General features: G+C 42.1%; 4 protein-coding genes across 5 annotated transcripts; 1 reads left to right on the forward strand and 3 right to left on the reverse strand.

Moving 5' to 3' along the window:
- Nucleotides 1-23753: 23753 nt before the first annotated feature.
- On the reverse strand, nucleotides 23754-38547 carry LOC125291917 (transmembrane protein 50B-like). The gene is made up of 7 exons (XM_048238920.1): nucleotides 38476-38547; nucleotides 37961-38097; nucleotides 26298-26410; nucleotides 26089-26156; nucleotides 25615-25710; nucleotides 25466-25523; nucleotides 23754-25255 (listed from the first exon to the last, which is right to left on the reverse strand). Exons 2-7 carry the CDS (start codon nucleotides 38051-38053, stop codon nucleotides 25210-25212), a joined length of 474 nt encoding a protein of 157 aa, XP_048094877.1. The 5' UTR covers nucleotides 38054-38097; nucleotides 38476-38547; the 3' UTR covers nucleotides 23754-25209.
- Nucleotides 38548-42452: 3905 nt separating this feature from the next.
- Nucleotides 42453-80523, reverse strand: LOC125291843 (ribosomal RNA processing protein 1 homolog B-like). Its single transcript, XM_048238761.1, is given in 19 exon segments — nucleotides 42453-42666; nucleotides 44259-44277; nucleotides 44279-44329; nucleotides 47496-47579; nucleotides 50252-50944; nucleotides 51885-52480; nucleotides 52747-53139; nucleotides 60807-60944; nucleotides 61810-61829; nucleotides 62896-62993; nucleotides 66701-66813; nucleotides 69569-69777; nucleotides 70136-70200; nucleotides 70359-70482; nucleotides 73044-73105; nucleotides 73192-73277; nucleotides 73697-73754; nucleotides 79530-79612; nucleotides 79899-80523. Coding segments are annotated over 19 exon segments (3195 nt in total). The 5' UTR covers nucleotides 80026-80523; the 3' UTR covers nucleotides 42453-42490.
- LOC125291845 (E3 SUMO-protein ligase ZBED1) lies at nucleotides 63741-66609 on the reverse strand. 2 transcript variants are annotated; one of them, XM_048238762.1, is made up of 3 exons: nucleotides 65541-66609; nucleotides 64600-65219; nucleotides 63741-64502 (listed from the first exon to the last, which is right to left on the reverse strand). In XM_048238762.1, the coding sequence occupies exons 1-3, from the start codon at nucleotides 65968-65970 to the stop codon at nucleotides 64107-64109; spliced, it is 1446 nt and encodes a 481-aa protein (XP_048094719.1). In that variant the 5' UTR covers nucleotides 65971-66609; the 3' UTR covers nucleotides 63741-64106. The 2 variants fall into 2 exon arrangements, with proteins under 2 accessions (XP_048094719.1, XP_048094720.1); XM_048238763.1 differs by lacking the exon at nucleotides 65541-66609 and having other exon boundaries at nucleotides 64600-65326.
- A 317-nt stretch (nucleotides 80524-80840) lies between the features above and the next one.
- Nucleotides 80841-82364, forward strand: hdac3 (histone deacetylase 3). The gene has a single exon (XM_048239270.1). It carries the CDS (start codon nucleotides 80968-80970, stop codon nucleotides 82252-82254), a length of 1287 nt encoding a protein of 428 aa, XP_048095227.1. The 5' UTR covers nucleotides 80841-80967; the 3' UTR covers nucleotides 82255-82364.
- The last annotated feature ends 25658 nt before the right edge of the window (nucleotides 82365-108022 follow it).

Consider the following 108022-nt stretch of genomic DNA (forward strand, 5'->3'; position numbering starts at 1 on the left):
CCATGCATGCATGCACACACACACACAATGCATGCACACACACACACCATGCATGCATGCACACACACACACCATGCATGCATGCACACACACACACAATGCATGCACACACACACACCATGCATGCATGCACACACACACACAATGCATGCACACACACACACCATGCATGCATGCACACACACACACAATGCATGCACACACACACACAATGCATGCACACACACACACCATGCATGCATGCACACACACACACCATGCATGCATGCACACACACACACACACAATGCATGCACACACACACACCATGCATGCATGCACACACACACACCATGCATGCATGCACACACACACACCATGCATGCATGCACACACACACACCATGCATGCATGCACACACACACACCATGCATGCATGCACACACACACACCATGCATGCATGCACACACACACACCATGCATGCATGCACACACACACCATGCATGCATGCACACACACACACCATGCATGCATGCACACACACACACCATGCATGCATGCACACACACACACAATGCATGCACACACACACACCATGCATGCATGCACACACACACACCATGCATGCATGCACACACACACACCATGCATGCATGCACACACACACACAATGCATGCACACACACACACCATGCATGCATGCACACACACACACCATGCATGCATGCACACACACACACCATGCATGCATGCACACACACACACAATGCATGCACACACACACACCATGCATGCATGCACACACACACACAATGCATGCACACACACACACCATGCATGCATGCACACACACACACCATGCATGCATGCACACACACACACAATGCATGCACACACACACACCATGCATGCATGCACACACACACACAATGCATGCACACACACACACCATGCATGCATGCACACACACACACCATGCATGCATGCACACACACACACAATGCATGCACACACACACACCATGCATGCATGCACACACACACACCATGCATGCATGCACACACACACACCATGCATGCATGCACACACACACACCATGCATGCATGCACACACACACACCATGCATGCATGCACACACACACACCATGCATGCATGCACACACACACACCATGCATGCATGCACACACACACACACACACACAATGCATGCACACACACACACCATGCATGCATGCACACACACACACACAATGCATGCACACACACACACACACAATGCATGCACACACACACACACGCACACACACACACCATGCATGCATGCACACACACACACCATGCATGCATGCACACACACACACCATGCATGCATGCACACACACACACAATGCATGCACACACACACACAATGCATGCACACACACACACCATGCATGCATGCACACACACACACAATGCATGCACACACACACACCATGCATGCATGCACACACACACACACACACCATGCATGCATGCACACACACACACCATGCATGCATGCACACACACACACACACAATGCATGCACACACACACACCATGCATGCATGCACACACACACACAATGCATGCACACACACACACAATGCATGCACACACACACACAATGCATGCACACACACACAACACGCACGCACACACACACACAATGCATGCACACACACACACACCATGCATGCATGCACACACACACACCATGCATGCATGCACACACACACACCATGCATGCATGCACACACACACACCATGCATGCATGCACACACACACACCATGCATGCATGCACACACACACACAACACGCACGCCACACACACGGTATTATTGTACCTGCTGTAGTTTGAGGGGCAGAGGTAGGTCTTGTGTGTGTGTGTGTGTGTGTGTGTGTGTGTGTGTGGTACCTGCTGTAGTTTGAGGGGCAGAGGTAGGTCCTGTGTGTGTTGCAGCATCTCCTCCAGGCTCCGGGGTGTGTGTGTGTCTGGGGGGAGGGGAGGGGGGCAGGGGACTGAACTCCGAGCAGAAGGAGGAGTCTAGATGTCGAGGGGCGGAGCTGACACTGCTGCGGGGCGTGACTAAACTGTGCCCCATCCAATCAGAGAGCGGATATGGAGCTAGGTGCGGCTGCACAGGAGATGACATCACAGGATCTGTAAGAGGGTAACGGTGCGTTCATGTATCAGTGAAAACATCATCATTCACGTCACTACATGTGGGAATACCGGTGCGTTCATGAGCATGGGAATACATTATCATTCACGTCACTACATGTGGGAATACCGGTGCGTTCATGAGCATGGGAATACATTATCATTCACGTCACTACATGTGGGAATAAGAGGTGCGTTCATGGGCATGGGGAAAACATCACCACGTCACTACATGTGGGAATAACGGTGCGTTCATGGGCATGGGAAAAAACTTTTTTTTACCTTTTTTACCATTTACTTTCCACTGTGATCAGTGCAACTGGCTACACCAGATGTGATCGCAGCATGTAGACCAGTCTTCTAAACTATTTTTGCACGTTGCCAAAGGAGCGCTTCAGTGTAGCCTCCCTGTGAATCGCTTGTTTGTTTGTTTGAAGTGCCTGTGTAGGCTATACTTCTGTGAGGGGAATCGATGTAAGCTACTTTAATTTCAACTTGGTAGTTGTAGTCTATGCGACTAAAAAGCATGTCTACTTGTGTGTAGGTCACACACAAGTAAACATATCCTTGCGAATCGAGCAAGTGATAGTTTAGCCTAAAGCAAAAGTATCTTCCGACCGAGCCGAGGTGCATTCATATTAGGCAAGCAGGTAGATGGGCAGCAGGTAGAGGGGCAGCTGTGGCCCACTGGTTAGCACTCTGGACTTGTAACTGGAGGGTTGCCGGTTCGAGCCCCGACCAGTGGGCCACACCTGAAGTGCCCTTGAGCAAGGCACCTAACCCCTCACTGCTCCCCGAGCGCCGCTGTGGTTGCAGGCAGTTCACTGCGCCGGGATTAGTGTGTGTGCTTCACCTCACTGTGTGCTGTGTTTCACTAATTCACGGATTGGGTTAAATGCATAGACCAAATTTCCCTCACGGGATCAAAAGAGTATATATACTTATATATACTTATACTTAGATGTTTTTGGTAATCGCCTTTGTTGCTTTGCATTTCCAGTTTAAAACGAAAAACGTAGAATTCCCACAACACCTTTCAAATGTAAAACTTAAAAGAAAAAAGTCCACCGGGACCGTTTGTTTCTATCTGTCAAATTAAAACCCACTTCATGCTTTATGCGCAACTTATTCCACTGCTTGGTTGAATTTCCCATTGTCCTACGTAATTTAGAACGACCATTAACCGTATGTTATCTGCACACCTATGAAGTAGATCCATTTTTGGCCGTATCACACTTGTATATTAATTCGCCAAACTCGTTGTGAAGTTTAAATGAACGGTCACTGACCGAGCTGTAAAATGCAGACGTTCAGAACATGGCAACATTGTAGCATATGACGGAGGTGGCTTTTAGCTAGATGGATGACAGCAGGCTAAGTAAAAGCGATGTTTCAAAGCTAAAGTTCATCAGAATCTTGGGATGCGCCAGCTTGACAACGGGAGAGATAGAACTAACGACTGGCTTTTTGGCGTAGCAAAAACCATCCATTTAGAACTAGTAAGGCAGTTTGTCCTGTGAGTTGAGAAATTAGTTGATATGTGTCGGAAGAAATTAGTTCTACAAACAAGACAGTTTTAGCGATTAAAACATTTAAATTGTAACAGGAAATGAACACAACGCAAGTGGCAACAGTGGAATAAGCGGGATAATGGACTCCACGGTGGTCTGTTCACAGAAGTTAATGCACTACGAGGTTCGCTTGGCGGGGGGCTTTTACAACCCTCGACTGTGCATTAACTTCTGTGAACAATTTCCACCATGGTTATCCATTATCCCTTACTTTTTACTACTAGTAAGCTTAGAAGTGGCCTTTACAAGAGCATTATCTGTTCCGAAAAAAAACTTCGACACTTTAATTAGGGCTGCTTTAGCCTTGGATCTTCAGCGATCTTCAGTAGGCTACTGTGTACAGTGCCACCTGTGGTAGTATAGAGTAACCTGTGGTAGCTCTATACAAAACATATTGATGTCAATGGTGCATTTTGCCCATGTTCAGGGTGGAAAGTGAAAAAGAAAAGATTTGCATAAGACAAGTCAAATTGGTGTCTTTAAAAAGAAGGGATCGTGGAGAATAAAGAAAAAAATATTTAAAAAAATCTTTGCATATTCCCACAAGGTGTTTGGATGTTCTGAAAATGAGAACCAAAAATATTTTTCAGACTTGTAAGGTGTGCTGTTCAGACCCTGAAGGGATTTCTTTTCTGTTCATTGCTTTTTGTGAGAGTGTTTCTAATCTCAATAAGGATAATAAATCAAGAGCCTATGTTGAGTACAAATATGTCTTCTGAAGGCCTAAACAGAGCCCAGCCAAAAACTCCAATAAAATTTTGATCAACTTTGAGGGACAGCTATGACCATGCAGGGTCATCCAGACCAGACGTGACGATTTTGCCACATACTATTCCTATTTACGTACCAGCATGCAAAATTTGAGCCTCCTACATGGTTTAGTTCTTGCGCTACGGGCTTGTGAACTTTGAGGGAAAAAAAGAAGCTGAACAAAATCAACACCCCCCTCCCCCCGTAAAACTGTCTGTATCTTGTAAAGTATTGATCTCACATAAAAGTAATTTTACAGTGTGTCTCCTGGGTAACATAGGTACACCTGGTAATTTTTTCAGATTTTTTTTGAGACCTAAGTGTGTGGGCCCTGGTTAAATTGACGTGGAATGACCCCCATAAAACAAACAAAACTAGGATTTGGAGGAATACATTGACTGTTTGTGTTTCTGGTGAGGATTTGAGATTGCATTGAGTAGTTTAAATAAAACAAGATTTCGAAAAGGCTTGCATAGTTTGTATAGGCTATTAATGTGTTTGTGTATACTGTTAAGTACATGCCTAAAATTGTGGTCCATTTGTGGAAAAACACTTAAGTTAAAACAAACTGAATATGAGCTGCTAACTGACATTTTAAACGAAACGCCCACACACGACTGAACGAGGGGAGGCAGCACGACACCATGCATATATATATATATATTACATTACATTACATTTAGCTGACGCATTTTTAACCAAAGCGACTAACAACATGGTGAACAGTTTAAGTTTTAAAGCAATTCTCTCAACAATTTTAGGACAATTTAAAAACGGTAGAGTACAGTAAGAATAAGTGCATCAGTGAGTGCTGTTTTTAAACAGTTGAGTGTCAGTTCAAGACGGCTGGTGAGTGCTAGGATCAGCAAGATTTGTTGTAAGTGGTGCTATGAGAGGAGATGTTCTCTGAAGAGCTGGGTCTTCAGAAGTTTTTTGAAAATGGAGAGGGATGTCTCTGCCCTTGTAGGAACTGGCAGTGTGTTCCACCAACTAGGAACAACAGATGAGAAAAGTTTGGATTGGCCTGAGCGTACCGGTGGTAGAGCTAGACGTCGTTCGTCTGAGGAGCGCAGCGGTCTGGAGGTAGCGTATGTCTATGGGCAGATGACGTGACGCCTGTTTTTTCCATAATTAAGTGTAAAGGTTAACTGAACTGCATTTCTCAACTAAAACAACACATGCCAGTGGGGCACTGAACATCATTTTATTTCAACATGTTTATTTTTGTACGTAAAATGTATTTGGTGTTTTTCATATTTTAAGGTGAATAGCAAAATGTCCTGCTGTGTGACTGTGTAACATTGATGACTCATCAAATGTAAATATTAGTAAAATAAAGCAGATATGTTTAGAGCAGCTAATAAATGCCTTGACATTATTTTGTATGTATTTACTTAGTTAATTTAAGTTTTAAAAATGCTAAAAATTACTAAGATAATATTTACAGTACATTTAGTTTTGAAACACAAATGATGTCCTGCGGTGTGACATAGGGATATTAGATTTTTGTACTGGCAGTTACATGGACAGCCATTGGGGTCCTTTAGTCAAGCCCCCTACCAGGAAGTCCCCCAGATGTTTGGATGTGCTAAGAAGTTTAAAAGGTGAGTATTAATATCTTATTAATTTGATAAATTTCATTATTTCTGTCAAACCATTAAAGGAAAATTCCGTTTTTTAGCACTATAAGGCCCTTTTCTGGTTTGTTTTGGATGAACTAGAGTGGTGGACACCGAAATTTTGACGATTGGTCCTGTCTCGACTTTTCTGACTCGTTTTGAATCGCCTTTGACTTCTCTCAGGGTGGCTGGCAATGGGCATACTGTAGTAGGCTACTCAAACATGTCCTAAAACAACCCTTAACGTTCGTTTTCAAAACTGTGCAACTCACCGAGTGGTTAGTGGTGTTCGTTGATGTTCCAAAACAAGTAGCGTAGCGAAACACAGTTTCTGTCGTCTTTTATTTGCCATTTTGTAAAATACCATTGATATTACTGCGCCACCGTCTATGCTTCAGGCTCAAATATTGAGCGGATATATTTGATACATTGCACCGATATATTTGATTTTAATAATCAAAGTGTGATTAGAAATGTAGTGTGACATAATTAAGTCAGATGTCTAGCTAGATTCTCGTCTGTTATGTTTGCAATATTAAACATAAATATAAATATATATCTGTCTTTATATATATTAAACAAATATTGTAAATATTTATATTAAATATACCTATATTATGCATATATTAAACATAAATATATATCGGTCTTCATTTGTTTGTTGTGTATGTTAACAGTTACTGATCATTGTTTTTCAAGTGATTTTTGTCAGTTTTTAGGCATGAGCAAAGAAAGGACAAGGAGGTCCCGGGAAAGGTTAGCACAGGATGAAGCCAGACATGAGGAGACCCTTAGGGAGCGAAGGAGAAAGTAAATAAGCCAGACATGAGGAGATCCTTAGGGAGCGAAGGAGAAAGCCAGGCATGAGGAGATCCTAGGGGAGCCGGAAGGAGAAAGCCAGGCATGAGGAGATCCTTAGGGAGCGAAGGAGAAAGCCAGGCATGAGGAGATCCTTAGGGAGCGAAGGAGAAAGTAAATAAGCCAGACATGAGGAGATCCTTAGGGAGCGAAGGAGAAAGCCAGGCATGAGGAGATCCTTAGGGAGCGAAGGAGAAAGTAAATAAGCCAGGCATGAGGAGATCCTTAGGGAGCGAAGGAGAAAGTAAATAAGCCAGGCATGAGGAGATCCTTAGGGAGCGAAGGAGAAAGCCAGGCATGAGGAGATCCATAGGGAGGAAGGAGAAATAAATAAGCCAGGCATGAGGGAGATCCGAAGGAGAAAGTAAATAAGCCAGGCATGAGGAGATCCTTAGGGAGCGAAGGAGAAAGTAAATAAGTTTATAATAGGGAAATTGAGTTGGTGAAACATTCTCTAAGACGTACAATTGTATAGAAAACATGTAACAGCTATCTCTGTTCCATCAACAGATATCAAGAAAAGAAAGCTAAAGGAGAAATTAGACCATGAAATATAACCAGCCTCCCAAAACATAAGAGAGCAAAGCTTTGTGGGGAATGGAATAAGACAAAGGCAAGGAACAAGAAGAAGAAGAAGGATCTGGCAGCCATTTTGGATACTACTCCCCCATCACCCGAAGAACTTGATGTGTCCTTTAGTCCAGTTCATCTTTCTCCTGCTCATGGTTCTATTTCCCCAATTCCAAGTCCCCCCCAAGAGGTTTGTCCACCCAAGTTGACAGCAAAAGTTAAGAGGCTGGAAAGAGAAAACAAGGAGCTAAAAGCAATGCTCGATTGCATGAAAAAAGCCTATAGTAAAATGAGGGTTCAAAAGCATCGCTGGTATAAAGCTAAGAAAGCACGTCAACCTACTCTCAGATCTTCAACGAAAAGCAAAAACGAAAAACGGCAAGTCACCAACTTTCTCTCCAGGGATGAAAGCAGCAGGCTCTTGGCAGGGATGAAAGCAGCAGGCTCTTGGCAGGGAAAAGAGATACTGTGGGCCGGAAAATCAACAAAATGCAGCGGCGGGTTTTGACCAAAACCACGAGTGAGCTCTGGTTCCACTGAATGGACTCTTAATACAACCAAGAATCTAGCTTCACAATGCAAATGTCCTGAATTTCCCCTTGGGGATCAATAAAGTATCTATCTATCTATCATGTCGTACCGTCAGTTTGCTCGCTACAGGCCCAAGCACATTACAGAGACCAGGCCAACAGATAGAAATACTTGTGCATGCTACCAGCATGAAAACATGCGCTTTGCACTGATTGACTCTTTGGTTTTTAAAGGCATGATTTCAACCAAAAGCCTGTCTAATCTTCTTTCCTCCATTACTTGTAACACAGAGGAACAAAAATGTATACAGGCAGTGCACCAACTGCTGTTTTGATGAGGTGCGTCTCAACTCACACAATGCTGATGGATTCCCTAGGTGGGAGCCGGTTAAGGTGACTGTAGGGGAGAAGGTGTTCACGAACTGGGTTAAAAAAGGGGTTGAGGGAACGCTGGGAAAGCTGGCAGAGACCTTCCAGCGTGACCTGGAGTCAATTGCATCCCATCAATTCAATTGGATGCACCAATCAGCCAAAATGAGGGAGTTAAAGGAGAAATTGCAAGAAAATGATTTGGTGTTGCACATTGATTTTTGAAAATTATGAATGCAAACTGAACACAGAAATTCAATCTTTCCACTTTGGTGGAAATAGAACCCAAGTAACCATACATACAGTGGTTGCCTACACCAAAACGGCCATTCAGAGCTTCGCAACAGTCTCAAAGTCTCTGAGGCATGATGAGCGTGCTGCATGATGAGCGTGCTGCATGGGCTCGCTTACAGCCCATCGTTGAAGACCTCCAAATGCAGCATGACACACAGTTTGCGTCACTCCACCTCATCAGTGATGGTCCTGTGACACAGTATAGCAAGAAGTCAAATTGTTTCCTAATGAGTACACTACCGTTTACCTGGGGGTTCCAGTGTCTCACATGGAATTATAGTGAACGTGGCCACGGAAAAGGAGCTCCTGATGGGGTTGGCGCTTGTGAAGCGGACGGCAGATCAGGCTGTCCAAAGGGGAGCTGATCTGCAAACTGCAGAGGCCCTCTTTGACTTCTTATCCAGCAAATCCAAATGAAATGGATAGAGCAGCGGTTCCCAAACTTTTCCCCCCACGTACCACCGCCTACATTCCGACTCGGCTCGCGTACCCCCACCATCCGACACATAAACACATAAAAACGTAACGCATTCTAACGCGCATGCGCCCCACCGTTTCCATCGGTTTTAGGTTTTAGGTGCATTTGGTCAGTTTAAAAGTTATGAAAAGTAGCCTGAATAGTAGCCTAACTACATCCACTACAATATCTTATAATAGGCCTACAACAACGCCTGACAAGGATGTGTTCGTTTGGACAACATTAGGCTATACAGCCTAGAAAGGCTAAACTTAGGCTACCTTTAGTTTGTTAAATGTAAAGCCTAGCTTAATGTTACCTTTCTTGCCCATCTGAAATAACTCCTAGCTTTGCTCCTTCCCTCCTTTCTGTTTTTGTTGTTTTCAAAAACCTGTTATATCCGCAAAACTTTCCCCCACGAACCATCCAACGCATTCAAAAGTAACGCATTCTATTAGCTATTCCAGGCGTCATGTTTAATAAGCTGCCCTTTTTTGATGAACACATACAGAGTTTCTAAATGATATCCTTTAATTTCATGCTTCCATATCATTATGACCTGATTTGAAATTATGTATTTATTCATGAATTAATTACAAAAGATTTAACATTTTAATTTTACACCTGTCCACCATAGCCCTTTTCATCTCACGTAGCCCCTAGAAGCAGCTCGCGTACCACCGGGAGTACGCGTACCACCGTTTGGGAATCCCTGTGATAGAGGAAAAGGACATAGAAGAAATTGACAAACTGCTCCCTCCTGTGCTCCCTGCTGTGAAAGGCATATTAGGCACACACCAAATGTACTCTACAACACCAGGGGAGGTGTTTCATAGGGCAGTAAGTTGCTTCTGCAGCTACCCAAAAGTGTGTGGCTGCTTCAAGGTAACAAAAGTCACAATGGGTGGTGACAGTCCAGCTCAAGAGATTACCCCTATCCCTACCCCGTCCTTCTTGGATGAAGATGTTGAAAGTGATCAAGACCAAGTTTTTGAAGTGGGAAAGTTCATCATTGTAAAATATGATGAGAAACGATATGTGGGCCAAGTGTTGAATATTCAGGGAAAGGAAATACAGGTGAACTGTATAACACGTGCTAACCTGGCTAGATGAGGCCTAGCGTGCTAACCAGGCTAGATGAGGCCTAGCGTGCTAACCTGGCTAGATGAGGCCTAGCGTGCTAACCTGGCTAGATGAGGCCTAGCGTGCTAACCAGGCTAGATGAGGCCTAGCGTGCATATAACGTATCATATATAACATGGAAACAAGAATGCCTTCCAGTGGCCTGACAAAGAAGGTACCATTTACTACTCGCGGAGTGAAATAATTGGTAAGATTTCCGAGCCTGAGCCCCATGGTCGAGTTGCAAAGTTAACGAACATGGACTGGCTCATGTTCAACATACAAGTTTGCCATTTCTCCTTCTACATCTTTTTATATATATATATATATATATATATATATATATATATATATATATATATATATATATATATATACTAGCTCTAACAGCTTGTCATGTTTATGGTCTGATTTTTTGTTCGTGAAATTTGTCTTGTTCACTGGAATCTTTGTTCAAAGAGCTGAATTGATGATTTTAATATGCTTTTAATTATTTTATGATTTCATGATTTTAATGACTTTCTACTAAGAAACAAAATAATTGTTTAGTCTTTTAAGTTAAAAATAGAAATGAATGTTCTTTATGACTGGGTCTGATTTGACGTCTCCAAAATGTTAATTATTCAGTATGTCTTGTTCACTACATTTTTAGTTAACATTCATACACTAAGTAATAAGATTGTACTGATATGTTGCATTTTCATTAATGTTCAAACAGAGATGCAAATTAATTTGTTTGTTACAAAAGTATTCAATAAATGTCACCATAAATATTCATACAGTGTCTCATTTCGTCCTGTGGTGTGACATCACTTCAAACACAATTAAATGACTTTTACTATGTTACCTAGCTTAAATAATTAGATACATTTGAAAACATTGCATAATATAACTATAGAAAAACATAATTAACATTTTCAAATATTTTCTCATTTTACACAATATTTCCACTGGAGTGAGTGGTAAACGATGGCACAAGCAAAGAATATAATCGAAAAACAATATATGCAGAATTTCAATGATAATTCTTTAAGAATACTTGTTTAACTTAAAACCACCTGATTTGCATTTGAAATGAATGATATTTATAGTAATGGTATGTCACACCGCAGGACATATTTTGCCTGGAGTTGTGAGAAAAGTTTAATTAATTACATAATGAGAAAAAACAGTTTCTGTTAACCTCTTACGGTTTTGAACTTTACAAATTCATACAATTCTCAAGCAATTTCAAACTTAAAAAAAAAAAATGCTGTTTCACCCTTATTGGTCATATAAGCATATATATATATATATATATATATATATATACAGTGTTTCCCCTAGACATTTTTCCAGCAGCGGTGCTATTACTTGGCGGGGGGGTGGGGGTTGTTGCGCATTTTTTTTTATTTTTTTATATATCATACCTTCGTGTTTCTTTTGTGGACATTTTCAGCTTTCTTTTACATTATTAGTTAAAAATTATAGAAGAAAAATTAAATGGCACAACCATTTAATGACCATTAATAATTAAAAGATTATTTACAATTTATTTAAATTTGTCTTAATGGCAAAGGCCACACCCAATCTGCGAGCACTTAATTTTTATGGGCTTTGAATTGAATTGAATTGTGGGGGGGCCATTAATGCTGACACGCATGCACGTAGCCAGATGCTCTCCTTGTAGTCTAATTCTCAGTCCCAAAACAACAAACCCACATTATAAAAAGTAAATACTCACTTTTCTTCTACATCACTCCCACAGTTACCATACAACTCACTCACAATTAACTCGAAAAAGACCTAGGCTACTTGATTGAAGTGCGACGGTTCGTCTCACCGTCAAGAGAACGCTGAAGTTATGAGAACATGTCTTTCTGATAAGAGAATATAGGCTCCTATATGTCTAATGCCGTAAACGTAGAAAAGGTCTGTTTGTGATAGCCTATTATAGCTAAGTGGACAGAATTTAGGCTATAATGTATACCAACATATGCTCATATTTCCTTTAACTATCAGACAGTTTAAACAGGCCTAGACTGTGTTAGCCTAGCTTTCCCATGCAAACATTACATATAGCCCCACGCTTAACGTTACAAGTCTAGGCTACAATTAACGTTAAGACCATACACCTTGTAGCACATTGGTTTACTCTATTGCATTACTTACGTTTTAATAATTTGTCGTTGAATGTTGATGGAGGCTCATCTTTGGGAAATCAGCTCTCTGGATAAAATTGTCAGCCGGAGCAAGAGTTCTCAGAGTTGACGACACGGGGTAAATCCAATCAGCAGAAAGAACCGCGATCACAACAGTAGGCTAAATCGCAACAAACTTTTTCCCCATGTTAAATTCATTTGGTAATCATGAATTGGTTTCTTTTATTTGATGTAGGCTAGAGAGGAGGATGCATGTTTCACATTAGTGTCAATGTGTCAAAGCAGGCTTTGGATCAGAGGAATTGCTCAAGCTTAACATATGGCATAATCTATGTTTAATTCACGGCATACAAACAGCCGTGATGAAATCTAACTAATATCATTTTTATTGTCACCAGGCCTATAAGTAGGCTATTTATTGTGTAACCTACAAGTGAACGATGACACCATAGGCTACACTGTGGCGGAGCAAGACCCCATCAGTCGGATAGCTAAACAATGTAACCGTGTTCAGAACGTAGGCTAGCCATATGGGCTGCAGACTTGTCTTTGGGCTTGTAATCACCTGACACATCATGCCGCATATATGTCCTGAATAATGAGAGGCTAAGTGCGGATTTGATGCACTTAACTTACTCAAGACTTTCAGAAAACAATTTCGAGATGACGTTGGCCATTGTGCTTTTACAGTGTGTTAAGTGAATCTCATGATATTATGTTGCAGCGGGCGCTGAAAATCCAGCGGCGGCGCTGCGCCGCTGTTAAATCTTAGATTTTGAACAATCTAAGCTGTGCGAACGTCAGAGGGCGGGATCAGACGTGACTAGCTCCTTATAATATCGGAGCACCTCTCAGGTAATCAGACAACAACTGCAGTGAGTTGGGAGAGAAAGCAAGAACACATAGGCTACTACTGGCCAAATCCTCTCCAATTGTTAGAATTGGACTCTGGGCGTTTTGGGAACAGCTGAGGGAGGAGGCTACTTGAAACTGTGAGTTTCGGGTCGGTGTGAGCGAGCCGGACTTTCAGTTGACAGTAATTAACACCCTTTTGAACAATCTAAGCTGTGCGAACGCCAGAGGGCGGGCCCACGCTGATGCATCATTAGTGAGACAGGAGGACAGCTGCATGCAATTCCTAGCAGAATAAAAATAGTGGCGGCTGCTGAATCGGCAGCATAAGCGGCAGCCCTCGTTTCAGCCAGGCGACGTTTAAGACGGACACGGTCAAGACAGCAAGTTGACCTGTGCAAGTTCACCGAGCACAGGCACCCGACAAAGGCAAAATGTGCCGTTCCACCATATCTGTTATCACCGCCATTGCAGAATACGCATCATGCCAAAAGGGGCAGAAATGTCAAAGGGGCAGAAATCCCTTCACCTCCAGGAACTTAAACGGTCCTCACCGACAGAAACCTCCTTCTCCATGGGCTTGTGGAACTGTCAATCCGCAGTCAACAAAACCGACTTCATAGCTGGCTATGCCAACCACCTTTCATTGGAACTCCTTGCTCTCACTGAGACTTGGATCAAACCAGAGAACACTGCCACCCCGGCTGCACTCTCCACTAACCTTACACTATCCCACACCCCTCGCCTATCTGGGCGAGGAGGCGGGACGGCCTGCTGATCTCCAACAAATGGAAATTCACCCCGCTACTGCCTTCAAACAAATATGTCTCATTCGAATTCCATGCCATCACAGTGATCGCCCCAGCAAAACTCTACGTGCTGGTCATCTACCTGCCCTCCAGGCCAACTAGGCGACTTTATTGGCGAACTTGACACTCTGCTATCCTCCATCCCTGAGCATGACTGTCCTTCTTGTTCTCGGGATATGAACATCCACTTAGATGCCCCAGGCTCAACGGACTTTTTGGCCCTGGTCCACTCCTTTGACCTCGAACTGGTTCAAAGCCCACCGACTCACAAAGCTGGCAAAGAGCTTGACTTGATCTTCACTTTCGGAACTGCAGCACAGACACCCTCATGGTGACGCCGGGCTCCATCTTTCTGACCACTTCTTCATCCAGTTCAACGCCAGCCTGTCAGAACAGCCTCCGGCTCCTCAGCCGATGGTCACGTTCACCCGCAACATCCGGAACCTGTCTCCAACGCGACTTCTCCTCTATGGTTGCCTCCGGTCTACCTCCACTCAACTCCTTCTCCTCTCTGGAGGTTAATGAAGCCACTGACTCGCTCTGCTCCACACTGACCTCGTGTCTAGACGAGCTGTGCCCTCTTACCACAAGGCCAGCTCGATCCAAACATTCTCATCCATGGCTAAATGATACCCTCCGATCGCAGCACACCAAACTCAGAGCCGCGGAGAGGAAATGGCACAAATCCAAACTAACTGACGACCTCAAAAACTACCAGACACTCCTGACCTCCTTCTCAGCCAGCATCACTGCTGCTAAGACTGCTTTCTACCATGACAAAATCAACAGCGCTACAGACACTCGAAAACTTTTCTCAACCTTCAAATCGCTACTCAACCCTCAGCTGCCTCCTCCTCCATCCAGCCTTACTGCAGATACCCTCGCCTCATTTTTTACAAACAAAGTGGCGGCAATCAGCAGTCAATTCTCTACATGCCCACTCAACGCATCTGACTCAGATACCGCACTCCTACAACCTCTAGGGACTGCTGGAACATCTTTTCAGCATTCACGCCTCTCTCCGAGAGTGAAGTGTCCAGACTCCTGACATGCAGCCGTCCTACCACATGCTCGCTGGACCCTATACCTACGAGCCTACTTCAGTCCATCAGCCCGACCATCGCTCCAGCTATCACACATGTGATCAATGCCTCGCTAACCTCCGGCACATTTCCAACAGCGTTCAAAGTGGCCCGGGTAACACCATTACTTAAGAAAGCTTCTCTCAACCCTGCTCAAGTCGAACTACCGCCCTGTCTCACTACTGCCTTTCCTATCCAAAGGCATTGAGCGAGCAGTCTCCAAACAGGTCTCTGACTTCCTTTCACAGAACAACCTTCTGGATCCAAATCAGTCTGGGTTCAAAAGCGCCACTCTACCGAAACGGCTCTGCTGTCTGTAACAGAAGCCTTAAAGAAGCCAGGGCGACCGGGCCGGTCATCAGTACTCATTCTGCTTGACTTATCGGTTGCCTTTGACACGGTTAATCACCGTATCCTTCTCTCTATACTCGCTGACATGGGAATCTCGGTTCTGCTCTCTCCTGGTTTGAATCCTACCTCACAGGGCCGCGTTTAACGTATCATGGCTTGGTCAGCTATCCGCACCTCACCATCTCACCACAGGGGTCCCCAGGGCTCAGTGCTGGGCCCCTCCTCTTTGCTATCTACACCACCTCCTTGGGACAGATTATCCGTTCAAGACGGCTTCTCATACCACTGCTATGCAGACGACACACAGCTCTATCTGTCCTTTCCACCTGACGACCCCCTGGTTTCAGCACGGATCTCAGATTGCCTTTCAGACATAGCTACATGGATGAAGGCACACCACCTCCAGCTGAACCTCTCAAAGACTGAACTGCTGGTCATCCCAGCTAAACCTACCATACACCACGACATCAACATCAAATTTGACTCCCTGTCTGTTTCACCCGACCAGGACTGCAAGAAATCTAGGAGTTGTTCTCGACAACCAACTAAACTTCTCAGATCATGTTGCCTCAGTCGCCCGGTCATGCCGTTTTAGCACTCTACAACATACGGAAAATCAGGACTTACTTGACTCAAGATGCTACCCAACTTCTGGTTCAGGCAATAGTCATCTCTCACTTCGACTACTGCAATGCCCTCCTGACAGGTCTCCCAGCCTGCGCGAGTGAAACCACTTCAGATGATCCAGAACGCGGGCGGCGCCTGGTCTACAACCAACCCAAAGGGCACGTTACCCGCTGCTCATCCAGCTACACTGGCTACCTATGGCGCCCCGCATCAAATTCAAGTCTCTAACGCTTGCCTACAAAGTAGTCTCGGTTCTGCTCCCACCTACTTGAATGCCCTCATACAGACTTACACTACCTCCAGACCGCAAGGCGCTCCTCTGCCTAACGACGCCTAGCTCTACCACCCGGTAATGCTCAAGCCAATCCAAACTTTTCTCATCTGTTGTTCCTCGTTGGTGGAACACACTGCCAGTTCCTACAAGGGCAGGGACATCCTTTTCCACTTTCAAAAACTCCTGAAGACCCAGCTCTTTAGGAGAACATCTACTCTCATAGCAACACTTACAACAAGTCTTACTGATCCTAGCACTCACCAGCCGTTTTAAACTGACAAGTAACTGCTAAAAACAGCACTCACCGCCGCACTTATTCTTACTGTACTCTAATGTTTTTTGAAACTGTCCTAAAATTGTGAGAATTGTTCTAAAACTTACTGTTTACCATGTTGTTAGTCGCTTTGGTTAAAAAGCGTCAGCCAAATGTAATGTAATGTAATGTAATGTAAATACATTGTAGGGGAAACACTGATATATATATATATATATATATATATGTCGTGCTAGTGAATCAGCGCCGTAACCCTCCAAATCCTCGCCCTGCCTGGCACAGTGCAATGGCGCCATCTCCTGGTCATTAGATATTTAATCCATCTTTCACATTAGGAAGGAGTGCATCAAATCTTTGTAGTTCCTTAACAATTTGCCTAATCCATCCGATCAATTGTATTTTACTTGCTCCTTTATCAATTGTGGTGTATGATTAAGGTTTAGTTTTTGAATGTCAAAATTCGACATTTAATTAGATGAGCAGATATCTGAGCAATGGACAGTCTTAGGAGCTGACAGTTTTCATAGAAAATTCCCCACATTGTTCAGACGGAGTTCTGTTATTCTTGCTGTGTTAGTTATATACTGTATCTTGTACAAAAACGTAGTTTATTATTATAGTGACATGGTTGCTGTCAAAATTCACCGTCGTCAGTTTGAACACATTTTCGAAATATAGCCACAATGGCCGCCTGCACTACTCCACCTGCACACTTGAACACTTGCACACTTGTACACTTTACAACTTGGTGTTGTTGTCCTGAAAACACAACACTTCTGCTGCTCTTACATAACTTGCACCACTATGCCACTTTCTTCTTTATTACTTAGGTCAAACAGTATTTTATAGTATTTTACAGTATTTGCACTAGTATTTTATTGACTGTCTATGCACAATTTGGACAAAATTTTGCTGCTCTTATTTTTTCATTATTATATGTGCCCTCTTATTTACTTATTTACTTACTTTTTTGTTTACTTGAATGTTATGTTTGTCTGCGGACTTAAAATTGGTCAAATATGTCTTGTCTTCACCGTGGGATAGTGAGAAACGTAATTTCGATCTCTTTGTATGTCTGGAACATGTGAAGAAATTGACAATAAAGCTGACTTTGACTTTGAGTTTGAGGTGAATGGGAGCCGTAAATCATAGACTAGCGGTGACCAAGGAATATTTCGCCGGATTGCGTGACTGGTCTTTCTACGTCCTGCCTAAAATAAACACGATACATGTGATACAGTACTGTAATACATAACGTTATCCCTTTTTACATGTTAACGTAGCATACGACCGCTTCAGTTAACTATAACTTAGCTGATCAGCTGACAAAAAAGTTAACGTTAACAGTAGCCGAGAAGGTAAACAGACGCGTCTATCGTCAAGTCAAGTCGGCTGGCCCTTTACCTTAAGTACTTTAAGACCAAACTGTGTAAAAAATTGTGTGTGTTGCTCACAGTACAAAATGCAAGCATCAGCTAACGTTAACAACCCACAAGCAACAAGTCACTAACAGCTACCTTGGATGAAGTTAACGTCAGAAAGGTTGCCTTGCTTTATGCCAGCCGTTGACATAAACCAGTTTTCTGAAAATGTTGACATAACCCCGGTTCGCAACGAAACCAACGCGTTTACAGGCTAAGAAATAGAAGTTATGTAAACACGGTGACTTACCTTTGAAGTGCAACGTTTTTAACCTGGTAGCAGCTAAAATCAACACAAGAGGAATAGGTCGATTTTCCAAACGAACCGCCACTGGACAAGCAAACCCGCGAGTCATACGTTATTGCGTCATGAACGTAGCTCGGCGCTAGTGGGAAATGTAGTCTTTCCTATTCTGTCTGTCACACTAGTCTAGACTCTGACGCTAGTAACTTTCATTCAGGAAACTATATCCATCCCCATCACGTCTGCCACATCTAAAAAAAAAGTTACTGAAGTAGGAAGAAAGGAGATTTTAACTTGTTATACTCTATTTTTAATAATAGACTCTACTCTATTAATTGTATATCTATCTATCTGCCAATGTGGTGGTCTTTAAACCATGGAAGTGTAATAAATACTAACACAAGGATACAAGGATACAAGGATACAAGGAAGTTTATTGTCACATGCATATAGTTACTGGAAGTAAGAAATGCAGTGAAATTATGTCTGGTGTCAGCCTATTTGTGCATTAATGGGGGAGTGCAGTAGAAGAGGGGTTTAGTAGATTAAGTGGCAAGGGCTGCATAAAAAGGTGGGGAGGACTGGGATTGGGTGGGGGCACCAACAAGGAGCACCCAAGAGCAACAGGGGCAAGGAAAACTCCCTTACCAAGGAAGAAACCTTGGGCAGATCCACGGCTCAAGGGGCTAACCCAACTGCCAGGGGTCTTGGTGTGTGTGTGTTGGGGGGATGACAGGGGAGATGGGATAGTGTGCTGTGTATGTGGGGAGAGGGCAGTGTGCAATATGTGTGTTGGAGAAGCTTCCTCATGAGACAATCAGGTCAGGGACTTACTATTGCAAGCAGAGTACTGTATGTAATGTATGTGAGTGATGACAGTGAAGATGTGTGTGTGGGCGGGAGTGGAGCAGTGACTGTGTGTGTGTGTGTGTGTGTAGTGTGTGTGTGTGGGTAGGTGGGGGCAGTGTGCTGTAAGTATGTAGAGGATGTGTGTTGGAGAAGATCCTGAAGACAATGTGCTGTGTATGTGTGGGGGGGGGGCAGTGTGCAGCAAGTATGTAGAGGAGTGCTGTATGTATGTGAAGTGATGACAGTGATGATGTAAGTGTGTGTGTTGGGGATGGGGGTGGGGTGGGGTGGGGGGGCAGAAAGGCTAGGCAATCAAGGACATGGGTAGATGGAGGAGAAATCAAAAATAAGAAATAAAAAGTGTGCAAAAGTTGGAGAAAGTCAGATATGTGTGTGTGTGTGTGTGTGTGTGTGTGTGTTTTGACGTGTGATGAAATAAGAAAATAAATAAAAGGTCTGTAGCATAGGGAGAGGGATGTAAAAGTGCTAAAAGTCTTGTAGGTGTGTGTGGGTGTGTGTGTGTGTGTGTGTGTGTGTGTGTGGGGTCATGAGTGCTGAGGAGGAATGAGTGCAAAGTCAGTATAGTGTGAGTTCAGAGTTGGGAAATGTTTGAGAGTGCTGAGGAGTGAATGTGTGCAAAGTCAGTATAGTGTGAGTTCAGAGTTCGGATGGCCTGGGGATAAAAACTTCTCCTGAGTCTCTCAGTTCTGGCTTTGTGACTACATAGGCGTCTTCTTGATTTCAGCGGTAGGAATAATCCATTGTTAGGATGAGAAGAGTCCTTCAGAATCTTTTTGGGCTCTTAGGAGTACTCTTCTGGAATAGATATCTTGTAGAGCAGGGAGTTGAGTTCTTATAGTACGTTCAGCTGAGCGCACTACTCTCTGCAGAGTACTACAATCTCTAACTGTGGAGTTCCCATACCAGGTGATGATGCTACCAGTTAGAACACTCTCAACCGCTGAAGTGTAGAAGGCCTTCATGATGGATGTAGAAACTTTGAATTTCCTTAGCTGACCGAAGGAAGTAGAGTCGTTGTCTGGACTTCTTCAGAACATATTGAGTGTTAACAGTCCATGTTAAGTCTTCAGTAATGTGGACACCAAGGTATTTAAAACTTGTGACTCTCTCTACAGGTTGCCCGCTGATCATTAGTGGGGTGTAACTGTAGTTCTGCTGCTGCCTTCTGTAATCCACTACCATTTCCTTGGTTTTATTGATATTCAGTGTCAAGCTGTTAGATTGACACCACTGTGCCACCTCATCAACCTGATCCAAGTAGAACTGTTCATTGTTGTTACTAATCAGGCCCAAGATCACGGTGTCATCTGCAAACTTGATGATGGAGGTATGACTACTGTTGGCTTTGCAGTCATGTGTGTAGATGTTGTACAGCAGTGGACTCAAAACACAGCCTTGGGGAGCACCAGTGCTGATGGTTAATGAGTCAGATGTCAGACCCCCCACTCTAACCACTTGTGAACGGTTGGTGAGGAAGTCAAATATCCAGTGACACAGGGTGGTGTTCAGTCCTAAGGCCTTCATCTTTGTGACCAAGGTGAGAGGTACTATCGTGTTGAATGCTGAACTAAAGTCAATGAACAGCATCCTCACATAATATCCATTAAAATATCTTTAATATCACAAATGATGGCACATTTCTAACAGTGCACTAGATGCAAGTTACGCATGTGTGTGTGTGTGTGTGTGTGTTTGGGGGGTTGTGTTGTCCTTTTACAGAAACACGCTACAATGGAATTCTTAGTAATTCCCATTTGGCACAAATGTAAAGAGTTCATAAAAGAGACAGATTATATAAACAGACTTTGTAAAAGAGAAAGATTATATCAACAGACTTTATAAAAGAGACAGATTATATAAACAGGCTACAGGCAACCGCCTGCACACCACACACTGCCTACGAAACATGCACAACATATTCCTGCTTTACTCAGAATAATGAAATACCAAATGTGTATGAGTCGTGAACACCTTAACCCAATCACCATAACCCAATTAAGATTATATTTGGATTACTAACAACCTAAATAAGACCCTTAGCATATGCCTGTACTACCCAGAATATCAATATCCCTTTCGAAATATTAATTTACGTATCAATTTACGCATTTTCATCCAAGAAATTTAGGCAGCTTGGTTTGTTGCTCTGACAACTTTGCAACATGGTGAAAAGTGTGGCTAAAAGCGTGCACTTCTGGAGTGAAGATAAGGCCTAGCATGCTAACCAGGCTAGATGAGGCCCAGCATGCTAACCAGGCTAGATGAGGCCCAGCATGCTAACCAGGCTAGATGAGGCCCAGCGTGCTAACCAGGCTAGATGAGGCCTAGCGTGCTAACTTGGCTAGATGAGGCCTAGCACACTAACTAGGCTAGATGAGGCCAATTTATTAATTCAAACCTGAAAGCTGAAATGTAATTGGAATTAATGGAATGGAATTAATTGGGCGAAAGCACTACAATGGTGACCTCTTTAAAAAGGGGTGCAACAAACTCAAAGAAGTTTTGCGTGCACTACTGACAGATCAAGAATAAGTGGGCAACCCCTTTTATAATACTAAAAAGCAGATTACCAACAACCTAAATAAGTATAAATATTTACTAACATGTAAAGATGTAAACCTGAATACCAACAGAATTTGGATTTATCTGAATATGTTGTGCATGTAACCATAGTCACCGACTCGCAGCATCGCCATGGCAACGGGGCATTTTATCATGAAATACTTACAACTACAGTAACACAGGGGATACGAGTCGTCATTATTAAAATGTACAACACAGGGGATATAGGTCGTCATTATTAAAATGTACAACACAGGGGATACGGGTCGTCATTATTAAAATGTACAACACAGGGGATACGGGTCGTCATTATTAAAATGTACAACACAGGGGATACGGGTCGTCATTATTCAAATGTACAACACATGGGATATGGGTCATCATTATTAAAATGTACAACACATGGGATATGGGTCATCATTATTAAAATCACCTGAACTGACTCGGACTGGAAGCTGCACTTGTGTAGCTGCATTTGTGTGCAGTGTGTGTGTGTGTTTGTGTCTATACGTGTGTGTAGTACTCTGACTTGATGCTGTGCTTGTGCATTTGTGTGAGGTGTGTGTGGGGAGGGGCACTGCATCCGTGTATGTAAATGTATGTGTGTATGTGTGTGTGTGTGTGGGGGCACTGCATGTGTGTGTGTGTGTGTGTGTGTGTGTGTGCGTGGGGGGGGCACTGCATACCAGTGCTGTATATAGAGAGAGTTTGGCCAACTCAAATCATGGGCGCCATGTTGGATAGATAGATAGATAGATAGACAGATAGATACTTTATTGATCCCCAAGGGGAAATTCAAGATGTTGGAAAATGTTGGAGACCAACGTCAGATGACTCTACAGCGTAACTCTATGGGGCGAATAGGCTATGTTGAAATAATATGCTATGTTGAAATAAATCAGATGACTACAGCATAACCCTATGGGGCGAATAGGCTATGTTGAAATAAATCAGATGACTCTATGGGAGAATAGGCTATGTTGAAATAAATTAGATGACTCTACAGCGTAACTCTATGGGGCGAATAGGCTATGTTGAAATAAATCAGATGACTCTATGGGAGAATAGGCCATGTTGAAATAAATCAGATGACTCTATGGGAGAATAGGCCATGTTAAAATAATAGGCTATGTTGAAATAAATCAGATGACTGCATAACCCTATGGGGCGAATAGGCTATGTTGAAATAAATCAGATGACTCTATGGGAGAATAGGCCATGTTGAAATAATATGCTATGATGAAATAAATCAGATGACTACCGCTTAACCCTATGGGGCGAATAGGCTGTTGAAATAAATCGCTTATTTTTTCATAGGAAAATATTTTTTTAGCAGGAATATAAATGTAATTATCAACGTCAATATGTAAAAGACCCTTGCAGAAATACTCCAGTGTAGTGAGTGATCACGTCTATATCCTAAATAGGCCTTTACAATGGTCTAATCAGTCTTAGAGCAGTGTTTACCTTGTCCTCTTCAGTCTCCTGAGTCCTGACAGAACCTTTCGTAGTTCACCCATCGCTGAGGACAGGTTAAACTTACTTGATGGTGAAAAAAAACTGTAACTTTTATCGCATTGTTAGTAGGCTATTATCATTATTATTAACAGACATCAATAAACCCTTCCCATAACGTGTAGTATTACTATATTTTTTGAAGTGGAAGAGATAAATTGGAGTCATTATTTGCCCTCCAGTTTGTTATGTTGACCTTGTGCTGCGCCCACACGTTTCACAGGGGAACTAGTGCCCGCTCCTGCTCTCACACTAGTGCTCCTGCTCTCACACTAGTGCTCCTACTCTCACACTAGTGCTGCTGCTCTCACACTAGTGCTCCTACTCTCACACTAGTGCCCCTACTCTCACACAAGTGCCCCTACTCTCACACTAGTGCCCCTACTCTCACACTAGTGCTCCTACTCTCACACTAGTGCCCGCTCCTGCTCTCACACTAGTGCTCCTACTCTCACACTAGTGCCCGCTCCTGCTCTCACACTAGTGCTCCTACTCTCACACTAGTGCCCGCTCCTACTCTCACACTAGTGCTGCTACTCTCACACTAGTGCTGCTACTCTCACACTAGTGCTCCTACTCTCACACTAGTGCCCGCTCCTGCTCTCACACTAGTGCCCCTACTCTCACACTAGTGCTCCTGCTCTCACACTAGTGCTCCTGCTCTCACACTAGTGCTCCTACTCTCACACTAGTGCCCGCTCCTACTCTCACACTAGTGCTGCTACTCTCACACTAGTGCTGCTACTCTCACACTAGTGCTCCTACTCTCACACTAGTGCCCGCTCCTGCTCTCACACTAGTGCCCCTACTCTCACACTAGTGCTCCTGCTCTCACACTAGTGCTGCTACTCTCACACTAGTGCTCCTACTCTCACACTAGTGCTCCTGCTCTCACACTAGTGCTCTACTCTCACACTAGTGCCCGCTCCTACTCTCACACTAGTGCTGCTACTCTCACACTAGTGCCCGCTCCTGCTCTCACACTAGTGCCCCTACTCTCACACTAGTGCTCCTGCTCTCACACTAGTGCTGCTACTCTCACACTAGTGCTGCTACTCTCACACTAGTGCTCCTGCTCTCACACTAGTGCTCCTGCTCTCACACTAGTGCTCCTACTCTCACACTAGTGCCCGCTCCTACTCTCACACTAGTGCCCGCTCCTACTCTCACACTAGTGCTCCTGCTCTCACACTAGTGCTCCTACTCACACTAGTGCCCCTCCCTACTCACACTAGTGCTCCTACTCTCACACTAGTGCTCCTGCTCTCACACTAGTGCTGCTACTCTCACACTAGTGCTCCTACTCTCACACTAGTGCCCGCTCCTACTCTCACACTAGTGCTCCTACTCTCACACTAGTGCCCCTGCTCTCACACTAGTGCTCCTGCTCACTGTTTTTTCACTATTCCCTGCACTATGTCAACGGGGATCTGAAGAATGCTGATATCTAACATGGCGTCCACTAACCATGTGACCACCTCGGAAACAATCGCATAAAGGGATGGCTCAGACCATTTGAACCAATCGCAGAAAGGGATGGCTCAGACCATTTGAACCAATCGCATAAAGGGATGGCTCAGACCATTTGAACCAATCGCATAAAGGGATGGCTCAGACCATTTGAACAAATCGCAGAAAGGGATGGCTCAGACCATTTGTTTCCCTAGTTGGTCAAACTCTCTTTATAGACGACTCTGCTGCATACGTGTGTGTGTGTGTGTGAATACATGTGTGTGTGTGTGTGTGAGAGTGAGAGTGTGAGTGTGTGTGAATACATGTGTGTGTGTATGCATACATATGTGTATGGATGGGTCTGTGTGGGTGGGTGTGTGGGTGAGTGTGTGTATGCGCTCACACACACTTTTAATGTTGTCAGTTTATCCCCACAGATCCTCTGTCCGACCAAACTTGTAGATGAGTGTACTGCAAGAAAGCAAAACAACATGCACACAAACAAACACACACACAAACAAACAGCTTATATGAGTATAGATCACTGCATGTGACAGGGCAGGTTATACAAGTTCAGAAACATACGGTTTCAACTCTAGCATGTGTTCATGTGTATACATGTACTGTATGTGCCAGTGTACGTGCGTATGTGTGTGTGTGTTAAGAGACTTAAGACTGTACCTGAAAAAGATTAAAAGATTCTGGAAGAAGATGGACAGGCCAGGGTAGACCAGTCTGGCTGAAAGACGGGCAGAGAGAATTAAATAAATATTAAATAAACATCTGATCCACTGATAACTGACATACTCACTGATAACTGACATACTCACAGGGAACAACGACGAAAGCTCCAAACAGGATCCAGGTGGCAGCAATCAGAGACGCAAACATCAACATCAGGCCTAGGAACAGCCAGAGGCGGGCCCCTGTGAACACACACACACGGCACATACACACACACACACACACATACAGCACGCACACACACATACACACGCACGCACGCACACATACACGCACAGCATATACAGCATACACACGCGCGCGCATCCACATACGCACGCACGCATACACACACACAGAGCAGAAATGACGACTGAGTCTTTCACAGAGAGTGAGATGAAAACAGACATAGGGAGACATAGTGAGAGAGACTGAGTCTTTCACAGAGAGGGAGAAGAGAGAGAGGGGGAGAGAGAGAGGGGGGGAGAAAGGGAGAGAGAGAGAAGACAAAGAGAGAGCGAGGTAGAGAGAAAGAGAGGGAGGGAGAGGAGAGAGGGAGAGAGAGGGGTAATCCTAGCTACCTGTTCGACCCAAGCAGCCTTCTCCATATACGTCCCCTCTCACCTGACCATTAGAGACAGCGTTTACCCTGAAATGCACACGCACACACACACATACACACACACACACACCTTAGTCAGTCACAGGCCTTTCTGCTGATGTCTGTCTGTGTGTTTTGTGTGTGTGTGTGTGTGTGTGTGTGTGTGTGTGTGTGTGTGTGCACACTCACATAAAGAAGGCTATAGTGGAGAACACGCCGCAGGTGTGAAACGCGTGGTTGAGCTGCTCCTGAGATGGGTACAGCACCGCTGCATCTATTATCACCCACCAGCCGGAGAAGAACTGACACACACACACAAGGACACACACATCCAGCACCCATTACTTAGACACGTACCCCACAACACAGGGACACATGCAAAACACCACTCATGTTTACACACGTACACAGACACACACACACATACCAGGGGCCTATTGCACAAAACTAGGATAAGGGATTAAGCCGGGATATCTTGGTTACCCTGACTCAATTGATCCGTGATCCAGTTGCACAAAAGCAGGATAGGGGGCAGCAGGATATGTTATGGTATTAGTCACCATGGCGATTTATTCTGTAGAGCTAGCCTGCTCCAGACCAGGCTAAGTTCCAGGATCTATTTAATCTCATCCCTCATCTCAGTCAGCAGTCACCACAAACGGAAACCAATAGTTATTCCACTGCCTACTACAAAATGTTATCACATTTGATGTTATAGACTAGACACAAAAAATGACCGCAGTGTAGATTAAGCTATCGCTCATGAATGCGGAAGTAATTGTTTTTAAATAGAGGTGGTCTTGTGCGTCTCCACGTTTCACGACAATAACGCCATCCCAACACCGAGAACGCGCACAGATCTGAGCTGAAAGCCTAGTTTGACAAATATATCACATAACTGCTATCGTAGTATCACTTAACGTACAGTGGGTCCCAGTTAAAAATTGACGCTTCATTCACGATCAAGGTGATTCACGCAGCTGGGTGAAATGTAAGTACAACTGCAGCCGCTTGGGGGCAGCATAGTCCGCTGTGGCGTTCCGCGGTCGAACCGGACAGCAAGAGGCTGTGATTGGCCGAGCAAGGGCTGTGATTGGCCGAGTTTTCAGTTTGTTTCTCTGTGTTTTTAGCAGCCCCTGCAACATGCTAGTCCACTGTAGCCTATAAGCTTTGTACATAATGTTAAACATAGCTTTGGATTCAGTGGCAAGATTTCTTGATTGTACAGTGCCTGTCTCTCAGTAGCCTAATGTTTTAAAATGAGAGCTTCGTCAGCTGGCAGTAGACTTTGTCGGCAGTCATGAGAAGTTCGCTTGCTAACAGAACATGCTGCCCAGAAACCTTGTGAATAGTTCTGGTTTTTTTACTACACTAACGATGTTGAAATATAGCCTTTGCCTACAGCATCTCCTTAACAGTAATGTTAACAAAATGACAGCATTCATATGACAAAGGAAAACGAATTCGGTCACTCAAGACTGTGCCACAGCAACCAGTGTAGGCTACAGTCCTACCCAATAGGCCTACTCGAAGCAGATAGCGTTGTCTGACGGTCTAGTGGGTTAATGCACGTATTTCCAGAACAGGTCTGCAACTTTCAGGCAGTTCTGAGTTCGAATCTAGGCAGGAGCAGAGCCGTATAAAGGCCTATTTGTTATAATTTTTTGCAAGGTGTTGCTCCTGGCAAGACTTGTTTATAAGACGTTTGATGATTACTTGATAGCTGTTTTTGTGACACGTTAAATGTTCTTTATAATGAGCGCATACAGGGAGTAAAACGACTTGTTGCCGTTTTGGGACATAAAGCTACGTTAAGGGTTTCACGTCAGGGTGGTATGTGTTGTTAGGCCTACAGCTTCAGAAACACCGCTTCAGAAAGCTGCAGGGGAGCGCGGGGCACAAAGTAACTCGGAGTTAAATGTAACATGGACTTTTTTCCTAGTTGCAGATGGTTGATCGGGACATATTGGTCAGTTAATCACATTACTATGAGACGGTGTTCCACAAATTTTCAGTCCGTATGGACGTGTTTTCACGTAGATCTACAGCAAAACGTTTTTTGAAGGCATCAAAGTAAATAGGTGGTAGGCAACTTGTCTTTCGATTACTGAGTTGTGGGTGCAGCTCACTGACTAATCGTCTTGTAGGCTAAAAATGAACACCGTTTTGAAACATGTAGTCAACACATAGGAGCTATCTTATCTTAAAAGAAACGTGACCCAGCGGGGTTAGTTGTAACGCGCTGTTACAACTGTAGGCTGCAATGATTGCAATACAAAAATATGCGCATGTTAGTTTAGTTAGTTTTGTGATGTTTTGCACTTTTGCCTCATGTGTTTTCAGGTTTGAGGGCTTTTTTTGCCAAGATTGACCTTGGTTAGACTCTGCATATGTTATTTCTCCGTATGGAAAATAAAGTAAATTTTCAACGTCTGTTATCTAGTTCAATAACACACAGCTCGTTACCATATAGCCTACCGACTGCCTTAACAGATAGGCTCTGCTCTTGGGTTTGGCCTCACAGCGAACTCGATTCTCTTGTTGCTTGCAGTTTGTTAAATAAAGCGATGCAGATTACATTATTTATTTCTGATTAATTGCGTCTTTTGATGTCTTTTGCAACATTTGCTTGTTAGGCTGGGCTACTGTCAATGTCCTGTACAGGTCAATGTTCAACTATTGCTGGTGTAGGCCTACAGGCTATTAATCAATTAGGGACTGTTTGTTATTTATTTAAGGGGCTACCGGAGGAGTTTTGGGAGCGTTAGTCAAAAAAGACGTGACCCTCCCTCGCCAGCAATTTTTTTTTCTATGACCCTCCAAAGTGATAAAACGCATGACCCTCCCCATTCCCAACAATTTATTGATGCCTTCTGTAGGCTACTGGGTCAATTTGGGAGCTTGCATGCTACGACACCTTCCTTGAAAAGGCTGTCGTTTGCACAATTTCACAAATAATCACCGGGACCAAAACAAACCTGTCAACTTTTCCCGGGTTTATCGCGTATTTTAACTTTTTCCCTCGCTGTCTTAGGAGCTGCAGGGCCGTCGCAAGGGGGTGCGAGGCCCTGTGCGAACTTGACAGATGCAAGGCCCTTTTCACTTACGTGCATGAAATCATGCGATAGCTTACTTTACACATAGCCAAGGCTACCGTCGGTGTATTTTAATAGTAGCCTAGTCTAATAAGCTACATCAGCTTGTATTTAAGAGGGGCAATTCTATAGCCTATAACATTAGCTGAGTCACATATTTGGCCATATGTACGGTGTTCATTTTAGGACATCCTCAGACTCAGGTGTCAGACTCAGAAAAACATCTGTCATTTTCAGACAAAACTGCCTCAGCTTCAGAAGAACTTCTGTCATCCTCAGACAAAACTGCCTCAGCGTAAGAAAAACCTCTGTCATCCTCAGATAAAACTGCTTCAAACCAAACTGCCTCAGAAAAACATCTCTAAGGAGTCAGGTCTCAGAAAAAACGCTGTCAGAAAAAGTGGAGTCAGGTCTCAGAAAATCAGGTATCAGAAAAAACGCTGTCAGAAAAAGTGGAGTCAGGTCTCAGAAAATCAGGTCTCAGAAAAGTATTAAGTATTAAATAAAGACAAATGTGCTATGCCATGATGTAATACCATATAATCCCATTATAAAACGTTAGCAGTTGTCATTGTCATTGCACAACAATAATAGACAGACATAAAGATAGACAGGTACTTGAAATGTAATCCCCAGGGGACAATAACTGCAGCGTTGTTGAATTCATTTGATATGAGATGTTATCTTAACTTATTTAGAGAAATGTGCCTTGTTGTTGGTACCTGCTATTTCATGTATTATCATAATGGTATTATATGGTATTACATCATGACATAGCACATTTGTCTTTATGGGGGTTTGGGAATAATGATGTGATGATAATGATGCAGGTTTCTTACTGGTAGGTAGTGTACAACTGGGAAACGGTTAGCAAAAGTAAGAAATAATGGTCCAGGTGTCGTTCTGGACTTTCGTGGTGGAAAAATGTTTAACCCACTTTTCCCTAGCTCATTGAATGTACCGTAATCCTACGAAAAACAAATTATTTTGCTGTATGTAGTACGTAGCTTACTCCGGTATGTGCCTTACAGCAGCTGCTAATGTTACTAGCGAAGTGAGGTTAGCTAAGTTACATCCATGGATTTCCTACAATGTGTATACCATTGATCACTTTCTACCTTTTTTACTTATAATTTCTACATCTAACCAAGCACCAAATATAACATGCCAGTGACCAGGCTTGGAATTTCACCATTCTGGGGCAAGGCCACTTGGCCTTCAGTTGGGCATATTTGGTGGGGGGCACAAAGGCCACATGGGCACCAAGGCCAAAGTTAACTATACAGTAGTAGGCTATAAAAATGATCAAAGTTGTATTTAGCCTATTCACTGCAGTAGACCTGCATCATTGCATGAAACATTACAAAACATGAAACATGACATATTACATATAACTGTAAATCATCTGATCATCTAATAAAACAGATATCTAGGCTATATATAACATTTATTTTATATTTGGCCTGCTATGAAATCATGTATTGAACAATTTAAATTTAAGCACAGCTCATCTTTAAGAAACTCAAATAGCCTAGATGCATGCTTAGCATTTTGTGATCAGGCTACTTTCATAAACTCTTAGTCAGCCGTCCTCTGATTTACCAATATCTAGGCGATATTTGTAACATTTATTTTGTATTTGGCCCGTTATGAAATCATGTGGAGCAATTTAAACACATTGTAAAACTTAAAGCCCAAATTTGGAGACATCAATGCATGTCGAAATTTACTGCAAATTCAAAACTGGATTACTCTGGAACGGCTAACTGTACAGGGGACTGCTTTACACCTTTATGTTCGGCAAGGTCTGCTGTTTATTCTGATATGTGGTTTGTCATGTGTTAAAAGAAGGGTTCGTGGAAGTATTCCACCGAGATGAATGGGTAGGGAGATCATGGACTTAAAACCTTCAGTAGAATGTATGATTAAATTGAATTATATTATTTACTTTTTCGCAAAACCGCTCAACACAGCAATTATCGGCTAACATCGTTGAAAAGCTGAGAAAAGTCTTTCATGTGACATCACTTGTGATGTCTGTGTGATGAATAGGCTACTTCAGCGAAAGTAGTTCAACTGAGAAGAATGGGTGAATTTGGAGGCACTTTCTTGCGATGTCACTTTCTCCACTGGGCGTAAAAGACTAAATTAATTTGCGCTTGTGAATGCTAAGATTATTTTGACAGGCCGCAGGCTAAATAAAAATCGCTATTAGTAGGACACAAAGCAGAATATTGAAAGAAGGGGGCACCAAGGCCACCGTGGCCTGTAAACCTATGATTTTCAAAGGGGCTTCACGGCCAACTAAGGGGCTACCCACGCCGCCGTCGCCGCCGCCGTGAAATTCCTACCCTGCCAGTGACAGAATAACGATTAAGCATAATATTAAACTCACCGCTCTGTATCCGTCGTCTTCTTCTGTCCCCACAATAACTTTTCATTTGAGACTTTTTCGTCTGACAGCGTTTTTTCTGAGACCTGATTTTCTGAGACCTGACTCTGTTTTTTCTGACAGCGTTTTTTCTGAGACCTGACTCCACTTTTTCTGAGGCAGTTTGGTTTGAAGCAGTTTTATCTGAGGATGACAGAGGTTTTTCTTACGCTGAGGCAGTTTTGTCTGAAGATGACAGAAGTTTTTCTCAAGCTGAGGCAGTTTTGTCTGAAAATGACAGATGTTTTTCTGAGTCTGACACCTGAGTCTGGTTTTTCTGACGCTGATGCAGTTTTGTCTGAAGATGACAGAGGTTTTTCTGACGCTGAGGCTGTTTTGTCTGAAGATGACCGATGTTTTTCTGAGTCTGACACCTGAGTCTGAGGATGTCCTAAAATGAACACCGTACATATGGTGTTTATCATAGGCTACATCACGAAACCAAATAGTGTAACAAAGGCGAACACTTTAACAGGGGGAATTAATTGGGCATGAATCATTGTGCTGAACGGTATTTGTCAATGAGCAGAAACACACACGACATTTAAACTATTGATAAGATGTAGGCTACTGGTCTGTAGGCTAACATAGGACAAATAAATGACACTGACTCGCATATCCTGACTCAGGGAAAAAAAAAACATTTTCTTGCTTTGCCGCAAACTCAGCAATGAAATCATAGGCCAGTTTGCAGGTAGCCTATAACGTCTTTTTCAATTCATAGAAGGGAGAGCCCAGTCTCTCCTGTGACATGAGGTGCGCAAATAGTTTTTAATAGCCTGCTCAACTTCGAAAAGCTTCGTTCACCTGATGCCAGTCACTGATCGCAATTTCAAAGTTCGGGAAGCTTCATTCAATCTTTTTAAGTTTTAAGTGCAGTATCTGCCCCCTTTGGAATTATATCTCGAGCCTATGATAAGGACCAGTGCGTTATGTCCTGGGATTCGGACATGCTCAAAAAGAAAATAAAAAACACTTTTTTATAGATGGTTATGAGGAGCAATATGAGAGAGAAATTTGATGTTCATTGATCATTGTTTTGGGACGTTAAGCCTTTTCCATAGGCGTCAGTGAAGGAGATTGAAGAATGCCAATTTTTTATACGAAAATAATTCTTAACTTCAAAAACTCGGTGTCTAAAACTCAGCGTCATTCAGACTCAACCCTCTTGTTGCTTTGATATCTTTTTCGTTGTTGTTTGAACGTCGGCAAGCAGGCATGTTGCGGTTGCAATTTAAGTGAAATTTCTACAGTATCCTACATGCTGTTAGGCTGGGCTACTGTCAATGTACTTGTACAGGTAAATGTTCAACAATTGCTGGTGTACAGGCTATAATCAATTAGCTAAATCATTTGTCCAGCTGTTTAAACATTTTTTCGTGCTACATTCAAACACAAAAGGTGCTTTGATATCTTTTTCGTTTGAACGTCGGCAAGCAGGCATGCGGAGGTTGCAATGAATGAGGATAATTGGTTTTATCTGCGGATTTATTTTTTGCATCATTTTGAATATGACTCGCTCCAGTCTCAACAGCACATACTTTTTCCACACGCATCTAAGTTCTAACACACATAGGCCTATCCCCTCTCGCTTTCTCTCTCTCCATCCCTGTGCACGGTGCTTTCTTAAAAGGAGCTGCACCATTTTACAACAATTGCATCTACATTTTCATATTAGAATGTTTTGTCAAGTGTAAGCTTTAAACTACCGCGGATCAATTTAAGTTCCCGTGCCCCCGCCAAGGCCATGGAAGCAGTAAGTCAAGTCGCATCAAAAATAGTAGTGGCAGAACTCCCAAGTGACACCTTGTGGTTGTTTGTGTCAACTGCAGTTTGTGCCATTTCTGCTGAGAAAATGGGGTGCGTGATTCATGAAGGAACCCGTCCAAACTTAACTGGGACCCACTGTATACCCCTGAGTCAGGGCTTTGTGAAGCCTCGATATGTCTACATAGCCTAGATATGCGTGCTTCGTAGTATACCCCAGACAACAACTGATCTGTAGCCTAGGGTAGACAGTGTTTCCCATACATTGACTTATTTGTGGCAGCCCACCACAATATCAACATTGACCACCACACAATGATTTTCCAGGTTGTACTAAATTGTGCTTAAATCTGGTTAGCATCATAACCAGCTGTGCTAATTCGTTTAACTGTTGCATTCAAGTTAATTCTGCAAAACAACCACCACAAATAGAATTCTATTCTGTGGGAAACACTGGTAGACTTCTGCAAAAAACAATGTTGTTGGCGATTTCTATCTAGCGGACGTTTTAAGGCTACAAGCAATAGAGGCAACTGTTTGGCCCACGTCATAAATTAATTTGCCCTACTTCTGACTGCACTGTAGCCAATTGACTGCTTGACAGTAGGTTATTTATATTTTTTTGTAAGCCTACAATAAACAAATTTGTTCGTTCAACTTTATGCAGCATAACTACACACTTGGCCAGCCTACAGAGTGGGAACATTTTGGAGAGGGAATGAGCATGTATGTAAGCAAGAATCTGTAAGCTATTTGTGGCGGGTTACCAGCAAACAATTTTTACCTAATGCAATAACTGAAGACTTCAAATGTTTTCTAAACAACAAAAACAGAGAAGATGCAGGCAGCATCTGTGGAGTCATTTCCAATGGAAGAACAAAATGTTGAACGAAGCTCAAAGCTTTACTGATGTTTAAGGAACCATATGTAAGATTGTGGCCAAAACTGGTACTGCAATCACTTTCAAATTACTGTAGAGCGGTGTATCCCCTCCCCCTCCCTCCTGACTCGAGGTTGCCAACCCGGATGCCGAAACACTACTGACTTTGTGATTAGTAGATAGGTAGGTAGTAGATAGGTAGAGGACGTAAACGTGGAGGGTGGCGCATCAGGCCAAAACACAACATGACATGACAAAACACAACATCAACATCAGTTGAGGGCTGCAAATGACAATATCCTGGCCGGACTACTGTTGTCAGTGATATAAGTATTTAAAATGAACATGATTTCTTAATGTCTAGTGACATATCAGGGCCATTTCATGATTAATTGAAATACATTTCTTACATACGGTTCCTTTAAAGCACACACATATAATAGTCAGGGGGCCTATGTGGTTTCTGTGGGATTGAAATGTTAATTTTTGGAGTAGTTGGACTGTCTTTAGAGGTCATTGAACATGGAGAAAAATGATGTCTCAATTTTTTTTACCTGTTTTAACCCTATTTTTGTGAAATTGTATATTTCACTATAATTAACACCATAAATATTGCCTAAATCACTGGCTATGTTGAATAAAGTTCACAAAACAACTATTTTATTATTTTCAACAATATGATTGTATGTCAGTATTATGATTGTATGTCAAACAATTAGAGATACGATCAATAACCAATCAGTTTCACCAAATACACATACTCCATTGCGGAAAGATAGCAAAATCACTTAATCACAGATGAGACCTCAAACAACATTTAATTCATTTACATATACACAACATTAGATCTCACCTCCACAATGTCCTCATCAAAATCTACAACTAGTCTACTAAACCCTATTTGTACCTTCTTAAGACTGGTCTCCCCTTCCTGGATAATGTTTTGCTCTGGATTATAAATAATTCTATCAGGGCATGTACCGCAGTCGTTTAAGACATCTGTTATTAAGCCCCTCAAAAAACCTAGCCTTGTATCGATACTAGTCCTCCTGGACCTCAGCGCTGCCTTTGACAGCATAGACCATGACATACTACTTAGGCTTGAAAATTTGATGGGCAAAGACTCAGCACTCGCTTGGTTTAGATCATACAGGTACATTTGTATAGGTCCATAATAAACCATCTACCCAGATTATGATAAAATATGGAGTGCCTCAAGGCTCAGTACTGGGGCCCCTGTTGTTTAGCAGATGATACATAACTATACCTCTCCATAAAACCTGATGAATTAACCCCGTTAGCCAAACTTGACACATGTATAAGAGCTATAAAGACATGGATGACTAATAATTTCCTGCTTTTGAACTCAGATAAAACAGAAGTCGTGGTTTTAGGTTCTAAAAAGATGAGGGATATCCTATCCACATCACAGGCTACATATAGTGATCTTCCACTTCTCTACTGATTTCATCATTTTAACAAGTGTTAAAAACCTGGGAGTTATAATTGACCAGGACCTAGCACTAAGTAATCACATTAAACAGATCACCAAAACTTAATTTTAACATTTAAGGAACATTTCAAAGATAAGGAAGTCCTTCTCCTTACCAGATGCCAAGAAATTAATGTTTTCTCATCTCAAGGATAGACTATTGCAATGCTATTATGTAAAGCACTTTGAGCTGCATTCTGTGTATGAAAGGTGGAATATGTCTCATCTGTGGATGAAAAGGACATATTTACAGTCTATACTTCTCTGCGCACCCATTACTCTCGTTTGAATTACTCTCGCGAACCCGTGATCGCATAGATATGGCAAGCATATCAGATGAAAGAGGAGACACAGGGCTATCCATTGGTACCATGTATATCGATCCTTCTGGCTTATAAAAACAGACGAAGTGACTGCAAAATATTAACGTCATGTACACAAACCAACGCTGCACACCCATTACCCTCGTTTGAATTACTCACGGACCCGTGATCGGATAGATATGCCACGCATGTCAGATGAAAGAGGAGACACAGAGCTATCATTTGATACCAAGTACATCCTTCTGGGTTATAAAACAGACGAAGTGACAGCAAAATAATAACTTCATATAGCTGGACTTACCCCATGTTTTTGTCTGTTTTTGTGGCAAAGCATGTTTATAATCCAACGCTATTGTGTGTTTCTCTACGGCAAAGCATGTTCATAATCCGGTTTTGAGATCCTAGCAAATTCCTGCATGGCATCCAATTCAAGGCTCACATTGTTCAACAAATTGGGATGCAAAGAAACACCTTTTTTGCCTTTACTTTGTTCATGGCAATGCAGTAAAAAGTTGAGAATCATTATGGCACACATGCTAACACGCAAACTTGGGTCAAGTCAGGTCAGATCAGTTCGTGTCATAGATATGGAGCGCAGAAAGGTCATTTTTCATCACTAAATAAAAAATGGCATTTATATCCATGAATCACACACCACATATTTCTGTAAATTGCTCAGCCCCAGAGTATCCCTCCAACATGGCAATTATATTGCCCGATTCAGGACAGTCTCCCCTACACACACATGAAATGCATGTAGAGCTATGAGCTTGCTGTGGTGAGATACAGGTCAAAATATAAGAATTTTTATAATAAGCTTCATCAAATCAAAATAAAATCAATGCTAGTACTAATACATGACATGATGGCAGATCTGGATAGCCTAGACTCTGCTGAAAAAAACCCCAATATCTAATATGTGTGTGTGGCACTCACAATGACCAGAATAAATTCTTATGAATAAAGGTAGTGAAAATGCCCTAAAAACAGCTTAGGGTTCTAAGGGTTAAACTTGATTTAACAGAGATCTCTGCACTTTGTACTCTGAATGGGTGTAGTCAAGAACTGACAGAGCAGGCTAGGCCTACACTCAAGCACACTAATAGGCATGAATTGATAGTATTGATATTGAAGTATTTTTTTTTTTTTTTTAGGCACAATTTCTTGTTAAAGAGATCAATCATCAGCCCAAAAATGTTTTATAATGTTGTATTGTTTATGTGGCCCACTTTTGCACACCTTGTAGAATATATTTGCTTTTTGGTACCAAACCCTATGCTATAATACCAGCAATGTGAGGTTTATGGACAAAACACCATATTTGACAAAATTAATATAGGTTATTGTTAGGCGTGAAAGTAGGCCTAGGCTACTTTTAGCTGACCAGTGTTGAATCTGAAAGTGTGAATATTAACAGTGTAGCCTTACTATTTGAATGTTGCACCTTGGTTAGAGACCAACTCAAAAGTAAAGTAACAGTAACAAGTTACTTTCCAAAATGACTATCTTGAATTTGAAGAAGTAATGAGTAACTTGTAACAAATTACTTTTTTTGAGTAACGATCCCAACACTGGCTACCAAATAGCCTATTCAAACTCCCCCAAAGTCAACTGGTAAAATGTAGGCAAGCCTGCTGCCAGAAGTCCATACTGTTTGGTCTATTCTGGGTTTTGGGATCACTTTTGCACTCAAAGAACAATATGGTACCTTAATAATATTAATTTAATAATTGACCATTTATATAATAACTTCCCCTATTCCAAAGAGCAGCATCCGCCACTGACACACACACACACCTTAGAATCTCTTTCCCACAAATAGGCTACTCCTCACGTGCCAGTCATACAACACAGACTTCCTCACCAAGACTCCTGCGGCGACGGACGCAACGGTGTTGCGTTTCTCCCCCAGGTCGAGACACGCAGGCCACTGAACGTTATCTAAGAACCCGGCCATCTTCCTCGCTTGCGGTCTTCTACTCAGTCCGTTCGCTGCTGGTTCTGGACAGAAGAAGGCGGGTCAAAACGAAAGCGAAAGAGAGGAGAGCTGTGATTTAAAAGACTGACTGGCGAGTTTAGACCCGGTTCCGTTTGGGTTTAGTTCACAGCAGTTTACGTTAAAACAAATAGACAGTATGCAAAAGCCTTGATTATAACGTGATAACGGCGTAAAGATGGTTTGACATGTAGGTTAACGTTATCATTTCCGCCCCAGCTTGAGATCATCTCAAGCTCGGTAGGCTACCACAGGTGTATGGCACACAAACACGCGAGAACTCTCTGAAAGCCACGCGCGTAAAAGGCCCGCTGGATATAATCTCGTGCATTATTACTCTTTCTGCAATGTGAGCCGTTTGTCGTTTGTCTCTCCGTACTCACCTGCTTACAGGTCTTGACGGTCTTGACTCACCACCACCGCGTAGCACCTACAATCACGGCACAAAACATAACCGACGCTTCCAGTGGAGGTAAACCACAACAGGGACCTCTAGCGTCTGGGAGGGTTAATGATATTGCATGACTGTCCCCTCCTTTGGTCCCCTCATAGTGTGGTATATGGAGGTAGAATTGTCTCATAAAGATTTGTACATACTCGAAAAGATATGCACAAATAGACGTGTATTTGTAAATACACAAACACAAATATACAAATGTGACATACAAATATCTAAAGTAATTTGTACAAATATGCGTGTATTTGTAAATATATGTTTGACATTTGCAAATAAATATGTTTGGCTTTATGTGTGGGAGGCGTTGGATTCTGCATTTGTGGATCGCATATGTGGATTTGTGGATGACGTCATTTTGAGACATTCTAAATGCACAGCGATCCACAAACAAATACCCCCGAATTCGCACTTGCAAATTCACCCTCCCCTGGACAACCAGTAGATGGCAGTGTTGTGCAACATGTCAGTGAGCAACTGAGGCAGATAGGTTTTCCCACTGCTTTCCCTACTTCAGTGAAGTCAAGTGGTCTGTGACATGGAAGCTGACACTGGATTAACTGGAAGGGTTATAACAGTAATAACAACTAGCCAGAGCAATTACTTATCGGTTTCGATGTGTAGTGCGTTTGTTTTTATCTCATATACTGTATGTCAGTGTACAGCTGCATTAACCAGGGTCACCCCTATGTTCCCCAGGTCCTATGTTCCCCGCTAATTGCCGTGGAACATAGAACCCATTTTTTGAAAAAGGGTTCTATGTTCCCTGCAGTTCCTTAATGGGTCCTTAGGCTATTATAGTCCTGACAGAAAAATGAGATGAAGAGGCTGAGGTAGGCTATCTTTAGAAAATCGGGACAGTTTTTAATCTCTATACCGACACTGTACAAACTAGTACGGTAGGGATGTAAAAAACAGAGGGGGAGTTGATCCCCTCCACCCCCCACCAAATCGCACCCTGAGTGTATTTATTATCAGTATTTATTATTTTTTTAGTTTAGTTTATTTAAACTGTCCAAATGTGACAAAAACAAAAGCCTGTAAACAAAATGTACAGCCTAATCTCTCCTCTAGGCCTATCCTATTTGGGTATGTGCATCAAATGGCCTGTAGCCATTTGCCGTGGATTTTAGCACTGATGGTGGAAAAAATGACAGACCGGAGAACATAGGACCTTTTTTCAAAAATTGGGTCTCATTATCAGACATTATCAAGGACATCAGCTATTTTCTCTGCTACCATCCGGCAGGCGATACTGGGGCCAGGCAGCCTACAAGACTAAACAACAGTTCCTACCACCAGGCTCACTCTGATAGTCTTGCCTCACCAGGAATGTACTTAGCACTATAATCAAATAAATGTGCAATACTGCTGCCTTGCACTTATCACTTTAAACAGTGTGCAATACAAACAGCCTTCGCCTGAGACTGTTTCTCTTTATAGAATGTTATGTCTATTTATGAGTGAGATATATAATACCGTAGGCCTATTTTAACTTATAACCTGCCTGTCACACATTTCATTATAAAGTTGATCTGTGACAAGTGACAACTATACATTTATTAAGACAAATATTAAGACAAATATTAAGACTTCAACTTGAAACCTTTTACCTTGTTAGTAGCCTACGTCCAACACCCCATATTCGCCCAGATTTGACCCGTTTAAAACCAGAGACAGATTTGATCCATTTAAACCCAAAGACGGCTTTGATCCGATTTGATCCATTTAAACCCAGAGACGGATTCAATCCGTTTAAAATCAGAGACGGATTTGATCCATTTAAAACCAGAGACAGGATATCATTTTTTTAAATTACTAAAATTAAAATGATCGCCTGTCAAATAGAAAAACTACGTAAAGAACTGCTGATGGACTTTTTTTTAAAGCTTATCTGTCTAATCTGTGTTGAAATGAAACACACACACAAATGACCACACATAAGCACACCGACATGACAACACACTAGGGCTGTCAATCTTCTTACAACCCAATTTGAAGTTCATTCATTATTATTTTTAATAATCGAATTATATTCAAATATTTAATGCTCAAATTTTACCTATTATTACTATTTACGATGCATCTCTATCCACTTTATAAACGGGCTTATGCATTGCCAATGCCACTATAAACGTGTGGTTGACTTGTTATATTGAACAAAAGCTCAGTCTACCAACGATATCCAGAGGCGGACAGAGTACACAGCTTTATTATTTGAGTAAAAGTACAGATACCCTTTGCTAAATTTTACTCAAGTACAAGTAAAAGTACAACAGTCAGATGCCTGCTTAAGTAAAAGTACTGAAGTACTTGTTTTTAAAAGTACTTGGAGTACAAGAGTAGCCTACATTTTTTAAATATTGCATTACTACTGCAATAGTAGTATGAAAATGTTATAAAAAATGTTAATGTTAGTACCTTGGAGAATGTAAAAGGAATTGAAAGTAAAATCAAGTCATTTTCATCTTTTTACCATGTTTCCAGGGATGGGCAGTATTTCTAATACATGTATTTAAAATATGTATTTCAAATACAAAATACCATTTTGTAATTGAAACACTTTAAGCGAAACTATCATTAACTTGTTCAGAAAATTGAAATAGTCTGGCGAGGTGGGGCCACAGGTTGACACATTCCCGGGATGGACCTGCTGAGTCTTCATCCACAGTTTCGTCTCTTATCTAAATCTGACCATGGAGTTGACTTTGGCGGAAAGCTGAAGGTGATTGCTGATAGGCTGTCCCAATCAGTGGCGCCTGCACAATCCGATCACGTTTGAGAGGGAAACAATAAATTGAGGGTTTCTGAGTTTTTTTTTTTTTTTAGAAGAAGTAGCCTAACTGGTACTCACAGTTATGGATATAAATGTAGTGGAGTAAAGAGTGCAATATTTGCCTCTTAAATGTACTTGAGTAAAGTCATGAGTACTCCCCAAAAATGATACTCGAGTAAAGTACAGATCCCTCAAAATTGTACTCAAGTACTGTACTCAAGTAAATGTACTCAGTTACTGTCCGGCTCTGACGATATCTGTGCAACTTGAGTGGTTTCAATTTCTTTTGTGCAGACACGCACACACACTGAATGAACGCCCATACACTACCACTTTATTGATTGCCTATGTTTGATGACGCCAAATTAGCAAGTATTTCCTGATGGGGTAAAGTTTGCTTTCTTTTTTTCTATCGGCCCGCGATTCCATGAACCATTATGCCCATCAGAAAAGTGACAAAAGCACCGGACATAGCCTAGAGGAGGTAGGTAAAAACCTAATTCTTGCCTGCTTTAGCTGCGTGCTTCCTCGTTCTCTACCCAGCTTGTCAAGGTGTAGCGTTATCAGATGTGCACTCAGGCTGCACGTTGCTACATATTCTGCAGATTACGACATCGTTAGGCTAATTGTTATTTTTCCGTTTTCTGATGGAAATCCAAAAACGTTCCACACATCGCTGAAATGGTCAGTGGTGATCTCCGTAGGTGCATCGCTTCTGCCATATTTAGATTGTGCATTAGACGTGACAAAAGCATTTTGTTTTCACATACTAGCTAAAGTTAGCCAACACACAAAAAAACTTCCCAAAACACCACATTCGAATAGTAATTTCCAAATTTGAATAGTATTGATTTTTTAATTATTCGATTTATATCAGACTTTAAAAATTCTTTCCAACAGCCCTACAACACACACACACACACACACACAAATGACACACAAATAACACACATAAGCACCGAGTTTCACTTATAGCTTTTACTAGTAGAGTTAAAAATAAAAAGACAGAAAAAGAACAGTTAAAAAATACAAGACTGTTCTGCCCTCACCCTCCCCAGCTGTTCTCTCTTTCTCCCTCCCTCTCTCTCTCTCTCTTCTCCCCCTCCCTCTCTCTTCTCCCTCCCTCCCTCCCTCTCTCTCTCTCTCTCTTCTCCCAGCTGTTCTCTTGTCAGAAGAAGTCTGCTGCAGTTGCTCTCTTCAGGGGTGTGGCTTTCTTCACTTTCTTCAGGGGTGTGGCTTCTGGGGATTTCAGAGCAGAGCAGCGGGGCTTCTGTTGGGGGTCAAAGGGCACGCGGGCCACACCCCCAGGACTCAGGAGGGAGCTGCGGTCCGACTTCCTGAACTCTATACACACACACACACACACACACACACACGGGCACACACACACACGCGGGCACACACACACACGCGCACACACACACACGGGCACACACACACACGGGCACACACACACACGGGCACACACACACACGGGCACACACACACACGGGCACACACACACACACAGGCATTAAAGTTAGATGATGTCAGAGAGGGTTAAGGCCATCCTTAAAAATATTTTCGTTTGCCGTAACCCGACCGACCCTGTCAATTTAGAACCGACCCAAATATTTATTTTTTTCCCCTTTTAGTCCGACCGACTTGCCGGTTGTAAACTTGCGTTAATACCGACCGATTGTTTTTTTTACTCTAAACAACCAATACAAATGCAATAAAATAATATTTATTTTAGTAGGCCCAAGTATTGTGACTATAAATTGCCTACATGCAAACGTGGCTCACTTAAAAAAAAACACCTGTGGCGTCATCTCTACACCATTGGTTTTACGCATGTCACACTATGGCCTACGCTTCGTTTCATTCACACAAACTGATAACGCTGTTACGAAGTTCTGGAAGAACTGTGGCCAGATCTTTTCTCATCCCTTCTCCCCTAGTCTAGCGGTGACCGTGGTCGGAGTATTGAAATTGGTTGTGGTCTATTCAGCATTTCTCAAAATATGGGTCCATAACATGGAGACTGCTGGTCCGCGAAGTCGTGGAGTGAAATTAGGCCCGGTGCTTCATCTGATAATTTGCTGCGCAGTTGATTAAGAAAAACCGCTGGATCGCGAAAAAAAGAAAACAAACGTTTCTGCTATCGATGTCATTAAACATGGAGCCCTACAATTAAGTGGTGGTATGAGCATTCATTCAATGTGCGTCTCTTGCGAGAGAAACTGAAACTAATCGATAGCGTTGGTATCAAAGCTCCGCTTCAACCTGTTGGAAGGCTATTTATTTATTTAACGAAACTTAATAGAACGGCGTTGTTTTTGGAACTTCCTTAGAAACAGAGCAGAGACTGTAAAATACACTGTATAGCATTGAGTATTGTATAGTCAAATTTCAATATAACGTGGCCAAGAGCTATTGTAGCCTTCTTTCATGTACATGTAGATGAGCCCTATGACCCAAAAGTCTGCCATGACCGGGCCTCAGGTCAAAGAAGTTTGAGAAAGGCTGGTCTATATAACCTGCATCAGAATGAGGTTTGCAATGGTTAGCCTGAAGGCACGGGTTGAAGACCCAGTCAGTTACGCCACAATATGCACATTTGTGTAAATTCATTCCTACGTAATCACCATGACCAAAATTGAACTTTTTTTTTACTTTGAATCTTGAAAAAAAAAAATATTGACCTACCTACCGACCCATTTTTAATTGTTTTTGGCTGTTACTGCAAACAAAAATATTTTTAAGGATGGCCTAATGGCAAAATGTGTGAATGCTTGATAAGAAAATCGCCTCACATCCCTCTCATGTAATCAATGAAAGTGTAGGAGTGTGTTTGTGTAGGAATGTGTTTGTGTGTGTAGGGGTGTGTGTGTGTGTGCGTGTAGGGGTGTAGGTGTGTGTGTGTGTGTGTGTGTGTAGATGTAGCTCTCACCCACCTGCTGTCTTGTTATTTTTTTAGTCCAAACGTCACTTTCTTTGCCTTTGACTGTGAAGTGTGAAGACCCTGCTAAGATAGAACACGTACACACACACACGCACAACACAAACCAAACAAAACAACGGCTTAAAATTGATTTGGAAAAGGCATCTCATCTCTCCTGCATGTAGTCGTTCACAGATCCTACACAATGCTTTATGGAAAACATCACATGTTGCACACACGCACCGTTAAGACCCTTCAGATCTGAGCTACACAATGCTTTATGACTCTCTCTCTCTCGCTCATAAGACCCTTCAGATCTGTGCTGCACAATGCTTTATGGCAAACTCTCTCTCGCTCTCATTTCCAAATTCAAAAGGAGCTTTATTAGCATGACCATAACGTTGTACAGTATTGCCAAAGCATTTGGGTCAAATACATCAAATGGGGAGGAGAGGAGGGGGAAACACACAAATCACAAATAAAACAGAATAATGATAATTGTACACAAATATGAATTATGAACTATGGCAATGGAGAAGGGTGTGTGTGTGTGTGTGTCTGCATGTTTGTGTGGGCATGTGTTTGTGTGTGTGTGTGTGTGTGTGTGTGTCTATGTATGAGTGTATGTTCATATTTAGATAATGTAAGTTTCACATCAGCAGGTCCTTTCATTATGGCAGGAATATACGTATTGAGCGGCAAGGAGGAGACATTTCTCTTTCTCTCCAGTGAGGAATGAAAGCCTCTCCTCATCGCTCGCTTGCAGGAATTCAGGAGGACATTTGTCATCTTTTCAAAATAAGTTCTCCTAATGTCAACATATTTTGTGCACTGTGTCAGGAAGTGTATCTCTGTCTCTACTGTGTTCAGGTCACAGTGGTGGCACAGTCTAGTGTCTTTCGTCAGCCATGTTTGTCTGTGCCTTCCCACCTCTATTGCCAGGCTATGTTCACGGAGTCTGTACTTTGTCAGTGTGGTTCTCAGGTTTTTGTCTTGAATGTGTGTCAGGTAGGGTGCTAGCTGATATTCTCTGTTTAAGGCCAAATAGAATTGCATTTTACTTTGATTTTTTGTTTGATTCTTCCAGTGGATTATGTAATTTTGTTTAATAGTTTTTGTAATTTGGTTTATCCTAATTTCAGTTGCTTTGTGATTCAGATGCTGCGGTGTCAGTGGGGAATTTGTGTGTGTGGAGTGGTCTGATGAGATCAAACTCAGGACCAGCTTAGTTAGGGGACATTTTTCTTTGTTCATCGCCTGGTACTGAAGGGCTTTATAATGGAATGAGCAGGGGTCACTACTTTTCAGGTGTTTCCAGAATTTGATCGCTCTTTTCTGTATTTTTAGAATTAAAGGATATTGGCCTAGTTCAGCTCTGCAGGCATTGTTTGTGGCACATCTGTGTACTTTTAAGATGAATTTGTAAAACTCTGTATGGAGGGTTTCAATAGGGTGTTTTTCCCATTGATTGAAATCTTGGTTTGTAAGTGGGCCCCACACATCACTACAATAGAGGGCAATTGGTTCAACCACTGATTCAAAGATTTTCAACCAGATTTTGATTGGGATTTCTACAGGGATCTGCCGTTTTATGGCATAGAAAGCCCTGTGTGCCCTGTCTCAGATCATTCACTGCAACATTGAATTTTCCATTTGAGCTTATTTTTAGGCCTAAATATTTGTAGTCATTTGTGTGTGTGATAGTGTTTGTTCCTATTGTGAAATTATGTTTTTGTATCCGAGATCTGGATCTCTTTTCAAATACCATTATTTTGGTTTTATTTGGGTTTACTGCCAGGGCCCAAGTCTGGCAGTACTCCACCAGCAGATCTAGGTTTTGCTGCAATCCCTGTTGGGTGGGTGAGAGCAGTACCAGATCATCAGCAAAGAGCAGTAGTTTGATCTCAGTGTCTTGTAGGGTAAGGCCGGGTGCTGTGGAGCTTTCAATGATTCTTGCTAATTCATTTATGTAAATGTTAATAAATAGGGTTGGGCTTAAGCAGCAGCCTTGTCTTACTCCACGTCCCTGGGATATGAAAGTTGTTCTTTTGCTTCCAACCTTTATTGCGCCTTTACTTCCTGTATACATTGATTTTATCAGGTCGTAGGTTTTACCTCCTACACCACTTTGTATAACTTTGTAGAATAAGCCTGTGTGCCAAATGGAGTCGAAAGCTTTTTTAAAATCAATAAAACAGGCGTAATTTGTTTCTTTTTGTTTTGGTTTACTTGTTTATCAATTAGGGTGTGTAATCTCTTTGTCTCTCTCTCTCACGCACGATAAGACCCTTCAGATCTAAGCTACACAATGCTTTATGACAAACTCTCTCTCTCTCTCTCTCACGCACCGATAAGACCCTTCAGATCTGAGCTACACAATGCTTTATGACAAACTCTCCCTCTCTCTCTCTCACGCACCGATAAGACCCTTCAGATTTGAGCTACACAATGCTTTATGACAAACGCGTCTCACACACGCACACAGATGCACTCCAGTGGTTCTTCCATGTTTATTTTGGGGTGGCAGCACGGTATCAGCACAATGTGACCCACACACATTCGCGCACCCGCATGCGCACACACACACACCACAGTATCAGCAAAATGTGACCCACACCCCTACACACGCACGCACGCACGCACACACGCACGCACACACGCACGCATATGCATACGCACACACGCCACAGTATCAGCAAAATGTAGTTGGGGTGGTGCCACGGTATCAGAATCAGGGCAGATGCACAATGTAGTTACGGTTGCCTTTTGAATTATTTTGTCAACATATCCTCCCCCACTGGCTGCTGCTCACATTTCAATTTAACGATTTATTATCATGGCCCATTGAACTAGTCAGAGGTTATCATGGCCCGTTGAACTAGTCAGAGGTTGTCATGGCCAGTCCAGTTGCACTCCACATAGGCTTATCATGTTGATGTAGCCCTATTTATTGTACATAGGCCTATCGTGTTGATGTAGCCCTATTTTGGCCTTTTGAGTTGATGCAGGGCTGTGCAATAAATCAAATTTTAATTTCAATCTCGATTTTGGCTCCAAATGATCACAAATACTGTATAATTGAGAGAAAGCTATTATTTTGCCACGTTCCGTTTAGAAAGAGTGTTTCGGAAATAGGTACAATTCCCACTCTTACAGCGCACTGATTCACGCTGCTTCTTGAAGCCTAACTCTGTGTGTGTTTGTGTGTGTGTGTCTAACTGTGTGTTTGTGGGTGTGGGTGCATACCCACCTTTCCTCTGCAGAAAAGAGGCTTGGGAGGAGATGAACTCTGAAAGGAAATGAACTCGGAACCTGCCTTCTTCAGCTGCTTCTTCTAACACACACACACACAGCGCGCAAACACAAAGGCACACACACATAAAAATGAAGCACTAGTGAATAGTGTCTTGAAAATCATACTGACAAAGTTTGTGTGTGTGTCCATTGCCAGAACCGCCCCTTAAAGAAGATTTTTGAGAACGTCAGCGAAGAGGTTGAAGCAAATACCTGCATCACCACGGTTACCAAGGAACTCCTGCAGTGGTGTGAGACGTGAACGAGGCTGAGCGGAAGATGACCGCACATTTAAACCCAGCAAGGCAGACGCTACAGCTAAATGGATTCACATTTAAACCCAGCAAGGCCGACGCTACAGCTAAATGGATTCACATTTAAACCCAGCAAGGCAGACGCTACAGCTAAATGGATTCACATTTAAACCCAGCAAGGCAGACGCTACAGCTAAATGGATTCACATTTAAACCCAGCAAGGCCGACGCTACAGCTAAATGGATTCACATTTAAACCCAGCAAGGCAGACGCTACAGCTAAATGGATTCACATTTAAACCCAGCAAGGCCGACGCTAAAGCTAGGCAGACGCTACAGCTAAATGGATTCACATTTAAACCCAGCAAGGCCGACGCTACAGCTAAATGGATTCACCTTTAAACCCAGCAAGGCAGACGCTACAGCTAAATGGATTCACATTTAAACCCAGCAAGGCCCAGCTACAGCTAAATGGATTCACATTTAAACCCAGCAAGGCAGACGCTACAGCTAAATGGATTCACATTTAAACCCAGCAAGGCCAGACGCTACAGCTAAATGGATTCACATTTAAACCCAGCAAGGCCGACGCTACAGCTAAATGGATTCACCTTTAAACCCAGCAAGGCAGACGCTACAGCTAAATGGATTCTAAGTTAGGCTAAATTAGCTTGTTGAGTTCAGCAAGGCAGACGCTACAGCTAAATGGACTCCAGGTTAGGCTACATTAGCTTGTTGAGATCAGCAAGGCAGACGCTACAGCTAAATGGACTCCAGGTTAGGCTACATTAGCTTGTTGAGTTCAGCAAGGCAGACGCTACAGCTAAATGGACTCTAGGTTAGGCTACATTAGCTTGTTGAGTTCAGGTACAATGTGAATAAAAAAAAATTATGTCAGCTAAAAAAATAGACTTTCACTAATCAGAAGTTTCATGGTAGGTTCATTTATCAAGTAATTACAAATGCAACCTATATAATGCAACATTTAATTTGAAAAAGCTACTCGGAGTAGCCTGTGGTGTCTATTGACTTCAGTTTACTCCATTTGAAGGTATTTGCGTAAAATAGCTTAAACTGTTGCAAAAATGTTGATGTTTGAAACTAGCACGGATATTTTTAGCCTCCAAGGTGGATAGGTTAATTTAGGTAGTAAGAATGTTTAGGTTACTGTAACTGAACACGTAAACAAAATGCTAAAGGATTTAGCGAAGGAGTATCAGTGTGGGACAGCAGCAGCTATGGCATTTTAATCTAATTAGCGTCACGATCATGCAGCAAAGTCTGCATATAGGTAGGTCCTGTAAGCAGTGGAGACACAACGGCTAAATTTAGGAGGGTTCCTGTACCAGCCCCGTTTACCTGGATAGTGGGACTGTAATGGTCTGTGGAGGTGTTGAGTATGGTGTTGAGTATGGTGTGATGGTGTTGAGTATGGTGCGATGGTGTTGAGTATGGTGCGATGGTGTTGAGTATGGTGGAGTATGGTGCAATGGTGTTGAGTATAGTGTGATGGTGTTGAGTATGGTGCAATGGTGTTGAGTATAGTGTGATGGTGTTGAGTATGGTGCGATGGTGTTGAGTATAGTGCAACGGTGTTGAGTTTGGTGGAGTATGGTGTGATGGTGTTGAGTATGGTGGAGTATGGTGTTGAGTATAGTGTGATGGTGTTGAGTATGGTGCGATGGTGTTGAGTATAGTGTGATGGTGTTGAGTATGGTGCGATGGTGTTGAGTATAGTGCAACGGTGTTGAGTTTGGTGGAGTATGGTGTGATGGTGTTGAGTATGGTGGAGTATGGTGTTGAGTATAGTGTGATGGTGTTGAGTATGGTGTCGAGTATAGTGTGACTGTTGAGTATGGTGTCGAGTATAGTTTGACTGTGTTGAGTATGGTGGAGTATGGTGTGACTGTTGAGTATGGTGTGCTGGTGTTGAGTATGGTATATTAAATGTGTGTGTATATATGTGTGTGTGTGCGCATGTGTGCGTGTGTGTGTGTGTGTGTGTGTGTGCATGTGTGTGTGTGCTCACGTTACCTTCTGGTGCCCTCCTGTCTTTTCTTTCACTTCTCCATCCACCAATGTCTAGTGTGTGTGTAGTGTGTGTGTGTGTATAGTGTGTATAGTGTGTATATAGTGTGCGTATATAGTGTGTGTATAGTGTGTATAGTGTGTGTGCATGTGTGTGTGTGCTCACGTTACCTTCTGGTGCCCTCCTGTCTTTTCTTTCACTTCTCCATCCACCAATGTCTAGTGTGTGTGTGTGTGTGTGTGTGTGTGTGTGTATTATTAGTTATTGTGTGTGTGTATATATAGTGTCGTGATTATGGTGTATTATAGTGTGTGTGTGTGTGTAGTGTGCGTATAGAGTGTGTGTGTGTGTGTGTGTGTGTAGTGTGCGTATAGTGTGTATAGTGTGTGTGTGTGTAGTGTGCGTATAGTGTGTGTGTGCTCACGTTACCTTCTGGTGCCCTCCTGTCTTTTCTTTCACTTTTCCATCCACCAATGTCTTCTTCTTCACAGCATTGCTGACAGCAACCATCTCTTCAGGTGTGTGTGTGTCTGTCGTGTCGAGAGTGTGTGTGTCCAACGTGTCGAGTGTGTGTGTATCGCTGCTTTCTTCTGGAGCCTTTACCACTTTCTTCTTTTTCTTTAGTGGCGTCTCTGTAATCACCTCATCTGCTATTGCTTCTTCAGGTGTGTGTGTGTCGCTGCTCTCTTCTGGAGCGTTCACCACTTTTCTCTTCTTCTTCAGAGGGGTATCTCCGTTCACTTTGTCTGCACCTGGCGTCTCAGGTGTGTGTGCGTCTGTCGTGTCGAGTGTGTGTGTGTCGCTGCTCTCTTCTGGAGCGTTCACTACTTTCTTCTTTTTCTTTTTCTTTAGTGGCGTCTCTGTAATCACCTCATCTGTGACCTCAGGTGTGTGTGTGTCCAACGTGTCGAGTGTGTGTGTGTCCAACGTGTCGAGTGTGTGTGTGTCGCTGCTCTCTTCTGGAGCCTTCACTACTTTCTTCTTTTTCTTTTTCTTTAGTGGCGTCTCTGTAATCACCTCATCTGTGACCTCAGGTGTGTGTGTGTCCAACGTGTCGAGTGTGTGTGTGTCCAACGTGTCGAGTGTGTGTGCGTCGCTGCTCTCTTCTGGAACGTTCACTACTTTTCTCTTCTTCTTCAGAGGGGTATCTCCGTTCACTTTGTCTGCACCTGGCGTCTCAGGTGTGTGTGCGTCTGTCGTGTCGAGTGTGTGTGTGTCGCTGCTCTCTTCTGGAGCGTTCACTACTTTCTTCTTTTTCTTTTTCTTTAGTGGCGTCTCTGTAATCACCTCATCTGTGACCTCAGGTGTGTGTGTGTCCGTGTCGAGTGTGTGTGTGTCCAGCGTGTGTGTGTGTGTTGGCTGCTCTCTTCTGGAAACCTTCACTACTTTTCTTCTTTTTTCTTTTTTCTTTAGTGGCGTCTCTGTAATCACCTCATCTGTGACCTCAGGTGTGTGTGTGTCCAACGTGTCGAGTGTGTGTGCGTCGCTGCTCTCTTCTGGAGCGTTCACTGCTTTCTTCTTTTTCTTTTTCTTTAGTGGCGTCTCTGTAATCACCTCATCTGTGACCTCAGGTGTGTGTGTGTCCAACGTGTCGAGTGTGTGGCATTAAGCTGCTCTCTTCTGGAGCGTTCACTGCTTTCTTCTTTTTCTTTTTCTTTAGTGGCGTCTCTGTAATCACCTCATCTGTGACCTCAGGTGTGTGTGTGTCCAACGTGTCGAGTGTGTGTGTGTCGCTGCTCTCTTCTGGAGCGTTCACTGCTTTCTTCTTTTTCTTTTTCTTTAGTGGCGTCTCTGTAATCACCTCATCTGCTATTGCTTCTTCAGGTGTGTGTGTGTCCGTGTCGAGTGTGTGTGTGTCCAACGTGTCGAGTGTGTGTGTGTCGCTGCTCTCTTCTGGAGCCTTCACTACTTTCTTCTTTTTCTTTTTCTTTAGTGGCGTCTCTGTAATCACCTCATCTGATATTGCTTCTTCAGGTGTGGGTCTGTCTGTCGTGTCGAGTGTGTGTGCGTCTGTCGTGTCGAGTGTGTGTGCGTCGCTACTTTCTTCTGGAGCCTTCACTACTTTCTTCTTTTTCTTTTTCTTTAGTGGCGTCTCTGTAATCACCTCATCTGCTATTGCTTCTTCAGGTGTGTGTTCGTCTGTGACCTCAGCAGACTCAGGTATGTGTGTGTAAGCTGCTTCTAGACTGGGCTGCTGGTGATGATGCGTTTCCTTTTCCTCCTTCCTGCTTCTCTTCTTCCTCTTCCTGGGTTTTCCTTCTGCTGGCTGCACTTCCCCTGCAATCCCTGCCTCTAATTGGCAACTTGCGGGAGCCTCTGTTATTGATTGGCTGGATTCAGAGGCCTCTCCCTCCTGCTGCTGCAGTGACACTGACGAACGGTCTGACATCACGCAGACAGTGTCCAACACAATAGGCTCATCTTCTGCAGGGGGCGTGGCCTGTAAGATAGAAGGCGTGTCTACCGTTTTCTCTGCAGGTGGATCCATAGTGGGAGCTGCTTCCTGTGTGGGCGTGTCCTCAGTAGGAGCTGCTTCCTGTGTGGGCGTGTCCTCAGTAGAAGTGGCTTCCTGTGAGGGCGTGTCTAAAGGTGTAACTGGTTCCTGTGTAGGCGTGTCCTCTGCAGGAGCTGCTTCCAGTGTGGGCGTGTCCTCAGCGGGAGTTGCTTCCGGTGTAGGCGTGTCCTCTGCAGGAGTTGCTTCCGGTGTGGGCGTGTCCTCAGCGGGAGTTGCTTCCGGTGTGGGCGTGTCCTCAGCGGGAGTTGCTTCCGGTGTGGGCGTGTCCTCTGCAGGAGCTGCTTCGGTCTTGAGCGTGTCCTCTGCGGAGCTGCTTCGGTGTGGCGTCGTGTCCTCAGCGGGGAGTTGCTTCCAATGTGAACGTGTCCTCAGCCGGGAGTTGCTTCCTATTGGGTAGTGTCCTCAGCAGGAGTTGCTTCCTGTGTGGGCGTGTCCTCAGCGGGAGTTGCTTCCTGTGTGGGCGTGTCCTCAGCAGGAGCTGCTTCCTGTGTGGGCGTGTCCTCTGCGGCAGTTGCTTCCTGTGTGGGCGTGTCCTCTGCGGCAGTAGCTTCCTGTGTGGGCGTGTCCTCAGCGGGAACAGCTTCCTGTGTGGGCGTGTCCTCAGCGGGAACAGCTTCCTGTGTGGGCGTGTCCTCAGCGGGAACAGCTTCCTGTGTGGGCGTGTCCTCAGCAGGAGCTGCTTCCTGTGTGGGAGTGTCCTCAGCGGGAACAGCTTCCTGTGTGGGCGTGTCCTTCTTCTTCTTCTTCTTCTTGTGTTTGCTCTTGTGGCCGCTTTCTTGTGTCTCTGCCTGGCCATCCTTCCCTGCAGGACCAGCAAACGCTCATCCAGTGAGACCGTGTGTGTGTCTGTGTGTGTGTGTGTGTGTGTGTGTGTGTGTGTGTGTGTGTGTGTGTGCGTGTGTGTGTGTGTGCGTGTGCGTGCGTAAGTGAGCGAATGAGTGATCAAATGTGTTCTTACCTACTGGTAATAGTCTACTGGCTAGGGTTAGTACACACATACACACACACACGTATACACACTAGGGCTGTAACTGTATCGAAACCGTAATCGCGACGCTCATATCCACGAACCTGTGTCGCGGTGTCTACACTCAACTTAATAGTACAACATTTGAAACAACACAGGGGGAGTTAAGACCCCCTCCTTGTTTTTTGAGTGCGGTGGCTGAGTTGAGAGGTGGGGCTATGTCATCATAAAATTGCCGGCTGTGCCCTCTACACGCGTCTACACGGCAAAAGTTAGCCGGCGGTTTCAAAAATTCCCACTTCGGAACCCGGTTACAAAAACTATCGGTTACAGTCTCCTGAACTGCCGGCGTGGTGTACACGCAAGGTGTAACCAATAACAAAAATTCACCGGTTTAAAAAAAACAGCATTGTGTAGACGGCCCCTAAAACGAGTTACAAGGTGTAAACTGTGACGGGTGTCAGTCCAGGACTGCACTTGTCCATGCCTTTTGGCAAATACCCCAAAAATATCAATATTCAGACCTGAATATCTCCGATGAGCAACCTCCTTTTTTCAAAATTCCTTTGCCACATGAAAGGGCCATCTGTGGACTAGCCAGTGATGTCAAATACATATTTACTGCAATGATTGGTTAAAAAATAATGTTAAGGTCATTTATGGTGGACAAATTAGGATATATGTTCATCAGTCATGTTTACTGATCAAATCCAAACTAGATTTAGTTGTCCTGAGTGCAATATATTCCTTAAAGCCCCCCTGTGTAAGAAATTCTCCCACCTAGTGGTTAGGAGTTACATAGCACCCAACGTCTCAAGTGCTACCTCGTTTAGAACTACGGGAGCAGTCACACATCAAAACTGGCACTGGTTCTGGACTCCCAGGCTCGTCGAAGCATAAACTTCTCTCTGAATAAGCAATAAAAACATATTAATAACATTTTGTGTACTATTTTATTGCCATTGCTTGTGTGATGCCAATGAAACACTCTTTCGGACACGGAATACATAGTTTCATTTTGTCTGTTAACTGAGCTAGCTAGCTAACTTTAGCACAGTAAACGGAAAGTAAATGGGAACAGCTAGTTATGTTCGCTACCTAGGTAGCAGCTAAGGACTTTAGTTAAACTTGTATATTGTTGCAATTCAAACTAACCTGAAATAACACACGTTCAGCAACTTTGTGGTAGTTTACTAGTCCTAGTACAACGATGTTAGGTTGTCAACTGTCTCTGGGTCTAGAAACTAGAGATCAAGTGAACCGGGGACATACATTGCTGAATGTAGGGAATTCTGCAGATGAATCCAAGCTATTTTTTTCTATGCATGCAGACGCCAAAGACTGAGCTGTATTTCGCATATGTCCATTGCTGGCCACCGTTATTTTAAAATGGCACACGGCGAGTCGACAGTGCGCTATGTAAATGTAAATGAGGATTTCTAAGCCAATAGGTATGCTTCAATTTGGTGGTGGTGGTAATTAAACATGAATGGGGCCACATTTATGAATGGGAAATGTTGATTTTGTTAAATGTTGATTTTGCTAACAAACAACTGAAAACGTTACACAAGGGACCTTAAGATAACTGAAAGTGACATCATCGGGTGACATAAACCAGTATACCCGTAGGTCCAATTTCTGTGAATGTGATATCTCCAACATATCTCAGGGCTAGAAACAGTCACTTGGACCCAAAGAATAACTTGTAAGATTTTGGTAGACTGAGGTCAAAGGTCACTGAGCTTATGTACATCCCACTGTGGTGAATAAACCTCAACAAAATCCATGTCATCCAAATATTCACTTTGACTCACAGAAAACAGATCAACAAATCAAGTCAACGTCTAAGTCCTCACATTCTTGAGAAATGTATAGATCATAAATGCCTGTAGGGTGGGTTTTCCCCTGAAATTAGGTACAAACATTCACTTGCACTTTCTTTGTCTTCAAACAGAATATTGCGGGAGCGGAAAAAGCAGTCCTGTGCAGACCTCTAACTCACCACAATTCAAACTCTGTGTGAACTTCCTGGGTTCTCGTGGGGAAACCGGACAGCACCACTATACAGGGGTTTCGTAGATGATTAGTAGAGTGAACCATTTTGGCAGGGGTGTTTTAATGTATATCACTAGCATAGTGCTGGCAGGGGTGTTTTAATGTATATCACTAGCAGGGGTGTTTTAATGTACATCACTAGCATAGTGCTGGCAGGGGTGTTTTACTGTACATCACTAGCAGGGGTGATTTAATATATATCACTAGCATATTGATGGCAGGGGTGTTTTAATGTATATCACTAGCATAGTGCTGGCAGGGGTGTTTTAATGTACATCACTAGCAGGGGTGATTTAATATATATCACTAGCATATTGATGGCATGGGTGTTTTAATGTATATCACTAGCAGGGGTGTTTTAATGTACATCACTACCAGGGGTGTTTTAATGTAAATCACTAGCATAGTGCTGGGCGCTAAACCAGTGCACACCATATACCGGTTTATATTTTAGATATGTATTTTTAATATACCGCCATACCGGTGCATATTTACGTTATGATATGTATTTTTAATATATCGCCATACCGGTGTATTGGATTACACAATGTTTGGAACGCTGCGCCACGCGACACTGTTTCAGACGGGACTGTTTTCAATGTTGTGCTTCTAAACACGCACGCCCGCATGATGCGACTGTGAGCCGTGGTGAGGGTAAACACAAAACACGTAGTATGACCCTTAAGGTTTTCCCCTGAAGTATGACCCTTAAGGTTTTCCCTTGAAGTATGACCCTTAAGGCTCAATTTTTCCTTAGGTAAGGGATTTATTTAAGGGTGTTGTACAGAATACCTTAAATTGTTTCTTTAACCCTTAGAACCCTAAGCTGTTTTTAGGGCATTTTCACTACCTTTATTCATAAGGATTTATTCTGGTCATTGTAAGTGCCACACACACATATTATATATTGTTTTTTTCAGCAGAGTCTAGGCTATCCAGATCTGCCATCATTTCATGTATTACTACTAGCATTGATTTTATTTAGATTTTTAAAGAATTAAAATATAAAAATCATATTATAAAAATTCTTATATTTTGACCTGTATCTCACCACAGCAAGCTCATAGCTCTACATGCATTTCATGTGTGTGTAGGGCAGACGGTCCCGAAACGGGCAATATAATTGCCATGTTGAAGGGATACTCTGGGGCTGAGCAATTTACAGAAATATGTGGTGTGTGATTTACAGAAATAAATGCCATTTTTTATTTAGCGATGAAAAATGACCATTCTGCGCTCCATATCTGTGACACGAACTGATCTGACCTGACTTGACCCAAGTTTGCCTGTTAGCATGTGTGACTATGGTGTATGCACTCATGATGATTCTCAACTTTTTACTGCATTGCCATGAACAAAGTAAAGGCAAAAAAGGTGTTTCTTTGATGAACAAATTGGGACGCAATGTGAGCCTTGAATTGGATGCCATGCAGGAATTTGCTAGGATCTCAAAACCGGATTATGAACATGTTTTGCCATAGAGAAACACACGATAGCGTTGGATTATAAACATGCTTTGCCACAAAAACAGACAAAAATGTGGGGTAAGTCCAGCTATATGAAGTTATTATTTTGCTGTCACTTCGTCTGTTTTATAACCCAGAAGGATGTATTTGGTATCAAACGATAGCTCTGTGTCTCCTCTTTCATCTAACATAGGTGGCATTTATATCCGATGCGGGTCCGCGAGTAATTACTCCGAGTAATGGGTGTGCAGCGTTGGTTTGTGTACATGGCGTTAATATTTTGCAATCACTTCGTCTGTTTTATAAGCCAGAAAGATCGATATCCATGGTACCAATGGATAGCCCTGTTTCTCCTCTTTTGTCTGATATGCTTGCCATATCTATGCGATCAAGGTTGTTGAGTAATTCAAACGAGTAATGGGTGCGCAGGTGAGCGCCGAGAAGGATAGACTTGAAATATGATGCAATTTTATTTAATTTCATGATTTTTTTTTAATTTTCATACTTGATGGTACAGACAAGTGCGTAGTCTCTTTGGAAAGCCCCTTCTTCTCTGTCATAAAATAAAAGTTTTATCTCGTTGTGATGAACAGTCGCGGAGCAATGTAACAGAGAAGAAAGGGTGTGTTTTTTGACGCACTTTGCGTCAATCGGGTTCTAAGGGTTAATTAAGGAAAAATGTTAAGGGATACATGCATTGAAAGGGATTTACCGGCACGAAAATTCTAGTTTCCACTGAGATTATTCAACAGCTGTTACTAGCTGGCTAGTTGGCGATGCCGTTACTTAGCAACCCACCGAACACAGTGAAGTTTAATTATCTTATTCATCTTACCTTAAGAATATTCGCTGAAATTATCCAGGTAGCAAGTAAAGCATGTTATATACATGAACTGAACAATACTAGCTGGCTAGTTAGAGATGATCCAGGTAGCAAGTAAAGCATGTTATAGACATGCACTGAGCAATACTAGCTGGCTAGTTAGAGATGATCCAGGTAGCAAGTAAAGCATGTTATAGACATGCACTGAGCAATACTAGCTGAAATTATCCAGGTAGCAAGTAAAGCATGTTATAGACATGCACTGAGCAATACTAGCTGAAATTATCCAGGTAGCAAGTAAAGCATGTTATAGACATGCACTGAGCAATACTAGCTGAAATTATCCAGGTAGCAAGTAAAGCATGTTATAGACATGCACTGAGCAATACTAGCTGAAATTATCCAGGTAGCAAGTAAAGCATGTTATAGACATGCACTGAAATTATCCAGGTAGCAAGTAAAGCATGTTATAGACATGAACTGAGCAATACTAGCTGAAATTATCCAGGTAGCAAGTAAAGCATGTTATATACATGCACTGAGCAACACTAGCTGAAATTATCCAGGTAGCAAGTAAAGCATGTTATAGACATGCACTGAAATTATCCAGGTAGCAAGTAAAGCATGTTATAGACATGAACTGAACAATACTAGCTGAAATTATCCAGGTAGCAAGTAAAGCATGTTATAGACATGAACTGAACAATACTAGCTGAAATTATCCAGGTAGCAAGTAAAGCATGTTATAGACATGAACTGAGCAATACTAGCTGGCTAGTTAGAGATGATCCCGACTGTCATCAGTGCACCAAAACTGTTAACGTTTTGCCTAGTGAACCGAACCAAAGCTCATGGCAGGCGAACAAGACATCCACATGAAGTTATCGTTAGCCTACCACTAACGTCATGTAAACCAGTTTTTCCCAAAGTGTGGTCCAGGGACCACTGGTGGTCCGCAAGCTATCCCAAGTGGTCCGTGAGCAGACGTGGTGAAATATAATATAGATGAAGTGTTTGCAATATTGAACCAACTTGTATGTAAATCCAAACAGTTCTGCAACACGATCTATGTAAGATATGCCAATTTAAATCATATGAATCCTCTGACACAATAAGCAAAGTGCAAAGACAATAAGCAAGGTGATTCAGTGAGTAGGCCTATTGTGTAGGATAATATACTGTTGAAGGAGGTTTTTTTTTAGCTAGGTGGTCCATGCGTTTCTTTTTTATTGGTAAGTGGTCCTTCGTCTGAAAAAAGTTTGAGAAACACTGATGTAAACCACACAATAACACTAAGGCATGTTTCTGATAGTCCGATCTGACAGAGTAAGCATATTAGCAGAGAGTTTTTATTTTTAATTGTATCATTTTAAAAAAAAAGTATGATTATTGCAAGTTGCACTACTTTTTGTATTGGTGTTATACAAAATGTTGCACAGTAAAAGTGTCTCTTTTTGTAAACAGCATCATTTTCTGGGGCCATGCAAACCTGCATTACTACTAGTGTGGAGTTATTCTACAATATTCACTCATCACAACAATAAAATAGACCATCCAAAGTCAATCTACTGCAGTAATTCCTCTCTCAACCTGTAGAAAATGCTGTGAACACCTGATTATGCATGAAAAAAAAAAATACTGTCATATACCGTGAAACCATTTTGAAAAATACTGTGATATACATTTTTGGTCATACCGCCCAACACTACACTAGCATTTACACCAGCATAGGCATGTTCACTAGCATAGGCATTTACTCTAGCATAGGCATTTACACCAGCATAGGCATTCACACTAGCATAGGCATTCACACTAGCATAGGCATTTACACTAGCATAGGCATTCACACTAGCATAGGCATTCACTCTAGCATAGGCATTTACACCAGCATAGGCATTCACACTAGCATAGGCATTTACTCTAGCATAGGCATTCACACTAGCATAGGCATTTCCTCTAGCATAGGCATTCACACTAGCATAGGCATTTACTCTAGCATAGGCATTTACTCTAGCATAGGCATTTACTCTAGCATAGGCATTTACACTTGCATAGGCATTCACACTAGCATAGGCATGTTCACTAGCATAGGCATTCACACTAGCATAGGCATTTACTCTAGCATAGGCATTCACACTAGCATAGGCATGTTCACTAGCATAGGCATTCACACCAGCATAGGCATTCACACTAGCATAGGCATGTTCACTAGCATAGGCATTCACTCTAGCATAGGCATTCACTCTAGCATAGGCATTCACTCTAGCATAGGCATTCACTCTAGCATAGGCATGTTCACTAGCATAGGCATTCACACTAGCATAGGCATTCACTCTAGCATAGGCATGTTCACTAGCATAGGCATTTACTCTAGCATAGGCATGTTCACCAGCATAGGCATTTACTCTAGCATAGGCATGTTCACCAGCATAGGCATTTACACCAGCATAGGCATTTACACCAGCATAGGCATGTTCACTAGCATAGGCATTTACACTAGCATAGGCATTTACTCTAGCATAGTAACAACAACAACAACAACTACACGCTACATTGATATATATATTGTTATTTTGCTACATTTTATCTTAGGAAAAATTTTAACTAGGGAAAATAATGTTTAAGTCAAGCCTGATGCCTATAGTCTTTTCCCCTTGGTGAGGTAAACACACACACACACTGCTGAGACTACTACAACTCCCCAACTCCATACAACACACACCAGACACACTCCTGAGACTACAACTCCAACTCCTCTCAACCATGTTAAAGTGCTCTACACTCCTCTTACTTTAGGCTGCAGACAGTTAAAAAATTCATATCAACCGACCGAAAGCGAAGCCCCGATTGCTACTCAATTCACATCCGATAAAGTAGACACACACACACACACACACACAACAATGCACTGGTTCCAATAAAGTACACACACGCACACAAACACACACACACACACACTGCACTGGTTCCGATAAAGTACCCACACACATACACACACTGCACTGGTTCGGATAAAGTAGACACACAAACCTCAATATAAAAACCCAGCGGCCCGAAAGATGTATGTGTGCGTGTGCGTGTTTGTGTTTGTGTGTGTGCGTGCGTGTGTGGAAAGTTGTAATGCTACTTTCACAGTGTGCGTTTGTGCAGCTTATTACCTTTCTTGCGTTTTGGGGGCGTGTCCTCTGCCTCCTCCCCTCGACGCTGCTTCTTCTTCCTCTTCCTCCTGGAGCGGAACTCATCGTCATCCTCATCTGTGGACACAGCCTCTGGACCCTCATCCTGTGGGAACACACCTGCACACACACCAGAGTGTGAGTGTGTGTGTGGAACACAGGAGAGATAGTGTGAGTGTGTGTGTGTGTGGGACGCAGGAGAGATAGTGTGAGTGTGTGTGTGTGTGTGAGTGAGTGCGTGTGTGTGTGTGTGTGTGTGTGTGTGGAACACAGGAGAGAGTGTGAGTGTGAGTGTGTGTGTGTGTGTGGAACACAGGAGAGTGAGTGTGAGAGTGTGTGTGTGTGTGTGTGTGGGGAACACAGGAGAGAGAGAGAGAGTGAGAGAGTGTGTGTAGAACACAGGGGAGAGAGAGAGAGAGAGAGAGAGAGAGAGAGAGAGAGAGAGAGAGAGAGAGAGAGAGAGAGAGAGTGTATATACAGAAGAGAGAGTGTGAGAACACAGGGGAGAGGGGAGAGAGAGAGAGAGAACACAGGGGAGAACACAGGGGGAGAGAGAGAGAGAGAGGGGAGAGAGAGAGAGAGAGAGTAGAACACAGGAGAGTGTGTAGAACAGAGTGTGTAGAACACAGGGAGAGAGAGAGAGAGAGAGAGTGTGTAGAACACAGGGAGAGAGAGAGAGAGAGAGAGAGAGAGAGAGAGTGTGTAGAACACAGGAGAGAGAGAGAGAGAGAGAGAGAGAGAGAGAGAGAGAGAGAGTGTGTAGAACACAGGGGAGAGAGAGAGAGTGTGTAAGTGTGTGTGAGTGTGTGTGAGTGTGTGTGTATGCGTGTGTGTGAGTGTGAGTGTGGAACACAGGAGAGAGAGAGAGTGAGTGTGGGAGTCTGAGTCACTACTGTGTGTGAGTGTGAGTGTGTGTATGAGGCGTGTGTGAGTGTGTATGAGATGTGTGTGTGTGAGTGCACGTTGGATGAGGAGGAAACCTTACCTTCACTCAGGTCACGGAATCTGCAAAAAAAAACACAAGTTAAGTACAGGGTTTGTGTGTGTGTGCGTGCGCGCGCGCGCGTGTGTGTGTGTGTGTGTGTGTGTGTGTTAGGGGTGTAACGGTTCATGTATTTGTATTGAACCCAAACGGTACGGGCGTCACGGTTTGGTGCATGAATTTACACGGAGAATACACGGTATAAAAATACATAAAACTTGTGTGCGGATTAATTAATGTAATGCGGAACTACTGTTAGATACGCGAGTTCATTAGGCACACCTAATCTGTAGTCCGGCTTTAGCTCAGTGTAGCTCTCATTGGCGCATAGGTAGCCGAGGTCCGCCTATGTACGTTACAGGTTTTTGTCAGGTCGACGGTCGAGTGAGTCAGTCAGAGACAGCAGCAGCACTAAGGACGGGTATGACGAGTGAGTCAGTCAGAGACAGCAGCAGCACTAAGGACGGGTATGATGAGTGAGTCAGTCAGCAGCAGCACTAAGGACGGGTATGATGAGTGAGTCAGCAGCAGCACTAAGGACGGGTATGATGAGTGAGTCAGCAGCAGCAGCACTAAGGACGGGTATGATGAGTGGTGGTGGCCCACAAGAGAGGTCTCTTTAAGATCCCAGTCAGTTACAGTAGTACAGGCGAGAGAGTGGTGGATAAGACTGAAGTTTCAGTTGTTGTTGGGTGTGTGGTAGAATTCTCGCCTGCCACGCGGAGGTCCGGGTTCGATTCCCGGTAGCCGTGGCCCACTGGTTAGCACTCCGGACCTGTAACCGGAGGGTTGCCGGTTCGAAACCCGACCAGTAGGCACGGCTGAAGTGCCCTTGAGCAAGGCACCTGACCCCTCACTGCTCCCCGAGCGCCGCTGTTGTTGCAGGCAGCTCACTGTGCCGGGATTAGTGTGTGCTTCACCTCACTGTGTGTTCACTGTGTGCTGAGTGTGTTTCACTAATTCATGGATTGGGATAAATGCAGAGACCAAATTTCCCTCACGGGATCAAAAGAGTATATATACTTATAAGTGAGTGAGTGAGTGAGTGAGTGAGTGTGTGTGTGTGTGTGTGTGTGTGTGTACACTCACGTCTTGACCAGCTTGTAGAGTTTGGTTCTGTTGTGAGTGGCCGTGTTGGTTTTGCTGGCCAGCTGGAAGAGTCTGTCGGCCACGGCGCCGAAGTTGAACTACAGACAAGAGAGGAGGATTGAGTAAGTGCAAACACACATACACACACACCAGACAAGAGAGGATTGAGTAAGTGCAAACACACACACACACACACACCAGACAAGAGAGGAGGATTGAGTAAGTGCACACGCACACATGCGCACACACACACACACACACACTACTTCTATACATTTTACCGCTTATTATACGGCTACTTCCCAAAACAAAAAAATTAAACTCCACGATATGTCTCTTTACATTTATTTGTTACCGTTTCGTTATGGCTTTTGCTGAGAAACAAATAGTTCACACACACACACACTTACTGTATGCCAGATCATTTTTCAGTGATCGGATTTAAAAATTGATTTAAAAAAAAAAAAAACCTTGATTTTCGATTTAAATCGATTTTTTGCCAGCCCTAGGGAGGAGTAGGCATAAAAGAGCACTGTTGGCACAAACGTGCGCGCGCTAGGGCTGCGCGATATTAGAAAAACATGCGATAACATTACTGAGTACTGCGATAACGATATAACTTGCGATATTTAAATATGTAATGTTTTCCTCCATTCTACTTGATGCTAGCATAGACTGATGCATACTTAAAAAAAAAAAGAATTGGATTGATTCCATTCCAACATTATTTTATTAGGAAAAAATGTGGCTAAGAAGCAATGCCGCCATAAATCATCTTAGCCTTTGAAAGATTTCCTGCTATGGTCAACAAAATTAAGTTGAAATAAATAAAAACATGAAAACTACTTAAAACATTCAAAAATTATTTAAAATAAATGTAAACATAATTATTTAACTGCATGCCAACTTAAAATGGTAACTTTTTTCTGACCACTAATTTGTTGAGTCAAGAACGTGTTGCAGAATGGGGTCTGGTGGCTTACATGACGACAGGAAAAACAACAGAACATAACAATAATAAAACAATAATGGGGAGTTCTTGGCCAAAAAGGCACAAGGAATAAAGTGCAACAATGTAGTTAAACTAAAATACACATGGTCAAGAACAAACACTGTGTGATGACCATCATTGGCATCATCAAGGCAATGCAGTGCAACGTTAAAGTGTGTGTGTGTGTGTGCGTGTGTGTGTACACATGTGTGAGGATGCTTTATGGCAAGTTTTTGGCTAAGAAAACAAGCATGTTTACTTTGCTAGGTTTTAAGCATGTGCGTTGGCATGTCACAACATTCCCTGATGTACTAAAAAGTCTCTCTGAAGGTGAACTACTTGCAGGTATACAGAGATACTTTCTAGCTAGTTTACTGAGCTGTGGGAAGTGAACCCCGTGGAGTCTCCACCAGGCCAGAGGGTCTGCCTCACTATCTATGGTAGGCGACAGCAAGTAGCTGTTCAGTTCAGCTTCTACAGCTCGTTCCAATTGCACAGAAGGTGAAACAGGGATTGGGGCCGTCTTGAAGAAACTGCCCAGTGATTTTCTTGCTTTCTTCAAAGTGGTGCTAGGTGGATCCACACTCTGGGCCCCACTGTCAGCAGGACGTCTCTCCTACAACAGAGAAAAGAACACAGAGTGAAAAAAAAATATGTCATGGTTTAAGATCATGCAATATGTGTATGTGAAATGACCATTATAACCTAATCACCTTCCATGCGGTTGCTTCCATTTCTGACATCACTCTGGTCTCAATGTCTGCAACCTTGTCACTGTTAATGTAGCTTGCTTTGAATCTGGGGTCCACGAAGCATGCCATGTCCAGAAGTTCTTGGGTTGCAGAGTAATCATATTTACAGCTCATGTAGTTTAGAATTTTCATCTTAATGGATTTTGTGAAGTCAGAGTCGTCTTCCTTCTCTGCAAGAACTGATGTCTTCATCAGATGAAGAACTGGTTTCACATATGAAACACTTACGTAACTCTCACCTGAGAGTGCATCAGTAAATTCTTGCAGAGGCTGTAATGCCTGGTTTACAGACTCAAGCACATCCAGGTCCTGCCAGGTAGGTACCAAATGCCCTGATTTTCTGTCTTCTGACAGGACATCAGATAAAGCCCGGTGCTGCTCAAGGACTCTCTCTATCATTTTTTGCCTGGATCCCCACCTTGTTTGGCATTCTGTAACGAGTGAGTGTTCTGGGAGGTTATGCTCCTGCTGTGCCTTTTTTAGCGCCATTTTCTCTTTCCAGCTATGGGAGAAATGTCCCACCAACTTCCTGCAAAGTCCAGTTGCTCGAGAAATGCGGCCATCATGTTTAAGAGCATTTTCTAAGGGGCAGGCAGAAGATTAAATATAAGACAGGCATGTATGATTTCAAACATACAACAGCCTAACAATACCAGCAGTAGGACAACAACATTCCAGACAACGAAAAATCACCTAATTTGTGTATACCAGAATTAAAATAAATAACTTGCATAAAAAGCAACATGCTATACAATACAGTTATTTCTTATTAAGAAGTAATGAAATCTTTACTTTCTATCTTGTCAATGAATAATTAGACCTCGTCATAAAACAATAATAGTAGGCTATAGTACAGAGTAAGGTACAGTGACAAGCAGATCAGTTTAGGCTAGGCCACTTACCGATGGCAAGGTGCAGCCTGTGGCCAAAACACTGAAGTCTGACCCAGCTGTTCAATTGAGTTGCCTTCACGACGTTGGCGCCGGTATCCGTGGTTATGCACACTTGCTGGTCTTCCTGTAAATTCCAACTGGCCAATACTTCACGTAATCCAAACGCTATATTTTCACCAGTGTGCGATTCGGGGAAGTATACAGTCTCTAGACACCGTGTTTTCAATTCAAAATCTTCAGTGAGGAAATGCACGGTGAAATTCATGTAGGGCTGTGTTGTACGACTTGACCAAAGGTCTGTTGTACTTGCATAGTAGTCAGCTCCACCAAGTTCGAGGTTAACTGTTTTCCGACATGCGTCATACATTTGGGGAATGGCGACATGAGAAAAATAGTTCCGTGATGGAATTTGATACCTTCGGTCAAGTTGCTCAATCATCTCCACAAAGCTCTGTTTACGGTATTCATAGACATCATGTCTTTAGCCAAAAACCGTGCGATGGCCGCCGTTATACCTTTGTAGCGCTTTGATGATTTCACATAAGGAGTTACACTCTCAAAACTCTGCTAAATTGAAGTCACTTTAATGTTACTGCTAGACGCCGCTGGACTTGGCATAACATTAGCGGCTTTTCTGCTTAAGCTAGCTTTTTGGACCTATTCATACTGATCTTTATGATTGTGTTGCAGGTGGCTGTGGAGATTGGTTGTGTTGCCTCGGCAAGTTGCAACCACTGCTTGCAAAGTCTTGCAAAGTACCCGTGTTTGTAACGAGTCATCCTTCCTAAAACCAAAATATTTTCATATAAAAGACGTGCTTTTTCTTTTAGCCACCAATTCCTCTTCACCCAAGTGTACGCTCGACTCACTACCTTCAGCCATCACGACTTCTAGCTCCCGCCTCAACACCTAAAACACCACACACCTAAACTGGTAGGGGGCAGGCTTCGGCAGCAAGACAGATTGGTAAAATAATGTTCAGACGTTCAGAATGTGAATACAAGGCACAGAAAATGTAGAACTAGCCATAATTATCGAAAATTAACTAATCTTTGCGATATGTCCATCGCAATTGTTGATATCGTGATAACGATACATTTTAATATATCGTGCAGCCCTAGCGCGCGCACGCACACAACCACACCAGCAACACACACACACACACACACCTGCAACACAGGTCCAACGTCTTCATCATCTGCCAGGTCGAGGTCATCATCCAGCAACTTATCATCCTCCTCTTCATCTTCATCAAGCTTTTCCTTCTTTGAGGCTTTGAGGCCTAAACACACACACACACAAGTTAGGCTACCGTGTTGTTTAGCAAGTTTAGCATGTTTTACAGTATATGGGAACTGCTACACTGTTGTTTAGCAAGTTAGGCTACATGTTTTATATGGGAACTGCTACAGTGTCGTTTAGCAAGTTAGGCTACATGTTTTACAGTATATGGGAACTGCTACACTGTCGTTTAGCAAGTTAGGCTACATGTTTTATATGGGAACTGCTACAGTGTCGTTTAGCAAATTAGGCTACATGTTTTACAGTATATGGGAACTGCTACACTGATGTTTAGCAAGTTAAGCTACATGTTTTATATGGGAACTGCTACAGTGTCGTTTAGCAAGTTAGGCTACATGTTTTATATGGGAATTGCTACCGTGTCGTTTAGCAAGTTAGGCTACATGTTTTACAGTATATGGGAACTGCTACAGTGTCGTTTAGCAAGTTAGGGTTATGGTTAGCAAGTTAGGGTTATGGTTAGGGTAAGGAAGATGTTTGTTTAACCCTTAGAACCCTAAGCTGTTTTTAGGGCATTTTCACTACCTTTATTCATAAGGATTTATTCTGGTCATTGTAAGTGCCACACACACATATTATATATTGTTTTTTTAAGCAGAGTCTAGGCTATCCAGATCTGCCATCATTTCATGTATTAGTACTAGCATTTATTAGAATATAAAAAGTGTATTATAAAAATTCTTATATTTTGACATGTATCTCACCACATCAAGCTCATAGCTCTACATGCATTTCATGTGTGTGTAGGGCAGACTGTCCTGAATTGGGCAATATAATTGCCATGTTGGAGGGATACTCTGGGGCTGAGCAATTTACAGAAATGTGTGGTGTGTGATTTACGGAAATAAATGCCATTTTTTATTTAGTGATGAAAAATGACCTTTCTGCGCTCCATATCTGTGACACGAACTGATCTGACCTGACTTGACCCGAGTTTGCGTTAGCCAGTGCGTGCCTAGGTGTATGCACTCATAATGATTATCAACTTTTTACTGCATTGCCATGAACAACGTAAAGGCAAAAAAGGTGTTTCTTTGTTGAACAAATTGGGATGCAATGTGAGCCTCGAATTGGATGCCATGCAGGAATTTGCTAGGATCTCAAAACCGAATTATGAACATGGTTTGCCATAGAGAAACACACGATAGCGTTGGATTATAAACATGGCACACAAACAGACAAAAATGAGGGGTAAGTCCAGCTATATGAAGTTATTATTTTGCTGTCACTTCGTCTGTTTCATATCCCAGAAGGATGTACTTGGTATCAAATGATAGATCTGAGTGTCCTCTTTCATCTGACATGCGTGGCATATCTATCTGATCACGGGTCCGCGAGTAATTCAAACGAGAGTAATGGGTGTGCAGCGGTTGGTTTGTGTACATGACGTTATTATTTTGCAGTCACTTCGTCTGTTTTTATAAGCCAGAAAGATCGATAAACATTGTACCAATGGATAGCCCTGTGCCCCCTCTTTCATCTAATATGCTTGCCATATCGATGCGATCACGGGTTCGCGAGAGTAATGGGTGAGCAGGTGAACGCAGAGACGTATAGACTGTAAATATGATGCTATTTGATTTAATTTCATGATTTTTTTTTAATTTTCATACTTGATCGTACAGACAAGTCTGTAGTCTCGTTGGAAAGCCCCACTTCTGCTCTGTCATGCAATAAAGGTTTCCTCTCGCTGCGATGAACAGTTACGGAGCAATGTAACAGAGAAGAAAGAGTGTGTTTTTTGACGCACTTTGCGTCAATCGGGTTCTAAGGGTTAATTTAAGGCCATTTCCGCAACTAAGGCTATTTAATGGCCAGAGCATTGTGTGTTATAGAAACTTAAATGTTTTTTAAAATCTATGCTAGTAAGATATTCTAAAACCTTCCAAGGTGGGACCTTACTAAAAACATCTTTTGGTTTTCAAGGGACCCGACTGGTCGGGTCGGGTTCGGACAAATATTTAGAAATTATAGTCGGTTTCGGTTCGGGTTCAGACACATGGGGGCGATATGCATTGGAAGCTTTACATTTAAAATAGCTTATTATGTTGGGTAACCAACTGGTCTGCTTTACATGATGCAAACGTTTGTTTTTTGAGAATAAAGTAAAATATAAAAAAGACCTAACAGCTTTCTTCCTGTGTGCAAGATTTGTTTATGTAGCCGTGACAACGCATACATTTCAGGCTGCACGTCTTGGGAGACTTTAAAAAAAAAGTTGTTAGCCTATCAGGAGATTTTAAGACAAAAGAAAACTAAGCGAATTATGTCTAGGCCTACTCATAGACAGCAAAAATGTGAAGGTAATCCTATTTGCGTTGCATACTGTGGTAAAGACATAGGCTACCGGTAGGCTATAAGGTCGTCTCGTTCAACTGGATGAGGATTTCCTCGAGTTGCCCCAATTAACGTGTGTGACTGGTGTTCTCACCGGAGATGTGTGTACGTGTGTGTGTGTACATGTGTGTACGTGTGTGACTGGTGTTCTCACCAGAGATGTGTGTACGTGTGTGTGTGGTGTTCTCACCAGAGATGTGTGTACGTGTGTGACTGGTGTTCTCACCAGAGATGTGTGTACATGTGTGTGTGTACATGTGTGTACGTGTGTGACTGGTGTTCTCACCAGAGATGTGTGTACGTGTGTGTGTGTACATGTGTGTACGTGTGTGTGTGGTGTTCTCACCGGAGATGTGAGTACATGTGTGTGTGTCCGTGTGTGCGTGTGGTGTTCTCACTGGAAGTTTTCTTGTCCTTGGGGGTTTTGACTTTGCTGTTGCTAGGGGCGGAGCTCTGTGGTGACTCCTCCCCCTCAGAGGCCTGTCCAGAGTCTGGCTCCTCCCCTTGCTGAGTCTTAAGCTCCTTGAGCAGGTCGACAACAGCGAACGGAGCCTGCTCCACAATCTGCCCGAACACACTGCTGCAGATAGCCTGGAGCAGCACACGACTGCACACACGCACACACACACGAACGCACGCGCACACACACACACGCGGACGCACACACACGTACATACACCAACGTGCACACACACACACACACACGTACGTACACCAACGCACGCATGCACACACACATACACACGTACGCACACACACACACACACACACACAACAGATTAATGACTCTTAAAGGATATTAAAGAGATATGTATATATATCAGCAACCGGCAGAGTTGAAATCCAATGTCGTACATCTGTAACACACACACACACACTCACTCTCTCCCTCAGACTGACAAACACACGCACACACACAGACGCGTAAACACACACAAACAGACACACACACACACAGGACTTACTCTTTGGTTTTGGCTGCTGTTCGGCAGAATGGCTCAATGAAAGACAGATTCTGATCTGCTGTCAGCTGAAACATATAGAAGAATAATCATCTCTCTCACACGCACACACACACAGTCAGGTACATTTAACACACACACACAGTCAGACAGGTAGATAGACGCACACACACACACACACACACCTGTTCAGCTCCAACATGGCCCAGAACACACACACACACACCTGTTCAGCTCCTACGAGGCCCAGCTCTGTCAGGTAGAGGTCCAGAACATGCAGGAGAAGTCCAGAAGGGGCGGAGCCATCGAGCAGCTGGGCGGAGATCAACTGAAGAACACGACCACACAGACTAGAGAGAGAGAGAGAAAGAAAGAGAGAAACAGTGAGAGAGAGAAACAGAGTGAGAGAGTGAGAGTGAGAGAGAGAGAGAGAGAGAGAGAGAGAGAGAGAGAGAGAGAAACAGTCTTATTTTTACATATAGTTTTTCTATCTGCAGTTTAGTGTGTGTGCCGTCCTACTCTTCACCCAATCAATTCCTTTCACGTGTGTGTGTGTGATTATATATATATATATATATATATATATATATACATATACACACATACACACACACCAGGCATACACCTGGCAAAACCAGGCTCAAGTCGCGAAAAAACGACTTTGAAGTTGTTTTTTTCAAAATTAGTTATTTTCGTTTTTTTGCAGAATGTGCAAGTTTAAGTCCTAAAGAAGCAATTCCATGTTTCAGATAACAGCATTGGTTGCTTTAAAAGTGTATATTTTGTCTTTGAAAATGGTTAAGTTTCAGGAAGTAAACCAGCATTTGAATTGGGCGTGACTATTAGTGCTCTTTTGTTTTGTCGGCCAATCAGCTGTATGCCAGAAGTAACCTCATGGCTACTTACTGAACCAGCATGCTGTTTGTTTACAATTGGAATGGAGATGGACAAAGCACAGCGGATTGCAGATTACCTGAATCTGATGATGAAGGCGACTTCATTACATTGGAGAACATCCCTAATCTAGAGCTGACCTTAGCCGAAGATAATTACAACGGGGAAGAATCTCTCGTAGATCGTAAGATATAAGATGCTATTTCCACAGTTACATTTGACGGAGATAAAGTTTGTGTGTTAGAAACTTTATCCATTGCTACTAGCTAACGTAGGCCTACTGTTGTTAGCTATTGGCACCATAGGCTACTAGCCAAAACCCATTACAGATAGGCAATTAATTTGAATAATGCGAGAATGTCTTGTTTTGACTGATGTGAGGGTGCCTTGCATCGTGTGTGCATTCAAATTAACAGGGTTTGCAAACGTGATCTCATGTTTGTTAAGTTTGCGTTTTAGACTATTTTATCCATTGCTAAACCTGCTAAATCCATTGCCAACCTGGTGCCTTGCACTGGGTGTTCATTCAAAATAACATGGTTTGCAAACGTGATCTCATGTTTGTTTTAGACTACTTTATCCATTGCTACTAGCTGGTTCTGTAACTAGGGGTGTCTCATGTAAAGAGGGGATCTAGAGGGGATCTCTCATGTAAAAGACGATACGATTCGCATCTAGATACATGGGAACGATTCGATACAAGAAAAGATACATGTTTATAAAAAACGATTCAGTATGATTCGATGCGATTCGATGCAGTTCAAGAATGGAAAGCATTCTGAAAGATTTTTTATAATTTGCTCAAGGTGCACATTCATTTTATATTATCAATCATCATGGTCATGGTTGTCAATTAGGCAATAAAATGTGTGAATATGATTATCTAAACTGAGGTTTGTTTCATATACTATATTGAAATGAAAAAAGAATAGTCTACATTTCAGTCAAGCACAGCAGCCAAATACAACATAAAAATACATTTTTATAGACTTTACAGATTTTATAGAGTTATATCTGATTGTTTTCATGGAGCTGTAGCCTTGTTGAGGTAAGACAACACCGAAATAAAATAAAACAGTGCTTAAGACACTCTTGGCATTTTCTCATATAGGCCTAGCCTACCCTACAAGAATAAAATAGGCCTACAAATCAAGGAACTCTCTGGGCTTATTTTGTTCCAACAGTAGACCTAATGCAGAAACCTAAAATGCCACAAGTCTGAGTGAATATGAACAAAATCATTGGCTAATAATTTATGCATCGTTTTAGCAGCAAGGGCCAAATTATTATTTAACATTAAGGAAATCCCTTCATCAAAGGTAAGGCTACTCTACAAACTATCGTTGCTGTTTAGGAATGCTATAAGTGCTTAATTTCGCGCTGGATTTCGAAAAACAAAAGCCGACCGAGTGCAAGTTGTCACATGGTTAAGTTGCAATAGATGTATGGGTAATGAGGTCATTTGACAACTTTGGGCAATGAATGTAACCAAAAACGAACTGTATTACCCACAATTCCGTGCCACGTATAGTTTCAAAACCGGAAGTGGGATGAACGCGCTGCTTGGAACGTAAATGAGTCTGAGCGAGCAGAAAAGGTTGTGCACCGATTCATAACAAGTAAATCGATATAACGACCGGTTCATTTCAGTTTTTTTCCGATACGGGGCTTCACGTATCAATGTAGCCGTATCTTACACGTTAAAAACGGATACCGATACGTATCGGTTAATCTTTACACCCCTATCTGTAACCCATTACAGATAGTTTCGATGGGTCATTAGCTCTGCAGGCTCAGATCAGTGACCGTGACAGGGGGGACAGGGGGGAGATGTGTATTCTTTAAAATGGCTACAACTTATTCAAATATTATCAGATCTCCATGAATGAGACATCATTGGATAGCTTTGAAACTACACTTCTACAGAATCCATGAATAACTCAAAATGTCTCTGGGGAGACATGTGCCTGGTTTTGCCATGCCTGGTCACATATGTGTGTGTGTGTGTGCGCCTCACCTCTCTTCCCAATCATTTCTCTTCAGCGTCTCAAACACCTGCCTGAAGACAAATCTCACCAGCTGCAGGGGGGGAATAGCCAACAGATTAATCAACCATGATGCAGCCCTAAGTGTGTGTGTGTGTGTGTGTGTGTGCTCCCTCTGACCTGAAAGAACTTGTCCATGCGAAGCCTGTCTATGCCATTCCATTCCCTTTTCACAGTCTGCAGAAACGTCTCCACATACAACAGCTCTGTACAAAAACACCACAACAACACCATCAACAACAACAACAACACCATCAACAACAACACCATCAACAACAGCTCTGTACAAAAACACCATCAACAACAACAAAATCAACAACAACACCATCAACAACAGCTCTGTACAAAAACACCATCAACAACAGCTCTGTACATATCCATACAGCCAATACAGCTCTGAACAACATCACATAACAAATACATGTGTTGGGAAATAAAATATATATTTTACACCATCTCTCTCTCTTTCTCAGTCAGTCAGTCAGTCACACACTCACACACACAATTACTCTCTCTCTCTCTCTCTCACACACACACACACACACACACACACACACACACACACACACACACACACACACACACACACACACACACACAGAGAGAGCAGAGGACAGATACTCACGCGTGTTGGTGTTCTGGAAACTGTGCAACAGGCCAGAAATCTGCTCGGATAACTCCTCCTGCAACCATGGAAACAAGTCAACAAACAAACTAACTAAACAAAAACAAGAGACTCAACAAACAAACCAACACAATAAACACAAATAAGAGGTAACACACAGTGTTCTCTAAGTCTTGCTGCTCGGTTTCTAGGCTAGAACATTTCTGTCACATACAGCACAAATAAGAGGTAACACACAGTATTCTGTAAGTCTTGTTGCGCGGTTTTTTAGGCTAGAACATTTCTGTCACATACAGCAGACATCTCCTCACGGTCCTCTGAACATGCTCCGCTAGCTGCCTGTCCTCTGAATATACTGTGAAAAAATGCAGCCCAGGCTCCAACACTGCAACAAAAACAGCCTGGACCATGAAACAAAACAAACTGCGCTCCAGCCAATCACCAGCAACCATGAAACATAACAAACTGCGCTCCAGCCAATCACCAGCAAGAGGAATGGCGTGTTCATGACAGTTTCAGGAAGCGGGGGATGGGGGGGGGGCAGCTCTCTGATAATACTTCAAATGCCAACAGAAGTGACTTCACCCAACCGTGCCGAACCAGTGGAAATGAAACACTAAACAACGTCCACGTTTTTCGGATGCTTTTTTCCCCCTTTTTTCGGTGAGATATGGTTTTACAATCAAACCTGAAATTAAGTGGTTTTGCTGAAAAACAAGGTAGAAATTCAGATTTTTGCCACCAGGTCGCAGCCATCTTTGATCCAGGCGACGTAAGGAGAATACCTGCAATTATTACTGCAATTATAGTGCATTCTGGTCACCTTGGAATATTACGGACCGCCCTCGTGATTATGTTTGTTTGTTTAATTTAAGGCCATTTCCGCAACTAAGGCTATTTAATGGCCAGAGCATTGCGTGTTATAGAAACTTAAATCAGGGTATCTGCACATTTTCCAAGTGCAAATTTAAAGACTTTTAAGACCTTTTCAAGACATCTAAATGGAAAAATTAAGACTATACCACGGCAAAAAAGAGACAACTTAACACTGTTTTATGCAAGAGTTTTTTTTCTACTAATTTTAACACCCACCCCATTTGGGATGTCTACAGAAGTTACCAAATATATTTTGGTGAAAGAAAATAATTGTGTGTGAATTACCTTCACAGCTATGAATGCCCAATTTTAGGGACTGGACTGCTTCTTTTGAAGCTGGCTGTACATACTTGGTTGTGCTACTGGCTGAGGCTGACTGTTCTTCACCTGTGTCTGTAGTAGCCTAGGCTACTTGCCAAAGACATGTTTACTGGACTGGATTCCCTTCAATATTTTTTTCAAAGGTAGACTAAGCTATTTAAATATTGCAATAGGCCTACTAATTTAGGCATCTATTGTCCCATAGCACAGCAAATCAAAGGTAATCCACTAATTTACATTTTGCACACCAGTTGTATTTAAACCAACCAAAGATTGACTGAAACATTGTAAACCATTGACTTGTTTTAAAAAAAATGTATGGGAAAAGTTAAACCCCCTCCTCGCATGTTCCTGCTGAAAAACTGCTGGTTTCAGCTCAATCATGCACGTATTATGAACACACTTACAGATGAGTTTTTTTTATGTAGCCAGTCGCCGACATTCAAAAAAAATATGCGGTTATATTTCACAACTTTTGCGAAGTACTGGGAAAGGCTGGCAAGCAAGCTGCAGACATATATTACAGGTATTATAACTTAGACAGATATTTACTTAGGCTGAGACGCTTCATAAGAGGGTAAATTCTGTTATCACTGTGACTTGGGGTTCGCAACAGCCACGCCCCTTTAGGAGTCTAGCGTGTTTTGAGACGCCTATTTAAGAGTCCGGAACTAGTGCCATTTCATTCCATTGGCGAACCCTCCTTAAAATTCATCTGGGTAACTAGAGAATCTTTGATCAGGCCCTATCTGGGTAACTAGAGAACCTTTGATCAGGATCAGGCCCTATCTGGGTAACTAGAGCATCTTTGATCAGGCCCTACGTTGTTTTTCCGACAGCCAGCGTTCATGTGCTTTGCCGTCGGAATGTGTGAAAACATGGACAAGACCATGGTTGGAACATCGGCATATTGAGTTAACACTGTTGCAGGCTAATACAGGATGCTAATACAGGCTAATACAGGATGCTAATACGGATGTGCTTAGGCTTCCATAAGAACATTTCAAAACAACTAAAGCATTTAAAGGAATAAACACTGATATTTATATATTTATGGTGCAAATCAATAAGCATCATATTTCCGCCTGCCACACAGTTCTCAACATGCGTATGTTTTAACCTTTGATGTCGATGTTTGACACTCACACCTGGAGCAGGAGGGCAACTATGTGCGGATGCTCTTTGTGGATTATAGCTCTGCATTCAACACCATCCTCCCTCACAAACTAGTAGTCAAACTGGGGGACCTGGTAGAGGTCTGCACTCCCCATACTACACACATCACACACATCACACACACACAGAGGTCTGCACTCCCGCGGTAGACCCACGGGTCCCGACGCAAAAGAGTGCGGCGCGGGACAACTTTTGAAAGCTCTTTGCGGGAGCGGGCGGGATAAGAGAGGTGCGTTCGCGGATGCGGGACAAACCGATGATTCACTGCACCCCGCAAATTAATATGTGCGTACAATTAAATATGGAAATGATTAAAGTAGTGTTCATAACTATAGTTCAGCTGGATGTTCTGTTAGGCAGCATTAAAAAACGGGGTTTAAGCATAACTGACGGATAGCAGGCCTATAGCATATATTGTCGTTTACGTGGGTTCAATTTGTTCCTGCTGCTCATTGTTAAAACTCAAAAAATCGAAAGCATGACAGAGGAAGAGGGCACCAGACTAGGCCTACTTCAGTTGTTAGCCTACATTCAGAACCAAGAAACTGCCATCTGGAGTCTTTCTCAGGTGTGTGTGCTCCTTTCGTGAGACAGAAAGAAAAGCTGAGTAGGCTGTCCCTCCTGCATGCGGGCTTTAGCGGGCGTGAGCGGGACATCATGTTCCAGATGCGGGCGGGAGCGGGACTAAAAATGACACATTAATGCGGGATGAAAAATCAGTCCCGCGCAGACCTCTACCTGGAGCTTCCACACACCACCTACATGTGGATCAATAGCTTCCTCTCTGATCGCAGAGTGAGTCCCTTGCTCTACCCCCAGGGCTGTGTGCTGAGTCCCTTGCTCTACACACACCACTGCTCCCCTGTCTATCACAGATACACCATGGTGAAGTTTGCAGATGACACCACAGTGGTGGGGCTCATCTCCAGGGCGAGTCTGCCTACAGAGATGAGGTGGAGCGGCTGGCGAGTCTGCCTACAGAGATGAGGTGGAGCGGCTGGCGAGTCTGCCTACAGAGATGAGGTGGAGCGGCTGTCAACATGGTGCAGGGACAACAAAAACAGAGATCCCACCATTAAATCATCAGCGGGGAGTGTGTGTGTGTGTGTGTGTGTGTGTGTGTGTGTGTCTGGAGAGGGTGGCAGACTTCCGCTTCCTGAGAGTCCGTATCAATATGGACTCAGATTTAAGTGGATCAATGCAATGACAGATGGTGTGCATGCCTGCAGATGAATGTTCATTCTTTTTTTATGCAATGACTGGGCGTGTATGACTGTGTGTCTAGGTATGCTGCTAATGAAAACACTAGCACTTAAATTATTTATTATTTTTTAAATGTATTTATATTTATTTTTTATGAATGATGCACTGACTGGAGAGCACTTTACTTGGCAGGATTAGCTATACTGCCCCCTCTGCTGGAGAAGTTGTGCATTATTGTTGTGCTATGCTATTTCAAACGGTGGAAAAAGCTAAATGATAAAGCACATGGATTTTACAAACTAGCGAAACGGTTAGCATGAGTTCGGCAGAACAATGTGGATGTTACAAGGTAAGAAACACGACTTAAAACGAGTTTCTTGTTTCTCACTTCTCTTTCCGGGACGGTAGTCTCAATGCTGCAAGGTTGGTTTTCCGCCTGGGGACGCTAGGGGCAGCGGGAAAAGTCACCATTTTCACCGGAACAGGTCATTTAACCATCCAAATGATTTCTAAACGGGTTTATTACGTTGAAATAGTTGCCAAGTTCCCCTTTAAATTTCATTGTACCTGTGATAATGACAATAGTTTCAGGATGAAACTTCTTTAAAGAAATCAAAATCTTCTTACATTAAAGGAGAATTCCGGTGTCATATTGACCTAAAGTGTGTTGAAACATGATAATCCTTTAAGTCAAATGATTTTACGAGAAAGCGCTAGGTAAGTCTCTTTATACTGAAAACAATACCAACTAGATATTTTGATTTTGATTTAAGATTAATAAGAGTTGGTTGGATGTTATTAGATAAGCAGTTTTTGCAGTGCACATAGTTGCAAATTTCATATGATGATGAATCATTCCACAAAAAAATGGTTTGTCTTCTCCATCATCAAATTATTCAGTAGGCTAAACATCTAGCCTTGACTCAATAGGCTAAACATCTAGCCTTGACTCAATAGGCTAAACATCTAGCCTTGACTCAATAGGCTAAACATATAGCCTTGACTCAAAACAGCTGTTAGGCTTATGTCACTTTGATCTGTAAGAAATGTTACATGCAACCATGCTTAAATTCTGCTCACTTCACATTTATTATATTATAATATTTCATTATTGAATGCTTAGTTGGATTGATGTTTTCCCTGTCATCCTATATTTAAAGCAGGCATCCCTGCGGGCATGTAATTGGGCGACGGGTTTTCTACAGGAATGGCATGTTTGATCGGGAACTGCACTAGTCTCGACTAAATGTCAAAACACGGTCCAACTTCAAGCTTTATTTTTGCAATCCACTGTTCAAATATCCTGGAAATCCAGAGTTTCCACAAGCACAAATTTGAATTTGCTCAGCGAGTCACTAATGATGCTCATTACCTATAATTTGGGTCTGGATTTCCAGGCTACTGTTCAAAATCCCTTGAAGATGTTTTATCCTAAAACCCAGCGATTAAACGGTGCATATCAACTTATACTAAAGGTCAAGTCAAGTCCAGTTTATGTCTATAGCGCATTTCAAGGTGAGTTTTCTGCACGCACACACACACACAAACACACACACACACACACACACACACACACACACACACACACACACACACACACACACACCATCATGGCGCGGAGTTCTGAGTGGTCAGTAGCGTAAGAAGTCTTTCACACAAACACATGGGTATTTGTGGGTATTTGAGGGCGTTTGTGGGCATTTGAGGGCATTTGAGGGCGGTAACCAGGTACGCCATGCTGTTGGAGGTGCAAACAAACGCTGCATCGCCATGGAGATCACATAGTAAGGAGCTGGCTCAAGGGTTATAAAAGTATTTGGTTGTGTTCAGTTGTATAATGAAAGCACAGTTTTTATAACTATCCATGTGTGTTCACTTCTGGCACCTTGGCTATGAATTTGGTAACTATAACAGACTATTTGACGTCTTTAGAACACTAAACATATCAGGTGTCAAATGTTGAGTTATTCCAGTCTAAATTTTTTTGACGTCAATCACTCGTATGATGTATTTCTATTGTTTATCCAAAGTAAAGTGCCCGTTTCAAAGTTAACTGATGGTCAAATCAAGCAAAAGTTCAATATTGCTGGCACGTCCAAGAGGTCCGTGACGTGAGTTTGTGTGAAAGAATACAGGTACATTCAGAACACACACACAGCTGAAGTTTAATCCAGCCCTTTCCCTATTCAGAACACAGACACACACAGCTGAAGCCCTTTCCCCTGCAGAAGGGCAGGGTCTCTTTCCCGACACCCACCTGTAGCAGAGGTTTGTCCTGCATCCACAGACAGTAGAAGAGTCCTTTCCACACCTTCAACAACTCCTCCTCAGTGAAGCCGCCTATTGGGACACACACACACATTTTCACAAGTTCTGATCCACTCGTAAATTCGATAACCTCCCCGTTATGTCCACTTCTACAACTTCACATGATTCATTTTCTTTCATCTACACAACGACATAGGTTAGGAGTAGCGTATATACACAAAGACAAATACATAAACGCCCGCGAGCCCATTAACGTTATACTATATTACAGAAGATAGTCGAAAAAGGGGGCAGGGCAGCACGCGACACATTTACATTAGGACAACAGCAGAACAGGACACATTATGCGTTTCCATACCTCCAGGGACTTGTGAGCGCGATCTCACATATTTCCGCAGCTTTTTAAAGGCTTTGGTCCGAACAGTCCTCTCGTTTGCTGCTAATTTTTGGGCGAGAAGCACTTCGGGCTCCTGCTCTAGCGCCATGTTGGTTTCTCACGTGGGGAACTCACAACGGGCGCGTTTGCTACGTCACTTCTTCCAGGGACGCACTTTGATGGCGTAATTTTTGTCACAAGCAAGCAGCAGCGACAGCAGTAGTTGTCGTGGCAGCTAGTGACTAGTCTTCTCAGTAGAAAACATTATTGCCACAATAACTTTCTGAGTTATATGGTGCGTTTGAGTCTGGGGAGATAATGGGAAGACACTGATATAGGCTATTCTTATATATCTACGGAAACCCCAGCGGAAAAGTCCTCGTGAGCTTCCCAGTTGTGGATTGGACTTTGATGTACACTTGTTCATGTTGGTGTATGTCGCGTTTTAAAGCGGCATACGCTTCTTTGGATTAATGTGCGTATGTTAACCTTTGTTGTGTCGTCCATATCTTTCCCACATTCTGACCGCAAAGCACAGTCGGAAGAATGATGTTATCACTGAGAACGAACCATAGGAACGAACACAGTAGTAAAGTCAGTACATTAACACCTATCCAGAAGATGGCGATGAACATAATTTTAAAGCGGAAGCGAAACTAGCGGGGTAGTGTGAAGTGTACAATAAGCAACACATAAGAGATCATCAAAATAACATCAAAATAAATCAGACAACGCACGTACGCCAACTTGTGTCATGTGTGATCTGAAATTCTACAATTTGAAATAAAAGTGATGGAAATGATTAAATGCGCTGGCTTTCTTGATTGTCATTACCCACAGTTCAGAAACAAACAAAAGTCCTTTATTTTGACGTAACATTGTAGCGGCCATACTGGATTCTAGTTTTCTCCCGGTTCACGTCGTTATCGTGCAGGAAGAGATTAGAAATGGCCACAACTCGGTGAAAGAAGAAAAGGCGCCACTCTAAACGATTTAGCCGTGAACGCGAGGCGAATTTTATTTTTTAAGTCTTTGATAATCAGGTTGTACAATGTCCAACAGAACAGCCTACTTTTACGACCCCGACGTCGGCAATTTCCATTATGGCGCGGGACATCCAATGAAACCTCATCGTCTCTCCCTGACGCACAGTCTCGTTTTGCATTATGGATTGTACAAGAAGATGATGGTGTTTAAACCATACAAAGCCTCCCAACATGACATGTGTCGTTTCCACTCGGAAGACTACATCGATTTCCTGCAAAAGGTTAGTCCGAACAATATGCAGGGCTTCACAAAGAGTCTTAACACCTTTAATGTAGGAGACGACTGTCCCGTTTTCCCCGGTCTGTTCGAGTTCTGCTCGCGGTACACGGGAGCCTCGCTCCAGGGCGCGACGCAGCTCAACCATAAGATCTGTGATATTGCCATTAACTGGGCTGGGGGCCTGCATCACGCCAAGAAGTTCGAGGCTTCGGGGTTCTGTTATGTCAACGACATCGTCATCAGCATCCTGGAGCTGCTGAAGTACCACCCGAGAGTGTTGTATATCGACATTGACATTCACCATGGCGACGGGGTGCAGGAGGCTTTCTATCTCACAGACCGAGTTATGACGGTGTCCTTCCACAAGTACGGCAATTACTTCTTTCCCGGGACGGGTGACATGTACGAGGTGGGTGCCGAAAGCGGCCGCTACTACTGCCTGAACGTGCCGCTGCGCGATGGCATTGACGACCAAAGCTACCGGCAGCTCTTCCAGCCGGTCATCAAGCAGGTGGTGGACTTCTACCAGCCCACCTGCATCGTGCTACAGTGTGGGGCTGACTCGCTGGGCTGTGACCGCCTGGGCTGCTTCAACCTCAGCATCCGCGGCCACGGCGAGTGCGTGGAGTTCGTCAAGAGCTTCAAGATTCCGGTGCTGGTGCTGGGTGGCGGTGGGTACACGGTGCGGAACGTGGCGCGCTGCTGGACCTACGAGACGTCCCTCCTGGTGGACGAGCCAATCAGCGACGAGCTGCCCTACAGCGAGTACTTCGAGTACTTTGCGCCGGACTTTACGCTGCACCCAGACGTCAGCACGCGCATCGAGAACCAGAACTCGCGCCAGTACCTGGAGCAGATCCGGCAGACGGTGTTCGAGAACCTGAAGATGCTGAACCACGCCCCCAGCGTCCAGATCCACGACGTGCCCGCCGACCTCCTGAGCTACGAGCGCACGGACGAGCCGGACCAGGACGAGCGCGCGTCCGAGGACAACTACTCTCGTCCCGAGGCCAGCAGTGAGTTTTACGACGGGGACCATGACAATGACAAGGAGAGTGATGTGGAGATTTAACCCCACCCCCCACCCCCCCCCCAGGACTCAGTAACGAGTCCTCAGTAAGGCCGTGTGAGGGTCATCAGGAGAGTGATGTGGAGATTTAACAGGACTCAGTAACGAGTCCTCACCCCAGGACTCAGTAACATGTCCTCAGTAAGACCGTGTGAGGGTCATCAGAGGTCATCAGAGGGTCATCAGAGGTCATTGATATTCCAGTATAATTCGGGGTTTTGTTGTGATGTTGGCTCCTTGGGACTAGGCCGGTATCAACTGGTCTGTGACTCCATCACTGTCGCCCTGACGACGGCCCTGGACACCGCTGCCGTCTATCTCTGTGGCAACACAGCTGCCCTTTATTTTTACGGCAACACCGCTGTTGTTGCCTCATGAACAGTAGCTCTTGCCTGGCGTGCAAATCAACACAGCCTTTATGAAATCACCAACACACACACACACACACATAGCCTGTATGAAATAACTTGTACACACACACACACGTGGTCACACAGCTCAGTATACACACACAAACACACACACACACACACACACACACACACACACACACACACACACTTGGTCACATAGCTCAGTACACACACACACACACACGTGGTCACACAGCTCAGTATACACACACACACACACACACACACACACACACACACACGTGGTCACATAGCTCAGTACACACACACACACACACACACACACACACACATGGTCACATAGCTCAGTACACACAAACGTACACACAAACACACACACACACACGTGGTCACACAGCTCAGTACACACACACACACACACACAGTCCATGCTCCCCCCTCTCGTACTCTGTTCCAGGCTGTGGAATCAAGGGTTATTACAGTTAATGTTGTATCTTTGTATGTTTATTGTTTGTATGTTTACTGTTTGTATGTTTACTGTTTGTATGTTTATCATTTTTTGACTAGAAGAAAAGACGCAATGTAAACGATTACTGCCCTGATTTTAAATAAAAGCATCACCGCAGATTTTCAGGGTTCCCTGGAATTTCTGGAATATCATGGAATTTTGGAAAGTCTATTCCTGACATGGGAAATCAGGGCATTTTATAATTTTGGAGGTGGAGTCATGGAATATCAGGGACATTTGTTGTAGCTGTTTACAACAAAAGCTGTTTATTTGCCAAAATACATTAATACAAATATGTCCAGGCAGAATTGGTGCATATCTGGTTATTAGCTTTACTGCTTGCTTGACTAGCCCAACTTGTTTATTCAATGCCCATTTATTAATTTATTATATTGAATGCTACAGGACAGGCTATAGTGTACCATTCATTATATAGTCATGGAAATTCAGTTTTGTTTTCAGGGAAAAGTTGTGGAATTTGACTTGGAATGGGAACCCTGGATGTTCTCCTTGTCCATTAGGACCTGGTCCACAGCCGGCCCACATCCGGTCCACAGCCGGCGCTCCGATGGAAGAGTGTCATTGTACAAACTTACAAAGAAATTCAGGGGCATTCAAGAACCGGGCTCAGTATAGAGTAATAAATATAATAAATATTCCTCACACTCAACTAGCGCAGCTGGTGGCCATTGTGCTTCCTTCTCTTAGTCATTTCTGAGGTTAATGAAATCAATGTAAACAGGTTAAATCTGTTTCTTTTCAACTTCTCAGTCATTTTTGGTATTTGGCTTTGGATGGTTAGACTATGCACACTGCCTTTTTCATATGGCGGGGGCGGGGTTTCTCTATATGTTTTTTACTGATAGGACACCTCTGACACCCACCTAAAGACCACACCCCCTTCTAACTGCAGCGCTGTCACCATGTCACATGACCTTAAAATATCACAGGGGCCTGCGTCGTCATTAGGCTTGTTGGAGATGAACTGCGTCTGACTTTCTACGTCAACGTGAGCTTCAGAGGCTAGCCGGGTGGAGCTACAACAGACGGCAGCTCATCCCAGACAGACCGGCTACAGCAGGGGCTGAGTCAGACATTTGACACATTGGGGGCTTAGCCCAGTGTCACACACAGGAAGGCTAGGGGGGTCCGGGGGCATGCCCCCCCAGCAGAAAATGTTGAAAAATAACCCCTTAAATAATGACTTCTAGTGAATTCTGTGTAAACTAATGGACACATTGAGACTTCAAAAGTGTGAGACTCAAGGTATCTGACTGGCACTAGGCTACACTGTGTAAAATTATAGTTTTGGGTCTTTCAAGAGGGGTCTTTCATAGCCTATCTGATCAGCATGCACTTAGTTAATTAAGCGTTTCTTATGAGTTATGGTTTGTATATTATAGGCTAGTATGCTGAGATAACCCTGATGGGATGCTACCTTGTCTCAATACTGTCGTGGGCTTTATTGAAATCCTTTAGTTTATATATCTTTTATGTAGTATCTTTATTCTGTGTAATATCATTGTTTTGTGAAACTGAATTCTGTAGTAAGTTCAGTGTGGGAAAGGAAGACTGGTTTAAGTGAAAGAGCAGGCCTGGCAGAAAATGTCATAGATAAGGTTTGGTGCCAGGAAATGTAAGCAAAACCTAAAGAATGTAGGAATAACAGGATGAGAGGGCAAAGGTGAAGTACCATATATTACTTGGTCAGTTATCTGTAAACATAGCGTGTCTTGTCTGGGATGACTTGAAGGGGTATAAAGGCTGGACAACAGCCAGAGGATGTTAGCTTACTTTGCTCACTTAGCTCACTTATCTTACTTTGCTTTCACTTGCTTGCTTCACTAATGCTCCGGAGTGCATTAAAGCCATCATCTGCAGTATACATCCACAGTGTGCGGACTTCTTTTGATGTTGTATTATTTAATTTGGATTTGACACCACATAATTGGCGAGAGCCAGCCAGGAGTTGGAAAGGACAATATTTAGGCATCATCTCAGAGTCCAGGGTTTGGTCAGGGAGAGGCTGATGCATAACTTAAACTAAGGTGAGCAACTTTTGTTTAATAGCAGCTAGACTCCTCTGATCAGGCTGTACACTGAGTTATGAATACTTGTCTAAAAACGTCCCTCCAGTCAAAGAATCTTGCTAAAAAACAAAGACCAAGGGATTAATACTGCAGATTATGGTAAGCATTTGTGTGTACACTAATGGAAATGATTTTGCATGTGTAAAATCAAAAGTTCTGCATGTGGAGAACTACTAAATTCCTGCATGTGAAGGAATGAGAGAGCTAAAAGTAACAGTTTTGCATATGAAAAACTGAAAGGTCTGCATGTGAAGACCTCATTTCCTGCATGTGGAGGAAATAATACTAACAAGTTGAGTACAGCTGATATCTGATATAAATATATCAGGTCTGAATAAGTTGAAGTTGAAACACTCCAAGAGCGAGTGGATGGCCAAGTGAGGCACCTGGTGCCTGGAATAATGTTTAATAATGTTGTGTAAAAGTTGTGGATGTAAAGCTAAAAGAGAATACAAAGAAGTGTTGAATGGAAGTCTACTTGATTTTTAGTATATGTTGCTGGTCCATGGCAGAGCATTGGTAAAAGACGTCATATACTTGCATAACTTGTGATTAAGGAGAAGAGGCTGTGTGTGTGTGTGTGTGTGTGATACCAGGCAGAGGAGCTGCTGGTTGAAATAGGAAAAGGTGGGGGCTTGTGTAAACAGAGCAAAGGTATGCTGGGGACAAAGGATGTAGGTCTGAGATGGTTAAGGCATGTTGAACTGGGAAATATTGGAAAATATTTCACTTTGAAAGATTTTTGGGGAATGTTTAATACTGCAAAGTGTTGGGTTGAATGTCTTGGTCTTCCATGATCAAAATATTAGAAATGGTTGATAATGAGAATGTGGTAGTGGGAAAATGGTTTTGAAAGGTTGGTAACGACAGAACAGAATGGTTCTGAATTACAGTGGGCAGTTGTCTGCAGAAGTGGAGTGCTGCTTGCTGAGAATATAATATTGCCATAATAGATTAGATGGTCAAGGCAAAAGAGGAATAGCTTCATTGCTTGACACTGGGGCTGTCATAGTCACTTTGACCTTTTAAAAATTGAATTTGCAATAATGAGAGATACAGAAACAGTTCTGCTAGTTTTTGATTTTCTTTAAAAGACTCCACATGTTTTATGTTTTCATGATACTGGATAAAGGCAAATTATATTAGTGTTTACATACTTTAGTCATATAGCTTACGTGCATAAATAATTCACTACGGTAGTAGTCCCATAATGTATAGTGTATTGGTTGGTTAAGCTAGTCTCTTTAGGTTTCTATTATGTTTAAAGGGTCATTTCAAGTTAGCCTTGTTTATAATAAGAGTATTATTACAAGTTAGAGAGAGTTAGTAGGAAAAATCACATCTGTGCTATGCTGTGGATGAGTAGACCAACTGACAGATGGAGGCCCATCATGGTTAAATATAGTTTTAAGATCCAGGATTTGGGATGAACGCTGATGGCGGTTCCAGGTGTTGGAAAAGTGTTGTTGTGTCCAGTGTTGACTAAGATATATTATGTATTAGTAGTAGTAGTAGTATGTTGACAATTGATAGGTTATATTAGTGGTAGCCTACTAATGATATACAGTATATTAGCTTATCAGTAGGTGTTAGGTTCAACTGTTAAATTAGCATTGTTAAGAATATGATAATCATGATAGTAGTATTAATAATAGGTCTAAATTAAATAGCTTAGCTATTAGCATGACTAGGCTAGGTTTGCATAGTATTATTAGGCTCAGATAGCTGTTGGCATTATTAGGCTAAAGCTGGGTCAGCAACTGGCATTACTACACTGGATAGCAGTATTGAAGTTAATTTGGTTCATGGTAACATTGTTGAAGCTTAGGTTTGCTTTAGAAAGATTTTGTGATGGATTATAGTTCATGGAAGACCACAATGTTATTGGGAAAACTAATTGAATTTAAGACTCCTTTGGATAATGTTCTAGACATATATAGGAACTCAATAAGGTTTATCAATAACTCATATTACAGTTGGTGTATTGTGGTATGTGTGTCATGAGTATGTGTGTTATGAATAACATCCTACCTTGTGGTGTTATGGGTGTTAATATACAATAATATCAGGTATTGTTTCCATGTACATTTACAGTTAAAGGTACAGGTGACTGTTTAGCTCTGAAGAGGTGGTTTGGGCAAGGTCATTTGGTTTTAGAGCTGTCCTGCTATGTGGAAAAGGTTTATGGCTATAGGCTATGGTTATAGCCTTCCCACATAGTCCTTTTTTGTTAAGAGTTGGAAAAGGGGTTTTGTATTGTCCACATCACTGGTTGCATAAGCCAAGATCAACTGACATATGATAAATCAAAAAATGGTTAATATTTGAAATAACGGCGACACTGAAAAAGACTGACTCTGACTGACTTAAAACGTTTTGGATTACTACTTTATATTTAACAATCTAGATGATGGGGATATTGATGGTTTCAGAAGATCTCTGGGGATATTTAGTTTCTACCTGTCAAATGGGTTGAAGAATCATATGGTATAAGGCAGCAATTGTTGTTAGCACTGAGGGGTTATTTGATGGAAAGTGGTGCTAAGCTACTTGGCCCTAGAGTATCATTTGTTATTTGCATAGCTATATTATAATTTAGATAATACTGATATAATTAAGTGGTTATAGGGTTATATGGGGTGTTAGTTAATTTGCTGTTGGGGTTTTATGGGGGCTCAGTAGGCTCAGTACAGAGGGAACTGAGTAGTGACTCCCTTAGCAAAATTAGTTTGTGAAATGTACTGTGGGTCTATTTATTTCTAACTAAGAATATGCATAGCTTAAACTTTTTGTGTAAAAATCATAGAAATGGTAAATTTATTTATACTTGGTATAAGAGTTTTGAGTATATCTAGCCTACACTTATACTTGGATTTATACTTAGAGACTGTATATGTAGTATAGTATATGTATACTGAAGGAAAGGTTTAAGGATACTTATTTACCTATAGCTAGAGGTTGGATAGATAGATGGATGCTTTATTTATCCCAAAGGGGAAATTCAAGAATGAATGTTGAATGTTGAGAGGAGGTATGATAAAGTTAATTTCATAAAATTCATTAGTAAATTTTAATATTACACTTTTGATAAAGTAACAGTGCTAAAGGATATTAAAATACATGGAGACAACTGGGGAATTATACTTCATTGGCTTAAGTGATAAATGAACTGGAAGTATGTTTTGGTAGTGAGGAATGGCATAATATATTAGACCATTCACTGTGGAATGCAGCATATGGACAGTAAGAGCCTCAAAGTTATAGAATTATATAAGATAATTACTCTAGTAATGTTTAGAGAAACTGGGTAATCTGATAAAAGGTAAAGGGAATGCAAGTCAACCTAAGTATGGAAATTTGATAGTCACCTATAAAAATAAGTAGTGTTACAGAAACCCCAGGCTAAAGTAACAGGGATCAGTTGGTAAACAGTACAATGAAAAAGTGTTGCAGAAAAGTGGTTGAGAGAATGAGGAAATAGAGATTTATGGCCTATACAAGAATTAATGGATTTAGCACTGTTACAAAGGTCAGGGATTACATGAAAATTGACACAATAGTAGAGCTATATGTCAGGACCCACAGAGACAGACAAGACAAGAAGTCAAGCAGTGTGAGATTTATTTACAGGCATCATAGGCATCAGAACATCACAGACAGAATCCAGGGTTTTCACGAAAACATGGCCTACTGGCAAAAGTTCAGAAGTGTCATACCACACGCTGAGAACACAGGAGATCCAAAAGGCAAACTTAGGAGATTCAGCTTCAATAGCAGTTCAGAACAGATTTCAAGGAACAGAGTGACCTGGAGTTCTGTAGCATCCGATGATGAGGCCAGAGACAGAGTGCTGGGTGAATGGAGATTAAGTAGTCTGTGGTTCAATGAAGTGCAGGTGAAAGTGATCACCAATCAGGAGGGAAGAGAATGAGCAGTGGAGACTGATTGGTTGGGGTGAGTAACTAATAAGCAGGGGAGAGTGAACGGGCAGGTGTGGTTAAGTTGGACTGATTGCTCGTTTGGGAAACTTGCCTGGCTGTGACACTATAAGAAGAAAAGGTCAGTCATAGTGGAAATAGTAGGAGAAAGAGGTATTTAAAAGGCTCAAAAACATCTTGACATCTTGATAGATTAATACAATAGGAGATAAGAGGCAGAAGTAAGGAGATGACTTGGGAGAGAGTGACCCTAAATGTAGGAATAATAATAGATGCAGATGTTATAGGAAGATATAAGGGATAAAATGTACAGTTAATGGTAAATTACAAAAGGGCAAGGTAAAGTAGATGATAGATAGAGAGTAATCTAGTAAATACTACAATCTGCCTGCAGCATGATTTCCTCATCCCCTCCAGCTAAACAGTAAATGTAATGCTGCCTCTTATATCTAAGGGGGGAAAAGCTCATTACCAGCCGTGTGAGGACATGCTGATGTGCAGGGGTTAGTCAGTGGGGGTGGAGATTCAGACAAGATGGTAATAACTAAGGCAGAGTGAGAGGAAATTACAGAGGAGGCATCATGTGAGAATGGACATCTGAAGCAAGACAATCATCAGGTTGTTTTGACTGTCAAAGAAGGGACAAAGAAACAGGACAAGAGGGAGGAGCCCAAGGCATGCCTTCTGAGGCCTTTGTGAAATAGCATAGTTTTAAGGAGGTGAGCAGGAGAAGGAGGATACCAATACTATCAAAGGGAATTGATGAGGAAACCATGATGAGGAACTATCTTATGGGTGAGCCCACCTGATACCCAACGCTGCCCAGACTAGGTACAGAGAAGGTAGTTAAGACATCTCAGGGTCATTTTAAAGTATGATTTACTCTTATTCTTACCTTTATTATATTTTGATTGTTATTTTGAATAGAAGTGACTACTGTTTAATTAATTGTAAATGTAAATGTTTTAATCAAATTAAGTGACAAAGTGATAACACTGTTATTTTTAATGTCAAATGACACTCCATTAATTTTTCAGGATAGGTGGTGGTGTAAGTAGGTAAGACTAACTTGACTATGTCCTAGGGACTGTTACATATTACAATATTACCTCTAGATCATGGGAGTTCCCTAGTGGTCACTCGCACTCAACAAGTCTAAGGAATAGAATGATTTAGCTTTAATGGGAAAAATAAAGTTTGTAGAAATATTGAAATGATGTAATATCTGCTTTACATGTAACTAATGTGAAGCTATAAAAGATTTTAAAGAAAAGCTATACTAAAATAACATTTGATAAAAAGGATTTACTAAAGTTTAGATAGATAAGGTAGTATAGGGCTAGAAGAGGTAAGCTTAGTTTTTGAAGAATAAAACATTATAAAAGTCTATGACATGCAGAGACATTTGGAGTAAGATATGTTGAAGAAAGGATGAGATTACTGTATGTCCTAGAACAGCTAATTAATATAGCTTGCATAATAACCAGTCTTAAAGTGGTATTCCAAATTGACAATAAATAAAATAACAATGCTTATAGGGAAATGTGTTTAATCTCTATGCAAAAAGAGAATAGATGGTATTAGGATCATCATAAGTCATTGTCAGAAGATTAAAATGTTTTATTATTTCAGGAATAGAAAAGCTGGTGGAAAGATGTTGGTCTTCATGGAAGGAATGGAGGTCCACCAACTCTATTCTGTTAATCACAGTAACAAAGGGGGGCGAACCCTGGTAGAATGTTAAATTGTATGATTTGTTACATTTGTTACCTTGGGTTACAGATTTTTATAATTTTTCACTGTCATTATTTGATTAATGTTTTATTTGAACGTCCCTTTGGAAAAAAGAGTCTGCTAAATCCCATAACTGTAACTCTAATGGTTAGTGGCATTTATATGATACTAACCAGATATTTTCCCAACAGATACTTGATATGGTGCTTTCCTTTGCGCATAGTTGGGATCTATGAGCAAGGGGGGAGTAGTAAAGAGGAATATTTTTAGAGGAATATTTTTATTGAAGGATTTTCATAGTTACAGGAAGTTATTGATGATAGTCTAACAGATGTCATGTGTATAGTCATAATATCAGGAAAGTGATAGTGTTGTCTAAACCATTAGGTCCCAGAAGGATCATAAAAACACTTAGTTATTGATTACATTGATATGAAAAATGTAATAAAATAAGAAACTTTGGTAGTGGTTTGTAGGGGTTTTCAGATGATAAGGGCAAATGACATGTTAAAAGGGAGAATTGCTAAAATATGTGCCTCAACAGATTTAAACTGGTTTGATGCCTTACGCATTGCTTCGATGCAAATAAGGTCACAACAAAACCAGAGTAATCACTTTTTGCACTAAAGATAAAAGCTGAGAGGTCCACCAGAGGCCCACCTTTGGATCAGCTCCAAGGATAAATGAGAAATTATATGGAATAATTGTCATTAATTCACAGAACAATTTATAAGCAGGAAAAGGACTTTCAGAAGGACCTACAGGAAAAGAGTCAACAACCTACAGTATACTGCCTGGGGACAGAAATGATCCTGGCAGTGGTGGGTATAGTGTTTTTGGCATGTATGCTCCTGTTCCCCTGTTGATTGTAGACTTTCAGGCAAGGAATCCAGTGAGGAAGGGGGGACATTGTCCCAGCAACATCTGCCCTGATAACAAACAGGGAATGGACAGAAAACGGCAGAGATCCCAGTCCATGACATACCACCAAACCACCAGGAAATGAGCCATTCAACTGTTTGGCTGACAAAGAAGACTCGGGTAACACAGAAATTATTGACTGACCAAATCTTATCTACCACAACAGGAATCTGGAATATTGGTGAATCTTCCAATATGAACGCAGTCTGTTATGTGTTTGGAGCACTAAGTGAACCGGTGGCTGCAACCTCCTGGGTAGCTATGCACCACTGGATGATGTTGGATCAGATATTAGCCAAAGAAAGTGGAGTGTGTGTCAACATAGGAGTATAGTGCAGTATTTTTATTCCTATAACATAGCTATGGCAAAACTAATAATGATAAAAAAAGATAGTTTAAGGGGCATTAGGAGGATTAGAAATATGGCTAGCACAAATAGGAATAGTTGTAGGAATAGGTTTGCTTGTATTTGTGCTTGTTTTCTCTTTGTTTCTTCCTTGTTTGAAACAGTGGCTGGGAGAAATGGATCACAAATGCCTCTGCTGTTGATGAATGAAGCAAATGGCAACCCTTGTGGAAGGAGATACTAGTGCCAGGACAGATGACAAGGAAATGGAAACATGACAGTGATGCCAGTGATGCCAGAACTGATGCTTCTCATAGAGGATTGGAGAAAGGAGGAAAATTAGGATACAGTATGCTGGTTGGGAGCAAAACCAGCTCTTTCATTTATGAAGTGGGATTGGGTGTGGACTCCACTCTGTCCAACAGCCAAGCCTCCAATGTTCTCAGAGCATATGAGATGGAGTACGGAACTAAGAAAATGGCTTTTGTTTTTTGTGAATTGCAATATTCGTAACATACCTCACACTTGAAGCTCAGCATCCAACATTTGCTAATACATCTGCGTTTGCATTTACACTCTGCCATCTCCGAGGAACAAGCAATGGACTAAAAACTGTGTGTAATGAGAATGTATTATTAATAGTTTGGTGTTACTTTGTTTTCAGAGAAGAGGGTAATTATAGCATGTAGCCTATCTTCATGTAGAAGCTTAGAATATTATAGGACTAGCCCAATCTGCAAAAAACCCATCAGGAATTCTGATGTGATCTGTTTGCTCATTTGATGAATTTATGGGAATGGGAAAAGCATATGTGTAGATGAAGGAAAGTTTCTCCTCTCGCTTGTTGTAAACAAGTGTTGCTGTAATAACAGGACAGTAGAAGAGTTTCCCATATGAAGGTTTTTTCCCTTATGCTTAAGGTTTAATCTATTTGATAATAACACTACGCTATTGGATTTGATTTTAGTGAGGGTTGGTTCAAGGGTTTAATAACTGTACTAATATAAGTGTTTTATGTTTAGCAGTGGTATTGGGGACAATTGCTTAAACTCATAGTTGCTGCTATGTTAACTGGTTTGCTTAGCTGACTGTTTGTAGTGTGACTCAGCTTAGCAGCTGTATTTTCTTGATAGTAGGGGATGTGTTAAAATAGTGATACATGTTTGATCTTGCTGCATAAGTGAGCACTTTGCGCTCAAAGGGGGGATATGTCGTGACTTTTATTGAAATATATCCTTTAGTTTATATATCTTTTATGTAGTATCTTTATTCTGTGTAATATCATTGTTTTGTGAAACTGAAGTCTGTAGTATGTTCAGTGTGGGAAAGGAAGACTAGTTTAAGTGAAAGAGCAGGCCTGGCAGAAAATGGCATAGATAAGGTTTGGTGCCAGGAAATGTAAGCAAAACCTAAAGAATGGCAAAACCTAAAGAATGTATGAATAACAGGATGAGAGGGCAAAGGTGAAGTATTACTTGGTCAGTTATCTGTAAACATAGCGTGTCTTGTCTGGGATGACTTGAAGGGGTATAAAGGCTGGACAACAGCCAGAGGATGTTAGCTTACGTTGCTCACTTAGCTCACTTTGCTTTCACTTACTTGCTTGCTTCACTAATGCTCCGGAGTGCATTAAAGCCATCATCTGCAGTATACATCCACAGTGTGCGGACTTCTTTTGATGTTATATTATTTATTTTGGATTTGACACCACAATACATTAATGGCAGTATGTGTATTTAAAATGTGCAAAGAGTAGGCCTATCTAATAGTTTCACTATGGATCACACATTACAGTGCTTCACATTGGGGGGATTAATTCAGTTTAGGGCGGAATAGGCCTACATTTTACAAATCGAAATCGCATTTTCCTTATACAGGCGATGAGAGAACAACACTTTAAAGGTGCCATGTGTAATGTCCGCCAAAAAATCAATTCATACTATTAATTCATGCATATTCCATAAAAGATGGGGGCAGTATACCTCCAGAAAGTGAGTTGGTCTACCCTAGACTAACAACCAAGAAACGTGTATTGCAGTTTGGCTGGCGGTTATGTTGCCCGCATACCGCCTCCCATGGCCGAAACTGGTATTAAGACACCTGTCGGGCTGTGGCTAGTAATTTAGCATGCTAATTCAGGTTGATATCTCTGCAGCACTATACCTTGTAATTTTTTTAATGACATCATCGCCCTTATTTCTTCTCATTCTTTTGATGCGGGTAGCTCATTTTTTGGATATTTTTACCTCAATTCTTACACATGGCACCTTTAACATAGGCTAATATATGCTTACATGATTTTGGTTTCGATTTTCTAATTGGAGTAAATTTTTGTGACAACACGTCATGATTAATTTGACAATGTTTTATCGTTGTTTTGGTATGAAGCATCTTTCACGTAATGAATGTGCACTCTAGAAAGTTAAAGTATCTTAGGCCTATATATAGACTAACATTACCAGTCAGCGCTGTAAAATGTGTGCAGGAATATCTCGCATAATGATGGCTAGAGTTGCGGAACTATCTCGCATTATGATGGATAGAGTTACGGGAATATCTCGCATTATGATGGCTAGAGTTGCAGGAATATCTCGCATTGTGATGGCTAGAGTTGCAGGACTAACTCGCTTTATGATGGCTAGAGTTGCGGGACTTGAATAAATCATGCGCTATACCCGCAATCCTGCGCTGAACTGTAGGCCCTGTAATCAGTAGGCCTTGGCTATATTTTACTTTGCTGTAGGCCTAGTTACCGTAGCTAGTTATCTGGCTGATGGGTTGACTGGTGTGCCCATAATAAACGTGCTGGGCTCAACCTGGACCGGAGTGGAGAAGTGGGGTGTTGGATCTGTTGATGTCGAGGTCGAGGAAGGTATTTTTTGCACTAAAATGCATGAAACATGCAAGTTCAAAATCCCGCTGGTAGCCACGTTAGGCTACATCTCCGTTTCATATTTGGCTACTAGCCTACAATAAATTAATTGAACGAACTCATCTGACAACAGGTAAATCTACTGATTCGGTCATTGAGACTCTATGAATACAGTAGTACAACAAACTTTCTGTCTTTCTGAAGTTTATTTTTGTATTCCGGGGTACAGTAGCCTAATTGCCTAATGTCTTGACAATAGTTTTTCTTACCGGTTTGCTGACTGCACTGCTCTGAACTTTCCTGCCAGTACTGGTTTATGACGTAAACTGCTACATCTCAACACGGCTCAAAACTCATTGTGGGTAATCAGATTATCTGTCAATATTGGGCTTTGAAAATAAGTGATATTTGCTCAGTAATAGTTCTGTAACAAACTGCAAAGTTGTCTCAGAATGGCTTTTATTGGTTACGCACCAAAACACACAAACACAGAATTCCAGGCCAGACCTGGCCCTTATGCTCCAGCACTAAACATCTATCTGAGGCTGTATCTAAAACACACACCAATCAACCCTAGTTATGAACACTGTAACCAGCTGCAAACATAACCACAACAGACAGGACATACAACGTTGTCAACCCACATGGTTTAGACAGTTTAGAACATGAACATTACACACACTGCACAGCATCATGGGAGCACAGTCATAACAGCTAGGCTCAGATCATTACAGTACATTTTGTTAGCCTGGGTGTTCCCATGCTGCCTTGCGCGCAATTTGATTCACGCTGCTAAGGCAGCCTGGAGACCATGGAGCAAATTTTCGCCTGAGATAGGGAACCAATCACAGAACAGGGGGGAAAGCAAGACGATGATGAGCTATGCACAGACGCATTTGATAGACATCCGTGGCACCCATTAAACGGATCTGGGCATTTTTTTCAAATACGAGAAAATGAACATTTGGTTCCCAGACCACGTCTCATTGAGAAGTGGTGGCGCTAGCCAAGCTAACATTTTGTAACATTTATAGTGAAACCGAGGGGAAGTTAAATTAGAAATTAGAATCGCTGGAAACTGAAAACACATACAAAAAAATAGATTCGGGGCTTTTTAAAAAAGATTTGGGGCTTGAGCCCCCGAAGCCACCCCCTCGCTCCGCCAATGGGCTACAGTCTGCCTGCCGTGACTCGTGGGAGATATCGCAGAATTTTGTTTGCAATAAATACAGCATAACTTTCATTCTTACTCATTAAAATGAGCATGACTAATTGTTACGATGTAGTGTAAATAAACCACTGTTGTCATACAGTTAACAGGCCTGCATTGTAGCACGGTGACCCTGGTTCGATTCCCGCCCCGTGGTCCTTTCCGGATCCCACCCCGACTCTCTCTCCCATTCACTTGGGTAGCCGTGGCCCACTGGTTAGCACTCCGGACCTATAACCGGAGGGTTGCCGGTTCAAGCCCCGACCAGTAGGCACGGCTGAAGTGCCCTTGAGCAAGGCACCTAACCCCTCACTGCTCCCTGAGCGCCGCTGTTGTTGCAGGCAGCTCACTGCACCGGGATTAGTGGGTCCCCTACCTCACTGTGTGTTCACTATGTGCTGAGTGTGTTTCACGGATTGGGATAAATGCAGAGACCAGAATTTCTCTCACAGGATCAAGAGAGTATATATACTTATACTTATACTTCCTGTCCTGTCATTCTCCACTATCCTATCCGCAATAAAGGCATAAAAGCCCAAAATATATTTATACTTTAAGAAGGTATCCCTTCGATTTCTGCTCATTTTCGCATATTCCAACATAAGGAAGCAGCATGAGAAACCTGTCAAAATCGTCATGAGGAGGTTCCTCCCAAAAGGCCCTATCGCGTCATGAGGGCGGGTTTCAGCTCGTGCAGATCGTGGAAGGCAACTGCAAGATCTGCCTGCAGGCTAAGACTCCCGCGATATTTTAAGGTCATGTGACATGGTGTCACGGTGGTACGTCCCTCCCTGACAGAAGTCGGACAGGATTTCTAACCAGTCAGCATTGCGTCCATCCCAGTATGCATTGTGTTCAACCCAGCATGCATCACAACAAGTCAGATCTGAGCAGATCTGCATCAAGTCAAACAAGCCCACTAAGTTCATGCAGCACTGTCACCATGTCACATGACCTTAAAGTATCACGGGAGCCTGTGTGGTCATTAGGTTCTTGTTGTCCTCCATAGACCATCTTCATGCCCATATCAGCGAGCAAAAACTGTGTGCTCATTCTGTGCTTCACCTCACTGTGTGCTCATCGTGTGCTTCATCTCATTGTGTGCTCACTGTGTGCTTCAACTCACTGTACCTCTCACCTCACGTGTGTTCACTTTACCACACTGTGTGCTCACTGTGTTTCATTGTGTGCTTGCTTCAACTCACTGTGTGTATTTCATCACTGTGGTGCTTTACCTCACTGTGTGCTCATTGTGTGTTTCACCTCACTGTGTGTTCACTGTGTGTTCACATTGTGCTCATTGTGCTTCAACTCACTGTGTGCTCATCGTGTGCTTCACCTCACACCTGTGTGTTTCACCTCACTGTGTGTTCACTGTGCTTCACCTCACTGTGTGCTCATTGTGTGTTCCTTCTTTGTGTGCTCATTGTGTATTGTGTGTTTTTCACTGTGTGTTCACTGTGTGTTCACTGTGTGCTCATTGTGTGTTTCACCTCACTGTGTGCTCATTGTGTGCCGTGTTTCACCTCACCGTGTGCTCATTGTGTGTTTCACCTCACTGTGTGCTCATTGTGTGCTTCACCTCACTGTGTGCTCATTGTGTGCTTCACCTCACTGTGTTTCACCTCACTGTGTGCTCATCGTGTGCTTTACCACACTGTGTGCTCATTGTGTGCTTCAACTCACTGTGTGCTCATCGTGTGCTTTACCTCACTGTGTGCTCATTGTGTGTTTCACCTCACTGTGTGTTAGTGTTAATTTCGTCAGACGAGACGAGAGGAAATATGTTCGTCAACAACCTTTTTTTTCATGACTAAGACGAGACGATGACGAGATGGCAGTAATGTCCTGAAACACTGACTAAGACTATCTTAAGATGAATTATTGTTGACGAAAAAAGACGAGACTAAAATGTTTTGCATGAAATAAGAACTAAGATAAAATCTCTTCATTTTCGTCTACAAAATGAGAAGACAGAATATCTAGCTGTTACGTTTTCAAAATATTCCGAATGAGTTCATACGCAACAGCTTTCCTGTAGGCTAGTCTACGTGCTGTTGCTGCAACCCTTTGGCTGCAACACGAAACTACATGGAACAAGAACACTGGAGATTTCTGCCAGAGTTAGCCAACTAACTACCTAAGCTTTATGCCACAATGCTACATACCCAGAAGTTGAAGCTTCTCTCACAAATTAACATCCACCAGAATGTCCATACGAAAATGTTCATCATGTAATGTCAACTATTTAACCAGTTAGACTGATGATGCAAAGTTTGCTAGCAAGTAAGCTAATATGGAAAGTTCGCTAGCAAGTTAGCTATGGCTAAGATGGAGAGTCTGTTTGGGGAATGTGTTGTGTTTGGGCGCATATCGCCACCTAGCGAGGCGGAGTAAAACATTAATACTTTGGTTCACGACAGTGTTTCTCAAACTTTTTCAGTTTCAGGACCACTTAACTAACCCTAGCTAAAAAAAAAAAAAAAGATTAGACCTACTTCAAAAGTAGCCTATAATTAGTCTACACTATAGGCCTACTCACTGAACCACCTTGCTTATTGTCTTTGCACTTTGCTTATTGTGTGGATTCATACTGTATGATTTAAACTGGCATATCTTACATAGACAGTGTTGCAGAACTGTTTTTACATACAAGTTGGTTCAATATTGCAAACAACTCATCTATATTATATTTTACCACGTCTGCTCATGGACCACTTGGGATAGCTTATGGACCACCAGTGATTCCCCGGACCACACTTTGAGAAACACTGGTCTACAGATAATATGACAGTGGTCCAGTCAAATCTTTTACTGTCTATGGTCAAATCCCAGCCGAGCTATAACTGTAGCTCGACTTACCTGTGCATGTAAACATACTGACTGACAAAAAAATCTGAATGAGTAATTATAACAGACGAGTAGCCCTGTGGACACACAATATTGTTGGAAAATTGAGATGTGTGAAACACTATTTGACTCAAATGGTAATCAGAAATAATTTGTTATAAAAAAAAGACTAAAATGTGTTGACTAAAACTGACTAAGACTAAGATACCTTTAGTTTTCTTTTGACTAAAACTAGACTAAAATGACGAGACTTTTAGTCGACTAAAACTTGACTAACAAAAATGATATTTGAATGACTAAATATGACAAAGACTAAAAAGGACATTTCGTCACAAGACTAAGACTAAGACTAAATTAAAAATAGGTGACAAAATTAACACTACTGTGTGTTCACTGTGCTTCACCTCATTGTGTGCTCATTGTGTGCTCATTGTGTATTTCACCTCACTGTGTGTTCACTGTGTGCTTCACCTCACTGTGTGCTCATTGTGTGTTTCACCTCACTGTGTGTTCACTGTGCTTCACCTCACAGTGTGCTCACTGTGTGCTTCACCTCACTGTGTGCTCATTGTGTGCTCATTGTGTGTTTCACTCTCACTGTGTGCTCATTGTGTGCTTCAACTCACTGTGTGCTCATCGTGTGCTTTACCTCACTGTGTGCTCATTGTGTTTCACCTCACTGTGTGCTCATTGTGTGTTTCACCTCACTGTGTGCTCATTGTGTGCTTCACCTCACTGTGTTTCACCTCACTGTGTGTTCACTGTGCTTCACCTCACTGTGTGCTCATTGTGTGTTTCACCTCACTGTGTGTTCACTGTGTGCTCATTGTGTGTTTCACCTCACTGTGTGCTCATTGTGTGCTTCACCTCACTGTGTTTCACCTCACTGTGTGTTCACTGTGCTTCACCTCACAGTGTGCTCATTGTGTGCTTCACCTCACTGTGTGCTCATTGTGTGCTTCACCTCACTGTGTGTTCACTGTGTTTCAATAATTAAGGGATGGGATAAATGCAGAGACCAAATTCCTTGTATACGCAAGTATACTTGGCCTACAAACCTGATTTGCATTTACATAAGGAGATCCGGTCTCTTCAGATTTTACCTATGGGAAAATAACATGGGGATTTGGAATGATCACACCTGTTAAACTCTCTGGGACGACGTAATCGGAAATGAAAACGTTTTGCTCTACACACTTTTGTCCTCTGCCTTCGAGTGGATACTGTGATCTCCGGTATGTTAAAGCAGGACACTTTGATTTTTGCTACCACAGAGCTAACTTGCGATGCAACTTGTCATTAAGTTAGTTAGCAAGTTAGCTCTGGGGTAGCAAAAATCTAAGTTTGCCATCTTAACGTACCGGAGATCAAAGTACCCACTTGAAGGCAGGGGACAAAAGTGTGTTCAGGAAAACGTCTGCATTTCAGAACTTCAGAGGTCTATCGACTGCAGCAGCTAGACCCCACCCTCATGACGTCATTTTAAAGACGTGATAGGTCCGTTTGGAAGGAATCTCTCCATGACGATTATGACAGGTTTCTTCTGCTTCCTTATGTTGGAATTCAGAAATCGAAGGGATACCTTCTTATGTGTGATTTCTGCAACAATGGTAGGCTACACTACAAAAAATTAAATCTAACCAGGTCTTCTTAATCTCATATTAAGATAAAAAAATCTATTTGGTGAGGTCTTTAGTATAAAGAGGCTTATCTAGCCCTCTCTCGAAAGATCATTCTGACTTAATTTAAGAAGACTTTGACTTATTTTAAAGAGTCAAATTTGCTTGTTTTTAGGACAAATTTATTTAACACATTGGCAGACAAATTTGCTTGTTTTCAGGATAAGATGTCTTAAAAGATGTCACACTCTTCTTAAATGAAGTCAAATGATTTTACGAGAAAGCTCTAGTACTGAAAACATTAACAAACTAAATTTTTTGACACTTGGTTAGATTTTATTAGACAGGCCGTTTTTGCAGTCAGAAAACACTTAACACGTTGAGTGTCAAAAAACGCAATGTTGCTGGTGTCTAACACACCTTATGTGCGATTTTGGGAACTCTATCATGAATAGAACCGAAATAGATGACAAACCCATGAATACGCACAATCTGGACATTTTATCATAACTCGGCTTTTGATGGTTGCTGCTTTGGGTCGAATCAGTGACGCATGCACGAAGGTCAAAACTTTAAACGACTCAACTTTCAAACGATATGTCCATAGCTATAACATAGAATAAGCTGTGGCTCTACAAAAATCGTCAACAATGATCTAGAATAGATTTCTGGCACTCTGGGCCAAAGCTTCCGAAAACAGCGTGGCATTAAAAGTGTTAATATTGAATTTATTTTTTACAATTCAGGCCTGTTAAATGTATGACAACAATGGTTTATTTAAACCACATCATAGCAATTTGTTTAGTCATTCATCATGCTCATTTAAATGAATAAGAGCGCACACAATTCCGCAAAATCTCCCGTGAGTCACGTCAGGTCGACTGCAATTGGTACTGATTGTTCGGGGCAGTCTGCCGTCCTCTCTAGCTCTTCCCAACTAAAAGTTCACGTAGTCTTTTTATGACCCCACGGAAACCCTGGTGAATGCTTTTTTCATCCTGATATGGATTGCCATGGTTCACTCGCTGAACTGCAAATAGCAGAAGGATTAAAAGAAGAATCTAAAAGCAATTCTCAAAGCAAAAACGAGACTATACAAATAAACTGACATAAACAGTCACCCTGGATGGTTTCAGCTCAGACCTTCAGCTGGCCAGTGCTCTTAACTCATTGAATGCCAAGCTGTTTTCGGAAGCTTTGTCCTAGAGTGCCAGCAATCTAGACCATTGATGATTATTTTTGTACAGCCACAGCATTTTCTGTGTTATAGCTATGAACACATACAATGGCCCGTTTGAAAGGTGAGACTTTAAGCTCTCAGTGGGTGCAAACCGTGTATTTCTACACGATTCTGTTCCTGAGAAATCACAAGCTAAACAGTGGCTAGTTTTCATCAAAATCGCTGTTTTTTTTCTAGAAATGGAGATATAACGTCTTTCATGAAATATGAAGTGTTGCCTGTAAAGGAAGGGGAGCTGACCTAGCGAGACCTGGCGACACTGCAACCTAGTGATAGACCCACGAAAATGGCCTGGTTTTGAGCTGACGTGCATGCGTCACTGATTCGACCCAAAGTGGCAACCGAGTTATGATAAAATGTCCAGATTGTGCATTTTCATGAGTTTTCGATGGTCATATATTTCATTTCCATTCATCACAGAGTTTCCAAAATCACATATAAGGTGTGTTAGAGTGTCTAGTTTCGTAATTTAGGCTAAAAACTTAATATTACGTTTTTGGCACTCAACGGCACTCAATGAGTTAACCAATTCTACAATCGTTTTAATACGTTCCATTTGAGCAATGAGATCTACAATTTGAGTGACCTCAAAGAGAGAAAAAGAAGGGCACCAAGCCCTCCTCTCCGTAAGAGTTAACAAAATCCATCTGTGGGCGCATCCTCAAAACCTGGGCAAAGCAGATGAGTCCTCTGTTCCATTACTTTGTTAACACCTTAGAGGCACCTGAGGCCTGGAAGGATGCTGTGGTTGTCCCCGTTCCCAAATCCAACTTCCCCAAACCCCTCAAGGATGCTGTGGTTGTCCCCGTTCCCAAATCCAACTCCCCCAAAACCCCTCAATGATTTTAGACCAGTGGCACTCACATCAATTCTATTGAAAGCATTTAAAAAATGGGTGAGGTCTGAAATATGAAGGAAAATGAAGGCGTTCACTTGACCCTCTGCAGTTTGCTTATAGACCCCGTATAGGGGGGTGGAAGATGCCGCAGTCACTTTACTTAATTTACTTTTTAAGCATTTGGATAACAGTGGCTCCCATGCCAGACTTTTATTTGTTGACTTTTCCTCTGCTTTTAATACAATCCAACCCCATATTTTAACCACAAGGCTGCTAGAAGAGTTTGAGCTGAGCAATAATCTGGTAGGCTGGATCCTTAACTTTTTAACAAACAGGATGCAAAGAGTGAGAGTGAATGGCAGTCTCTCTGACAAAGTCTGCTCATCAACCGGCTCCCCACAAGGATGCGTACTCTCACCTCTTCTTTACATCCTGTACACAAATATGTGCAATAATTAAATACGCAGTTGACTCAGCAATTGTTCGCCTGCTCCAAGACAGTGAAACAGGTCATGGTCCAAATATGTGCCAGAGCAGGTGGGACTACAGGACCATAATTAAATACGCAGATGACTCGGTAATTGTTCGCCTGCTCCAAGACGGTGGAACAGGTCATGGTCCAGTCATCAATGCCTTGACTGAATGGCGTGAGGCGTGTAGCCAACACAAAGGACACAAGAAATCACATCAATCACAGGTCAAACTGTTCAATGTGTGCAATCTTATAAATACCTGGGGACAATAATAGACTCAACACTCACATTTGAAACTAACTGTGAAGCTGTGTGTAAAAAAAGGCATCAGTGCTTCTGTTTAAGGAAAGTGAGTCGCTTCCACATTGACAAATCCATCATGACCTTCTTTTACCACGCTTTTATTGAATCAGTTTAAATCCATCATGACCCTCTTTTACCTTTTACCACGCTTTTATTGAATCAGTTTAAATTAGGAGTGTAAAGATTAACCGATACGTATCGGTATCCGTTTTTTAACGGACCGGTCGTAATATCAATTTACTTGTTACGAATCGGTTCACAACCTTTTCTGCTCGCTCAGACTCTCATTTACGTTGCAAGCAGCGCATTCATCCTACTTCCGGTTTTGAAACTACACGTGGCACGGATTTGTGGGTAATGCAGTTCGTTTTGGGCTACATTCATTGCCCAAAGTTGTCAAAGGACTTCATTACCCATACATCTACTGCAACTTAAGCACGTGACAACTCGCACTCGTCGTTTGTTTGACAGTTTTTACTCTTTTGTTTTTCAAAATCCAGCGCGAAATTAATCACGGGTTTCCCGTTTACCAACAAAACTAGATGCGCGCGCAGCCGTGAGGCAGAAGACGCTTGGTGGCCGTCCACAACGTTATAAACTAAATCTAAATAGTCAGCTGCTGTAAGCTACAATCGGATTTTTTTGTATACCCCTGTTGTCTCAATGATAATAACATCTCATTTCAGACTATATTTCAAAGTTTGACGTTCATTTGCATTATTAATATAACATCGTATTTTGTCATTTTTGGCGAAGACATGCATTCCGTTAGGGATATTGAACATATTTAACATTCTCTAACCATCGTGATTTCGAATTGGTGCAGTTTTCAGCACAAAAACTCATTTTATTTTTTTTGCTCTTTTGCATTGCTCTATGCTGTTCTATGGTGCTTTCTGCCTCTTTGGTTATGCGCATGTTTTTTCGTGACGTTGCATAGAAATCCATGTATAGCATTCCTAAACGGGCAAACGATAGTCTGTAGAGTAGCCTTACGTTTGATGAAGGGATTTCCTTAATGTTAAAGAATAATTTGGCCCTTGCTGCTAAAACGATGCACAAATTATTATTATTTTGTTCATATTCACTAGATTTGGGAACAAAATAGGCCATTGATATGTAGCCTATTTTATTCTTTTGTAGGCTATATGAGAAAAGGCCAAGATTGTCTTAAGCACTGTTTTATTTTATTTCGTATTGTCTTACCTCAACAATAGGCTACAGCTCCTTGAAAAAACAATCAGATATAACTCTATAAAATCTATAAAGGCTATAAAAATGTATTTTTATATTGTATTTGGCTGCTGTGTTTGACTGAAATGTAGACTATTATTTTTCATTTCAATACAGTATATGATACAAACCTCAGTTTAGATAATCATATTAACATTTGTTTTTTGCCTAATTGACATGACAATGATAATTGATAATATAAAAATTAATGTACACCTTAAGCAATGATAAAAAATCTTTCAGAATGCTTTCCATTCTTCAACTGCATCAATCGAATCGATTGAATCGTTTTTTATGAACATGTATCTTTTCTTGTATCGAATCGTGCCCATGTATCTAGATGTGAATCAGACGCCTTTTACATGAGAGATTCACACCCTGCTTTAAATCCATCATGACCTTCTTTTTACCACGCTTTTATTTAATCAGTTTAAATCCATCATGACCCTCTTTTACCTTTTACCACGCTTTTATTGAATCAGTTTAAATTAGAGTGTGTAAAGATTAACCGACACGATATCGGTATCCGTTTTAACGGACCGGTCGTATTATCAATTTACTTGTTACCGAATGGTTCACAACCTTTTCTGCTCGCTCAGACTCTCATTTTACGTTGCAAGCAGCGCATTCATCCTACTTCGGTTTTGAAACTACACGCGTGGCGGATTTGTGGGTAATGCAGTTCGTTTTGGGCTACATTCATTGCCCAAAGTTGTCAGTTGACTTCATTACCCATACATCTACTGCAACTTAAGCGCGTGACAACTTCGCTTTCGTCGTTTGTTTGACAGTTTTACTCTTTTGTTTTCAAAATCCAGCGAAATTAATCACGGGTTTCCGTTTACCAACAAAACTAGATCTTGTAGCGCAGCCGTGGAGGCAGAAAGGCGCTTGGTGGCCGTCCACAGCGTTATAAACTAAATCTAAATAGTCAGCTGCTGTAAGCTACAATCGGATTTTTGTATACCCCTGTTGTCTCAATGATAATAACATCTCATTTCAGACTATATTTCAAAGTTTGACGTTCATTTGCATTATTAATATAACATCGTATTTTGTCATTTTTGGCGAAGACATGCATTCCGTTAGGGATATTGAACATATTTAACATTCTCTAACCATGGATTGATTTGGTGGTGCAGTTTTCAGCACAAAAACTCATTTTATTTTTTGCTCTTTTGCATTGCTCTATGCTGTTCTATGGTGCTTTCTGCCTCTTGGTTGCGCACGCATGTTTTCGTGACGTTGCATAGAAATCCATGTATAGCATTCCTAAACGGCAACGATAGTCTGTAGAGTAGCCTTACGTTTGATGAAGGGATTTCCTTAATGTTAAAGAATAATTTGGCCCTTGCTGCTAAAACGATGCACAAATTATTATTATTTTGTTCATATTCACTCAGACTTGGAACAAAATAGGCCATTGATATGTAGGCCTATTTTATTCTTGTAGGCTATATGAGAAAAGGCCAAGATTGTCTTAAGCACTGTTTTATTTTATTTCGGTATTGTCTTACCTCAACAATAGGCTACAGCTCCTTGAAAACAATCAGATATAACTCTATAAAATCTATAAAGGCTATAAAAATGTATTTTTATATTGTATTTGGCTGCTGTGTTTGACTGAAATGTAGACTATTATTTTTTCATTTCAATACAGTATATGATACAAACCTCAGTTTAGATAATCATATTAACACATTTGTTTTTGCCTAATTGACATGACAATGATAATTGATAATATAAAATTAATGTACACCTTAAGCAAATGATAAAAAATCTTTCAGAATGCTTTCCATTCTTCAACTGCATCGAATCGAATCGTACTGAATCGTTTTTTATGAACATGTATCTTTTCTTGTATCGAATCGTGCCCATGTATCTAGATGTGAATCGTATCGTCTTTTACATGAGAGATTCACACCCCTGCTTTAAATCCATCATGACCCTCTTTTACCACGCTTTTATTTAATCAGTTTAAATCCATCATGACCCTCTTTTACCTTTTACCACGCTTTTATTGAATCAGTTTAAATCCATCATGACCCTCTTTTACCACGCTTTTATTGAATCAGTGGAGACCTTGTACACAAAACAGTTACAGCGCATCACTGGTTCAATTTTAAACTAAAGTTCCCATCCATTGCTTCACCCCCTCTGGGCGTAGGTTCACAATCCCATACGTGTATATCATGGCCTAGGGCAACCAGACAGTGATAGAGGACGGAGGCGTGAAATGTTTTAACAATAACGAGGGTTTATTTTATAAACTACAACGAAAATGAACGATAACAACACTAGACTAATGTATAAGCAGGTAGTAGTCAGTTCTCAGTAGTGAGGTGCGGGCGTGTGTTGGGTGTAGGAAATGTAGCGTATGCATGTTGCGTGTTACATCAAAGGAAATATACAGTAAATAAAGCAGCGGTAGCCGGCACAGCAAGCAGCAAGGCGCAAAGCGACAGAACAGCAGGACCGAGAACCAGAAGTAGGCCGCGATCTATAGGCAACCCCGCCCACTTCATCAGTCCTAATTGGGGAGACACATGCAGACCATTACAGACAAGGCCTGGCGGCCGTCACAGTGTAGAACAAAAAGACACAAAAACAGTTGTCCCAGCAACCATTACACAGAGGAATAAGTCATAGCTATGATATGTGTGTATGCTATGCTTTGCACAGGTGTTTATTTATTGTACCTTTTATGTATGTAAATATTGATTTATATTTTAACTTTTATGTATGTTTTTACAACCTAAACTTTTTTACTGATTAATTTTGTTTTTTCTTTTTACAATTAGTAAACTACTACCACATCAATATTTAAGTATAATCTGGACCTGTAAGGTCCGTGTATCATTCGTTCATTTGATATTCAATTAAGAATCCAAAATGAAAAAACGAAAAAAGCACTTGTTTTTTCATTATTTGTTTATGAATGTGATACAAACCAACAAATAATGCTTTGTTTTTCAAACTTTTGATTTCATGATCAGATCAAAAGTAGAACATTTAAAAAACGGCCTCAGGCCCAAAACTGATTTTGTTATTTATTTTTTCTGATTGCTCTGACCCAGAAATTATTTATTGACTTCCATTGCCAGCTGCTGCTTCTGTTTTGCAGTGTTAAATTGGACTAGGCCTACCAGTCCGATTATAACTTTTACACACACAATTTAACCTAAAGATCTATATTTAAATGACCACTCGGACAGAGCAACA

The sequence above is a fragment of the Alosa alosa genome, chromosome 3 (genome assembly GCF_017589495.1).
Source record: "Alosa alosa isolate M-15738 ecotype Scorff River chromosome 3, AALO_Geno_1.1, whole genome shotgun sequence".
NCBI lineage: Eukaryota > Metazoa > Chordata > Actinopteri > Clupeiformes > Clupeidae > Alosa > Alosa alosa.

Coding starts and splice junctions, on each gene's coding strand:
- LOC125291917 (XM_048238920.1), bottom strand. CDS start 38,053: ATGGCCGGGTTCTTAGATAACGTTCAGTGGCCTGCGTGTCTCGACCTG. Junction 26,411..37,960: donor CCGTCGCCGCAGGAGTCTTG/GTGAGGAAGTCT, acceptor TGTGTGTGTCAG/TTCTTCTCCGGCTGGTGGGT. Junction 26,157..26,297: donor TCCACTATAGCCTTCTTTAT/GTGAGTGTGCAC, acceptor TGTGCATTTCAG/GGTAAACGCTGTCTCTAATG.
- LOC125291845 (XM_048238762.1), bottom strand. CDS start 65,970: ATGATTGAGCAACTTGACCGAAGGTATCAAATTCCATCACGGAACTAT. Junction 65,220..65,540: donor CAGGCTGCACCTTGCCATCG/GTAAGTGGCCTA, acceptor CCTGCCCCTTAG/AAAATGCTCTTAAACATGAT. Junction 64,503..64,599: donor TGGAAGCAACCGCATGGAAG/GTGATTAGGTTA, acceptor TCTCTGTTGTAG/GAGAGACGTCCTGCTGACAG.
- hdac3 (XM_048239270.1), top strand. CDS start 80,968: ATGTCCAACAGAACAGCCTACTTTTACGACCCCGACGTCGGCAATTTC.